Source organism: Pongo abelii, chromosome 20, assembly GCF_028885655.2.
Source record: "Pongo abelii isolate AG06213 chromosome 20, NHGRI_mPonAbe1-v2.0_pri, whole genome shotgun sequence".
Lineage (NCBI taxonomy): Eukaryota > Metazoa > Chordata > Mammalia > Primates > Hominidae > Pongo > Pongo abelii.
The window spans coordinates 40,702,033-40,842,982 of record NC_072005.2 but is presented as its reverse complement, the minus strand read 5'-3'; the positions used below and the strand labels follow the sequence as shown (position 1 = coordinate 40,842,982).

The window sequence follows — 140,950 nt, the reverse complement described above, 5'->3', positions numbered from 1 at the left end:
CCTCAGAGAGCCCTTCCTGGCCACTCCATCTAAAGGAGTCCTTGGCCAGGTGTGGTGGCCCACACCTGTAATCTCAGAACTTTGGGAGACGGAGGTGGGAAGATCACTTGAGGCCAGGAGTTCAAGACCAACCTGGGCAACATACTGAAACTCCCCATGCCTATAAAAATAAAAAAGGAAAAAAAAGGGTGGTGGTGCACACTTATAATCTCAGCTATTCTGGTGGCTAAGGCTTAAGCCTAGGAGTTCGAGGCTGCAGTGAGCCAAGATTGCACCACTGCGCTCCAGCCTGGGCAACAGAGTGAGACCCTGTATCAAAAAATAAATAAAAATAGGCCGGGTGCAGTGGCTCACTCATGCCTGTAATCTCAGGACTTTGGGAGGCTGAGGAGGGCAGATCACCTGAGGTCAGGAGTTCAAGACCAGCTTGGCCAACATGGTAGAACCCCGTCTCTACAAAAATACAGATAGTCAGGCATGATGGCGGGTGCTTGTAGTCCCAGCTACTCGGGAGACTGAGGCAGGAGAATCACTTGAACCTGGGAGGTGGAGGTTGCAGTGAGCCGAGATCGCACCATTGCACTCCAGCCTGGGCGACAGAGTGAGACTCTGTCTCAAAAACAAACAAACAAACAAACAAATAAATAAATAAATAAATAAATGGAATTCCCCTCTTCTTATTACACTAATCAATTTGTTTTCTTCACTATGCTTTACTAAAATCTGAAATTGTTCTATTTATTCACCTTTTGTCAACAATTCTTGGTAAAAGGTGCTACTCAGGTCACAGAATTGGTTTTAGGTTGCTCCAGTGAAAACTTTTTGCATCTTTAGCAAAAAGAGCTGTGCATGTAGACATGCTTTCAGATTAAACCAACACGTATGTCTTTAATTTGCTACCCCTCGCCACCTCTTGGCCTAGAAACAGGGAGGAGGAAGCCACGCTTTCATTATTAACTATTTCGGGCCTTTTATTAGTTTGATCAAGTAATAATAATCTAAAGTGCATCTCCTTTGTGGGGAGCCCAAATTCCAGGTCGGAAAAGGTCCAACCACTGTTCCTCCAATGCCGGTGCTTTTCCAGAACACGAATTTCATGAGAGCTGCAGCTTCCTGTCTTGTTCACCAAAATATTCTCAGCAGCTTGAACAAGTCCTGGCCGGGAGCAGTTGATGAAGGAGTGAATGACAGGCAAATTGGGATGCAAGCAGGTGTCCATGTCTCTGGACAAGGGAGTGTCTTTTTTTCCCCAAACCCTTGCAACAAAAGCCTTTGAGGAGAGCTAATAGAGTGCTTTAGAGCACAGGAAACCTTTGAAACAGCGCCGAACTGTTGATGGGAATGCAAATTAATACAGTCATTATGGAAAACAGTATGGAGGTTCCTCAGAAAAGTAAAAATAGCACTGCCATATGATCCAGAAATCCCTCTGCTGGGTGTAGATCCAAAGGAATTGAAATCAGTATGTCAAAGAGATGCCTGCATGCTCATGTCCATTGTAGTGTTATTCACAATGGCCAAGATGAGGAAGCAACCTAGATATCCATCATCAGATCAATGGCTAAAGAAAATGTGGGCCAGGTGCGGTGGCTTACACCTGTAATCCCATCACTTTGGGAGGCTGAGGCAGGCAGATCACTTGAGGTCAGGAGTTCGAGACCAGCCTGGCCAACATGGTGAAACCCCATCTCTACTAAAAATACAAAAATTAGACGGGCATGGTGGCGGGCACCTGTAATCCCAGGTACTTGGGAGGCTGAGGTAGTAGAATCACTTGAACTCAGGAGGTGGAGGTTGCAGTGAGCCAAGATCGTGCCACTGCACTCCAGCTTGGGCAACAGAGCAAAAACTCCATCTCAAAAGAGAAAAGAAAAGAAAATGTGGTGTAGATATACAGTGGAATACTAGTCAGCCTTGAAAAAGAAAGAAACCCTGTCATTTGTGGCAGCATAGATGAGCCTGGAGGGTCTTCTGCTAAGCGACATAAGCCAGGCACAGAAAGACAAATACTGCATGATCTCACTTATATGGAGAATCTTAAAAAGACGATCTAGAAGCAGATCTCACAGCGAGAAGTATGGTGGTTACCAGAGGCTGGGGGAAGGGGCTGGATGGGGAAAGGAAAGATGCTGACTGAAGACTTCAAAGTTTCAGTTAGGAGGAATCAGCTTTAGTGATCAATTGCACATAATGTTTATAATAAATAATAACGTAATATATATTTCAAAGCCATGAAAAGAGATTTTAAATGTTTACACTGCAAGAAAAGGATAAGTATGTGAGGTGATGGATGTGTTTAATTGGCCTGATTTAATCATTCCACGTTGTAAATATGGATCAAAACATCATATTGTATCCCATACGTAGATACAATTATTATTTGTCAATTAAAATGGAACTGTGCTGAGCCCACAGTAAGTATTCCACAATGTTTCCTGCTCCCCCAGGACCCAGGCAGAAGCACCAGCTGCTTCGATTCCCCTCCAGGATCCCGGCATTCAATCCTTTAATGTTCCTGTCGCCACGCCCCACTGCTGTAGTGCAGAAAGTGCACAGGGGAGTGGAGACTGGCAGATTCCGTTGTCGTGGGGCCAGCACCATGGTGCGAGGTGCAGGCGAGCACAGGGAAAGCCCTGTTCCTGGGCCAGAGTCCAGCCGGTAGCCGCTGCCCCAGGAGAAGCCAGACTGACAAAGGCACAGACCACGAGCCACCGTGGGAGCTGGAGCAGCCTGGCCATCTCACATAGTGGCAGTTGCCACTGCAGGTGGAGCAGGGCAGCATTCTTCCCAGGCTACACACATGGCCAAGAGGCTGGCAGAGGGACCAATGGCACAGACAGGATGCAGCTGCAGAAGACTGTCCGCCTGGAGACCTTGGATGCTCTCCTGATTGTATCTGTCGGGTTTCCCACTACAGACAACAGACTCCTCTTGCCAGGTTAAGTGGAAAAGGAATTTTGTTCTTATTTATTTTATTTATGTTTTATTTTTTTTGAGATGGAGTCTTGCTCTATCACCCAGGCTGGAGAGCAGTGGCGTGATCTTGGCTCACTGCAATCTCTGCCTTCCAGGTTCAAGCATTCTCCCACCTCAGCCTCTCAAGTAGCTGGGATTATAGGCACCCGCCATCACACCCGGCTAATTTTTGTATTTTTAGTAGAGACAGGGTTTCATCATGTTGGCCAGACTGGTCTCGAACTCCTGACCTCAGGTGATCTGCCTGCCTTGGCCTCCCAAAGTGCTGGGATTACAGGTGTGAGCTTACCATGCCCGGCCTATTTTTTTTATTTTAAAATTATTTTTATAGAGATGGGATCTCACAATGTTGCCCAGGCTGATCTCAAACTCCTGGCCTCCAGTGATCCTCTTACTTGGAGCCATCCTCCCATCTCGGCCTCCCCAGACACTGTGATTACAGGCGTGAGCCATCCCACCCAGCCTAGGAATTTTGTTTTTAAAGGGTATTAGGTAACTTGTGGAATCTCCAGGCCAGCCAGAACACCAGGCTTGGAGGGTATGCCTGGATGATACCTTGCAGACACCACCGCCTCCACCACTGGCACAGACTCTGCAGTTCACACGCTGGGCACTGCTGCCACACCCTCGGCACCTCTCTCTGCCACCCTGGCAGCTGGCTGTGTGCTGCCAGCTCCCTAGAGTGGCCTCCCGGACTAATGTCACAGCTGTGCAGCACTGCCCCCACCTGGGCTTGCTAATTGGCTGGACTTTGGTCACATGCCTGTGCCCTAGATGGGAGCCGACTCTGAGAAAGCAAGTTTCTGCTTCTCCCTTGGGCAGGCATAGATTCACAGGCAGGGAGTTCAGAGGTTCTGGGTGGCCAAAAAGAATGATGTAAGTCCTTGATAGAAGACGTGTAGTCAGAGCCAGGTGCGGTGGCTCAGGCCTGTCATACCAGCACTTTGGGAGGCTGAGGTGGGCAGATCATTTGAGGTCAGGAGTTCGAGACCAGCCTGGTCAACATGGTGAAAGCCCGTCTCTACTAAAAATACAAATATTAGCTGGGCATGGTGGTGCACACCTGTAATCCCAGCTACTCAGGAGGCTGAGGCAGGAGAATTGCTTGAACCGCGGAGGTTGCAGTGAGCCGAGATCATGCCATTGCACTCTGGCCGGGGTGATAGACCGAGACTTTGTCTCAAAAAAAAAAAAAAAAAAAAAAAAGGCATTAGAAACTAACTTCATCAGATTGTTTTATGACTGAGGAGTGATAATATGTGTGGAAACTTTCAAAACTGCAGAATGCACTTCTGATTGAAATAGTTGTTAAGCAGGCGTCTGATTTATTGGTGCAGGGAGGGCCGTCGCCAGCATACTGGGGTGAAGTGCCATGCCTGGCCCATGGGCTGTGACTCTAACCCTTGCATGTCAGAATGTGAGTGCATTCGTGAAAGTATTACACAGCTAGCCTTGAATCTTCTCTGATTCGTTTTTTAAAGTCATAAAAGATACAATTCAGAAATGCCTTTATTCTTTCTCTCTTTTGAGATGTAGTCTTGCTCCATCTCCCAGGCTAGAGTGCAGTGGTGTGATCTCGACTCACTGCAACCTCTGCTTCCCGGGTTCAAGCGATTCTCCTGCCTCAGCCTCCCGAGTAGCTGGGATTACAGGTGTGTGCCACCACGCCTGGCTAATTCTTGTATTTTTAGTAGCGACGGGGTTTCTCCAGGCTGGTCTCCAACTCCTGACCTCAAGTGATCTGCCCTCCTTGGCCTCCCAAAGTTCTGGGATTACAGGCGTGAGCCACTGTGCCCGGCCCTGGAAATGCCTCTATTCTTTATTATTATATTCTTTATCTTTTATTATTATTAACAAGTTACCTAAAAAACGTTTGTATTCATTGCTTCCAGGTAACAAAAAACCTTGCTTCAGCTAATTGTGCAAAAATGAGAATTTATTAGCTATGAAATTGAAGAGTTGAAAGTGGCTTCAGGAATGGTGAGATCCATATGCTGAAATGAAACTTTCAGTCACCAGTCTCCATGTCTCAGCTCTGCTTCTCTATGCTGGCTTTGCTCTCAGGCAAATTCCTCCTGCGTGGTGGCAGGAAGCTCCAGGATTACCTTCTACCTTCCTAACCACCCTGTGGAAAGAGAAAGCTGCTTTCTGAATTAGTCTAGAAGAGTCTAGAAAAGATTGACTCTAGATGGACTGAGCTTGTCAAGTCTGGGTTGCATGCCCTGCAGTTATAACGGGGCCAACCTCCTCTTCTCCCCGTGTCCCCCTCCCTACATCCCACAGACCAAGAGTAGAGGAGGTGTGGTTAACTAGAGGAAAATTGGGATGCTGCTACCAGAAGAAGGAGGGATGAATTCTAGGCAGGCAGCGCCCAGGTACCACTCATAGTAGGTCACTACACAGAGTGTGAGGACTGTCATATCACAGACGAGTTGAATGCCAGGGCATTGCTCCACTCTGAAGAGAAATCCAGGGAGAATAAGTAATGAGGGGAGCAGATCTGGATCCCAGTTCCACTTTTGGCAATTCCCAGCTCTGTGACTTTGAGAAAATGATACAGCATTCTGTGCTCGGGGCAATTCTCTGCTCTGTAGAGGATACCTGATTCTGCTTGGTGCCTTCCCATTTCAACCTGTCATCCCTCCACCAGTTTCTCTCCTAGTTTTTGTTCAGTTTTCTTGATCTTTTACTATTCTGGTTTCCCTCCTGCGCTGGAAATGAAGGTGAGAAAACCTTGTTCCCCAGCAAGGTGAACCTGTGGTCACCTGGGTCTCTCATCCTTTTCTTTTCCCAGGTGAGAGCTTAGGGTGTCATCTCCCAGGACGTGCTGGGAGTATTTTAGGTATCTAGCTTTGTCCTGTTTCTAAGCAGACAGCTCTTGGTGATCAGCCTTAAGTGGACTTTTACCAACTTGTTGAATAATGTGCATAGATACAGCCACCTCTGCCATTTCAGGATCTCCCAGGAACCAAGAACTTTTACACTTGAGCTTGCTATGTGTCAGGAAGAGGAAGGTCAAGAGTTGAGCTGTTTCTCAGGCCGCTTAGCCCTCTGTGTTTCCCCTGAAAGTCTGTTCCCACAAATCTCATTGATCCTTTCTAGATCTCAAGCCCTGATTATTCTTTCAGACTTTGTTCTGCTTTCATAATTCATTCAGGCATTCTGTTTCATTTCCTCTCTTGGTGGATTATTCCAAAGGAGCTTGTCCACTGCCAGTTTCTCCTATGCTTCCATCCCTGCCCCCGGCTACTCTCCTTGTTTGGTCAGTTTTCCCTATTCAGGGTCAAAGTGGAATAGGTTATTTTTGTTTGCTTGTTTCTTGAGACAGGGTCTCACCCTGTTGCCCAGGCTGGAGTGCAGCGGCACGATCATGGCTCACTGCAGCCTTGACCTCCTGGCCTTAAGCAATCCTCACACCCCAGCCTCCCAAAGTGCTGGGATTACAGGCATGAGCCCCTGTGCCTAGCTGGAATTGGTTATTTTTTTAGCTCAGCCTCACAAAACCTCCCTAGAATCCCTGGACACATGAGCACCTAAGAAAGTGGGGCCACTTATTAAAATGTCCACAGAGGGCCAGGGCTCGTCACACAGCCCATCATTCTCTGCAGGCAGGAGCTCTGATTCTGTCTCACACTCTGGCCTCATGTCTTGGTGTCCCATCCCCTACTTCTGCACTATTCCTAGCTTCTTTTCACTGGTGCTTTCCTTAAACCACATAGACCTAAGTGGCTCTAGTTCCCTCGGAAGCCATTTGACGCAGACACATGAGCACAAGACAGACAGACCACACTCCATCTCTCTGCAGGAACCATGTCTTATCTTGGCCCATGTCACATGACCCAGAGCCAACAGAGGCTTCATTCTCATCCCCATGAACCAGGAAGCTTGGCCACCACCCCACATCCTCCCTCAAGATCCCAGCATCTTTTCCCCTTCCCTCTATCTCCAATCTGCACTCTCCTCCAAGACCAAGATTTCCTAGCATTCCGTTCACTGTTTCTCTCCTTCATGCATGTGCTTTCTCTTTATATGGTGGGCTTGGGGAAGAAACCCCTCTGTGCTGAATTTAATTGCATCATTTAACCTTCAGCTTTGTTGGAAGCTGAACAAATGTTTCTTATGATTAGGCATAATAGAAGCCTGTCAGTAACAATATGAACCTGTGATCAATTAAGCAGCTGACCAATTGTTGCCACTTCCTCCTTGCTCTTGTTACCCAATAAATAAGGGGGCTGCCTTTGCTCACTAGAAGCAGGAGTTCTCTTCATTTTTTTTTTAAGTGGTTTTATTTATTTTATGTTTGTGAGGAAGATCGGTAGGTAATGTGGGGGTTTCTTCCGATCAGTAAGTAGTGTAATGCTAACTGCCTTCAATATCAAGTGGGATAGTGCTTTTACCTATGGGAAGAAATATATATGTATGTGTATATGTATGTTTATGTATGACCCCATATTTATATGTATATAATATATATACTATATTTCACATATGTGTGTATATGTATCAGCCCAAACGCTTTGATGTTTAACCTAAGTGAAACAGGGAATTCTGGGTTCAGGGGTACAGTTCATAAATAAATACGTACAAGAACGAACTCTATAACATTGATTTTAATAAAGAGTTACTCTTGGCCGGGCGCTGTGGCTCACGCCCGTAATCCCAGCACTTTGAGAGGCCGAGGTGGGTGGATCACGAGGCCAAGAGATCAAGACTATCTTGGCCAACATGGGGAAACCTCATCTCCACTAAAAATACAAAAATTAGCTGGGCATGGTGGCGCACGCCTGCAGTCCCAGCCACTCGGGGGGCCAAGGTACGAGAATCACTTGAACCCAGGAGACAGAGGCCGCAGTGAGCCAAGACTGCGCGACTGCACTCCAGCTTGGCGACAGTGCGAGACTCTGTCTTGAAAAAAAAAAAGAGTTACTCTTAACAACTCAAATATTAATTAAATATAGGTTAGTTAAACTATTATTCGGACTTATAGCAAAATACTATACAGTTAAAAAAATTAAAGTTGAATTTACATGTATGGACATAAAAAGACAATCCAAATCTATCAATAAGTGACAACCATATTGCAGCACAGTTCTATGTCTGTGTTCCTGTATCAGTATACATAGAGAAGAAAGCTAGAAGCTCATGCATCATAGTGTTCTTAGTAGTTCTCCCTGGGGATGGGACTTTCATTTTCTATATATTTTCTGTTATATGCAAATTGGTTGCAACTTTATATTACCATTAGAATCATTAAAAAATTTAAAGGGAAAACAATATGTAAGTAAGCTGCCCATTGACATGTACACTCCTCTCTCAATGCCTTTTTTTTTTTTTTTTGAGACGGAGTCTTGCTCCGTTGCCCAGGCTAGAGTGCAGTGGCACAATCTTGGTTCACTGCAACCTCCGCCTCCCGGGTCCAAGCAGTTCACCCGCCTCAACCTCCCAAGTAGCTGGGACCACAGGAGCCCACCACCACCCCCAGCTAATTTTTGCATTCCCAGCAGAGATTAGGTTTCACCATGTTGGCCAGGCCGGTCTTGGACATCCCGACCTCAAGTGATCCACCCACCTAGGCCTCCCAAAGTGCTGGGATTACAGGCATGAGCCACCGCACCTGGCCTCTCAATGTCTTAAGTTAAGCATTAGGGCACAGTTTGGCAGGATGCCATTTGTCTTATTTCAGAGAACTAATTATGTTTTTAATTTTTTTTATTATTATACTTTAAGTTTTAGGGTACATGTGCACAATGTGCAGGTTAGTTACATATGTATACATGTGCCATGCTGGTGTGCTGCACCCATTAACTCGTCATTTAGCATTAGGTATATCTCCTAATGCTATCTCTCCCCCCTCCCCCCTCCCCCCACCCCACAACAGTCCCCAGAGTGTGATGTTCCCCTTCCTGTGTCCATGTGTTCTCATTGTTCAATTCCCACCTATGAGTGAGAACGTGCAGTGTTTGGTTTTTTGTCCTTGCGATAGTTTACTGAGAATGATGATTTCCAATTTCATCCATGTCCCTACGAAGGACATGAACTCATCATTTTTTATGGCTGCATACTATTCCATGGTGTATATGTGCCACATTTTCTTAATCCAGTCTATCATTGTTGGACATTTGGGTTGGTTCCAAGTCTTTGCTATTGTGAATAGTGGAGCTCTCTTCTTCCCCATGCTAGCCTTTACTTAAAGAAGTTTCTTTTTTTCCTTGGTTTTCATTTCTACATTCCTCCCTTCCTTCAGTCTTGTAAGGAAGGTCTCAAGTGGTAACAATAGTAACTGCTATAATGATGGTCTCGAGCAGTAATAGTAACTGCTGTAGTGATGGTCTCAAGTAGTAACCTTGGAAGTCAGCCACAATGTTTTTCTTGAATGTTCACGACAATCTGAATTCAGTTAAGAAAGGCAAGGAGTGGGGAGATGGGGCATTCCTTTACCCCTGGAGTCCTGGGGAGAGTGTCTGTCCTGGATACATCTGGCACTTGTGCCAATCTACTAGGTTTCTGTGAGGGTCTCAGGTGCTTCTCTGAACACCCTTTCCTCTGGGCAGGTCGTGCATGCCTGGGTCACTCCCCACCACTCATTACCTAGGGTCAGGCTGCAGGGCTGCAGGGCTGGGGTGGGGAGAAGAGCTGGTGGGAAGGCTGGTGAGCCTTCTTGCAGAAAGAGCTGGATTTACGCCATCACTTTGAAGAGGATCTTGGCAGCTTCTACTGAAATGGAGAATGCACATGCCGTGCCACCCAGTGGAAGAACTCTTCCACGTGTGTGCAAAGAGACATACACAGGGATGTTCAAAGCAGCATTGTCATGCTGGCAAAGAATAGGAAGTGATTTAAATGTCTATCAATAGTAGAATGGAAAAAATAAAACTCATCTTATTAATATGATGGACTGCTAGAGCAGACAAAAGAAATCAATGAGATATGTAAGGTTCAGTGATGGAGGCCAGATAGCAAAGGGATGATTTGGGGTAGAAAGTAGCTAGTTGCAGAATGACTTGTACTATAGATATTTATGTATATTTGAAAAAACACAAAAGAATACTAAACAGTGTTTAGGTGCAAAGTATATTTGCAAGGTACAATTTAAAACCATGGACAGGAAGGATGTACTTAAAGTCCAATATGACGCTGCCTTTGATGAAGAAGGTAGGAGATTCAGTGAGGGAGAAGCATAATGGGAACATCAACCACAAAAATCTAAAGAAATACGACTCAGTGTTGGCTGGTGTGGTGGCTCACGCCTGTAATCCCAACACTTTGGGAGGCTGGGGTGGGCTGATCAACTTGAGGAGGTCAGGAGTTCGAGACCAGCCTGCCCAACAAGGTGAAACCCCATTTCTACTAAAAATACAAAAATTAGCCAGGTGTGATGGTGTACACTTGTAATCCCAGCTACTCAGGAGGTTGAAGAGGTAGGATCACTTGAACCCAGGAGGCGGAGGTTGCAGTGAGCTGAGATCATGCCACTGCACCCCAGCCTGGACAACAGAGAGAGACACTCTAAATAAATGTCTCACAAAACTCAATAGTAAAACAAAAAACAACCAAGCAATTCAATTAGAAAATGGACAAAAGGCTAATCTTTAGAACAAGGATGAGCATAAAGCAATGAACATACAGGCTTGTGCAGAGCAATTACATTATGTCCATCTCAGCTTCAAACTGGCTTTAAGCTAAGGAAGGAGAATATTTGGTTTTCAAATCTAAAAATCCCCAGAGTAGATCTGCTTTAGGACATCAAATGCCTGAATGTGTGGTTTTTCTCTGTTTCACCTTCCTTTAAGTTGACTTCAGGCTTAGGCAGCCTCTCTTCACAATGGCCCCCAGAAGAGAGGGACCAGCCTTCAAGTTCAAGATCAGTAGAAGAGAGGTTCTTTCTCCTGGTGGTTAAAAGAGAAGGGCTGGCCAGGTGCGGTGGTTCATGCCTGTAATCCCAGCACTTTGGGAGGACAAGGTGGGTGGATCATGAGGTCAAGAGATCGAGACCATCCTGGCCAACATGGTGAATCCCCGTCTCTACTAAAAATACAAAAATTAGCTGGGCGGGGTGGTGCACACCTCTAGTCCCAACTACTCAGGAGGCTGAGGCAGGAGAATTGCTTGAACCCGGGAGGCAGAGGTTGCAGTGAGCCGAGATTAACGCCACTGCACTCCAGCCTGGTGAGACTCTGTCTCAAAAAAAAAAAAAAAAAAAAAAAAAAAAAAAAAAAAAAGGCTGGATCCACAGTGGGTGCACTCTGTCACCCAGGCTGGAGTGCAGTGGCATGATCTTGGCTCACTGCAACCTCCACCTCCCGTGTTCAAGTGATTCTTCTGCCTCAGCGTCCCAAGTAGCTGGGATTACAGGTGTGCACCACCATATCCCAGCTAATTTTTGTATTTTTACTAGAGACGGGGTTTTGCCATGTTAGCCTGGCTGGTCTCAAACTCCTGACCTCAACTGATTCGCCTGCCTCAGCCTTTCCACGTGCTGGGATTACAGATGTGAGCCACCACGCCCAGCCTGGGTTCATCTTTCGTTGGTCTGGATTGAGTCATGCACCCAAGTGTGAACCATCACTGTGGTCAGAGGACGAACTGCAGATGATCAGGGTCCTGGTTTCATACCTGCCCCTGGAGCAGGAGCTGGGGGTGAAGTCAGCTCCACCAAACCACATGGCAGAGGGTAAGGGAGGGATGCTGCTAAGAAGGCCAAACCAACCATTGCCACCTCTGATCGCTGGTTCATTTTTGAAAAGAGACTGTAGAGCATGTTATGATAAAATTGCAATCCTCAGGGTCCAACAATCAGTACACTCTTCCACCCCTTCCTCTTGTGTTTTTTTTGTTTGTTTGTTTTAGATGGAGTGTCTGCTCTTGTTGCCCAGGTTGGAGTGCAATGGCATGATTTTGGCTCACTACAGCCTCCGCCTCTTGGATTCAAGTGATTCTCCTGTCTCAGCCTCCCAAGTAGCTGGGATTACAGCTGCACACCACCACGCCCAGCTAATTTTTATATTGTTAGTAGAGACCGGGTTTTGCCATGTTGGCCAGGCTGGTCTTGAACTCCTGGTCTCAGGTGATCCGCCTGCCTCAGCCTCCCAGAGTGCTGGAATTACAGGCATGAGCCACCGTGCCCGGCACACCCCTCCCTCTTATCACTGTGTCCCACCCCTAGGAGCAGGACTTCCCCAAGGTCATTGAGAGTAACATTGTAAATGGTGGCATCTTGAGCCCATCTTTAGGAGAAAGGTCTCCCATAAGTTTACAGAAATCAAGTGACCTAACTTCACATCACAGTCCCTTTCCGGTGGACACTCACTCTCCCCACCATTAACCTGAAAACCGGAGAGGGCTGAAGGGAGCCTTGCCGGTAACCTTCAAACTTCCATTCCTCGCTTAACACAATGCCTCAGGAACAATTTATTTACCGGGAGGTGCAACGGAACTAGTTGAATCGCCCTAGCTTATGTTAACTAGATGCTATCAAGTAGTCTAACAGTAAAATTGAGGCTTTCACAAAGGCTTTGTGAATTCCCCCATTCAAAATAAAACACACTAAGCCTGTTCATAACTTTTGCCCTGACAACCTTTCTTTAAGCTTTGCTGACAAGAATTAAATGTGCACTTTCCCCAGGATGACATAGGACAAATATAATTAGTATTACACTTTCCTTCTCCCCCAGTTCCTATAGCCTCTAAGATTGGAAATCTTACATATAGTTTGGGTTAATATTCCACCTAATTGTAGATGAAGTTATCCTTCCCCATAAAGCAAGAAGAAAAACTCCAATTTAAAGAATCCTTAGGCTGGGTGTGGTGGCTCATGCCTGTAATTCCAGCACTTTGAGAGGCTGAGGTGGGTGAATCACTTGAGGCCAGGAGTTCAAGACCAGCCTGGCCAACATGGTGAAACCCCATCTCTACTAAAAATACAAACATTTGCCAGGTGTGTTGGCACATGCCTGTAATCCCAGCTACTCGGGAAGCTGAGGCATGAGAATTGCTTGAGCCTGGGAGGCGGAGGTTGCAGTGAGCCAAGATCATGTCACTGCACTGCAGCAACCTGGGTTACAGAGCGAGACTCCGTCTCAAAAAAAAAAAAAAAAAAAAAAAGAATCTTTAGAAGAGGAACTAACATAACATGGTGAATACAGGTCTGTGCGGCGCAATTACATCCCATCCATCTAAGCCGGCTTTGTTACTTCTTTATCTCCTCATGGAATAGTTCTGGTTGTTAAGTCTCATATTTAATACCTCAACAAGCTTTGCATTTTACCAGGCAGACTTTAAACTCACTTTGAGAGCTTAAGAGGCATTAGACTTTATGAAATTTCAAATCATTAAACACACATCAGGTAGCAGAAGGTTTTATATGTGCACAATTGCACTTAGCAGAGTAAGCCTGTCTGTCATCTCACCAGGTCAGCAATTCTCAAACTTGTGGATCTCAGGGCCGGTTTATACCCTTGGAAATTACTGAAGGGACGGGTGTGGTGGTGGCTCACCCCTCTAATCCCAACACTTTGGGAGGCTGAGGCAGGTGGATTGCTTTAAGCTTAGGAGTTTGAGACCAGCCCGGGCAACATGGCAAAACCCCATCTCCACAAAAAATACAAGAATTAGCTGAGCATGGTGGCGTGCACCTGTAGATCCAGCTACTCGGGGGGCTGAGGTGGGAGGATCGCTTGAGCCTGGGAAGACGAGGCTGCAGTGAGTTGTGTTCATGCCACTGCACTCACCCTGGGTGACAGAGTGAGACACTATCTCAAAAAGAAAAGAAAAGAAAAAAAGAAAATTCCTGCCAGGCATGGTGGCTCATATCTGTAATCCCAGGACTTTGGGAGACTGAGGTGGGCAGATCATGCGGTCAGGAGTGCGAGACCAGCCTGACCAACATGGTGAAACCCTGTCTTTACTAAAAATACAAAAATTAGCCAGGCATGATGGCATGTGTGTGTAATCTCAGCTACTTGGGAGGCTCAGGCAGGAGAATCGCTTGAAGCCAGGAGGCAGAGGTTGCGGTGAGCTGAGATCACACCACTGCACTCCAGCCTTGGCAACAAGAGTGAAACTGCATATCGAACAAAAAAACAAAGTTAAAACAGAAAAATTTTAAAATGTGTATTAACTTATCTTATAATAATAATAACCATAAAACCATTACATGTTAATATAAATGACACATTCCTAGGAAAAACAACTATATCTTCAAAAAATTCGTGACAGTGGCATTGTTTTACATTTTTGCAGATCTCTTTAATGCCTGGCTTAATAGAAGACAGCTGTATTTTCCTATCTGGTCTGCATTCATTTCGTCACGATATCACATCATGTAGCTCTCAAAACCTCCACTGTGCACATTATTTGTGAGATAATGAAGGTGAAGAGAGCAATCAGCATCTTAATAGCATTATGAATAGTTTTGACCTCACAGACAGTGCTTTGAGAACTGCTGCCCTAGATTCACATAGTTTGAAGCCACTTGGGTTGGGTTTTCCTTGATGTGTGGTATTAAAGGGAAGAAGGAAGGGAGGGAGGGAGTAACTCATTGAGGAACTCCTAACATCTTACAATGTTTAAAATAACCACTAAATAATGGAAACAGAACATACAGTTTCCAAGTCAGTGGAGGAATAAATGAAATGAGAAAGAAAAGAAATAAACGAACTGAATCTCAAAAGAAGGCTAGAGAGAAGAAAAAAAGAAATATTAAAAGGTGAGGGATGGCTTTGCAAGGTGGCTCACACCTGTAATACCAGCACTTTGGGAGGCCGAGGTGGTTGGATCACCTAAGGTCAGGAGTTCAAGATCAGCTTGGTCAACATGGTGAAACCCCGTCTTTACTAAAAATGCAAAAATTAGCCAGGCATAGTGGCACACACCTGTAATCCCAGCTACTTGGGAGGCTGAGGCACGAGAATTGCTTGAACCCAGAAGGCGGAGGTTGCAGTGAGCTGAGATCATGCCGTTGACTCCAGCCTGGGCAACAGAGTGAGACTGTGTCTGAAAATAAAATAAAATAAAATAAAATAAAATAAAATAAAATATGAGGGAAATAAAAAGCACAAAATAATATGGTAGACATTTCGCTTTTTCTTAAATAGGTGTGTTCACTCTGTGATATTTGTGATAGTTTATTTGGCCTGTACACTTTTTATTTGGCCATGCATGGTGATATGGTTTGGCTGTGTCCCCACCTAAATCTCATCTTGAATTGCAGTTCCCATAATCCCAAGTGTCATGGGAGGAACCAGGTGGGAGGTAATTGAATCATGGGGTGGTTACCCTCATGCTGTTCTCCTGATAGTGAGTGAGTTCTCACGAGATCTAATGGTTTTATCAGGTGGCTTCTCCCATTTTGCTCTGCACTTCTTGCTGCTGCCATGTGAAGAAGGACCTGTTTGCTTTCCCTTCCACCATGATTCTATGTTTTCTGAGGCTTGCCCAGCCCTGTGGAACTGTGAGTCAATTAAACCTCTTTTCTTTGTAAATTACCCAGTCTCGGGTATGTCTTTACTAGCAGCGTGAGAATGGACTAATACACATGGTATGCATGTATATTTCAATATATGTGCACATACTTCACTAAAAGTATTTAAAATAAGATGACAGAGATAAATTCAAATATATTGGAAATTATTATTTTATAACTATAAATGGACAAAATGATACAGTTAAAAGACAAATATTGTCCAGTTGTCAGACCAGATTACAAAAATCCAACCACTCTACACACTGCTTAGGAAAAGCACATTTAAAACATAAAGATATAGCAAGGTTAAATGTAGAAGGATGGACAGAGATGGACTAGGCAAATAATAAGTAAAAACCAAGTTGATGTGGCTCTGTTAATATCAGACAAAATCAATGTTAAGGCAGAAAGAATTTTGAAAGTTTCAATTCACCAGGGAGACAGAACTACAAGGAGAAATAGATAAATTTGCCATGATAGAAGCAGCATGTAACACACCTCTTCATATAACTGATAGATTAAATAGATGAAAATGTATATAAAGGTTATGAAGATTTGGACATCATAAATTAACAAGTTCAATCTAAGGTATATACAGAGAACATGGCACCCAACAATTGCAGAATCTATCTTCTTTTCATTACTGGAATACTAGAATACTGTTTATATTCTAAGCCAAAAAACAATTCTCAGCAAATTTCAAAGAACTGATACCATTGAAACAATACTCTCTAGTTAGAAATGAATAACAAAAGGATAAAGGGAGAAAAATTCTGTGTTTGAAAATTAAGATACATTTCCAAAGCCAAGAGTCAAAGAAAAAAATCACATGGAATTTGGAGCCTATTTAGAACTCAAAATAATGAGAACGCTGCAAATCAAAACTTATGACTTCCCACTAAAGCTGTTCTTAGAGGGAAATCTAACCAACACACTAAATGCTTACATTAGCAAAGAAGAAAGGCTAAAATGAACGAGTATCCAAGTTAACATGTTAGCAAAGGAGCAACAGGGAAGACTCAATAAAGCAAAGTAAAAGGAAGGAAACAATAAAGATAAGATTAGAAATTAATGCAACAAGAAAACAAAGATAAATGCTGGAGAGGATCTTGGTTTTCTGAAAAGACAAATTAATGGACCTCTTGGCAAGACTGAGAAAGGAAAAAAGAAGGCACAAACACAGTAGGATGTAACCACTAAAAGGTATCATGACCTGTTTCTTCCCACCAGGTGGACTCTGCTCCGAAGGACTGTTGCTTTTCTTGCCCGGTTTGTCCACCTGCGCCAGCCACTGCTTTGTTTCGGGTGCTGGTCCTTTGAGTCCACATGCAGGCACCTGCCTTGCTCCCCAGACTTGCCTGTGCTGGGTTGTTCAGATCCAGCATGAGGAACCCCCCTTTCTGAATCGGGGCCAAGGATAGAATTAAGAGCTCTGCAGCAGATAAGTGAATGCTACTGTCTTCTAGATATAGAGTAGGGAAGATAAAGAATTCCGAGACTCCGATATTACAGGATAAAAAGGCTTGTGGCTTACCATGAGGCAGTACCAGCCATAATGAAGAAAATGTCATAGTCTGGGTGTGGTGGCTGATGCTTGTAATCTCAGCACTTGGGGAGGCCCAGGAGGGAAGATCGCTTGAAGGCAGAAGTTGTTGAACATCCTGGCCAACATAGTGAAACCCTGTCTCTATAAAAAAATAAACAATTAGCCGGCCATGGTGGCGTGCACCTGGAGTCCCAGATACTCAGGAGGCTGAGGCAGGAGGATGGCTTGAACCCATGAGTTAGAAGCTGCAGTGTGATATGATCACACCACTGCATTCCAGCCTGGGAGACAGAGGGAAGCCCTGTCTCTAAAACAAACAAACAAACAAAACAAAACAAAACAAAAAGAAAGAAAAGAAAATGGAAAATATCATAGACCCCAAGGAACAAAATGAAAACACTCACTCAATGGCTGAGTTGGGTTTGAGCTATCTACTACTCTCCTTGACCTCTGAAACTGGGCAAAGGAGAACTCACCTTAGTTCTGTTTAATTGTTCCTCTTTTTGAGCCCTCCTTCCCCAAAAGGTTACCCAAGCTGGCACCTCTAATCTCCTGTGAAGGTGACATTGGACATCCCTAAGATCCACATCTTCTCTCTGCAGCTGGCTCTCCAGAGCTTTCACCACCACCCAGACAGTGAGACCCCCGCCGTGCTGCCACCTCCATGGCCCTCTGTCAAAGGCTTTGCACATGGTGGAGGAAGAGAAACAGAAAATCAAGGGGTTAGGCTGGGCATGGTGGCTCACGTCTGTAATTGCAACACTTTGGGAGGCCAAGGTGGGCAGATCACTTGCGGTCAGGAGTTTGAGACCAGCCTGAGTAGAGGTTGAAACCTTGTCTCTACTAAAAATACAAAAATTAGCCAGGTGTGGTGGTGGGTGCCTGTAATCCCAGCTACCCGGGAGGCTGAGGCAGGAGAATAGCTTGAACCCCGGAGGCAGAGGTTGCAGTGAGCCAAGGTCACACCACTGCACTCCAGCCTGGGTGACAGAGCGAGACTCCTTCTCAAAAACAAAACAAAACAAAACAAAATAAAAACAAAAATGAAGAAAATCAAGGGGTCAATGCAGCATCGAGAGCACTGAACAACACTGCGCCTGCCCACCAATTTGACTCTTCCACGGGGGAACCCACCATGGGAGACAAAACATAGGGTCCAAACAGACCAGGAAGTTGAAGAGGGTCACGGCAGCCAGTCTCCTGGCTCTTCAGCACCTCCAGGTCCCCACTTAGGGCCAGGAGAGCATGATCTGCACAAAGTGCCAGTGGCAGAAGGTGGTGACTGCCATGGGGGTGAAGAAGAGCTCCAAGCACAGCTCCAGCTGCAGCACCACGGCCAGCTGCTCTTGGGGGAAGTTCTCATAGCAGATACGGAGCCCTCTGGCATATCTCATCGTCTTCTTGGTAAAAACTAGACAATGAGCCAGGCACGGTGGCTCATGCCTCCCAGCACTTTGGGAGGCTGAGGCAGGCAGATCACTTTAGGTCAGGAGTTCGAGACCAACCTGGCTAACATGGTGAAACCCCGACTCTACTAAAAATACAAAAATTAGTCGGGAGTGGTGGCACATGCCTGTAGTCTCAGCTACTCGGGAGGCTGAGGTAGGAGAATCACTTGAACCTGGGAGGCGGAGGTTGCAGTGAGCCAAGATAGCGCCACTGCACTCCAGCCTGGGCGACACAGCAAGACTCCGTCTCAAGAAAAAAAAAAAAAGAGTAAGCTTAAATCTCCTCGAAGTGATCATTGAAAGGTAAACATTTAAAATAAAACTTGTGGCTGGGAGCAGTGACTCACACCTGTAATCCCAACACTTTGGGAAGCCAAGACGGGAGGATTGCTTGAGTCAAGGAGTTCAAGACCAGCCTGGGCAACACAGTGAGAGCCTTTCTCTACAAAACGTTAAAAAATTAGCTGGGCATGGTGGTGTGCACCTGTAGTCCTGGTTACTCTGGAGGCTGAGGCAGGAGGATCACTTGAGCCCAGGGGCTTCAAGGTTACAGTGAACCATGGTGGCACCACTGCAAACCAGCCTGGGCGACAGAACAAGACCCTGTCTCAAAAAAAAAAAAAAAAACAAGAAAAAAGTTTAAAAATGAATAAAATAATGAGGCCTTAACCTACGATGGATAACATATCACCGCTGGCCCATCTGTACATCTCATTCTGCATTCGAGAATTTCAGAAGTAGAGGACCAGATGAATGGGAGTGGCCCTGCCGCTGCGGGGCTGAGCTCCACTGTTTTCATCCTGCTCCTCCTCGCCGGGCCCTGACCATCTCTCCACTGACTTGTCCTGGCCCCTTTTCTATGTTTGTGGCCTCTTCTCTCTCCTCCTTGGAGAGGACCCCTGTCCTCTGCTCCCTGCATGCTCTCCTTCCATCCCGTCTCTCCCTGGGGTTATGATCCCAGTAACCTCTTCCCTGAGCCCAAGTGAGTTCAGGTCCCTTGCCTTTTCCTGCAGGTAGATGGATGGGTTTTCAAAGATGTCTGGTTTCAGAAGCAGGTGGCATCTGGTCTAACTGGACCACCTTTTCCTTTTCCACCAACGGCAGGCTTTTATACCTGGAAGAGTCATGTGGTCAAAAAGAGGAAAGTCAGTGGTTGAGCTCTTTCTAAAGCAGCTTGACCTTCTGGGTCTCCCACTAGATTTTGTCCCCAACAGACATTTCACCCAGAGTCCAATTTTTTTTTTTTTTTTTCTGAGACAGAGTCTTGCTCTATCACCCAGGCTGGAGTTCAGTGGTGCAATCTCAGCTCACTGCAACCTCTGCCTCCCTAGTTCAAGTGATTCTCCTACCCCAGCCTTCCGAGTAGTGGTATTACAGGTGGGCACCACCATGCCTGACTAATTTTTGTATTTTTTGTAGACGGGGTTTCACCATGTTGGCCAGGCTAGTCTCGAACTCCTAACCTCAAGTGATCTGCCTGCCTTGCCTCCCAAAGTGCTGGGATTACAGGCGTGAGCCACTGTGCTCGGCCTAGAATCCAAATTTGAACAGTTTTTTCAGGCTTCCCTCTCCCCCTGTATTCCAAGAAGTTGCATTCTGTTTCCTTCCCATGGGCAATTATCCCACACGACTACACACACATCCATCTCTCACTTCTGCTTTCTTTCTTTCTTTCTTTCCTTCTTTCTTTCTTTCTTTCTCTCTCTCTCTCTCTTTCTTTCTTTCTTTCTTTTTTTTTTTTTGTTGTTGTTGTTTTGAGACAGGGCCTTACTCTGTTGCCCAGGCTAGAGTTCAGTGGTGCAATCATGGCACACTGCAGCCTCAACTTTTCAGGCTCAAGCGATCCTCACACCTCAGCCTCCCGAGAAGCTGGGCCACAGGTGCACGCCACTGCTTCTGGCTAATTTTTGGCAGAGATGGGGTTTCACTATGTTGCTGAGGCTGTTGTTGAACTCTTGAGCTCAGGCAATCCACCCGCTTTGGCCTCCCAAAGTGCTAGGATTACAAGCATGAGCCACCATGCCCAGCCCCAAGTTTGTTTCTAGAAAAAAAAACCTAGCACTGTCCCTTGCCTATAACAGACACTCAAATCCTTGTGGAATGTAAGGATGGAGGTTGGGTGTGCCTGTGAGTGCTTGCTAGCTGATGACACAAGCAAAGAATGTGTCAGAACCTGCGCCTTTTGTCTTCTGTCCTTTATCTGCATTCTGTTGCCTGGGTTACTGGTATGGGGACATCTTTGGTGCTGAGGTCTAGGTTCCAATGAGGTCAAAGGGAGAATTCAAACTAAGTTGTTTGGCAGCACCCCAAGACTCTGCTGACCTCACGCACAGCTGTGTCACGGGAGTGGGCAATGCAACATCTCAAATCCAACTCAACTGAGCAATGGTTCAGGTTGAGTCACACCATGTATGAATGGGGGGGTGGGGGTATGTGGCTCCTCTCCAACAAGCCACACTGCTTCCCTGTCACAAAACACATGGAGCCCTTACTCTGTGTGAGGTACCGTTCTAGGAGCTAGAGACAAGAGTGAACAGGATGGACAGAAAACAAGTAGACAAACCCACAAGGCAATTTTATAGGAAGAAAGGAAGTAGGCCAGGCAAGGTGGCTCATGTCTGTGATCTCAACACTTTAGGAGGCCCAGGCAGGAGGACTGCTTGAGGCCAGAAGTTCAAAACCAGCCTGGTCAACATAGTGATACCCTGTCTCTACAAAAAATGAAATAAAAAGTCAGGCATGGTGGCTCACACCTATAATCCCAGCTACTTAGGAGGCTGAGGCAGGAGGAGGATTGCTTAAGGCCGGGTGTTTGAACCAGCCTGGGCAACGTAGTGAGACCCCCTGTCTCTACAAAGAAGGATAAAAATAAAAAATTAGCCAGGCATGGTCGTGCACACCTGTAGTCCCAGATACTCAGGAGGCTGGGGTGGGAGGATCACTCGACCCTAGGAGTTGGAAATTAAAATGAACTATGATGGTACCACTCCAATCCAGTGGTCCTGTCTTGGGGGAAAAAAAAAGGGAAAGAAAAGAAATTGGCTAGGCGCGGTGGTTCATACCTGTAACCCCAGCACTTTGGGAGGCTGAGGCGGGCACATCACTTGAGGTCAGGAGTTTGAGACCAGCCTGGCCAACATGGTGAAACCCTGTCTCTACTAAAAATACAAAAATTAGCCAGGTATGGTGGCGGGCACCGGTAATCCCAGCTACTCAGGAGACTGGAGCAGGAGAATCACCTTAACCTGGGAGGCAGAGATTGCAGTCAGCCGAGATCGTACCACTGCACTCCAGCCTGGGTGACAGAGGAAGACTCTGCCTCAAAAAAAAAAAAAAAAAAAAAAAAAGACCAAAAACCAAACAACAACAAAAACAAGCAGGGAAATTGAGAGAGAGAGAGAGAGAGATGGGCAGGGCCTGTCAGGAAAGGCCTGGGACATTTGAATGGGTGAGAAGGAGCCACTATCTGAAGAGCGTTCCAGGTAGGGGCACCAGTGGGAACTTAGCCTGAACCATGGCTCAGTTGAGTTGGACTTGAGATCTCGCACCGCCCACTCCCATGATGCAGCTGTACGTGAGGTCAACACAGTCTTGGGATGCTGCAAAACAGCTTAGTCTGAATTCTCCTTTTTTTTTTTTTTTTTTTTTTGAGACAAAGTCTCACTCTGTCACCCAGGCTGGAGTGCAGCGGCAATCTCGGCTCATTGCAACCTCCACCTCCTGGGTTCACGCCATTCTCCTGACTCAGCCTCCTGAGTAGCTGGGATTACAGGCATTCACCACCACACCTGGCTAATTTTTGTATTTTTAGTAGAGATGAGGTTTCACCATATTGGTCAGGCTGGTCTCGAACTCCTGAGCTCAGGTGATCCACCCACCTTGGCCTCCCAAAGTGCTGGAATTACAGGCGTGAGCCACTGTGCCCGGCCTGAATTCTCCCTTTGACCTCATGGAACCTAGGCCTCAGCACCAAGGATGTCTGAAGCTCTGAAGCTCCGAGGTGGGAGAAACTGCTGTGTTGGAAGGATGGAAAGGAGGCTGGAGGAGGGGCCCTGGCTGCTCTGCCTGTGGCCACAGGGAGAGTGCACTGGAGGCAGCTGGAAAGTGCTGACTTTAGTTTGGAGCTGTTTGCCCTCAGCTGATGGTTGCCTCATCCGTTGATCATGTCATCCTCTTCTGATCCATGACACGTTCTGATAAGCTGCTGCAGCCAGTCAGAATCTGACAGCCCCCTCTGGTTCCATGCCCTTGTGGTATCTTGACAACAGAAACCCACATTGAGCCACACTGTCCTTGTCAGCATCCCGCAATGACAGATAGGGTAAAGGTCAGATATGGGGCACCCAAAACAGAATGGGAATCATTTTAAGATGAAAGGGGGCCAGATGTGGTGGCTCATGCCTGAAATCCCAGCACTTTGGGAGGCTAAGGCAGAAGGATTGCTTGAATTCAGTTGTTTGAGACCAGCTTGGGCAACATAGTAGTGGCCCATCGCTACAAAAAATTAAAAAATTAGCTGAGTGTGCTGGTGCATGCTTGTATTCCCAGCTACTCAAGAAGCTGAAGTGGGAGGACTGCTTTAGCCCAGGAGTTCCAGGCTACAGTGAGCTGCAATCATGCCATTGCACTCCAGCCTGGGCGACAGAGTCAGACTTCATCTCTTTAAAAAAAAAAAAAAAATGCTGGGCCCAGTGGCTCATGCCAAAGTGCTGTAATCCCAGCACTTTGGGAGGCTGAGGCGGCAGATCACTTGAGTCAGGAGTTCGAGACCAGCCTTGCCAACACGCTGAAATCCCATGTCTGCTAAAAATATAAAGATTAGCCAGGTGTGATGGCTGGCACCTGTAATCCCATCTACTCAGGAGGCTGAGTCAGAAGAATTGCTTAAACCCAGGAGGTGGAGGTTGCAGTGAGCTGACATTACACCACTGCACTCCAGCCTGGGCGACAGAGCGAGAGACTCAGTCTCAAAAAGAAAAACGAAAAAAAAAAAAAAAGCAAGGGAATGCAGATGTCTCCAGCTGTATGGGCACCTGGGCACCTGGTCACTAGCATGCACCAACAGGGGAAGTGGAGGGAAAGGAGGAGTGTGGGCCTAGCCGGGGGACAGGATTTGAGTTAGCCACTGCCCTCATTTGCCTGTAGGCTGGCCCTTCCTTACAGTTCAGCCTGCTGCAGCCCAGCTGTACCTGTTTTGAAATCACCCTGACAGGCTAAGATCAGGAAACCCTATCTGTTGGGAAAGGGAAGTTTACCAGATGCCTCCCTCCACCAGCTGCTGCCCCTGCAGGCCCATGGTGCCAACATCTTGGGAATGGGGCCCCAATTACACAGACTCTGCCACCCCATCCTTACAGTTGTTCAGGCCCTGAGAGATCTCTGATTCTTCTTTACCCCATCAGCAAATCCTTTCCACCCTGTCTTCAGAATAGCTCCCCAATCCAGCCACTTCTCAGCACAGCCCTGGTCCAGGCTGTCAGCACTGTCTCTCGCCTGTGTCTCTTCAGCATCTGCTCTCTGGTTCCCTACTTCACACCACGCAGCAGCCAGAATGGTCTTATAAAAACATAAGCAGGGCTGGGTGCGGTGGCTCACACCTGTAATCCCAAAACTTTGGGAGGCCAAGGCGGGAGGATGGCTTGAGCCCAGGAGTTCAAGACCAGCCTGGGCAACATAGTGAAACCCTGTCTCAACAAAAAATAAAAAAATTAACCAGGTGTGGTGGCACATGCCTGTAGTCCCAGCTACTGAAGAGGCTGAGGTGGGAGGATCACTTGAGCCCAGGAGATTGAGGCTGCAGTGAGTCGTGATTATAGCACTGTACTCCTGCCTGGGTGACAGAGTGAGACCCTGTCTCAAAATAGATAAATAAATAAAAACATAAGTAGGCTACGTCCCTTCCCTACTCAGAACCCCACAGAGGCTCCCCACCTCTCTGATCAAAGCTAGAGTCCTCCCAGAACTTACAAGTTCTGTTCCATGGGCCTTCTGTCTGCAGCATTCTCTGGCCTCATCTGTTCCTCTTTTCTCCCATCTCCCTGTGACTCTGGGGACTGCGATTCTCTGGGGATTTCTCTGGGGACTGCGATTTGATGACGTCTTTCAAAATGAAACACTCTGGCCGGGGATGGTGGCTCACGCCTGTAATTCCAGAACTTAGGGAGGCTGAGGTGGGCAGATCACTTGAGGTCAGGAGTTCAAGACCAGCCTGGCCAACATGGTAAAACCTCATCTGTACTAAAAATACAAAAATTAGCCAGATGTGGTGGGGCACACCTGAAATCCCAGCTACTCAGGAGGCTGAGGCAGGAGAATCGCTGGAACCTGGGAGGAGGAAGTTGCAGTGAGCTGAGATTCCACCACTGCATTCCAGCCTGAGTGACAGAGAGAGACTCCGTGTCAAAAAAGAGAGAGAAAAAAAAGGAAACAAAACAAAACAAAACAAAAAAAACAAAATGAAACATTCCATATTATTTGACCCAAGAAACTGATATCTAAGATTTATTGTATGGATATACTTTTCTGTTTTTTTGTTTGTTGTTTGTTTTGTGATAATAAAAAATTGGGAGCAACCTGTCTATCAGTAAAGGCTCTGGTTAAATAAAGATCATGGAGCATCCACGTGGTAGGAATCCCACACACCTGTTACAAAGAATGAGGCAGGTCCATGTATGCCAATGTAGATCAGGCCCTGACACATACTGTTCAGTGGAAAAAAGCAAGGCATGAGAATGGCCACGCGTCTCCACACCCATTCAGCGAGGAGTTCCTGGGCAGCCCCCGTTACAGCACTTGCCGGTGCTGGGGATTCAGCGGTAGACAAGGCCTGGCTCCACGGAGCTGCCCATTGCAGCAAGACGGGCCAGAGATTGATGAACAGTGATTACCTAAAGCTCACAGAATTTATACATGTAGAAAAGGGGAGGAGACTCTGATTTTCTTTTTCTCTTTCTTTCTCTCCTCTTCTCCTCTTTCTTTCTCCCTCCCCTTCTTCCTTCCTTCCTCCCTTTTCTTTCCCCTCCCTCCTTCCCTTCCTTCCTTTCTCTCTCTCTTTCTTTCTTTTTTTCCTTCCTTTCTTTCCTTTTCTTTCTTTCTTTCTTTTTTTCTTCTTCTTCTTTCTCTCTTTCTTTTCTTTTTTCTCTCTCTCTCTTTTCCTTCCTTCCTTCCCTCCTTCCTTCTTTTTTCTTTCCTTTGTTTCACAGGATCTCACTGTGTTGCCCAGGCTGGAGTACAGTGGCATAATCATGGCTCACTGCAGCCACAACCTCCTGGGCTCAGGTGGTCCTCCCACCTCAGCCTCCTGAGTAGCTGAGACTATAGGCACACAGCACCATGCCTGATGAAGACTTTATTTCTTATAAAGGGTTACAGCCTGCAAGGTGGCTGTCCCACAGGCTGGGAAGTGTGCCTTCGGCCAAGGCCAGAGACAGGTACTTCCAAGGAAGAGGGTTTGGGGTAGGAGTTTTATACTGAATGGGTTGGCTAAACATACATATTCAACAGATTACAGGAGAAGCTATGAATATTCATGAGGTAGTCATGACACATGCATACTGAACAAATATGCATGTAACATACAACCTATGTTGGCCAGGTGCGGTAGCTCATGCCTGCAATCCCAGCACTTTGGGAGACCAAGGCGGGCAGATCACTTGAGGCCAGGAATTTAGTACCAGCCTGGCCAACATGGCTAAACCCGTCTCTACTAAAATTTAGCCAGGCGTAGGGGCACGCCTGTAGTTCCAGATGCTTGGGAGGCTGAGGCATGAGAATCGCTTGAACTTGGGAGGCAGAGGACGCAATGAGCCGAGATAACGCCACTGCACTCCAGCTTGGGTGACAAAATGAGACTCTGTCTCAAAAAACAAACAAACAAATAAACAAAAAACCAACCTATGTTCACCTCGGAGTGGAGACTTAGCATTTAAGTGTTATTAAAATTAGGCCCTATATATCAAAAGGTATTTTCAAGACAGGGAGGCAACCTGTGTGCAACCTCTGTAAACGAGCCAGGACCGGTCCCTGTTCTTCTTACCAGGAGAAAGTGGCTGAAATCAGTCTCTTGTCCAATCAAAGCTGTAGTTATGGCTGGTGGAACAGAGGCTGGAGGTCAGTTATTCAGCATCTGCAGGAGCTTCCAAATGTTTCAACACTGCTTATCCTGAGGCCAGTGCTTGTTTATCTGCTAGAGAAAAAGAAAAGCCTCATGGCAGTTAGAGCATAAGTTATTCTTTAAGTGTAGAGGTGCGTGACTTACCCCTTGCCTGGCATGACCTTAGTTCTATTTATAATTTGGTTTCTTACTTCCATAAAGGGTCCGTTCTGTCAGTCTTATGATCTCTGTTTTAACATGAATGCTGGTCAGTGTCTGAACTGTGAAAGGTAAAGACGTATAATGAGGCATGTCTGACCTCTCATCCTATCACGGCCAGGAACTCAAGTTTTAAGGTTTTTCTGGGGTCCCCTTGGCCAAGAGGGAGTCTGTTCAGTCACTGGGGGGGGGCTTAGGATTTTTTTTTTTTTTTTTTTTTTTAGAGACAGAGTCTTGCTGTGTCACCCAGGCTGGAGTGCAGTGGTGTGATCTCAGCTCACTGCACCCTCTGCCTCCCCAGTTCAAGCCATCCTCCCACGTCAGCCTCCAGAGTAACTGGGACTACAGGCGCGCTCCACCATGCCCGGCTAATTTTTGTATTTTTAGTAGAGACGGGGTTTGGCCATGTTGGCCAGGCTGGTCTCGAGCTCCTGGCCTCAAGTGATCTGCCCGCCTCGAACTCCCTAAGTGCTGGGATTACAGGCATGAGCCACCACGCCCGGCCAGAATTTTAAGTTTACAACGGTTACGTTACCATAAAGCCTGGGGCTGTGGGCTGGAGTCGGGTAGGAAGCCTCAGACTTGGAGAAAAGCGGAAGGAAGGCGGCGCAGGCAGCCCAGGAAGGCCCCTTGGAGGAGGTGGTATTTAAGGAGAGAACTCCAGCAGGAGAGTCGGAGGCGGGAGCCTGTTAGGGACATTCTAGGCAGAGGTACAGCAAGTCATGAGATGAGCCATGGGGTGTCAGAGGAGGCTGGGAAGGCCAGAGCGGCTGCAAGGGGTCGGGGTGGGGGGGAGCCGTGGGAATGAGGCCGGGGCAGGCGACTGGGTCCAGATCACATAGGGCTTTGTCACCACGGTAGGATGTAGAATGACATCCGGAGAATGATGGGAAGCCCCTGGAGGGCAGAAGTTGTGCCGTAATCTGTGTCACGTTTCCGAAGGACCCATCTGGATGCTGAGTGAGGAATATACTTGGGGAAGGGTCACCCACGAACCTATTCGTGGTGTGAATATACTTGGGGAAGGGTCACCCACGAAGAGACACCTGCGGCTGTCTCTGGGAAGGGGCTCTGGGCGTTGGCGCGGGAGGGAAACTCACCTTTCCCCGTATATGCTTTTCTGCTGTTGAAGAAATTCTCTAAGTATGTAAGTATGTGTGTGAATGTTTAATGTTACTCAAAAAATAAATTAAAAGCAAGAAGAAAGTGATTAAGGCGATAGTTCGTGTAAGAGGAAGCGGCATGGCCCACTCCATCCAGCCACAGCCCTTTCTTCTGTTGAGCTGTTGAGTGTATGGGACCCAAATAGACATAAAAAAGAAAAAGGGACCAGGTGCTATGGCTCGCACCTATAATCCCAGCACTTTGGGAAGCTGAGGTGGGAGAATCATTTGAGCCCATGAGTTTGAGACCAGCCTGGGCAACACAGCAAGAACCCTGTCTCTACAAAATAAAAATTAAAAAGCTGGACGTGATGGCATGTGCCTGTAGTCCCAGTTACTTGGGAGGAGGAGGCAGGAGGATCACTTGAGCCCGGAGGTAGAGGCTGCAGTGAGCTACAATTGCACAACTGTACTCCAGCCCAGGCTACTGACTGTCTCAAAAAATAAAAATTAATATTAAAAATTAAAAAAAAGAGAAAAAAATGTAAAAAAGCAAACCTTTTTGTTTTCTTTGATAGAGTCACTGTCACCAGGCTGGAGTGCAGCGGTGCAATCTCGGCTCCCTGCAATATCCACCTCGTGGGTTTAAGTGATTTTCCTGCCTCAGCCTCCCGAGTAGCTGAGCCTACAGGTGGCTGCCACAAAAAATGCCGGGCTAATTTTTGTATTTTTAGAAGACACACGGTTTCACTACGTTGGCCAGTCTGCTCTCAAACTCCTGACCTCAAGTGATCCACCTGCCGCGGTCTACCAAAGTGCTGGGATTACAGGCGTGAGCCACCACGCCCAGCCAAGAAAACAAGTTTTTTAAAAGAGAAAAGGGTATAGCCACTGGCCGCAAGGCAACTAGATCTCTGAGCCATGCCCCCACCCACTCTTGGCATTATCCAGCGCCTGATATTTTGCCAGTCACATGGATATCAAGTAGCGTCTCCATGCCGTTTTAGTGCAGTCTCATTTTTCTGATTACTAATGGTTTGCACATCTCTCAACAGAACGCAGGCTTCCTTGCTCATCATCATTGTGCTGGACTCGTGTCTCAGCAATCGCTGTTAATTGCAGCAACAGAGACCAACTCTGGCTTATTTAGGGATTTAATGATAAGATATTGGGTAGCTCAGAGATGTGCCAGGAAGGCTGGAAAACCAGGCTTCTAGAATCAAGGAAGCTGCACAGCCAGGGCCACATTAAAAGTCATGCCATTAACTCAGTCCAGGAAGGACGTGGGACTCCCCCCACCACCGCACACTAGGACCTAGAGCCACATTCTGTTTGCCACCAGTACTGCCACTGCCAGAAATAATTTTCCACTTTTCCTCCTTTGTGCCATTAGCCTCAGATTCAGAATTTGGGGCAGGTGCACCTGATTGGCTTAACGCAGGCATCAGGGATGCTTGGAAAATAAGGTCCCTGCATCAGTAGCTTCTCTAGTGGGAGATGGGCTCTGCCTCCTCACAAGGCTCATACGTGGCCAGTTCCCTAAACACAGAAGGGGTTCAGAAGCCAGGAAACCAAAAGATGGCCACTGTCCCCTCAGGGCCTTTCAGAGGTCAGGACAGCCTACACCTCTTCCATTTTTTGTTTCCCAGTATATGAAAAAAATGATGCAATACCAAAACCGTGAGATTTATGTATTTGTGTCCTCATTTGAGGTGACCAAAACCATGCTGTTGGCTGGTTGCAGTGGTTCACGCCTGTAATCCCAGCACTCTGGGAGGCCGAGGTAGGCAGATCACCTGAGGTCAGCAGTTCGAGACCAGCCTAGCCAAGATGGCAAAACCCTGTCTCTACCAAAAATACAACAATTAGCCGGGTGTGGTGGCTCACACCTGTAATCTTAGCTATTCGGGAGGCTGACGCAGGAGAATTGCTTGAACCCGGGAGGCAGAGGTGCAGTGATCGCACCACTGCACTTCAGCCTGGGCGACAGAGCGGGACTCCATCTCAAAAACAAAACAAAACAAAACAATAACAGAGCAACATTCTTAATGTGAAATAAGTAATGTATTGTTCACAAAATAGTTTTAGGATGTTATTTGTTTGTTTGTGACAGAATTCAGCACAGTGTAGAGCCAGAAATAGGCCACAGGTTTAAAGTTGGGTGCTGTCAAGATAGCCCTGTGACTGTATGTTTACCTTCATTCGGTATTCATGACAGAAGAGTGATTATGAGGCCGGGGCCAGATGGCCCGGGACTGCGATTCAGCGTTGCTGTGAGTACAGGACTCGTCCTTGGGCAGCGGCCCCTCCCAGCACAAGCAGCCTGGTCTCTTCCGCCGGCCCAGAGCTGCACTGGATGTCGTGCAGACACTGAATGCCAAAGAGGTCAATTACAGCACAGCACCCTCCTTCTTAGAGAAAACACTCCTGCTTTCAATGCCTGAGGCTTGGGAATGGTTTAAGCACCTTGCTCCTCCGCAGCCCCAGGGATGGGCACTTAGAAGCCTGAGCATGTTAAATCATTTATTTATTCCCATGATTCCAGCCACCCTCACAGTAACCCTGGAGGTCTCCAGGCAGCTTGAATCCCTGTGCTCCCTTATCTGCTCTCGCTTGGTCAGAATCAAGGTGCTGAATGGTTTCCCATTATTATTTCTCTAATTTCAAAAAGTTGTATTATAATGCATGAATATAGCCTTTAAAAAAACCCAACGGTACGGAAGTAAAACGTGAAATGCCATTTCACTCCTCCCTGACACTTCTCCCTTCCCAGAGGAAACCTCTATTCTGTTTATGTCCATATATGTGCGTATACAAATATTTGGTTTAAAAATGCATACATGGGGCCGGGTATAGTGCCTCATGCTTGTAATCCTAGCACTTTGGGAGGCCAAGGCAGGCAGATCACTTGAGCCCAGGAGTTCAAGACCAGCCTGGCCAATATAGTGAAACCCCATCTCTACTAAAAATACAAAAAATTAGCCGGTGTGGTGGTGCGCACCCGTAATCCCAGCTACTCGGGAGTCTGAGGCAGGAGAATTGCTTGAACCCAGGAGGCAGAGGTTGTATTAAGCCGAGATCACGCCATTGCACTCCAGCCTGGGCGACAGAGTGAGACTCCGTCTCAAAAAAAAAAAAAAAAAGCATAACTAGGGCTGGGCCCGGTGGCTCGCGCCTGTAATCCCAGCACTCTGGGAGGCTGAGGCAGGCGGATCACCTGAGGTCAGGAGTTCAAGACCAGCCTGGCCAAGATGGTGAAACCCTGTCTCTACTAAAAATACAAAAATGAGCCAGGCATGGTGGCAGGCGTCTGTAGTCCCAGCTACTCGTGAGGCTGAGGCAGGAGAATCACTTGAACCCAGGAGGCGGAGGTTGCAGTGGGCCGAGATGGCACCACTGCACTGCAGCCTGGGTGACAGAGCAAGACTCCATCTCAAAAAAAGAAAAGAAAAAGCATAAATGGAATCATACTCTATATATTTTTTTGAAATTTTATTTTTCACCTTACAATATGCCTTAGTGATCTTTTCATGGCAGCCTATACCAATCTAGAGTCTTTCTAATGGCTACATGGTATTTTGTTTTAGGACTGTCTTATAATTTATGTAACCATTTAGGATTAATTTACAGAGTTTACAGTTCTTTTGGTATAACAAACAGTGCCTCTGCAAATTTATCTATTACCTATCTATCTAGCTATCATCTTTCTATCTATCTAGCTAGCTATCTGAACAGGTGTGAGTATTTTGGTTAAATGAATCTTTAGATCTATAATTTATGTAATTGCTAGGTCAAAGAGATGTGCCTTGAAATTATTGATAGATATTTGCATATTACCTTCCTGATAGTGTTTGGTAATTTACATTTCCACCAGCTGTACATGGCAGAACCCCTTCCCCTGCACCTTCTCCATCATTGGATGTTTGAATCTTTAACATTTTTCCTAATTATGGGTAAGGATGGGTAAAAATGATGAAATCTTGTTGTTTTAGATTACATTTGGAGGATTCTTCCTACTTAAGTGATCCAGGTCCATTTCAAACCACTGTAGGAAAGGATGGACTATTCAGTAAATTATGTTGGGATAGCTGACTATCCACTGGGAAGAATTACAGCCAGGTAACAAGAATAAAAGGCAGGTGCATTCAAGATCAAAATTGTTTTTTAAAATAATAAATGTTGTGTAGGTATTGTGTAATTTTAAAAGTCTTATAAATAAGGAGGCTTTTTCCTGGTATGACATAATGTAGAAGTCATCAAAAAGTGATGAGAAATTTGAGCATATAAAAAGAGATAACTTATGAAAAATATTACAAACAACAAAGTAAAAGGCCACTATCCTTCTACTTACATACCTGATACGGGGTTTGTAAGCCAATATTCAAAGAACTCCTGTAAGTCAAAGAAGAACAAAGCAAGTATTGGGAGAAACACAAATGACTCTACACAATATGTAAATATTGTCTATCTCATTTTTAATCTGGGAGATTAATATGAAAATAATACAGAGTATGATGGTTAATTTTATACGTTGGCTTGGCCAAGCCACAGTGCCCAGATATTTGGTGAAATGTTATCCTGGGTGTTGCTGTGAGGGTGTTTTTGGATGAGATTGACATTTAAATTGGTGGACTCTGAGCAAAGCAGATTGCCCTCCAAAATGTGGGAGCCTCCTCCAGTCACTGAAGGCCTGAACAGCACAAAAGGCTGACCTCTACATGCAAAAGAGAATTCTCCTGCACACTGGATTCAGACTTTTGTCTGCAGCAGTGGGTCTTCCTGGCTCACCAGCAGGCTCTCTTTAGACTCAAACCACAACTTCTTCCTGAGCCTTGAGTCAGCCAGCTTCCTCCATCAGATTTTGGGCTCATCAAGCATTCACAATCACATGAGCCAATTCCTTAAATAAATCTCTTTATACACACACGCAGACATGCAGACACACACACACACACAAACACACACAGAAACACACAGACACACACACAGACACACAGAGACACACATGGACACACACACAGACATGCACACAGAAACACAGAGACACACACAGACACAGAGAGACATACACATACACAGAAACACACAGACACACAAAAACACACAGAGACACACAGAAACACACACAGACATGCATACAGAAGCACACACACAGAGACACACATTAACACAGAGAGCCACAAACATACATGCACACAGACACACACAGAGACATACACACACACACAGACACATAAACAGACACACACACAAAAACACACACAGAGAGAAACACACACACAGACATGCACACAGAGATACATATAGAGACACACACAGAGACACACATACAAAAACATACACAGCGACACACACACAGAGGTACACACACAGAGAGAGACACACACAGACACACATACAGAGACATACACAGACATGCACGGAGACACACACACAGATACATACACAGACACACACACACCACAGAGACACACACAGGCACGCACACAGACACACACACAGACACATGCACAGAGACACAGACACACACACAGACACACATACACACACTCTATTGGTTCTATTTCTCTGGAAATCCCAGACTAATACTTAAGTTTCTAAATTCTAAATATCACCTCAAAAAATTAAAATACAATATTTTCTCTTGTCAGCAGAGTTATGGGGTCTCTTACAGACTGTTGGGGAAGAAAGGTTTGACTCAGCTGGGGAAGGTGATTCGTCGATATTTATCAAAGCTTTACATGTATAAATCGTTTAATTCAACAGTACGACTTGTAGGAAATGCACAGTGCACATGCCTTTATGTAAAAGGATTTTTCTCATAGCATTATTTATAATAGTAGAAAATTAGAGATACTTTTAAAAAATCATTCATTCATTTATTCACCATCAAATGCCCAATCTGTGCTAGGCACGGTTTTAGGCACGCACTGGGTATATAGTGACAAACAAAACCGACATGGTGACTGCTGTCATGGGCTTCTCAGTCTAGTAGGAGTCATGTTAAACGAATGAACACACAAATACAAACATCAAACCATCAGAGCGCAGTGTGAGATAATATCAGAAGGGGGCTACTTGAGATTGGATGATCAGGGAAAGCCTCTCTAAGGCGTGACATTGGACAGAAACTTGGAAGAAGTGGGGAACCAGCCAGGTAAAGAGTGGAGGGCATGGTGCATGCAGACATTCAGAGCTTGGCCTGCTCAAGGGACAGAGAGAAGTCCAGGCCAGAAGAGCGATGTCAGTGACACTTCTCTGGGGATGGCCCTAGAGAAGCTTGGAGAGAGAGGCAGGGCCTCAAAGGCTGTGAGGAGGGGACCAGAATGGGAAGCCATTGAAAAGTTTTATTCAGGGCAATGACAGGATCCAATTTATATTCCTCATGAAACTGGCCTGATTGTCCCATAAATGCTTCTTTTGGATCAACATAGAAATTCACCCTCCTTTTTTTTTTTTTTTTTTTTTTTTTTTAGATGGAGTCTTGCTCTGTTGCCCAGGCTGGAGTGCAGTGGCACGATCTTGGCTCACTACAACCTCTGCTTCCCAGGTTCAAGCAATTCTCCTGCCTCAGTCTCCTGAGTAGCTGGGACTACAGGCGTGTGCCACCAAACCCGGCTAATTTTTTGTATTTTTAGTAGAGACAGGGTTTCACTGTGTTAGCCAGGATGGCCTCGATCTCCTGACCTCATGATCCACCCACCTCGGGCTCCCAAAGTGCTGGGATTACAGGCATGAGCCACTGTGCTTGGCCCCCTCCTGGTCTTAAAGTTTGAAGCCCGCATTCGTCTTATCTGAGTTCTTGCCACAGGAAAGTGACCCTCAGCCCTCCCAGATAATAGCAACAAATTGAAACTCACCAGATCACTGCATCCAGACAATGAGATGCCAGACCCCTCATCCCTCCTGATTTCCTTATCCCTCCCTAATTCCTTTGACCAACTCCTCTTCCTTACCTCTCCCTAACTCTGGTTTTCCCACATGTAGTTACATTTCTTCCCTGCTATATAACCCCCTGATTTTAGTTGACTAGGGAGATGGATTTGAGACTGATCCCCATTTTCCTTGGCTAAAGCACTCAATTAAAGCCTTCTTCCCAGGCAATACTCATTGTCTTGGTGATTGGCTTTTTGTGCAGTGAGCAACGGGACCTAGACTGGAGCCCTGGCATTTCAGTAACAGATTTTGGTTCCCTAACTGGGAACACATTGTTTGTGGCTCAGCTGCTGCAGACTGAGACTTTCAGAAGCCCCCTAAACAGCTGTCTGACCTTTTTTGGCTAGAGGTGGGTTTCCATTTTTTTCTCTTTGGCCCTGTTGCTGCCAGCCCCAAATGTATTGCTGATTGCCTAGGAAGAACAGCCTTTGAAATTTGACATCTGTGTCTGGATGGATGAGTGTCTTTTCTGGGTTCCAGACAGCAGGAAGGGCTCTTCTCAATTTGGGAATTTTCTAAGGAATTTCCATTTGCAGGTTGAATAAGCCCAAATGATGGAGAGAGGAAAGCATCATGACTGTTTCAGTTTGGACACTCTTGGGGCTTGTTAGTGAGAACTAAACTCTCATTTTTAAAATCTTGCCCAAATTCCTATCTAAGGGTTCTAGAGAAGTCATGCCCTACAAACCATAAATTCTCATCAGATTTTTTTTTTTTTTTTTGAGACATTCTTACTCTGTTGCCCAGGCTGGAGTGCAATGGTGCGATCTCAGCTCACTGCAACCTCTGCCTCCTGGGTTCAAGCAATTCTCCTGCCTCAGCCTCATGAGTAGCTGGAATTATAGGTGCCTGCCACTACGCCCCACCAATTTTTGTATTTTTAGTAGAGACGGGGTTTCACCATAATGGCCAGGTTGGTCTCGAACTCCTGACCTCAGGTGATCTGCCTGCCTCAGCCTCCAAAAGTGCAGGGATTACAAGCGTGAGCCACCATGCCCAGCCCAGATGGGTTTTATTTAACTCTATGTATTGTGACTTACTTTCCAGTCTTACTCTGGTATAACATTACATGACAAAGAAGAAAGTCATAATATTTTACCCCAAAACATGTTTCTTTGCCATATTTTGAAATGGCCCTGCAAAGTTGTCCTTTGTGGGGGGAAATTTGCACCTGTAAAGAATCTCTATTAACATAGCTAGATCTTTTTCTTTCAGGCCCTCCCAATCCTGAAGAGATTAACTAAGAGTCTAGCACCTTTTAAAGGTCTGAATAGGAAATATTTGTCAACTATTGTTTCTAAGGGCAGCCACTGTAAGACTTCAAAAGAACCTTGGTCTCCACAATCTTTTAACCTGAACATTTCCTTTCTATGATCCCAGGTCTTTAGACAAACTCAACCAATTGTCAACCAGAAAATTTAAACAAATTTACCTATAGCCTGGAAGCCCCACCCCGCTTTGAGTTGTCCCGCCTTTCTGGGCCAAACAAATGTATTTCTTAAATGTATTTGATTGATGTCTCATGCCTCCTTAAAATGTATAAAACCAAGCTGCACCCCGACGACCCTGGGCACATGTTCTCAGGACCTCCTGGGCACTGTGTGTCATGGGCCATGGTCACTCATATTTGGCTCAGAATAAATCTCTTCAAATATTTTGCAGAGTTTGACTCTTTTTGTTGACATTAGTAATTGTGTGTGTGCACAACTGTGTCTGGACATGTGAGTGATTTCTGGTGGGTACCAGATGGCTTCTCTTGATTTGGGAAACTCAGAAGATATTTCTGTTTGCAGATGGAACAAGATCAACTTTTGCACTCTGACAACCTACTGACCCGACCTGAACCCATGACTCATGACTCAACTGGTTCTGTGGTTCCCACCCAGAGGCAGACTCAGTGCACAAGGACCATTTTCCACACCCCTACAGTTTTACCCCCAACCAATTAGCAGAACCCACTCCCTAGGCCTCTGCCCACCAAAGGTTTGGTTTGGCCTTTAAAAACCAACTGAGAGAGGAAGGCACCCCAGCTGTTTTAGTTTGGACACACTTGGGGCTTGTTTGTTGCTGTAGCCGTTGGACTGCATTTTGATAATTGTTTGTTTATGTGTGTGTGTCAATATACTTGTGAGAAACGAGAATTTGATCAATGGATGTTCTTTTGCAATGCTCTGGCCCCTCCAGGGTCTCATTTTGTTGTTGAATGGGAGAGAGGGATGGAGTTCCATGTATCCAGGTTTTTATGTTGCTGTTCAAAGCCGGGTTGGGCTGTAATTGCCTGAAGGATTTTTCTTGCCCACTGCACAGAAAAAAACAATTCACTGAGACCATGATACTGCAGTAGAGAAAGAATTTAATTAACACAGAGGTAGCCAAACAGAAAGACTGGAGTTATTACTCAAATCAGTCTCCCTGAGGATTCAGAAGCTAGGGTTTTTATGGATTATTTGGTGGCAGAGGTCTAGGAGATGGGTGCTGCTGATCAGTTGGGGATAATACTGTAAGGGTGTAGAAAATTGTCCTTGTGCACTGAGTCTGCCTCTGGGTGGGAACCACAGAACCAGTTGAGTCGTGAGTCATGGGTTCAGGTGGGGTCAGTTGGTTGCCAGAGTTCCAAAGTCTGAAAAACATCTCAAAAGACCAATCAGGTTCTACAATAGCGATGTTGTCTATAGGAGCAATCGGGGAAGTCACGAATCTTGTGATCTCTGGCCACAAACTCCTGAGCAGTAAGAGATTATTGAAACTATGCCTACATTTTAACAGAATCCAGGCCCCTCCCATAATCCTAATGTTGTGGTCTTTCATTAGTTTTATAAACGTGGCTTCAGTCACTGAGCAAGGAGGTTATAGTTTTAGGGAAAGACTGTTATCATCCTTGCTTCAAAGTTAAACTATAAATTCCTCCAATGGTTAGCTTGGCTTATGCCCAGGAATAATGAGGACAGCCAGCCTGTAAGGCTAGAAGCAAGGTGGAGTCAGTCATGCTAGACTTCTCTCACTGTCATCATCTTTGCAAAGGTGGTTTCAAGGCCTTATTAGTACATGATGTTCTTCTGTGGTACTGTTTGGCCTCAGTGTTCTTTGGAGTCTGGGGAGGTTGGGCCTTTAAAAATCAAACTATAGGCTGGGCATGGTGGCTCATGCCTGTAATCACAGCACTTTGGGAGGCTGAGGTGGGCAGATCACTTGAGGTCAGGAATTTGAGACCAGCCTGGCCAACATGGTGAAACCCTGTCTCTACTACAAATACAAAAATTAGCTGGATGTGGTGGTGGGCGCCTGTAATCCCAGCTACTTGGGAGGCTAAAGCATGAGAATTGTTTGAATCTGGGAGGTGGAGGTTTCAGTGAGCCGAGATCATGCCACCACACTTCAGCCTGGGCAACAAAGTGAGACTCCATCTCAATAAATAAATAAATAAATAAAAATTAAACTATAGGTCAGGCACAGTGGTTCATGCCTATAATCTCAGTGTTTTGAGAGGCCAAGGCAGGAGGATAACTTGAGCTTAGGAGTTTGCAGCCAGGCTAGACGACATAAGAAGATCCTTTCTGTACAAAAAAATTAAAATATTAGCCGGGCAAGGTGGCATGTGCTTGTAGTCCCAGATACAGGAGGCTGAGGTGGGAGGATTGTTTGAGCTTGGGAGGTCACGGCTGCAGTGGGCTGTGGCTGTGATTGCACTACTGCACTCCAGCCTGGGCAGCAGAGCAAGACCCTGTCTCAAAAAATAAAAATAAAATAAAAATAAAACTATCATAGAAAGTGCTTTACTCAAAATTTTGGTTCATAGCCTTCATTGAATTACCTACCAGGGAAAACAAAGTTTACCTGTGTGAGTATGTTTATAAACTGGTGAATTTGTATTGCTATCTCACGGCAAGAATCCCTAGGAAAAGCTATCGGATCTTTGCAAGTGCATATGTTCCTGGATGTTATATGTTGTTTTTGCAGGTTACCAAAATTGGCATGTAAATAAAGGACCACTCATAAATTAAGTGTATGAGTCCAAGCATTTTTCAAGTTTACATGACTTAGGTAAATGTTTAATAAATAAGCTGGCTTTAAGATAATCGGTAAAATAAAAATAGAAATGTCTTCTGAATTGTCAGCATATATTTTTGTCTGGGTTTTATCTTTGTCTCTGCTAGATATTTTAAGGTGTCAGAATTTGGCACAAAAGATTATAAGACTGTAAATCTAGCCAAGAACAAAATGATCTTTATGTGATTTTTTGATAGGTAAGACTAATTTAATGTTGTTAGTTTAAAAAAAGCGGAGGAATCTTCTGAGTTACGGGTGAAAATACCCATGTGTTTAACTTGAAATTTCTTACTTAGGTGAACACCTGATATTCACAGGTTATAAAAATGGTTAATGAAGAAATAATGACTAGCTTTGTTTAATATCCCTACTTTCATTAGTAAGCTAGATAAATTGCTAAAAATGAATGAAATGTAAATGGGATAAATGCAGTAGGGAAATTTTTCATGTAATTTAAAATCTTGAAATTATATTGGGTGCTTATTGGATGTCTGGGACATTTCCAATTCAGAAAGGGTTATGATGTAGGAAAACATGTTTTTAAAAATTGTGGAATTGTCTTGCCAATGCTAACATCTGTTAGGCAGTTCAGGATTTCTTGCTTCCTAGGTTTTCACTAAAATTTAAGATTACTAAGAATAAGAATTCTAGTTAACATGTAATTCTGTATGTAAAATGTGCCAAAGAAGATGCGTTCTTATTGAGAATAAAATGTGCCAAAGAAGATGTGTTCTTATTGAAAATAAGAAAAATTTTGTCTAATTCAGAAGTTATCTAGAGGTTGATTCACATTATGGGCTTGGAAAGGTTATTTGTGAAACAAGGTAGAAAGCAAAGGGGAGAGAGATGTGAAGACAGTTATGGATATAAAGATGTGTTTTTGGTAAGGAAGGTTATAAAGAAAATACTGTTGTAGGAGAAAGGATCTTGCATGGTAAATTTCTGTCCTAAAGTAAAATGAAGGGTTATTTAAAAAATAAAAAATTTAGGACAGGCGGGGCCCAGTGGCTTATGCCTGTAACCCCACCACTTTGGGAGGCTGAGGCAGGCAGATCACCTGAGGTCAGGAGTTAGAGACCAGCCTGACCAACATGGTGAAACCCCGTCTCTACTAAAAATACAAAAATTAGCTGGGCGAAGTGGTACACACCTGAAATGTCAGCTCTTTGGGAGGCTGAGGCAGGAGAATTGCTTGAATCTGGAAGGCAGAGATTGCAGTGAGCCAAGATCGTGCCACTGCATTCCAGCCTGGGCAACAGAGCAAGACTCTGTCTCAAAAAAAAAAAAATAAATACATAAATAAATAAATAAATAAATAAATAAAATTAGGACATAACAGGAAGTTCAAGCATGTCATAGATGGTCTATGTAAGTCATACATAGTTTTTTACTTTTTTCTGTTTCTCTGAGTGTCTGTGTTCATGAACATACAGAAAAAACAGGAAGTTGAAAAAGTTTAGTTAATAAGATATTTTTGACTGGGCGCAGTGACTCATGCCTGTAATCCCAGCAATTTGGGAGGCTGAGGCAAGTGGATCACCTGAGGTCAGGAGTTCAAGGCCAGCCTGGCCAACATGGTAAAAACCCATCTCTACTAAAAATACAAAAATTATCAGGGTGTGATGGTGGGCGCCTGTAGTCCCAGCTACTTGAGGGAGGCTGAGGCAGGAGAATCGCTTGAATCTGGGAGGCAGAGGTTGCAGTGAGCCAAGATCATGCTGCTGCACTCCAGCCTGGATGATAGAGCAAGACTCTGTCTCAAAAAAATAAAATAAAATAAAGATAAAATATTATTTAAAACATGGTGGAAAATTACAGAAATTTGGCTAGTTAACATTGTTCATAGTTAAAGCTCTTAGTTGTGATGAAGTTAAAATAAGAAATATTGTGAAGAAATACATTGACAGTTTGGCAATTGTTTTTAATGTAGTTAAGCATGAAGCCAGATTTAGCATGCAGCCCAATTTCACATAAATGCTTGCATTGGTTTGTTTCACTCTGTATTTGCTATTTTGCATAGACAGTACTAGCACTAAGGGACTTACTGGCCATGTGCCTCAGGTGAATTTCTTTTTCTTTTTGTTTTTTAGAGACACGGTTTCACTCTGTCACCCAGGCTGGAGTGCTGTGAAATGATCTTGGCTCACTGCTACCTCTGCCTCCCAGGTTCAAGTGATTCTCCTGCCTCAGCCTCTGGAGTAGCTGGGATTATAGGTGCGCACCACCATGCCCAGCTAATTTTTATATTTTTAGTAGAGATGGGGTTTTGCCATGTTGGCCAGGCTGATCTCAAACTCCTGGCCTCAAGTGGTCTGCCCTCCTCAGCCTCCCAAAGTGCTGAGATTACAGGTGTGAGCCACCACACCCAGCCTCAGGTTAATTTTTTAATTGCACAAAATGTATAGTGGTGTTGGTGGATTTAAAGACATTAATTTGTGTACCAGGAACAAAATATCCATGGTGTTTTTGTTTGTTTGTTTATAGGCTCTGGGTAACACTGTAGCTTCCAAGGTGAAATAAATAGGAGGTCGAGTGTGGTGGCTCATGCTTGTAATTACAGTACTTTGGGAGGCTGAGATGGGAGGATCAGTTGAGCCTAAGAGTTTGAGATCAGCCTGTGCAACATAGTGACATCCTGTCTCAACAAAAAATTTAAAAATTAGCCAGGCATGGTGGCATGGATGGAGCTCAGTGACATTGTGCTGAATGAAAGTCAGCTAGCCGGGTGTGGTGGCTCATGCCTGTAATCCCAGCACTTTGGGAGGCCGAGGTGGGCGTATCACCTGAGGTCAGGAGTTTGAGACCAGCCTGGCCAACATGGTGAAACTCTGTCTCTACTAAAAATACAAAAATTAGCCGGGCATGATGGCGCATGCCTATAATCCCAGCTACTCGGGAGGCTGAGGCAGAAGAATTGCTTGAACCCGGGAGGCAGAGGTTGCAGTGAGCTGAGATCGCACCATTGCACTTCAGCCTGGGCATTGCAGTGAGATTCTGTCTCAAAAAAAAAAAATAAATAAATAAATTAAATAAATAAAAAGAAGCCAGCTCAAAAGGTTACACACTGTAGGATTCTGTTTATGTGACATTCTTTTTTTTTTTCTCATTAAACTTTTTTAATGGGTCTCAAAATTCTGTGACAAATTTTTGGTCAAGTTGTTTCCATTAAAAAGCACTGATTTTAAACACTAATAAATTAAAACTGCCACATGCAAAAGAGAAAACCAAAGTGGGCCACAAAACATTCTCCTTTCCTTCTGAAAGTTTTATGATGCATTGTTATCATTAACTAGTCTTTTACTACTAAACTTAAATGGCCAACTGAAACAAACAGTTCTAAGACCATTCTTCCACCACTGCTTAATACCAGGGTGGCAGGTATTAGGGATAATATTCATTTAGCCTTCTGAGCTTTCTGGGGATACTTGGTGACCTTGCCAGCTCCAGCTGCCTTCTTGTCCACTGCTTTGATGACACCCACTGCAACTGTCTGTCTCATATCACAAGCAGCAAAGCAACCCAGAGATGGATAGTCTGAGAAGCTCTCAACACACATGGGCTTACCAGGAACCATATCAATGATGGCAACATCACCAGATTTCAAGAATTTAGGGCCGTCTTCCAGCTTTTTACCAGAAGAGCGATCAATCTTTTCCTTCAGCTCAGCAAACTTGCATGCAATGTGAGCCATGTGGCAATCTAGTACAGGGGCATAGCCAGCACTGACTTGGCCTGGATGGTTCAGGATAGATCACCTGAGCAGTGAATCCAGCTGCTTCCATTTGTGGGTCGTTTTTGCAGTTACCAGCATTGTTACTACAATGAACATCCTTGACAGACACATTCTTGACATGGAAGCCCACATTGTCCCCAGAAAAAGCTTCACTCAAAGCTTCATGGTGCATTTCGACAGATTTTACTTCAGTTGTAGTGTTGACTGGAGCAAAGGTGATCACCATACCAGGTTTGAGAACAACAGTCTCCACTTGGCCATCAGGAACAGTACCAATACCACCAATTTTGTAGACATCCTGGAGAAGCAGGGCTTGTCAGTTGGACGAGTTGGTGATAGGATGCAGTCCAGAGCCTCAAGCAGTGTGGTTCCACTGGCATTGCCATCCTTACGGGTGACTTTCCATCCCTTGAGCCAAGGCATGTTAGCATTTGGCTCCAGCATGCTGTCACTATTCCAACCACAAATTGGCACAAATGCCACTGTGTCAGGGTTGTAGCCAGTTTTCTTAATGTAGTGCTGACTTCCTTAACGATTTCCTCATATCTCTTCTGGTTGTAGCGTGGCTCAATAAAATCCATTTTGTTAACACCAGTGATTAGTTATTTCACACCCAATGTGTAAGCCAGAAGGGCATGCTCTCAGGTCTGCCAATTCTTGGAGATACCAGCTTCAAATCCACCAACACCAGCAGCAACAACCAGGACAGCACAGTCAGCCTGAGATGTCCCTGTAAAGATGTTTTTGATGAAGTCTCTGTGTCCTGGGGTGTAGCAGGACGAGTCACAGACAAAACTCCTCAGACACCGGATTAAAGAAGGAAGAAGTTTTTATTCGGCCGGGAGCGTCGGCAGACTCGCGTCTTAAGAGCCGAACTCCCCAAAAAAGAAATTCCTAGCCCTTTTAAGGGCTTACAACTCTAAGAGGTCCATGTGAAAGGGTCATAATAGATCAAGTAAGCATGAGGAATGTGACTGGGGGCTACATACATCAGCTAACAGAACAAAAAGTTTTACAGTGCTTTCTCATACAATGTCTGGAATTTACAGATAACACCAGTAGTTTTGGTCAGGGGTTAATATTATTATTATTATTTTAACCACCAGGGCCAGGTGGTGGCACCAAGGTCGTCTAGCTATTTATCTTACGTCTGTTTCTTTCCAACTTTTTGCTTTCTCCCTTTTCTCCTGTCTTATAAACTAGGGAAAAGGGAAGATTGGGGAGAAGCTGGGAAGGACAACAGGAGAAGTGGTGGTCTCATTCCTTAGGGGCATTAATGATAGTCATTCAGTACTTGCTGGTCTCAAATTTCCACAAGGAGATATCAATGGTGATACCACATTTACACTCAGCTTTCAGTTTATCCAAGACCCAGGCATACTTGAAGGAGCCCTTTCCCATCTCAGCAGCCTTCTTCTCAAATTTCTTAATGCTTCTTTTGTTGATGCCACCACATTTGTAGATCAGATGGCCAGTAGTGGTGGACTTGCCCGAATCTACGTGTCCAACGATGACAATGTTGATATGAGTCTTCTTCTTTCCCATTTTGGCTTTTAGGGATAGTTTCCACGACACTTGTGTTCTGGTAGCAAACCTGTTGTGAAAAGCTATGTGACATTCTTGAGAAGATAAAACCCTAATGATAGCAGATCTGTGTTTCGCAGTGGCTAGGGGTGAAGGGAAGATGTGACTATCGTTGCTCTTTATCTTGATTTTGTTGGTGGTTACAGGAATCTCTCTGTCTGTTTGATTCACAGAACTGTACACCTTTTCGTGAAAACATTCATTTTATTGTATGATCATTTTAAAAATTAAAAAAAGAATCAAATCTCTAAAAAAAGAAAGAATGGGCTGGGCATGGTGTGGCTCACGCCTGTAATCCCAGTAATTTGGGAGGCTGAGGCAGGCAGATTGCTTTAGCCCAGGAGTTCAAGATCAGCTTGGACAACATGGCGAAGCCCCATCTCTACTAAAAATACAAAAGTTAGCCAGGCATAGTGGTGCATGCCTGTAATCACGGCTACTCAGGAGGCTGAGGCAGGAAAATTGCTTGAACACAGGAGGTGGAGGTTGCAGTGAGCTGAGATTGTGCCACTGACCTCTAGCCTGGGCGACAGAGTGACTCTGTTTAAAAAAAAAAAAAAAAAGGAATGAATGAATGAATGAATGAATGACATCTGGGTTTCTGATGTGGGCAGACTGTGGGTGGTATTGCCATTTATAGAGGTGGAGTAGGCTGGGTGGTGGGGCCAGATTAGGAAGAGGAAATAAGGAGTTAGGTTTGGTCTTGAAAGTCTAGAAGTTGAGATGTCTCTGTATACAGTTGGATACACAAGAGTCTGGTGCTGGAGATGTGGGAGCCATGAATGTTAACAGCCATTGTGATGGATCAGAATGCCTGCAGAGAGGAGAGAGAAAATGAACAAAGGCAGACAGGGTCCGAGCCTGAGGAACACCTGCCTTCAGTGCCAGTTGGGAGGGGGAGTTGGGAGAGGAAGGAAGGAGAGCCAGCATCAGTCCTCAGAGCGTCCCTCCCTGCCTGGCCTGTGGCCTCCAAGATCTTTTTGTGGATGAGGGAGACAGCTTTCAGAGAACAGCTGTAGGGGTGGGGAGGGGCTGCAAAATAAGAATGAGGGATGAGGAAGAACATCTTCAGATGTTCTTGTCAACTGCCTGTCTTGGGTTCTGAGTAAAAGTATGGGCCGTGCTTACTGCAGAATCACACTTCCTCATGCTCCTTCCCCTTCCCTCCCAACCTCTGAGCCCTCCTCTGCCTCCACTGCTGCAGAGGTAACAGGCTGGAAACCTAGAAAGCAGTCCACAACCCTCAGGCCTGATTCACTTTCCCCACACAGATACTTAAACATTTTGAATTTGTTATCAGTTTTTTAAAAATGTAAGATTTCAAAAACAGCAATAACAACTGGATTTTCAGCTTGGAAAATTGGAAGGTATGACAGAGCTGCCCCCACAGCCCCACGTGGTGACAGGAGGTGAAATGAACCATTGCACTGTCCCGTTGCCACCCTTTCCACCATGCCCTGCAGATCTCCAGCACCAAGATAAAAGCTGGTTGCCACGTATCATTTGTTTGCACATGGTTTCTACACTTTTATGTAACCTGGGTTATCATCCAGCAGTCACAGCCTCTGCAGAGCAGCCCAGCAAAAGCAGAGACTTGCTTGGCTGGAGGAAACTTAGCAAGATTGATATTAGGTACACAAACACTACAAGCCAGGAGGTGAGGTGACACCATTTTTTAAAAACAACATTATTGAGGCTTCATTGACACACCGTAAAATGCACCCATTGGATGGAGAGAGTTCAATAAGTTTTGACTTCTTGTGCGACCCCCAGTGCAATCAAGTGATCTAACATTTCCATCATCTGAAAATGTCCCTCTGATATCTTCCCGGTCAACACCCTCCTCTCTCGCATCCCCAGCCCCTGGCAACTATTGGTCTGCTTTTTGTCAGAGGCTACATTGTGAATCAAAAGGTTAGCTGGAAAAACTGTAAGCAGAAGGGTTCACTGCAGAGTGAACAAACAGACCAGCAAGTGTGGGCCAGGGAAGAAGTCTGCAGGCATGCAATGGCTGGGGATGCCTGGCAGTGCTCCTGCAAGTCATTGGTTTGTTCACCAAAGGATACACAAACAAGGAGTTGTTTTTATGGAGGCTTTAAGAGAGCATTCTAGACTGTGTAGAAAAAAGATGAGAGTAATGCTCTAAGCATAGAGAACCACTGGAAATTATCAAGGCTAGGTGCACTGGCTCACCCCTGTCATGCCAGCACTTTGGGAGGCCAAGGTGGGAGGACTGGTTGAGCCCAGGAGTTCGAGACCAGTCTGGGCCACATAGCAAGACCCCATCTCTACAATTTTTTTTTTTAATTAGCCAGGCACGGTGGCATGCACCTATAGTCCCAGCTACTTGGGAGGCTGAGGCGGGAGGATTGCTTGAGCCTGAGAAGTTGAGGCTGCAGTGAGCCATGATCGCGTAACTGCACTCCAGCCTGGGTGACAGAGCCAGACCCTGTCACAGAAAAAAAAAAAAAAAGAAACAAAAAAAAAAAAAAAAAGAAAGAAGGGGAGGGGAGGGAAAAGGGAATCATCTAATTGTATGTGTTAATTGTAAGTAGTAAATTAGGCATCCAAGACCACATATCCCCATCTTCATGTAGGCATTGTGTGTGTTCGAGTGACTCCGCAGGCACAAGGACTGGGTAGCTCTCCTGTGCCCAAGAACACTGAACAAAGACAAGTACTTTTCTACAGGATAATATCGCTCACGGTCCACATCAAGAAAGAGAGGTCTTTCAGCCGTCTCTTGTTTCCATGGCATCGAAGAGCCCATAGTAAGTATGAGAATTTTTTTTTTTTTTTTTAAACAGAGTCTCGCTCTATTGCCCAGGCTGGAAGGCAGTGGCATGATCTCAGCTCACTGCAACCTCCATCTCCTGAGTTCAAGCAATTCTCCTGCCTCAGCCTCCCGAGTAGCTGGGATTACAGGTGTGTGCTACCACACCCAGCTACTTTTTGTATTTTTAGTAGAGACAGAGTTTTGCCATGTTGGCCAAGCTGGTCTCGATCTCCTGACCTCAGGTGATCTGCTCAAGTATGAGAATTTTTATTAATAAAAGTGCAGGCTTGCAATTAAGATTGTCAGTCAGATGAACATTTTACCTTAAAAAGGTCCCATCTAGCGTGTTTGTTTTTCTGTCTTGGAAAGCTATGCTTGTGCAGCCCCAGCCAGTTAGCTCTCAAAAGCCTCCTTCTGAATGAGGAGAGTCCAGACATCTTGGTGCTAGAGCTAGTGTCTAGAACCATAAGACATCTCCTGAGTTCAGCCGTAACAGATAAGGCAAACGCTAACATCACATAGCTCCTATAAGGCAAACAGGCAGAGTTTAGAAACTCCAGGAACCTAAAATATTTTAACGTGAGAGAAGATGTCATTGGGTAGGTTTTAGTAGGATATAGGCTGATCTATTGTGTTAAGCTGCAAGTTAGAGGGTATCTGGCCAATAGTGAGTCAACAAAAGGAACATTTACTACAGTGACTTTGGAGGTTGGTGGTCCCACCTCAACAAGGTCAAGGACCCAGGCCCTTTATATCCTGCTGCTCTGCTGTCCTTAGCTTGTTTGCCTTCTTTCTCAAGTTTGTAACCTCATGGCCCCAATATGGCTGCTGTAGCTGCAAGTATCACATCCTTCCATAGAAAGTTCCAGATTAGAAGTGGGAGAGCAGCTCCTTATGCAACTATTTTTTTAACGAGATAGAGGAAAATCTTTCCCAGAGGCCCCCAGCAGACTTATTTCCCTTTGTTGGCTGGAATTGGGTCACACTTCCATCTTGAGACCAGTCACCAGTAAAGGGGGTCGAGAGCATCATGATTAGTGCCAATCACAATTTGACCCCTGAGACTGGGGGATCTGCAACAGGGGATGATTGATTGGGTTATCTCACTATACTCTTCTTTTAATTTTAATTTTAATTTTTTTTTTGAGAAAGCGTCTCACTTTATCACTCAGGCTTGAGTGCAGTGGCCTGATCATGGCTCACTGCAGCCTCGACCTCCCAAGGTTCAGGTGATCCTCCTACCTCAGCCCCCCAAGTAGCTGGGACTACAGGTATGCACCACCACACTCAGCTAATTTTTGTATTTTTAGTAGAGACAGGGTTTAGCCATGTTGCCCAGGCTGGTCTGGAACTCCTGGGCTCAAGCTATCCACCTGCCTCAGACTCCGAAAGTGCTGGCATTACGGGCATGAGCCACCATATCCAGCCACTATATTCTTCTAAATCCATTAAAAGCACCCTCTCCTTAAAAAATATTTCTGTATCCCATTTCCTCTTTCGCAACATTTTCTCTCCGCTAGCTCCACCCTGGCTCCCCATGGGAGGTGAGCTCTGCCCTTCCCCACTTCTACCAGTGTTGATCAGCTTTCTTCTTCTTCTTCTTCTTTTTTTTTTTTTTTTTCTTTTTTGAGATGGAGTTTTCTCTCTTGTTGCCCAGGCTGGAGTGCAGTGCTGCAATCTCAGCTCACTGTAACCTTGCAGTCTCACAACCTCTGCTTACCAGGTTCAAGCGATTCTCCTGCCTCAGCCTCCTGAGTAGCTGGGATTACAGGCACATGCCACCACACCCAGCTAATTTTTGTATTTGTAGTAGAGACGGGGTTTCACCATGCTGGCCAGGCTGGTCTCGAGCTCCTGACCTCAGGTGATCTGCCTGCCTCAGCCTCCCAAAGTGCTGGGATTACAGGTGTGAGCCACCACACCCAGCCATGTTGATCAGCTTTCGTTCCTTCTATCCCATCTTTTCTCTGGAATGTGATCCCAGCAACATTTCCCAGAACGCAGGCTGCTGCTTTGATATTTTGATTTGCCTCCATATGAATGGCTTTTCAGAACTGGCCTCAAAGAAAAGTCAGAAGGCTTCCCACAGATGTTAATGAAGTTTTGGGAACCACAACGACCAGTATCTCTTGGGGACTTTTTACTGTTGTTTTCTAAACCAGAAGAGTCATGTCCTTAGAGAGGAAGGTCAAAAGTTGAGCACCTTCTCACATTATTCTCCCCCAATAAAAACCTCTATCTCCCACTTGTAATTCCCAGAAACAGTGGCCTCACTTTTCTTCCAGGTGTCTTTGAGCTTTTATCGATGCTCAGCTTCCTTTTTTTGGAAGAGTCCCGCAACTGTAGACTCCTAGGCTTCTTGCTCTCCTTGTCTGGTCTTTGTTTCCCTTCTGATGTAGGGCAGATGAGCCCTAAATTGGGGTTTAGCCTGGGAAGGTTCTTGGCTTTGCCCAGGAAAGAATTTATTTATTTATTTAATTTTTAAATTTTTATTTTTTTTTGAGATGGTGTGTCACTCTGTCACCCAGACTGGAGCGCAGTGGTGTAATTTTGGCTCATTACAACCTCTGCCTCCTGGGTTCAAGCTGGGATTACAGGTGTGGGCCACCACGCCTGGCTAAATTTTGTATTTTTTAGTAGGGACTGGGTTTCACCAAGTTGCCCAGGCTGGTCTCGAACTCCTGATCACAAATGATCTGCCTGCCTCAGCCTCCCAAAGTGCTGGGATTACAGATGTGAGCCACTGCACCCAGCTCACCCAGGAAAGAATTTAAAGGCTACCCACTGGTAGAAGAAAATGGCTTTATTGAAGTGATGGTGTTATAGTTCTGGCAGTGCAACAGCTCCGTGATTGCCCCTGCAGAGCAGGGCTACCCCATAGCAATGTGCTAAGAGTGGCAGCTTAGGGCAGTTTTGCATTCATATTTATATCTATTTTTAATTACATGCAGATTAAGGGGCGGTTAATGCCCAAAGTTTTAGAAAAAGGGTGGTAATTACCAGGTGTTGCCATGACCACGGTAAACTGACAGGGGACACTGGTGGGCATGTCCTATGGGAAGTCGCTTAAGCTCCTTCCCTGTTTCCCTGTTTTAGCTAGTCCTCAATTTGGTCCAGTGTCTGAGCCCCACCTCCAAAGTCAAGTCCAGCCTCCTACCTCCCTTCCACCTCCGCCGGCCCTGACCAGGTCTATGTCTGCCCCCTCCCAGCTGAACCCAGTTGAAGCCGGCTGACCGATCCTGTTTTGCAGCACAGCTTCCCATGCCCCACCAGGCATATTCACAGCCTGAGAGGCCACTTACTGCACTCTCCAGTGGATACATGTTTAACTCATAAAAAGGCACTGGCATCCTGTCTCCCAGTGGGGAATTTCTGCTCTGCCTCCTGTCTGCCACTGCCACTGGTTTACTGAGTAGTCTGAGCTTACTGGGCTCAAGCCTGCAATGGTCTCACTGCCTTCCATGGGATGGATTGAACCATCTTTGTCAGTTTCTTAGGTGGCTTCCAAAGGTTTCTGGTCACTCTTGGTGATTTATACATTCTTGCTTTTTTTTCCTTTCTTTCTCTCTCTTTCTCTTTCTTTCTTTCTCCCTTCCTTCCTTCCTTCTTCCCTCCCTCCCTCCTTTCCTTCTTTCTTTCTTCCTTCCTTCCTTTCTTTTTCTTTTCTTTCTTTCTTTCTTTCTTTCTTTCTTTCTTTCTTTCTTTCTTTCTTTCTTTCTTTCTTTCTTTCTTTCTTTCTTTCTTTCTTTCTTTCTCTCTCTTTTTCTTTCCTCTCTTTCCTTTTTTTTTTTCTTTCAGGATCTTGCTCTGTTACCCAGGCTGGAGTGCGGTGGTACAATCACGGCTCACTGTAGCCTCGACCTCCTGGGCTCAAGCGATCTTCCCACACTCTTGGTGATGTACTCTTGTCTTCCTTTCCTTTCCTTTTCTTTCCTCTTTCTTTTTCTCTCTCTTTCTTTTTTTCTTTCTCTCTCTCTCTCTTTCTTTCTTTCCTTCTTTCTTCTCTCTTTCTTTCTTCCTTTCTTCTTTCCTTTTTTTTTTTTTCAGAGTCTTGCTCTGTTACCCAGGCTGGAGTGCAGTGGTACAATCATGGCTCACTGTAGCCTCGACCTCCTGGGTTCAAGCGATCTTCCTGCCTCAGCCTCATGAGCAGCTGGAACTATGGGCACGTGCCACTATGCCCAGCTAACCTTTTTTTTCTTAGAGTAAGGAGTCTCGCTTCAAGCAATCCTCCCATTTCAGCCTCTCAAGGCACTGAGATTACAGGTGTGAGTCATTGCACCCAACCAACACTGGGTGATTTAAAATTTCTTGTTTCCTCTCACTCCCCTGTAAGCTGAGACTTGACCTATGGCCTCAGGAAGCTGTAGCCGAGATGGGTTGAGTCTTCCCTTCCTCTTGTCCTTCTGGGTTGACCTGCCCTTGGTTTCGGTGAAGGAGGATCTCTCCTTCTAAAAAAGTTTCTCTTGTAAACCTTTAAAAACTTGTTTTGCTAATTAACAGAAGGATATTGCTAAGAAACCTTGTTCTCAAAAGTCAAAGATAGTCAGAAACTTAGCTGCATGAGATCATGAGTAAGAAAGGAATATATACTTCTGCTTAGAGGATCAGAGTCTCTGACACAGAGATGCGACCTTGATTTTCAACCCACCGGAGCTTCAGATAAGGAGTTTTCCAATACAGAGTTCTACCTTTATCTTTGCTTGGTATTTTCCAGAGAAACAGGACCTTGAGGGGTCTTCCTGGCCTCCACCTAACACTGGCCTCTTTCCACACATCCCTGCTTTGTGCTGAGCCTATCACACACCTCTTCACCTAAATTCACGCTACCCTTCACTCAAATTCGATGATAACTGTGTCTCTTCTCTTGTACAAGACCTCACACTTCTTCTGGAGTGTGATCTCCCTTCCTGCAGCAAGGTCCTCAGCTTAATTTTGTTGGGCTACAGTTCTGTGAGACAGGCTCTATCAGTATATTAGATGGGACCATTTCCGTGGCTCAGACATTCTCAGCAGCAGCAATGTTGATCCCAAACAGGTGAAAACTAGTTCTTGGGGAACAACAACAACAAAAAATCTCACAATGGTTTGTGTCTTTCTTTTCCTTCTTTTCTTTCTTTCTCTCTCTTTCTTTCTTTCCTTCTTTCCTTCTTCCTTCCTTCCTTCCTTCCTTCCTTCCTTCCTTCCTTCCTTCCTTCCTTTCTTTCTTTCTTTCTTTCTTTCTTTCTTTCTTTCTTTCTTTCTTTCTTTCTTTCTTTCTTTCTTTTCTTTCTTTCTTTCTTTCTTTTCTTTCTTTCTTTCTTTCTTTTGAGACAGTCTCACTCTGTCACCCAGGCTGGACTGCACTGGTGTAATCTCGGCTCACTGCAACCTCTGCCTCCTGGCCTCAAGGGATTGTCCTGCCTCAGCCTCCCAAGTAGCTGGGATTACAGGTGCATGCTGCCACAAGCAGCTAATATTTGTATTTTTAGTAGAGACAAAGTTTCACCATGTTGGCCAGGCTGGTCTTGAACTCCTGACCTCAAGTGATTCTCTTGCCTCGGCATCCCAAAGTGCTGGGATTATAGGCATGAGTCACTGCGCCCAGCGGGTTTCTGTCTTTCTAAAGGGCCACAATACATAAACAGACAGCGTGTTGGTTGCACTGAAATTGCATAAGCAGGCAGAGGAATGTGCTGTGTAGGAAAGGTGTATATCCAAAGAGGCTCCTGAAGGGGACAAGGATGTAAAAAGTTGAAGAGATCCTGCATTAGCTAAGATTGAGGAGCATCGGGTGCCCACTGTGAGTCACCTTCCCAATCATTGACTCCAATTATCGTAATCTATATTTTTCAAGAAGGCTTCTTTACTGGGGAGAGGATGCACTCACACAGATACTCACTGTGCTTTGCATTTAGTTCTGTTTCTTATCACGGCCTGTTTGCATTTGTCTTGCTCAGACAGCCTCATCTGACTGGGCCAGGTGACCACAGGTGACACACAGCTGGAGAACAGCAGAGTGGCTTAGGGGCATGGGTGTCAGAGTCAACTGACACCAGCTTCTGGTCCCACTTCAATCACCCACCAGCTATGGGATCTCAGGTAGGAGATGTCACCTCGCTGGGCCACTCCCTCATCTGAAAGTGGGGATAATGCTGGTACCTCTCACAGGGCTATTGAGAGATAGATGGAGATGATGTGTCAGGCCAAGTCCTTTAGACAGGGCAGCTGTTATTCTCATCCCTGCAAGCCAGATCCTCTCCCAGCATCCAGGCATCCTGGTGTTTGGCCCTCTTCCTCCAGAGTCTGGTGTTTTCTCCTTCCATCCACCAGTCCCACCCGGCCCAAGCACACCACCAGAACAAAACAGAAGAAGGAAACACTGCTCTCTTTTGCTTGCTTCCACATTTATTTGGGTAATTTTTCTTCTGTCATTGTTCATAAATGTCTCTGATGATCCACATTTACTGAGCAATGGGAACTTTCTGGAAAAGGTACTGTGGGAGCAGAATGCGGCCTCATCCCTGGAGCCCCGTCTCCCCCGCTCCTGACTCGCTGGCTGGGAGCAGCTCTGAGGATGGGGTTCTCCCCTCTCCTGGCCCTGCCACTCACTGGGCAGCCCCCTCAGAACCTGGGCACTGCTCTTAGCTCCTCTGCCACCCTCAAGAAAACACAGGAGCTGTCTGATGCTATGAGGACCTCATTGTTCTCCAGAGCAGCCTCTCACACTGACCCCTTCCCAGAACCCAATCCATAGTGTGTGGGTGGATGGGGATGGAGGTGAGATCGAGAGCTGGGCTTTAGTGCACACACCCTTAGGGAGGCTAAATGTCTACTCTGCCCCGAAGCCCCATCGAGCCCCAGCTCGCCACTCCAAGTCCCTCCTGGCGTGAGCGAGGAAGTGCCCTGAGGATGACACGCCAGCTATACCCTCCTCCCCCGGAGGACCTAGCTTTCAGCACAGGCCACCTGGCCACCAGTTCCACAGCCCTGTGAGTGTTCACTGGTCTTTCTTTCAGCTGGTCGGTCCTCTCTCTGCTCCTCCCCTCCCTTCTGCTCCTTCAGCTCCACACTGCTCTCCTGCTGCCACTGGCCCCAGAGCCCACACAGCCTCCTCAGCAGCTCATGAAAGTCTGCTTGGAACCCGGAGGAGGAGAAGTAGTAGACAAAGGGGTCGACACAGGAGTTCAGGGTGCTGAGAAGCGTCACGTAGATCCTCCACGCCGGGCTTTCACCGCAGATATAGCCCACGACATGGGACACGTTATAGGGCCCAAAGCAGACAAGGAAGTTGAGCAGCGTGGCCGCCACCAGCCCCGCCACCCTCCTCTGCCGGCGGTGGCTGCCCCCTCTGCCGAGGATCCACACCAGGCGGCTGTAGCAGTAGCTGGTGATGATCAGGGGGACCACAAAGAGGACCACAGCCATCTCCAGCCGCACGGGCAGGAGGATGGCTAGCTGGTCCTTCCGGAACTCCAGGTAGCAGGTCCCATTGGTGCCCTGGCTGTGGGAGATGTCCCCTGAGAATTCTATGACGTAGATCACACTGCAGTGAGCAGAGGCCAACAGCCAGCAGGCCACACTCACCAGACCTGCCTGTCCCAGCCTCGGCCGGGTCTTGTACCACAGTGGGTGGGCCACACTCAGGAAGCGCTCAATGCTCACAGCTGCCAGGAATAGGGCGGTGAGATAGAAGGTGGTGAAGAAGATGAATCCGGAGAGCAGGCACAGGATGAAGGGCAGGGGCCAGTGCATGCCACTGGCTGCCTCCACCATGCGGAAAGGCAGGAACAGCAGCAGGAGCAGGTCTGAGGTGGTCAGGTTGAGCAGGAGCACGTCCACGGCCACCGGGCGGCGCCTCAGCTTGCCCACAAAGACCACCAGGACCAGCAGATTGAGGGGGAGCCCCACCAGGAAAGTGAGAAGGTACACCGAGAAGACAAACCAGTGATTGCCGGAGAAGTCGGACTGGTCGGGGCCTGCACCCATGGTGGTGGCCACTGGTGAGAGAGAGTAACATGGAGTTGGTAGTGGGAGGCCTAACGGTCTCTGGCCAGCAGCAACTCCCCCAAAAGGGCACAGGGTCACTACGCCCACCCCTCTTGTCTCTGGGTGCCTTCCAGGTGGGGTCAGCCTGCCTGTCTTCCTGAGCATGCCCTGTCCCCTGTCCCTTCCCCAGCAGAGAAGCACCAAGGTGCTCCTCCACCCAGCCCCTCGGGCCCAGGCTCACCTGCTTCTTTGAGACTCCAAGTGCTCTGCTGCACAGCACCTTGCTGTCTCTTCAGACCTAGTGCAGTTGGCTATTTATCCGGCAGAACTGATAAAGACCTGGCCATGCCCATGACGTCACTCACTGTTGAGCAGTGGCACAAAGATGCCTTGAGATCCGTTGCCGGAGCTGGTCAGTATGCAAAAAGGGGAACAAATTCCACGACTGTGTGCCTCCCTCCTCATGCTGCCTCAGCTGGGATGCTCCAAACAGGCCCCAGCCGACGTCTTCTTCCCCTCCCCTCTCCTCCACTTGAATTTTGTCTGCTTCTCTAGAATGGCACTTATCCAGTTTGCCTTGTAAGGGCACAAAGCATGAGGCAGTGACAGAGACTGGACTCCGTGAAGTCTGTTCCTTCCTGACTTTGTGATTTGGGGGAAGCGATGTGTCTCTGCTTCCTCCCCTACGGAACAGGGATTGTCATAGTACCCGTACCATATTTCAAAGCATGAACACATGCAGATTAAAACATATATACAGGTAGATTAAAACATATATACAGGTAGATTAAAATATTAATAATATAGGTCAATTGCTTTTTGAAAATATTTATTTTAGATTGGGGAGCACGTGTGCAGGTTTGTTACATGGGTATATTGCATAATACTGAGGTTTGGGGTTCTATTGAACCCATTACCAAAATTGTGAACATAGTACCCAACAGGTAGTTTTCCCATCCTTGTCCTCCGCCCTCCCTCCCCCGCTTTGGAGTCCCCATTGTCTATGGTTTCCATCTTTAATGTTTGTGTGTACCCATTGTTTACCTCCCACTTAAAAGTGAGAACATACAGCATTTGATTTTCTGTTTCTGTGTTAACTCACTTAGGATCATTCACTTAGGCCTCCAGCTGCATTTATGTTGCAGCAAAGGACATGATTTCATTCTTTTTTATAGCTGCATAGCATTTCATGATGTATATGTACCATTTTTTCTTTATCTAGTCCACCATTGATGGGCACCTAGGTTGATTCCATCACTTTGCCATTGTGAATAGTGCTGTGACAAACATATGCACGCAGGTGTCTTTTTGGTAGAATGATTTCATTTTATGAAAAATGACATTGGTAATTTGGTAGGAATTGGGTGGAATCTGTAGATTGCTTTGAGCAGTATGGACATTTTAATGATATTGATTCTTCTAATCCGTGAACATGGAATGTTTTTCATTTATTTGTGGTTTTTAGTTCTCCTTGTAGAGATCTTTCACTTTCACTTCCTTGGTTAGATGTATTCCTAGGTATTTTATTTTTGTGTGTGGCTATTGTAATTGGGATTGTGTTCTTTATTTGGCTCTCAGCTTGACAATTGTTGGCATATAGTAATGCTACTGATTTTTAGACACTGATTTTGTATCCTGAAACTGCCAGTCATTTATCAGGTCTAGGAGTATTTTGGAGGAATCTGTAGGGTTTTCTAGGCATAGAATCATATCATCAGTGAACAGAGATAATTTGACTTCCCCTTCGTATTTGGTTGCCTTTTATTCCTTTCTCTTGCCTGATTGCTCTGGCTAGGACTTCCACTACTATGTTGAATAGGAATAGTGAGAGTAGACATCCGTGTCTTGTTCCATTTCTTAGGGGGAATACTTCCAACGTTTGCCCATTCAGTATGATGTTGGCTGTGAGTTTGTCCTGGATGGCTCTTATTATTTTGAGGTATGTTCCTTCGATGCCTAGTTTTTTGAGGGTTTTTATCATGAAGGGATGTTGGATTTTATTATATTTTTTTCTGCATCTATTGAGATGATCATATAATTTTTGTTTTTAATTTTATGTGGTGAGTCACATTTATTGATTTGCATATATTGAACCATCTTTGCATCCCAGGAATAAAGCCCACTTGATCATGCTGAATTATGATTTTGTCATGCTGCTGGATTTGGTTTGCTAGTATTTTATTGAGGATTTTTGGATCTATGTTCATCAGGCTATTGGCCTACAGTTTTCTTTTTTCACTGTGTCCTGCCAGATTCCGATATCAGAATCAGACTGTTTTTGTAGAATGAGTAGGGAGGAATCTCTCCTCCTCAATTTTTTGGTAAAGTTTCAGTAGGATTGGTACCATCTCTTCTTTGCAGGTCTGGTAGAGTTTGGCTGTGAATCTGTCTGGTCAAGGGCTTTTTAAAGGTGGTAGATATGTTATTACTGATTCGATTTTGTAACTCATTATTGGTCTGCTCAGGGTTTCAATTTCTTTCTGGTTCAATCTTGGTTGTATGTTTCCAGGAATTTATTTGTTTCCTCTAGATTTTCTTGTTCATGTGAATATAGATGTTTATCACAGTCTCTGAGGATCTTTTGTATTTCTGTGGAATTAGTTGTAATGTTGCCTGTGTTATTTCTGATTGTGCTTTTTTGGAGTTTTTTTTTTTCTTTTTTAATCTAGCTTGCGGCCTATAAATTTTGTTTATTCTTTCAAAGAACCAATTTTTCATTTCATTGATCCTTTGAATGGCTTATTGGTCACAATTTTGTTTAGCTCTACTCTGATTTTAGTTATTTCTTTTCTTCTGCTAGCTTTGGATTTAGTTTGCTCTTGTTTTTCTAGTTCCTTTAGGTGTAATGTTAGGTTATTAATCTGAGATCTTTCTAACTTCTTGATGTAGGCATTTAGTGATATAAAGTTTCCTCTTAAAACTGCTTTTGCTGTATCCCAGAGGTTTTGGTATGTTGTGCCTCTATTTTCAGTTGTTTCAAAGAAGTTTTTGACTTCTGCCTTAATTTTTTGACTTCTTCCTTAATGACTTACCCCAAAGTCATTCAGGAAATAGTTGTTTAGTTTCCATGTATTTGTGTGATTTTGAGAATTCCTTTTGGTATTGATTTCTATTTTTATTCCACTGTGGTCTGAGAAGAAGATTGGTATAATTTTCATTTCTTTAAATTTATGGAGATTTGCTTTATGACTAAGCATTGGGTCAATCTTAGAGTATGTTCTGTTGCAGATGAGAAGAACGTATATTTTGTGATTGTTGGGTGGAGTATTCTGTAGATGTCTATTAGGTCCATTTGATCACGTGTCCAATTTAAGTCCAGAATTTCTTTGTTAGTTTTCTGCCTCAATGATCTGTCTAATGCTGTCAACGGGCTGTTGAAGAACCCCACTATTATTGTGTGGCTGTCCATCTCTTTTCTTAGGTATTGTAGTAATTGTTTTATAAATCTAGGTACTCCAGCGTTCGGTGCTTATATATATAGGACGTTAAATCTTCTTGTTTAATTGAACCCTTTATCATTAGGAAGTGCTCTTATTTGTGCTTTTTTACTGTTGTTGGTTTAAAGTCTGTTTTTTCTCATACAACAATAGCAACCCCTTGTTTTCCATTTGCATGAGAGATCTTTCTCCATCCCTTTGAGGGTTTGGTGTCATTATATGTGAGATGGGTCTCTTTAAGACAGCAGAAGGTTGGGTCTCATTTTTTAATCCAATTTTCCACACTATGTCTTTTAAGTGGAGTGTTTAGGCCATTTACATTCAAGGTTAATATGTGAGGTTTTGTCCCTGTTGTGATTTATCATAGTGTTGTTAGTTAGTTACTTTGTAGTCTTGGTTGTGTAGTTGCTTTATAGGGTCTGTGGGCTTTGTACTTATGTGTGCTTTTGTGATAGCAAGTATCATTCTTTTGTTTTCACGTTTAGAGCTTCTTTGAGCATTTCTTGTTGGACCAGCCTGGTGGTGATGAAGTCTCTTAACATTTGATTGTCTAGGAAAGATTTTATTTCTCCTTTGTGATGCTTAGTTTGGTAGGATATGAAATTCTTGGCTGGCATTTTTTCTTTAAGAAGCCTAGAAGGCTGGGCGTGGTGGCTCACGCCTGTAATCCCAGCACTTTGGGAGGCCGAGGTGGGTGGATCACAAGGTCAGGAGTTTGAGACCAGCCTGGCCAATATGGTGAAACCCCTCTACTAAAAATACAAAAAAATTAGCCGGGCGTGGTGGTGCATGCCTGTAATCCCAGCTACTTGGGAGGCTGAGGCAGGAGAATTGCTTGAACCCAGGAGGCAGAGGTTGCAGTGACCCGAGATCGCACCACTTCACTCCAGCCTGGGCAACAGAGCAAGACTCCATCAAAAAAAAGAAGCCTAAAAATAGGCACCCAATCTCTTCTAAATTGTAAGACTTCTGCTGAGAAGTCCACTGTTATTCTGAGTGGACTCCCTTTATAGGTAACTTGGCTCTTTTCTCTAGCTTCCTTAAAGATATTTTTCTTTCATGTAGTCTCATGACTATGTGTCTTGGGGATGGTCATTTTGTATAGTACCTCTCAGGCATTCCCTGAATTTCTTATATCTGCATGTTGACCTCTTTAGCAAGATTAGGGACATTTTCCTGAATTATACCTTAAAATGCACTTTCCAAGTTGCTTATTTTTTTTTCTTCTCTGTCAGGAATGCCAATGGGTCATAGTTTGGTCATTTCCCATAATCCTATACTTCTCAAAGCCTTTGTTCATTTCTTGAAATTATTTTTCTTTATTTTTGTGTGACTAGGTTAATTCAAAAAACGCATTCTGCCTCTGAAATTCTTTCTTCTGCTTGGTCTAGTCTATTGTTGAGGTTTCCGACAGTATTTTGAAATTCCTGTAGTAAATTTTTCAATTCCAGAAGTTCTGTTTGATTCTTTTTGGGTTTTGGTTCTTTCTCTCTATATATAGTTTTTTCCCCCCTATATGTATATCTTTCACATCCTGGCTCATTTTTATGGCTTCTTAGTAGTGGATTTCAACTTTCTATTGCGTCTTGCTGAGTTTCCTCGCCACTCACATTCTGAATTCTAGATCTGTCATTTTCAGCATTTCAATTAGGTCAGGATACATTTCTGGGGAGCTAGTGAGATCCTCTGGAGGTGACAAAACATTCTGGCTTTTTGTACTGCCAGAGTCCTGTGCTGATTCCTTCTCATCTGAGGGGGCTGATGCTTCTTTTTCAAAATTTGCTATTATTTGGGTGGGGCTTTTTAATTTTTTTATTCTTTCTTTCTGTTGAAGGTGTGGCTGTGGTGTGTGTTGTGTGTGATCAACTGGCTTCATTTCTGGATGCTTTCGGAGGGCCAAGGCTCTGTACAAGTTCTTGGTTGCAGATAGGTTCATGCGGTGGCTTTCTCAGATGCCGCTTGTTGTAGCAATATATTTTTATTTAGTGGTGCAATTTAGGCTGAAGTCTAGTAGATGGCACTTAAGAAGAGCTGGCAGGTAGGCCAGGGCCCCGTGGTCACACCCTCCTTGACAGGAGTGGCAGGAAGAGATCGTGATGGGGTGCTCTGAAGTGACACAGAAAGGGGTAAGGGGTGCACCAGCTCCTTGTTCTAAGCCAACAGAAGCATCATCCACTTCCCTACACCCCCGTTACATGGCACATGACCTTCTGGTTATAAAGTCTTAGTCCTTTGGTTCCCAGCCACAGTGCTGTTGTGGACTGTAGATCCACCTCTCTGCCATCTACAATTAAGATAGGCGTCATGGCAGAGCCTCTACCCTAAGTCCAGAGTGTGCAACTCCATGAACTGTCCTACATTGCTGGGACCCTGCTGCTCCTGTAGGGAGGGAGAGTTGGGTGCCGCTGTTTGTGAAATCCCAAATAAGAGCTGTGTCAAGTACTTTGAAGGAGGCCTGGCATGTGATAGTGAGTGTTCAGCACCTGTCAGCTGCCAGCATCCAGGTCACAGGTGTGGGCATGTCTCTGGGGTGACAGTAATAATAATAATGGTGGCGGTGGTGATGATAACAACTGCTTTTTGGTAGGCACATAATCCACAGATCCAGAGATACTCCACTTCTCAAGGCATCCCCTATTGTCATGAAATCCTTTGTGCCTCACAGTGGGAAAGTGACTTGCTCCAGGTGATACAGCTTATTAGGTATCACCACCAGGGTTCAAACCCAAGTGCTCTCCAGTGCAGAGGTAATTTATTTCTTCATTCAAATACTTACGGAGCACAATGATGCCATTTCACATCCACTAGAATGGCTATAAGCAAAAGGCAGACAATAACAAGTGATGGCGAGGATGTGGAGAAACAGGGGCCTCTCATTGCTGCTGAGAATGTCAGATGGTGCAGCTGCTTTGCAAAGCAGGTGGCAGTTTCTTAAAAAGTTAAACATCAATTTAACATGTGATCCAATAATTCCACCTTACGTATTTATTTAAAATAAGTGAAAACATTTCGTCTATGCAAAGACTCGGTCCTCAATGTTCGTAGCAGCATTCATCATAAGAACCAAAAGTAATTCTCAGCAAACTAACACAGGAACAGAAAACCAAACACTGCATGTTCTTGCTCATAAGCAGGAGCTGAACAATGAGAACACATGGACACAGGGAGGAGAACATCACACCCCATGGCCTGTCGGGGCATGGGCGGCAAGGGGAGGGAGAGCATTAGGACAAATACCTAATGCATGTGGGGCTTAAAACCTAGATGATGGGTTGACGGGTGCAGCAAACCACCATGGCACATGTATACCTATGTAGCAAACCTGCATGTTCTGCACATGTATCCCAGAACTTAAAGTATTAAAAAAAAAAAGAAGAAGAAAAGAAAGAAAAAGAAAAAGACCTAAAAGTGGAAACCTCACCTGGAGGCCCTTCTGCTAGTTAGTGGATAAGAAAAGTGGCACATCCATACACTGGAATTCTATTTGGCAATAAAAAGGAATGAGCTGCCTATACCTACTGCATCGGAGCTCCCCAACCCCAGGCTGCAGACCCGTGCAGGTCAGTGGTCTGTTAGGAACCCAGCCACACAGCAGGAGGTGAGCAGTGGGCAGACAAGCCAGCACGACTGCCTGAGCTCCTGTCAGATCAGCGGCAGCATTAGATTCCCATAGGAGCGCGAACCCTATTGTGAACTGCACATGTGAGGGATCTAGGTTGCGCGCTCCTTATGGCAATCTAAATAAAGCCTGATGGTCTGAGGTGGAACAGTTTCATCCCAAAACCATCCCCCCACTCCCCTGAGGTCTATGGAAAAATAGCTTTCCACAAAACCAGTCCCTGGTGCCAAAAAGTTTGGGGACTGCTGTGCTATATCATGGGTGAATCTTTAAAATATTACGCTAAGTGAAACAAGCCAGGTGGTCCCATAGAGGGCTAAGGAGAGCTGCGGGGGCAGGTCCATGGGGCCACCGTCCTGGCCTGCATGGCTCCTGTGTACAGCTGGCTCACTGTCCTCAGATCTTGAGGCCCCAGAGAGGAGGGGCTCCTGGGATCACTTGTGGGTTCCAGCCCTGCCTGGAGGATTACAGTTCGCCTGGTGGGATCACCAAGGAAACGGAGGCCCACAGAGGAATGCAGCAGCCAGGGAGCAGTGGAGCCTGGATGAGAAGCCGGGACCTGTGGCCCCCAGTCCTGTGCTTTCTCTCCACCATATCATCTCTTAAAATGAGAGGAGCACCCGCAGGCTCACAGGAGATAGGACTTCACACGTGGGTCCCAGAGGAAGAAAGCTTCTCGATTTCTGAGACTCTGTGGGGAGGAGGGGTGGAGAGAATTCAGAACAGGGCTGGGCCCACCGCCTGAGTCTTCTCTGGGAATGGGAGTTTGAATCCTGAGCCCACTGCCCTCCCCGGTTCCCTGGCAAGGCAGTAGCTGCCCACCACCCCCACAGTAAGCCGGCGGGGCAGCAGGGAGGAGAAGGGTGTGGATAAGGTGAGGGTGTGGCCAGGGACAGGAAAAGGGGGTCCCCCAGGGAGAGCCCAAGGGTCAACTGGGCCCCATCCATGTCACGGTTGAGCTTAGCAGTTCTCAGGGGCCACCTGGGCAGGGGTGGTCTGGGGGTCTGGGGAACAGTCAGGTGAAGAGAGGACACACAGAGAGAGGGACCCACCTCCTGGTGCTGCCAGATGTCCCTGAGGCTCAGCAGTCTCCTCAGCGGGCTGATGGAGGATGCCCAGAATGGGCAGTGAGCCGGAAGGGGATGGGGGGAGTGAGCTGGAATGGCAGGGCTATTAGCCTGAGGTTTTAGCAGCTTGGGTGAGAAGCTGATGGGGCATCCTGGCTGGAGCTGAGGTGGCACTGGAGGAGGTGAGGGGCTGGGAAGATGCAGAAACACAGAAGGGCCAGGGAGGAATCAGGGTCCTGTCTGGGTAGGGGCCAGGTGTGTAGCCAGTGCCTCTCAAGAGCAGGGCTCGGGGGCTCGGCCACAACCCAGCGCTATTCCCTCCCCAGCCCTCCTGCCTGTTCACACCTGCACTGGGGCCAGGTCTTCTCCACCGTCGATATACCCCTGGGCAGGCCCCGGGCCTCGCTGGTTCACCCCTGACAACACAGGGTGCCCTGTGACCGCAGCCATGAAGCCATCTCCAAGTGGCAGTGGGTGTGTGGGATAAGGAGTGATCACACCCAGGTGCAGTTCTACACAGGCTGTGGGCTTGTTTTAGTTTCTGCAAGGAGGGGCCCCTCTGTTCTCCCTCTGCTTCCCCTCTAGCTCCACAATGGTGGTTTCTGACCTTTCCAGGGCTGGCAGAAGGATGGGGAGGAGGAAGGCAAGGGACGGGAGCAACCTCCTCTGGCTGGCACTGGAGGACCCAGGCAGTGACCTCAACTCCAAGGACTCCTCCCGGGGTGTGTGGCTGGGGACACTGGGGATCCCTCCCTGAGGCACAGGGGATGTGGCCCTGGCCGGCTGCGCAGCTTCCTTCTTTCAACCCTGGGAATCCAGCCAGCGGTTCAGCTCCCCGGTGGTGTCACTTGGGCCTCCCAGGAAGACCTAAGGAAGATTTCTAACCTCTCTGGATGCTATCTCAGGTGTGCCCACGCCTGCCAGTGAGAAGCCAGCTCTGCTCTGTGAATCTGTCTCTGTCTCTCACTGTGCCCGTGTCTGTCTGTCTGTCTATCTGTCTCTGTTTCCTGCCTCAGAATGACAACACAGCCTCTCCACATCGGTTTTCTCAGGCGTGTGTGGGTCATCTGACCACTCTGCCCCTTCCAAGTTCCAGGTCCCCCCTCATCAGCCTCTCTCTGTGTGGCCTCCTGGCAGCTCGGGTCACCAGGTTTCAGGGGGGGACAGCAAGGGGGTCTCAGCCTATCACCACCTCCCTCCAAAGACGCCATCTCCCTCCTTTTTGCGTGTGATCGCTTCACCCATGGGAGATTCACACATACTTGCTCTGCCCGATGGAGATGGTGCCAGCTGCTGCACCCCCCACAGTCTTCTCCCACCTCCTCTTTCTGCCTTTCTCCCACCCCACCTAGATGGCACCAGGCAGCAGCCCCAGATGCATCTCCCGTTCTCTGACAGCCCCGTTCCCTTGGCTTCTGAGATGTATGGAAAATGCTCCAACATCCTCCTCACCCCCACTCCTACGATCACCCACACCCTGATGGCTTTTCATCTTCCCCACCCCTGGGCTTTTGCTTATACAGACTGGGCTGGGCTGGGAGATGGTGGGGACAGCAAAGCCCATGAAGCTGCCTCTTATTCCCTCTTATAAACCTGGGGGAGGAGGGAGACTCCAGCTCTTCATGGCTCTCTTTCGACGGTGGGGTTTTCAGTTTTTCTGTTCTCTGCCTTGGGGTGGCGGTGCCCATTCTGCAGTTGCAGGATTCCATGGCACCTTTGTCCCCTTTCTGAGCCACGAACACCTCTACTTGCATCAACTTCTTTGCAGCCACCAGGGCTGAGTGCCCTGGGGATGGACAAGTGAGACATGGGACAGAGAGACAGCTAATGGTTTCAACTCTCCACAGAGTCCCTCTCCTTCCACCTGAAATCCACTTCCCCACACACAGCCAGTCTTCATTCTCCCAGCACACTTAACCCCAGGGAGGAAGCAGATATTGAAAGACCTTGGTGTTGAACTCCCCGAAGTTCTGAGCCCAGCCATCTGCATGCAATAGGTGTTCCACAGATGCTTCTGAAATACTGCTGACAGCATGCAAACAGGGGCTGGCAAGTCTCAGGTGGCCTTGCTTGGGGAGGAGGTCCTGACCAGCTATTTCTCATGGGCCACCACTCAGGGAACATGAAAACTTCCTGAATGGCCATATTTTGATGAATAGAGCTCTGAGGAACATCTGTCTGACTTTGCAGAAACCTGAAGTCCATTGTGCTGACTAATTATTATTATTTTTTTTCCAAGAGGGCTTTTATACTGGGAAAAGGTTGAATCCACACAAATAGTCAATATGCTTTGCATTTAGTTATGTTTCTTATCATGGCCTGTTTACATTTGTCCTGCTCAGACAGCCTTATCTGACTTGGGACAGTTGAATGGGCCAGGTGACCACAGGTGACACACAGCTGGAGAACAGCAGAGTGGCTTAGGGGCATGGGTGTCAGAGTCAACTGACACCAGCTTCTGGTCCCACTTCAATCGCCCACCAGCTATGGGATCTCAGGTAGGAGATGTCACCTCGCTGGGCCACTCCCTCATCTGAAAGTGGGGATAATGCTGGTACCTCTCACAGGGCTATTGAGAGATAGATGGAGATGATGTGTCAGGCCAAGTCCTTTAGACAGGGCAGCTGTTATTCTCATCCCTGCAAGCCAGATCCTCTCCCAGCATCCAGGCATCCTGGTGTTTGGCCCTCTTCCTCCAGAGTCTGGTGTTTTCTCCTTCCATCCACCAGTCCCACCCGGCCCAAGCACACCACCAGAACAAAACAGGAGAAGGAAACACTGCTCTCTTTTGCTTGCTTCCACATTTATTTGGGTAATTTTTCTTCTGTCATTGTTCATAAATGTCTCTGATGATCCACATTTATTGAGCAATGGGAACTTTCTGGAAAAGGCACTGTGGGAGCAGAATACGGCCTCATCCCTGGAGCCCCGTCTCCCCCGCTCCTGACTCGCTGGCTGGGAGCAGCTCTGAGGATGGGGTTCTCCCCTCTCCTGGCCCTGCCACTCACTGGGCAGCCCCCTCAGAACCTGGGCACTGCTCTTAGCTCCTCTGCCACCCTCAAGAAAACACAGGAGCTGTCTGATGCTATGAGGACCTCATTGTTCTCCAGAGCAGCCTCTCACACTGACCCCTTCCCAGAGCCCAATCCATAGTGTGTGGGTGGATGGGGATGGAGGTGAGATCGAGAGCTGGGCTTTAGTGCGCACACCCTTAGGGAGGCTAAATGTCTCTTCTGCCCCCAAGCCCCATCGGGCCCCAGCTCGCCACTCCAAGTCCCTCCTGGCGTGAGCGAGGAAGTGCCCTGAGGATGACACGCCAGCTATACCCTCCTTCCCCGGAGGACCTAGCTTTCAGCACAGGCCACCTGGCCACCAGTTCCACAGCCCTGTGAGTGTTCACTGGTCTTTCTTTCAGCTGGTCGGTCCTCTCTCTGCTCCTCCCCTCCCTTCTGCTCCTTCAGCTCCACACTGCTCTCCTGCTGCCACTGGCCCCAGAGCCCACACAGCCTCCTCAGCAGCTCATGAAAGTCTGCTTGGAACCCGGAGGAGGAGAAGTAGTAGACAAAGGGGTCGACACAGGAGTTCAGGGTGCTGAGAAGCGTCACGTAGATCCTCCACGCCGGGCTTTCACCGCAGATATAGCCCACGACATGGGACACGTTATAGGGCCCAAAGCAGACAAGGAAGTTGAGCAGCGTGGCCGCCACCAGCCCCGCCACCCTCCTCTGCCGGCGGTGGCTGCCCCCTCTGCCGAGGATCCACACCAGGCGGCTGTAGCAGTAGCTGGTGATGATCAGGGGGACCACAAAGAGGACCACAGCCATCTCCAGCCGCACGGGCAGGAGGATGGCTAGCTGGTCCTTCCGGAACTCCAGGTAGCAGGTCCCATTGGTGCCCTGGCTGTGGGAGATGTCCCCTGAGAATTCTATGACGTAGACCACACTGCAGTGAGCAGAGGCCAACAGCCAGCAGGCCACACTCACCAGACCTGCCTGTCCCAGCCTCGGCCGGGTCTTGTACCACAGTGGGTGGGCTACACTCAGGAAGCGCTCAATGCTCACAGCTGCCAGGAATAGGGCGGTGAGATAGAAGGTGGTGAAGAAGATGAATCCGGAGAGCGGGCACAGGATGAAGGGCAGGGGCCAGTGCAAGCCATTGGCTGCCTCCACCATGCGGAAAGGCAGGAACAGCAGCAGGAGCAGGTCTGAGGTGGTCAGGTTGAGCAGGAGCACGTCCACGGCCACCGGGCGGCGCCGCAGCTTGCCCACAAAGACCACCAGGGCCAGCAGATTGAGGGGGAGCCCCACCAGGAAAGTGAGAAGGTACACCGAGAAGACAAACCAGTGATTGCCGGAGAAGTCGGACTGGTCGGGGCCTGCACCCATGGTGGTGGCCACTGGTGAGAGAGAGTAACATGGAGTTGGTAGTGGGGGGCCTAACGGCCTCTGGCCAGCAGCATCTCCCCCAAAAGTGACGAGGTCACTATGCCCACCCTTCTTGTCTCTGGCTGCCTTCCAGGTGGGGTCAGCCTGCCTGTCTTCCTGAGCATGCCCTGTCCCCTGTCCCTTCCCCAGCAGAGAAGCACCAAGGTGCTCCTCCACCCAGCCCCTCGGGCCCAGGCTCACCTGCTTCTTTGAGACCCCAAATGCTCTGCCGCACAGCACCTTGCTGTCTCTTCAGACCTAGTGCAGTTGGCTATTTATCCAGCAGAACTGATAAAGACCTGGCCGTGCCCATGACGTCACTCACTGTTGAACAGTGGCACAAAGATGCCTTGAGCTCCGTTGCCAGGGCTGGTCAGTATGCTAAAAAGGGGAGCAAATTCCACAACTGCGTGCCTCCCTCCTCATGCAGTCTCAGCTGGGATGCTCTAAACAGGCCCCAGCCGACGTCTTCCCCTCCCCTCTTCTTCACTTGAATTTTGTCTTCTTCTCTAGAATGGCATTTATCCAATTTGCCTTGTAAGGGCAGGAAGTGTGATGCAATGACAGACAGCGAGCTCCGTGAGGTCTGTTTCTTCCTGACTTTGTGATTTTGGGGGAAATGACTTAAATTCTCCATGTCTCTGCTTTCTCCCCTGCAGAACAGAGCTCGTCATAGTACCCATCTCATAGATCAACGCATTAACACATGCAAATTAAAACAATACGTAGGTAGATTAAAAGATTACTAATACATGTTGAGTGGTTTGACAGAAGCCTGGCGTGTGGTCGTGAGCGGGCAGTGGATGCCAGCTGCTATTTTCCCTATCACTGGTGCAGGATTATCTCTGGGGTGACAATATAATAATAATAATAATAATAATAATGGTGGTGGCGATGATGACAGCAGCTGCCTTTTCGTGGGCACATAATACGTAGCAGACACTGCTTCTAAGGCAACGCTTTTATGTCATAAAATCCTTGTCCCTCACCGTAGGGAAGTGACTTGCTCCAGGTGATACAACTTGTGAAATGTCACCACCAGGGTTCAAACCCAAGTGCTGTCCAGTTTCACGGGTGATCTATTAGTTCATTCAAACAATCACGGGGCACAGTGAGATATGATTTCACATCCACTAGAATGGCTACAACCAAAAAGTCAGCCAATGCCTATGGTCGGCGAGAATGTAGAGAAATAGGGGCCTCATTCACTGCTGGTGAGAATAGTGGGAGGTGGTGTCCCCGCTTTGGAAAGCAGGTGGCAGTTGCTTAAAAAGTTAAACATAAATTCACCATGCGATCCAACAATTCCACCGTAGGTATTTACTTAAGAGAAGTGGAAACTCAGGTCTACTTAAAGACTCAGTCCTAAATGTTCACAGCAGTGTTGATCATAATCACCAACAGTGGAAATGTCACCTGGCAGCCCATCAGCTCGTGAGTGAATAAAAAAGTGGCACATCCATATACTGGAATTCTATTTGGCAAAGAAAAGGAATGAGCTACCCATACACACTACAGCCTTATGCTGAGTGAAACAAGCTAGACATAAAAGACCATATATTGTCAGATTTCATTTATATGATATGTCCAGAATAGGCAAAGTTATAGAGTCAGAAAGTAGACTCGTGGTTGTCTGGGGGATGGAGGTAGAAATGAAGATTAAGTTGGTTTTTTGTTGGGTTTTTTTTTTTTTTTTTTTTTTTTTTGAGATAGGGTCTTGTTGTCGCCCAGACTGGAGTGCAATGGTGCGATCTTGGCTCACTGCAAACTCCGCCTCCCGGGTTCAAGAGATTCTCATGCCTCAGCCTCCCAAGTAGCTAGGATTACAGGTGCCTGCCACCACGCCTGGCTAATTTTTGTATTTTTAGCAGAGATGAGGTTTTGCCATGTTGGCCAGGCTGGTCTCGAACAACTGACCTCAGGTGATCTGCCCACCCCAGCCTCCCAAAGTGCTGAGATTATAGGTGTGGGCCACCCCGCCTGGCCCAAGATTAAGTTTAAATGAACATGAAGGGTTTTACTAGGGTCATGAAAATGTTCTAAAACTAGTTGATGGTAATGGACTCACACCTCAGTAAATTTACAAAAATCATTGAATTGTACACTTAACATTGGTGAATTTGATGATATGTACATAATATCTCAATGAAGCTTTTAAAAGTGCAGCAGTAGGCTGAGTACGGCGGCTCAGGTCCATAATTTTAGCACCTTGGCAGGCTGAGGTGGGAGGACTGCTTGAGCACAGGTTGTTCGAGACTAGCCTGGGTAACATAAGGAGACCCTATGTTCACAGGGAAAACAAACAAACAAAAAAAACCAAAAAAACAAGAAAGAAAGAAAAAAAGAAATTAGCTGGGTTTAGTGGCATGTGCCTCTGGTCCCAGCTACTTGGGAAGCTGAAGTGGAAGAATCGCTTGAGCCCAGGAATTCAAGGCTGCAGTGAGCCATGACTGTGTCACTGCACTCCAGCCTGAGCAACAGAGTGAGACCGTGTGTAAAAGAAAAAAAAATGCAGTTGTGAACGAAAAGTTTTTGCTGTCATGCTGTTTACATTACATTTGGTGGTGAGGGCTTTGGGGGATGGAGTAGGGGAAGGATCATGAAGACATGGATACTGAAGAGGCAAAGAGCCACTGGAGGGAACACTGGGGCAGGGGAGTCACGGGTGCACAGGCTTGGCCTGCTAGGGGAGCTGATAGGAGGTTTGGATCTCACAGGAGTGAGAGGCGCCTGAGGTGGATCACATTGAGTCTCCTGGGCCCCAGGGAGGCACTGGATTTGCCCTAAGTTGGGGGAGGCAGGAGGAACTGAGAGAAGCAGCCCAGTACCCAGCAGGGGCTATGGAGCAGGAGTCAAAGAGAGTGGGCCCTGGCACCCCACGGTGCGGGAGGAGGCACTGGGGCTCCCTGGGGTGGAGTTTGGGTTTTTACTGAAATTCCCTGGTGTTGTCACTGCACAAGGGCTGGGCTTGTTTCTGGCTTCCAAAAGAAGTTACTTAATTTCTCTGGCCTGTTTCCATATTGATAAAACAGACATAGAACTTTCTTTGGAAGGCTAGTAGAGGCATTCATTCATTCAATGGGGGAACATTTACTGAGCACCTACTGTGTGCCACTCTCTCTTCTGGGCGCTGGGGATATATCATCAATTACAAGAAAAATCCTTGCTTGCGTAGACATTTCAGCCTGAACAGAGCTCATTTGTAGAAATTGGTGCGTGCACCCCAGCTGGTGGCTGCCATTTGTTGTGCTCCAATACATCATCATGTGCATGGCATTGCTGTCATTTAGAGCAGGTGCCCAGGTGTCTGTCTCCTTCACAGCCACAGCCACTCCCCTCTGCCCTCCCTCTCATGGATTTGGGATGCTATCCTTTGCAAAATGGACCACAAATACAGGGTTAACCCCCCATACCCCCAGGTTTCCCAAATGTCCCCTGGCTCTTTGGGGTTCTGCTTGGAAGGATCACATCCTGCTTTTACCCCTTCCTTGCTGTAGGGCCTTAGGCAAGTTTCTTCATCCCATTCCAGGATCGTAGCTACCTTGTGCAGCACCTTTGTGCAAATTAGGTGCTCCCTTTCCAGAGGAGCCCACCCTGCACCAAGTGCTGCCTAAGGAGTGGCTGGTGTATTTCTTCAAATTAGAACACAATACTCCTTCCTTTGATGCAATCAAGGCAGGCATGTGGCTTGCTGAGCAAAGCACAGGCTAGAATTTAGTCAGTGTTTGCTCCTCTGCCCAGTACCTTCGTGTAGTGAACACCCGCTCATCTGTACAGCAGCGGCAAGGCTAAACCACAGGGTTGTGTGAAGCTGAAGTGAGACAACACTCACTGTAGACACTCAGCATGACACCCATCACGTATTACAGACTATATAGTTGACTTTTGAATAGCACAGGTTTGAACTGTGCAGGTCCACTTACTTGTGGATTTTTTTCAATAAATATATTGGAAACATTTTCAGAGATTTGCAACAATTTGAAAAAACTTAGAGGAAACACAAGCCTAGAAATATATTTTAAAAATTAAGCAAAAGTTAAGTATGCCACGAATACAAAAAATATATGTAGGTACTAGTCTATTTACTGCCACAAAATGGACACAAAGCTTTTTTTTTTTTTTTTTTTTGAGACAGGATCTGGCTCTATTGCCCAGGCTGGAGTGCAATGACGTGATCTCGGCTCACTGCAACCTCCGCCTCCCAGGCTCAAACAGTCCTTCCACCTCAGCCTCCCAAGTAGCTGGGACTACAGGCACACGCCACCATGCCCAGCTAATTTTTTTGTATTTTTGGTAAAGACAGGGTTTCGCCATGTTGCCCAGGCTGGGCAAATCTCTTATAGAAAGTTAAAATTGTCAGTGTACCGTGGTTCACGCCTGTAATCCCAGCACTTTGGGAGGCCGAAGCGGGTGGGTCAACTGAGGTCAGGGGTTCGAGACCAGCCTGGCCAACATGGCGAAACGCCATCCTACTTAAAATACAAAAAATTAGCCAGGTGTGGTGGTAGTTGCCTGTAATCCCCGCTACTTGGGATGCCGAGGCAGGAGAATTGCTTGAACCCGGGAGGCGGAGGTTGCAGTGAGCCAAGATCACACCATTGCACTCCAGCCTGGGAGACAGAGCAAGACTCTGTCTAAAAACAAAACAAAACAAAAAAGTTAAAATTTATCAAAAATATACTCATGCAAACACAAACTCTATTCGATGCCATTTGAAGTCAAGAGAAATGCAAGCAAACATAAAGATGTGCAGTATTAAAGTCATAAGTGCATATTTACTGTAGATATACTGTACTCCTATAATAATTTCATAGCCACCTCTTGTGCTTTCTCCGTGAGCTCAACTGTTGAGTTATCTGCTTCAAACACCACGTGAAGCTAATCATCTCCTGGTGAGCAGTTCTCGCCAGTACATTGTGTATAGAAGTAAAAAGTGATCTTTCGTAGTCATTGCATATGTTTCACCATGTTTAATGCAATACCGTAAACTTTGAATAACCCCTTAGACCCCATATGCGGGGCCACTAGTGATGCCAGAGCTGCTTCCAAGAAGCAAAGAAAAGTCATGACATTACAAAAAAGGGTTGAACTGCTTGATATCTACCACAGATTGAGATCTGCAGCTGTGGTTACTGCCACTTCAGACAGACAACTTCTCTTATAAACAGACAACATAAACTTACGGTATTGATAAATACAGCACAGTGCTGTGAAGGTATTTTCTGTTTCTAGTAATGTTTTCAGTAATATGTACTTTTCTTTAGCTTACTTTATTGTAAGAATACAGTACATAATACATATAACATACAAAATATGTCTTTTTTCTTTTTTTTCCAGAGACAGGATCTTGCTCTGTCACCCAGGCTGGAGTGCAGTGGTGCGATCATGGCATTGCAGCCTCGATCCTGGGCTCAAGCGATCCTCCCACCTCAGACTCCCGAGTAGCTGGGACTACAGGCACTCACCACCACGCCCAGCTAATTATTTTTATTTTTATTATTTGTAGAGGTGGGGTCTCACTATGTCGCCCAGGCTGGTCTTGAACTCCTGGCTTCAAGCAGTCTTCCCGCCTCGACCTCCTTAAGTGCTGGGATTACAGGCATAAGCCACTGTGCCTGGCTTCAGATATGTCTTACTCAATTGTTTATATACTGGGTAAAGCTTTTGGTCAACAGTAGGCTATTAGTAGTTGAACTTTGGGGGAGTCAAAGTCATGCACAGATTTTCCACTGCGTGGGGATCCGGCACCCCATCCCCACGTTGTTCAAGAGTCAACTGCGTGGCCTTTGCGCATCACTGCGGAACCTTGCATTTTCCCTCCCCGGCTGAAGCATCTTTTCCTGCCAGCCTCCGTTCCAAGCTCCAAGGCTGCCCCCTTGCGAGTTCCACATGGTATAACAGCGTCATTATCCTGCCTCCTGCCTCCTCTCGTACTCGGAAATCAAATGTTCTCTCCTGGGAACTGATTTCAGAGTAGCGTGTCCTCAAGTGCATCCCCGGAGTGGCAGTTCCTGTGGGTCAGAAACAGACTGCCTCCTCCTTCCCGTAAGTACAAGGCCTCTGCTCGCGGCCCACTGAAGACGTGAGGACGTGCAGAGGGGAGAGAAAGATAGGCGAGGAAGGGGGCCGACACGTGCAGGGGCAGACTTACCTCCCCCTGCCAGCTTGCTCTGGCTCTGTGCTCCTCTCTTGACTGGGGTGCTGCCCTCAGCAGGCACCGCTCTCCGCTTGAGTGGCTCCACGGAGGCCTCCGGGCCAGGCTGCCCTGCAGTTCCTCTGAAGCAGCCCCGCGCAGGGGCCTGGAGAAGCAGCCGGGCCCTCCTGCCCCATGCTCCTTCCCCCGAGCAATGGCGTTACTTCTGGGACTTGCCCCCTTGCGTTCTTGCCGCACACACTGTCTTCAGGCCAGGACCCCTTCCCAAGTAACCGGTCACCAGCGGATTAAGCACCACACTCCAGGCACCCGTGATGAGCCCCAGCTTCCGCCAGGAGCCTCCCAGATTGGGGTACAGGAAGTTGGCCACGTTGGAGGCGTTGTAGGGTCCCACGCAGAGCAGCAGCGTGAGGAGGGCCCCGCCGGCCACCCAGGCGGCCCTCAGCTTCCGCCTGTGCGTCAGGCCGGAGTGGGCCAGTGCCCGGAGGCAGCCCACGTAGCAGAAGGCTGTGATGGCCAAGGGCAGAAAAAAGAGCAGGAGAGAGAGGCTGAAGCGGGCCGGGCCGGCAGAGGCCGGGTCCCAGGCCTCCAGGCAGACCGGAGAGCCGTTGACCGGTGTGTTGATGCCCAGGGAAGTGTTGCTGTGGTCCAGCCAGCCTCCCGGAGCCTCCAACACAAAGACCAGACCCAGGTGACACAGGACGAGGGCCCAGATGGCCGCGCACACCCCCCAGGAATAGCACGGCCTCCGGAAGGCTTGGTAGCCCAAGGGGAAGGCTGCTCCCAGGTAGCGGCCTGCACTCAGGGCGGCCAGGAAGCCCCCGCCGGCATAGAGTGGAAAGAAGTGGGCCACCGCGAAGACGGGGCACAGCGAGGCCGGCAGAGGCCAGGCCCCCGAGGCTAGCGCCTCCACCGCCTTCAGGGGCAGGGAGACTGTCAGCAGCAGGTCGGAGCAGCCCAGGTTCAGGGCGTAAACCAGGCTAGGGGTGAGACGGAGCCGGGCGTGGGCCGTCGCGCCTCGGATGGCCAGGACGTTGAGCGGGAAGCCCAGCGCAAAGGCGGCCACATAGAGGCCGAAGGAGAGCTGCGGGGGCAGGTCCATGGGGCCGCCGTCCTGGCCTGCACGGCTCCTGTGTGCAACTGGCTCCCTGTCCTCAGATCTTGGGGCCCCGGAGAGGAGGGGTTCCTGAGATCAGTCGCGGGTTCCAGCCCTGTGTGGAGGATTACAATTCGCCTGGTGGGATCACGGAGGAAACGGAGGCCCACAGAGAAAGGCAGCAGTCAGGGAGCAGCGGAGCCTGGATGAGAAGCCAGGACCTGTGGCCCCCAGACCTGTGCTTTCTCTCCACCATATCACCTCTTAAAACCAGGGAAGCTCCTGCAGTGTCACAGGAGATAGGATGTGGCGCGCAGGTCCCAGAGGAAGAAGGCTTCTCGATTTCTGAGACTCTGTGGGGAAGAGGGGTGGAGAGAATTCAGAACAGGGCTGGGCCCACAGCCTGAGCCTTCCCTGGGAATGGGAGTTTGACTTCTGAGCCCACTGCCCTCCCCGGTTCCCTGGCAAGGCAGGAGATGCTCCCCAACAGTGGAAAGCCAGAGGAGCAGTGGGGAGGAAGAAGGGTGTAGATGAGGTGAGGGTGTGGCCAGGGGCAGGAAAAGGGGGTCCCCCAGGGAGAGCCCAAGGGTCAGCTAGGCCCCATCCGTGTCATGGTTGAGCTTAGCAGATCTCAGGGGCCACCTGGGCAGGGGGTCTGGGGGTCTGGGGAACAGTCAGGTGAAGAGAGGACACACAGAGAGAGGGACCCACCTCCGGTGCTGCCAGATGTCTCTGAGGCTCAGCAGTCCCCTCAGCGGGCTGACGGAGGATGCCCGGAATGGGCAGTGAGCCGGAAGGGGAGGAGGGCAGGTGGCAGGGCCATTAGCCTGAGGTTCTAGCAGCTTGGGTGAGCAGCTAATGGGGCATCCTGACTGGAGGTGAGGCCACACCGGAGGAGGTGAGGGGCTGGGAAGATGCAGGAACACAGAGGGGCCAGGGAGGAATCGGGGTCCTATCTGGGTAGGGGCCAGGTGTGTAGCCAGTGCCTCTCAAGAGCAGGGCTCGGGGGCTCGGCCACAACCCAGAGCTATTCCCTCCCTAGCCCTCCTGCCTGTTCATACCTGCGCTGGGGCCAGGTCTTCTCCACCCTCGATGCACCCCTGGGCAGGCCCCGGGCCTCGCTGGCTCACCCCTGACAACACAGGGTGCCCTGGGACTGCAGCCATGAAGCCATCTCCAAGTGGCAGTGGGTGTGTGGGGTAAGGAGTGATCACACCCAGGTGTGGTTCTGCACAGGCTGTGGGCTTGTTTTAGTTTTTGCGAGGAGGGACCCTCTGTTCTCCCTCTGCTTCCCCTCTAGCTCCAAGGTGGTAGCTTCCGACCTTCCTAGGGCTGGAGGAAGGAGCGGGAGGAGGAAGGCAAGGGACGGGGGCAGCCTCTGCTGCCTGGCACTGGAAGACCCAGGTTGTGGCCCTCACTCTGCCTGTCAAGGGGTGGCACAGATGTCCAAGCTGACTCCCCCCAGGGTGCATGGCTGGGGACATTGGGGGGCACTTCCTGAGGCACAGGGAATGTGGCACCGGCTGGCTGCGTAGCTTCCTTCTCTCAGCCCTGGGAATCCTCCCAGCCTTTCATGTTTCCCACTGGGGTCACCTGAGCCTCCCAGGAGGACCTAAGGAAGATTTCTAACCCCTCTGGACGCTCTCTCAGGTGTGCCCATGCCTGCCGGTGAGAAGCCAGCTCTGCTGTGTGATTCTGTCTGTCTCTCACTGTGCCCGTGTCTGTCTGTCTGTCTGTCTGTCTCTGTTTCCTACCTCCAAATGACAATACAGCCTCTCCACATCAGTTTTCTCAGGCATATGTGGGTCACCTGACCACTCTGCCCCTTCTGAATTCCAGGTCCCCCATCATAAACCTCTCTCTGTGTGGCCTCCTGGCAGCTCCGGTCACCAGGCTTCAGGGGGAACAGTAAGGGGGTCTCAGCCTATCACTAACTCCCTCAAAGACACCATCTCACTGCTTTTCATACCTCGGAGCCACTAAATTGGTCCATGCTTGCCTTTTTCTCGAGGGCCACACCTGGGGTGCAGCGCCCACTGTGAGCGGAGAACTGGCTTCCTACTGTTCAGTGTGTTGTTGGGAACTGAGAAATGGACAGAATGAAGGAAGAATCCACAGCAATGCGGCTTCCCCTCCTACAGCAAGAGCGAAGCCCCGGGGAGCCGTTGGGTTTTCCAGATCTTCTCTGCTTTGGCCCCACCCACCTGGCGTCTGGATCTTTGCCCAAGGTCACCTCCTCCGAGGGCCTTCCCGGGTGCCTCAGCCACACCGATCCCTCCTGTGAATCTCACTTCTGTTGTCTTTCTTCAGTGCGACATCGACATCGTCTTGGCTGGCTCCTGAGCTAGAATGCCGGCCTCCTGAGGGCAAAGGCTTTGGTCTGCTTTGTCTACTACAGGTTGCACAGCAGGTGTTTGGGAACCTAAATGCACGATCCATTGTCTGGACCCTGGGAGGACTGTGAGAGCTGGGGTTGTGGAAGGCGGCCTGCGTCTGGAGTCCTGGCCCCCCAGCTTCCTGGCCACCTGCTCTTCACCTGCTCTTCACGCCTCAGCAATGTCTATTGATGGCCACATCTCATGGTCAATCAGCCATGTAGTAGGTTTATGTCAGCAGCTGTGCTGAGGGACAGGGTGGGAAGGGGAAGACGCTCGATGGTTGCCAGGGAGCTTGAGCCAGGCCCTTCAGGCTTAAGACTGCCTCAGCTCCCTCCAGGGGATCTTGCCTTAAAAACCCTTGGCAGCCCTAGACTAGAGATCCCCAAGGTTGGTCCTATGCCTTATCTTTTTTTGTCCTAACAACTGGCTCTGTACTGGGTGCATTTCCAGGTGCTCAGTATCTGTGTGCCGAATGAATGAAGAAAGGGTTGAATGACATCAGACCTCATTTTGGGCACAGACACCCCAACACCCTCCCTGTCTCATTTAAACAGTTTTTGTTGTTGTTGTTTTGAGACGGAGTCTCACTCTGTTGCCCAGGCTGGAGTGCAGTGGCGTGATCTCGGCTCACCACTACCTCCACCTCCCAGGTTCAAGCGACTCTCCTGCCTCAGCCTCCCAAGTAGCTGAGATTACAAGTGTGAACCACCAGGCCCAGCTAATTTTTGTATTTTTGGTAGAGACAGGATTTTGCCATGTTGGCTAGGCTGGTCTTGAACTCCTGACCTCAGGTGATCTGCCCACCTTGGCCTCCCAGAGTGCTGTGATTACAGACATGATCCACCATGCCTGGCCTTTAAACAGTTCTTAAAGCTTCACCTTCCTCCAGAAAAGTTAATGGTGCTCACGAGAATCAAACCAGGGACAAAGTGGATTGATGGGGAGATCAAGGCCTCCCTGAACCATAATTCCTAGAGTTACCGTCCAGGTACTGAGCAGAGATGGGAGGGAAAGGAGGGTGGGAAAGGAAGGTGGCAGTTTGGGGACACCTGCCACGTGCCAGGAGCCAATCTCCTTGATGATCAGATAATCACACCCCTGCCCTCTGAGGAGAATGGGCTTTAGCCCCTTTGCAGAAGCAGGTGAATGAGTGGAGAAAGATCAAACCCGAGAAGCGGAGAGGGGAGCTGGGGCACCTAACTGGAAAGTCTGAATCAGTGAACAGTATTAGAGAACGGGTGCAGAGGACCTCGAATGACAGAAAAGCTGTGAGGTTTCTCAGGGTGGCTGGTCTTCAAGACTTTCTCTGGCAGCTATGGGTTGTGCAAGAACTGGGTAGTGTCACTTTTGGGAAGAGCTGTTTTGAATCGGCTTCCCCTTTTCACATTCTTCGAAAAATGCAAATAAAGGATGGAGGTTTGTTTTCTGGGGGACTTTCGGCTTCTGTACTGGGTCTCAATGTGGCTCCAGCATATATAAGACGATGCCGCACTTCCTATCGTGGGCCACCTGCGTGGCAGGCAGTGGCCTTTCCCTCTCCACTTTACAGATGGAGAAGCCGAGACTCAGGCAAGCTGGTGAGCCCTGCCAAGATCACCGGGCTAGTTAAGCCGAAGAATCAAGATTCAAGCTCTCACGCTTGTCTGCCTGCAAAGCCAGTATGCCTTTCCTAACAAGACACCAGACTCTCTAATCTGCCGGTTTGATCACTAAACCACTGTGACTCCATTTCCTTCCCCTCAGACCCCATGAAGACTTTCCCCTCTCCTCATCCCCACTCCGACTCCACAGACTGAAAAGAGTTCACTGGTTCTCTGAAGTGGCATCTGAGCCATTTTTATTGTGAGCTCTGTCTCCATGGCATGTTAATCCACACCAGTGTGTCCATCTCAAACCCGGAGTCCCCGGAGTCAAGGGGCCGCTGTTACGTATGCCTCCCCGTGCAATGCCTCACTTCCAGAGGAGAAGCCAGGCCGGGACTAGGCCCCTTCCTACTGCTTTCCCCCAGTGGCAGAAACTGGGCATAATATTCGTGAGTGGGGATGTCAGATTGGGGGTAGGGGGCCAGAGAGATGCAGAAGGGAAGGAAAAATGATGACGAGCAGATCCCAGGAGGAACACAAGCAGCTGGGGGTGGGGGTGGCCAGTGGCTGTGGTGGGGGTAGGGGGAGATGTGCATGTCAGGGCAGGTATTTAGATGGATTTCTGGGTAGCAAGGAGAATGGAACAGAACGGGAGCAGGAGTTTTGGAGGTTTGGGGTTACCCTCACCGAAAAGACTGGCTCTGAGCCAGGCACAAGGTTCTCTGCAGTGAGTGTGTGTGTGTGCACATGTGAGCAGGAGGAAGCCGTGTGGTGGTGTCTGGGGAAACTCTGGGACTTCCCTGGCCCCCGCTGCCCCCAGAGCCTCCGCCGCAGCCCATCCGGTGTCAGCGCTTGAGGATCACATAGTCCACATTTTCTTGTGCCTGAGGCCGCTCCCCGACCCCAAACTGAATCAGCTCTGAATAATGAATCCCCTCATCTTCTGGAAAATCTGGAATGACGTTCTCATAGTCGCCCTGAGAAAACCACATGGTGGTCAGCCTGACCCCAGTCACCAGCCTCCACCGCTGCTTTTCTCTGCATTCTCTCCTTCATTCCACCCGGGGGTCCAAAAGCCCAGGGGGGCATCCTCGTTTCAGGAAACTGGCTGTGGCCGGCATCCAGGACCTGGAGGTACCTGCCTGGCTCTGACCAGCTCTGCCGGAGCAACCGTCTCCAACACCCAGCCTCTGCTACCACGGATGCCTACCCAAGTCCTTCCTATGTGGGACCCACCGCTGAGGCCAGGCCCCGTCCCCAGCCTTCCACAGCCCCACCCTCCTTACCACCTGGCGCTTGTGCAACACTGAATAAGTGACCGTGTCATCGCAGTCTGGGGGAGGTCTCTGCATCTCTGAGGTCTCTGCATCTCTGAGAGACAGGGCAGATAGACGACCATGCATGAAGCATCTCCCAGGAACTCTCCTGCCTCTCAACACCCAGAGCCCCCAACAGCACCCCAACCTCAGCCCCTTATGTAAAACCTGTGGCCTCCCCAGTGCCCAAAGCTCACAGTAGGAGCTCGTGCAAATGTGCGTGGAGGGAGTAGGTGTGGGTGTGTATCACGAGGTCTTGACCTTTGTGATAAGAACGGACTGGGCATGTGTGCTGCTGACTTGAAGGAGCAGGTCCACTTCCGGAGACTGGCCCTTACCCAGAGGCTTGTTGCCGAGCGGGAATGAGGCAGTGCATGTATCAGGGTGCCTGGCATGGGCCTGGCACAAAGAGGGCAGGCGGGACAAGAGCTTTTCCTCCCGCCTCCCTCCCAGGGTGCAGGGTCACCCTCCTGGTACCCTCAGTACCCAGTTCGTGGTATGTTCGTCTCGGGAAAGCGCAGGGTGGCGTAGCTAATGCCATCTTCCATCATTGGATTGTAGCATCCCAGGGAGTGGGGGCCTTCAGAGAGGGGGGCCCTTCTAACCTGGGAGGGAGACGAGGGTGAAGTGCTAACCACCTGTTCCCCAACCCTCATCCCCTTCCCTGGCCTCTGACAGCCCAGGTCTCCTCAGAGGACATTTTATCCCCTTCCTTCACCTTGTTTCCCCACTCAGCTTCACAGTCTGCCTCATGCCTACCCTTTTTTTTTTTTTTTTTTTTGAGGCAGAGTCTCAGTCTGTCGCCCAGGCTGGAGTGCAATGGCGCGATCTTGGCTCACTGCAACCTCTGCCTCCCAGGTTCAAGCGATTCTCCTGCCTCAGCCTCCCGAGTAGCTGGAATTACAGGCATGCACCACCATGCCCGGCTAATTTTTAAAATATTTTTTGTAGAGACAGGGTTTCACCATGTTGGCTACGCTGGTCTCGAACTCCTGACCTCAGGTGGTCCACCTGCCTCACTTTCCCAAAGTGCTGGGATTACAGGCATGAGCCACCGTGCCCAGCCCCATCCTACCTTTTTATTCCTCACAAAGAAGCTCTGGCCACTGGAATTCTCCTGAAGCCCCTGCTGGCTCTGTGTCCTCTTCCAACTGAGAAATAAAGGCACATGTGTGAGGCTCAGGGACTCCACAGGCTGGAGGCTTCGAGATGGAGCAACTGGACACGGGCCTCTGCCAAAGGAGAGAGGAGGTGGTAGGGGGTGGCAGGAGCTCACCGTCGCTGGAGCTTGAACCCACAGATTGCCAGGATGAGGATGGCCAGGCAGGACCCGAGTCCCACAGCCACTCGCCTGCCGATGGTCTCTGGGCTATCTGGGTGGAGAAAGGAGAGACCTTAATCAACTGAGGGGCCAGCTCTCCCTGGCAGCCTTTGCCTGGAAGGCATCCTGGACTACTCTCTGCAGCCAGACTCGTCCGTCTCCCTGCATGCATACAGGGGTGCAGAGGAAGAGGGTGACAATGGCTCCTGCTTGCTCTGGGCCTCCCTTTAGGAATAAGGCACTAATTCTCCTGAGGAGCTTCTTTTCCCACAGACGTGGCACGCCCAGAGCCTGTGACCCGCACCCGCATAAATGGGTGCAGCTCTTCACGGCAGTATAGCTGTGTGATCAGCTCTGAAAGTGCACCTGTCTTCCACCCAGCAATTCCACATGGGAATGCATCTTGCAACTGTCCTTGCAGGCGTGCCCAAAACAAGAGGCTGCAGACCTAGGCCCTGGAGAGGGCACTGAGAGGAGGATGTATGCAACCTTCATACACGAGGAATCCATGGCCCCAGGAAAAAGAGGAGGCCCTCAGGCTGTCTGCAAAGGGGACAACCAGGGAACAATGGTTTTATACGATGGGATGTGTCTGTTACATTTCCAGAGAACATGTTTCAGATGTTTTCCTTTGGCCTTCGGCCTTGCTGGTATGGTTCCCTAGATTGACTGATTGATTGATTGAGACAGAGTCTCACTCTTTCACCCAGGCTGGAGCGCAGTGGTGAGATCTTGGCTCACTGCAACCTCCGCCTCCCAGGTTCAAGCGATTCTCCTGCCTCAGCTTCTCAAGTAGTTGGGACTACGGGTGCGCACCACCACACCCAGCTAATTTTTGTATTTTTAGTAGAGATGGGGTTTCACCATTGGCCAGGCTGGTCTGGAACTCCTGGCCTCAAGTGATCCATCCACCTTGTGGCCTCCCAAAGTGCTTGTGGCCACCCACTTTGGCCTCCCAAAGTGCTGGGATTACAGGCGTGAGCCACTGTGCCTGGTCAGGTTCCCTCAATTTAAGGCCATGTTTCCAATTAATCTGAAAAAGTACAATAAATTAATTATGTTCCCTATGCTTCCAGACTCTTTTTTGTTGTTGTTATTGTTTTGTTTGTTTGTTTTTAAAATTTTTTTGGTATTTTTTGTAGAGATGAGATCTTGCTATGAGGTATGGGCTATGTTGCCCAGGCTGGTCTCGAACTCCTGAGCTCAAGTGATCCTCCCACCTCGGCCTCTCAAAGTGTTGGGATTACAGGCATGAACCACCATGCCCAGCCTCCAGACTTTAGACACTCTGTGTATGCATAGATACAGAACAATGTCCAAACAGTATTATTACATGGAAAACAGCAAAGAAAATTCCCGGGCAAAGTGTGAGCTCTGCCTCGTCTGTGTCATGAGGAAGGGTGTATAGGCACAGACCTCTGTGTGTGAATTGTGCACGTGAAAAATACCTCTGGAGGAGTTGGGAAGACTGTGTGCAGTGAGGACCTTTGGTGGGGATGAGAGTTCTCGGGGATCAAGAGTAAGCCGCATCTGTCTTTCCACTATTTACCCTTTCATGCTTACATTTTATTTTTTTACCAGGTGCTTGTATGAACTGTTTAAAAACCACTCAAGTTTACTACTGTGGAGGCCGAGACAGGAGTATCACTTGAGCCTAGGGGGTCGAGGCTGCAGGAGCTGAGATTGTGCCACTGCACTCCAACCTGTGCAACAGGGTGAGACCCTGTCTCAAAAAAAAAAAAAAAAAAAAAAATTCGGCCGGGTGCGGTGGCTCACGCCTGTAATCCCAACACTTTGGGAGGCCGAGGCAAGCGGATCATGAGGTCAGGAGATTGAGACCACGGTGAAACCCCGTCTCTACTAAAAATACAAAAAATTAGCCGGGCGTGGTGGCAGGCGCCTGTATTCCCAGCTACTTGGGGAGCTGAGGCAGGAGAATGGCGTGAACCCGGGAGGCGGAGCTTGCAGTGAGCCGAGATCGCGCCACTGCACTCCAGCCTGGGTGACAGATCGAGACTCCGTCTCAAAAAAAAAAAAAAAAAAAAGCATTTATGTTTTAAAAGATAAAAACAAGGAGCCTGTCAGGGCTGAGAGAGACAGAGTAGTCAGAGAGAGAGAGTCTGGGTCCCCTACAGGGACCCAGTAGGAGCTCAGAACTTCTGGAAGGTGGAGCAGCCTAAGAGGGGACCCCCTAGAGGGAGGCAGGAGAGACTGCAGGGGAGGTAGAAAAAGAGAGACTGGTGACGCAGGACAAGATGACTCCTCCAGCACAGTGGCAGATGGCCTGGAGCAAGGGGTGTGAATGGGAAAGGGGACAGTGAGGTGGGGAAGAAGGGGCCAGCTGGTCTGGAAGGCTTTTCGGGAAGTCACAGGAGCAGACAGGGCCAGAGAGGAGCCTGAGAGGAAATAGGGAGAGGCACAGTGGCTCATGGCTCCAATCCCAGGGCTTTGGGAAGCTGAGGCAGAAGGGTCACTTGAGGTCAGGAGTTTGAAACCAGCCTGGTCAACATAGTAAGACCCCTCTACAAAATAGTAAAATACTACAACATAGTAAGACCCCTCTACAAAAATGTAAAAATTAGCCGGATATGGTGGTGCATGTCTATAGTCCCAGCTACTCAGGAGGCTGAGGCGAAAGGATTGCTTGAGCCCAGGAATTGGAGGCTGCAGTGAGGTGTCATTATGCCACTGCACTCCAGCCTGGGAGACAGAGTAAGACCTTGTCTCTATAAGAAGAAGAAGAAGGAAAGAGAAGGAGAAGAAAGAGGAGGAGGAGGAGGAGGAGAAAGCAGAAGAAGAAGGAGGAGGAAGAGGAGGAGGAGGGGAAGAAGAGGAAGAGGAAAAGAAAGAGAGAAAGGAAGGAAGGAAGGAAGGAAGGGAGGACTGACCACCCCCAAGAAGAACAAGAGCAGGAAGAGGCCTTACAGTAGACGGTGAGGGTGCTGAGAGGAGAATGGCCCTTGCCCACACTGTTGGTCCCCTGGCACCAGTAGGCACCCGAGTGCTGGACCTTCACCGGCTCCAATCTCAGCTTCTGGCTGTGGTAGGGGAGGCTTCGGTTATTCCAGTCAAACCAGGTGTAGTGGGAGACGGGAGGGTTGGCGTCACTCTCACAGGTCAGGGTTGCACTCTTCCCCTCCATCACTTGGTCCCCCGGGCTCATGAACACACGCAGCCTCCTGGGTGCATCTGCATGGCGGGCAGGGGGAGGGGGCGTGAAGTCACTACCAGGCAGGCCACTGGTCCCCGCTCTGCTCCACTCCCAGCCTCCGGCCCTCACTCACACAGCACTTTGAGTGTCCAGGCCTTGGACGCCGTCTGTCCTATGGAGTTGTTCACCCAGCAGCTGTAACTCCCAGCATCTTCTGGGGAGATGGAGTCAAAATTCAGCTGGCTTTCTTTCCCCAGAAGGCTGCCATTTTTCTCCCAGAAGAACTGGACTTCTTTGGGGTGGCTGCTTGAGAAGTCACATTGGAGGCTGACCGAGTTCCCAGAGTGAATCTCGGAAAGGGGCTTGATTTTCCGGACCCTCACATCTCGGGGGGCATCTGGAGGGCAAGGGTCCCAAGCTGATCTCTCCACTCCCTGTCCCTTTTGCTGTCCCCAGGCCTCCCCTCCCCTAGGACCTGAGGCTGAGCTCCTGTCCCTCAATTCTGTTGAAGACACTGGCCCAGGCTCCGGCCTCGTTGCCTTCATCCCCTCATCCCAGCCGGGCCACCTCCCAGATCCCCCTACCTAGCCCAGGGACTCACAGTGGACATTCAGGGCGACAGGGGAGGCCCACGAGCACCAACTGTTACAAGCTGCGCAGGCGATGGTTGTGTTGTCCCAGCCAACGTTTTGGATCTTCAGCACCCCAAGCGATGGCTCCTCCCAGGTGCTGCGGGGTTTCCATTCATACCGGGTAACACGGGGGTTACTGGAATTGTAGTTACAGGAAAGGGTCACCGTGTCTCCTTCTCGAATTGGCGTGGGGTTTTGAATCACCGTGATCACCTTCTTGGGAGGATCTGGAAGAAAACCGGAGAGGTGAGTAAAGAAAAGCCAGCTGTCCATAGTACCCCTTCCCTCCTGCTGTTTCTTCTCCCGCTACCTGTCCCGGGCATCTGCACAGGTCCTAAATTAATCAAAGGGGGCTTGTGCATCCTTCCTGCATCTGTGTGAGAACAGAAACCCTGCCCTGGCTCTCTGGCCTGGCTGTGGTTTGGTGCAGGGGTTCAGGGCACAGCGCTGAAGCCAGACGGCTGCCGAGAGGTGCATGGGCATGGGCTGTGGGTCTCAGTTTACGCGTCTGTCAAATGGGGTCCTGAGGCCAGGCGTAGTGGCTCACGCTGGTAATCTCAGCACTTTGGGAGGCGGAGGCGGGCGGATCACCTGAGGTCAGGAGTTCAAGACCAGCCTTGCCAACACAGCAAAACCCTGTCTCTACTAAAAATTTTAAAAATTAGCTATGCATGGTGGTGCATGTCTGTAGTCCCAGCTACTCAGGAGGTTAAGGCAAGCGAATCACTTGAACCCGGGAGGTGGAGGTTGCAGTGAGCCGAGATCAAGCCACTGCACTCCAGCCTGGGCATCAGAGGGAGACTCCATCTCAAAAACAAGAGGCAGTGGGGGGTGGGTGGGGGGTGAGTCCTGAGAGCTCCTAACCTCCTGGGAATTGTTTCAAGAAGGAAATGAGATGACGCCCTTAGAGCAGAGTGTGGCGTGTGGCAAACACTCCACAAACATCGCTGCGGCTGCTGTGGTCGCGCATCCAGCTGTCTGAGATGCTCAGGATTTGGACACCCCTGTCCCGTTAGCACATATGACATCTCAGGGTCCAAGGATCAAGCTTATGTGTTCTTTTTGTCCTGTGCTCTACATGGTAACAAGATTCACTGTGTTAAAGAGGGTCTCACAATGGAGAGGTAATGAGACAGTTTGCCCCAGTTCTCGTTAAAAATTTCAAGACCTCTTTCAAGACTCAGCCACCGCCTAGGGACACTAAGTCTCTGCGTCCCTCATGGAGTCCTGGTATCTTGCAGTTAATTATTCTTTCTTTTTGGAGACAGAGTCTCACTCTATCCCCCAGGCTAGGGTGCAGTGACATGATCTCAGCTCACTGCAACCTCTGCCTCCTGGGTTCAAGCGATTCTCCTGCCTCAGCCTCCTGGGTAGCTGGAATTTCAGGTGCCCACCACCATGCCCGGCTAATCTGTTGTATTTTTAGTAAAGACAGGGTTTCAACATGTTGGCCAGGCTGGTCTCGAACTCCTGAGCTCATGTGATCCACCCACCTTGGCTTCCCAAAGTGCTAGGATTACAGGCATAAGCCACTGTGCCTGGCCAATCCATTCTTTCTTCTGAGACAAGGTCTCACTCAGTCACCCAGGCTGGAGTGCAGTGGCATGATCACAGGCTCACTGCAGCCTCAACTTCCAGGCTCAGGTGATCCTCCCACCTCAGCCTCCTGGGTAGCTGAGACTACAGGCATGCATGACCATGCCAGGCTAATTTTTTTGTAGAGATGGGGTTTTGCCATGTTGCCCAGGCGGGGCTTGAACTCCTGGCCTCAAGCGAGCTGCCCGCCTTGGCCTCCCAAAGTGCTGGGATTACAAGTGTGAGCCACTGTGCCCAGCTCACACCTATAATCCCAGTCCCGGCATTTTCTTTTTCTTTTTGAGACCCAGGTCTTGCTCTGTTACCCAGGCTGGAGTGCAGTAGCAGGAACATAGCTCTGTCTGCAGCCTTCACCTCCTGGGCTCAAGTGATTCTCCCTCCTCAGCCTCCCCAGTAGCTGGGACCACAGGCACGCACCACCATGCTCAGTTAATTTTTGTATTTTTTTGTAGAGATGGTATCTCGCTGTGTGGCCCAGGCTGGTTTCAAACTCCTGGGTTCAAGAGACCCTCCTGCCTCAGCCTCCTAAAGAGCTGGGATTGCAGGCGTGAGCCACTGCACCTGGCCTCATTCATTCAACAAGCATCTACAGGCCGGGCGCGGTGGCTCACGCCTCTAATCCCAGCACTTTGGGAGGCTGAGGCGGGTGGATCACGAGGTCAGGAGATCGAGACCATCCTGGCTAACACGGTGAAATCCCATCTCTACTAAAAGTACAAATAATTAGCCGGGCGTGGTGGCAGGCGCCTGTAGTCCCAGCTACTCAGGAGGCTGAGACAGGAGAATGGCGTGAACCCGGGAAGGCGGAGCTTGCAGTGAGCCGAGACTGTGCCACTGCACTCCAGCCTGGGAGACAGAGGGAACTCCGTCTCAAAAACAAAAACAAAAAAAAACAACAAAAAAAACCCAGGCATCTACCGAGCACCCTCCATGAGCCAGGCCCTATGCCAGGAGCTGAGACAGCAGCTGTGAAGCTGTGAACAGCAACAAAGTCCTTGCCCTGAGAAGTTTACATGTCAGGAGACCCTGACTGCTCCTTGCTCTTGACTCCAGGACCCCGGAATGCCCTGCACCCCATCTGCCTTCTCCGTTCCCTGTGTCCATCTTCTCTCCCTAGAACCAGAGGCTCCGTGGCTACTCACACTGGACATCCAGCTCAGCTCCCGGGCCCCTCTGTCCAGTACCAAGAATGTTTTCTGCCACACAGGAATACGTCCCAGCGTGCCAGGGGAGGATCTTTGGGATGTGGAATTTCTCCTCTGTCCTTCCCTGCATTTCTTTCCCATTGTGGTACCACGTGTAATTTGTTGGAAGAGGATTGGCCAGTGATGTGCAAAGAAACTTGACTTCACTTCCCTCCACAGCCGGTGACTGGAGGATCTGAACCGTGGAAGGTTCCGGGACATCTGGAAGAGGGGGCAGAGGCGGGTGGAGGGGTGAGGAGAGCACCCCCAACCTGTGCACATGGCCCCGAGAGCCCCCGTGGCTCCCCTCTCCAGGTCCACCCCTGCTACCTCCCTGCCTGGCCCATCCCCAGCTCTGAGGGGCTCACGCTGCACTTGCAGGAGCACTTCTTCCGACCTTCCCGGGCCCACGTCATTGGAGACCTGACAGCAGTACTTCCCACTCTGGTCCTTGGTCACTTCTTGCAGGGTTAGCATGAGTGCATTCTGCTTCTTCAGCGGGGTCCCATCCTTGAGCCAGGATACCGTCGTGTACTTCGGGTTGCTGCTGCTGACCTCGCAGGTCATGGTCACAGAGTCCCCCTCCCTCACTATGGCATCACTGGGATTGACCTCGATCTTCAACTTCGGGGTGTCTGGAGGAGCAGAGGGGCAGTCGGGGAGGGGGCAGGGAATTCTCAAGGGCGGAGGGTGTGGAAAGTGCTTTTATTCCGACAAAGTGGTGGCCTGCCGGTCCCTTCGCCCAGGTGTTGGTCACGGCCTCCTAACTCGGCTCTCAGCTTCCCCCTCCCACTTCCTCTACTTGTTGATCTCCACCAGCAGCACGCAGGGTTCCTAACACCATCCACCAGACCTCGCCAATCCTGCTGGAAACCACGCCCAAACCCTCACCTCAGCCCTCGGGATCCAGAGTCCTGCTCCATCTGCTGCATCCTGTCCTACCATGTGGCCCTCAGGGGCAGTGAACTTCAGCCTCTGAGGTCCTCCCACCCAGCTCCTGCCTCAAAGCTTTGAACCTGCTCTTCTCTTTCCCTGAAATCCTCCTCTCGAAAATATTTGCCGGCCTCAGCCACTCCCTCCGTTCCAGTCAGCTTAAGTGCTCACCTTCTTTTTTTTTTTTTTTTTTTTTTTGAGATGGAGTCTCGCTCTGTCACCCAGGCTGGAGTGCAGTGGTGCGATCTCAGCTCACTGCAAGCTCCGCCTCCCGGGTTCACGCCATTCTCCTGCCTCAGCCTCCCAAGTAGCTGGGACCACAGGCGCCCGCCACCACGCCCGGCTAATTTTTTGTATTTTTACTAGAGACGGGGTTTCACCATGTTAGCCAGGATGGTCTCGATCTCCTGACCTTGTGATCCGCCCGCCTCGGCCTTCCAAAGTGCTAGGATTACAGGCGTGAGCCACCATGCCTGGCCTAAGTGCTCACCTTCTTAGAGAGGTCTCTCTCCATCACTCACCTCTCCCGGCCTTATTTTTTTCCTAACACACATATCATTACCTACAATAGTGTTGTATATTTCTTTGTTAACATTGCTTTGTTCCAGATTCTAATGTCTTGGCTCATGCTCTGTATTTCTTTGTTAATCCGTTTGTTGTCTGTCTCTTTCACTGCAGTGCCAGCTCCGTGTGGGGCAAGAGCTTTGCTCACTGCTGCACCCTGCCCACCGCCCCATGACCCCCATTGGCAGCCATAATAAGGCCTGGTACCTAGTAGGTTCATGATACGTATTTATTGAATGAATGAGGCACAAGATAACGATGCAAAAAAAATTCCCACCAAGAGGGGAACAAAAAGACCTAACCAGATAATCCCCAATTCATGTCATGGCTTGAGGATGGATCATTTTATTCTGTTAGGCTAGAGCAAATCTTTTTCCTGAAACACCGGGGCTGACAAGGCAGTGTGACCAGGGCTAGAGGACGCCACCGTCTGTGCAGGCTTCCCCGTGCCCTGGGTGCATGCCCCCTGTGGGGCTGAGAAGAAGGTAACACAGACCTTGCCCTGGGGAGAAGGTGACACAGGCCTTGCCCTGGGGAGAAGGCGACACAGATCTTGCCCTTCCCACAGGCATGTCGGGGAGACTCACGCTTCACGTTCAGCTGCACCGTGTCATTGGAGAGGAACTTCCCATCCGCATCGTGAAGCTGGCAGGTCACAATCTTCCCATGGTGACTCCACTGTGGGGAGAACTTGAGCTCGCTCCGGGTGAAGACAGACTTGGTGGCCAAGGAGGTCGAGTTGACAGCAGCCTGCCCCACTGGAACCCCCTCTAGGAACCACTGCAATTGGATCGGATACCCATAGCAGGAGAAATTCAGCAAGCAGGTCAGAGTGACTTCCTGGGACTCTTGAATTTCTGGAGGGAACTGGATATGAGGTGGAAAAGGCCTTTCTGCAAAAGAACAGAGCCCATGCTGGAGCCTGAGGGACTGAGGACGTGAGCGTACACCTGGCTTTAGATGTCCTGTCCCAAATCACCCCTCAGGAACCCCTTGCCACTTCATTCTACCTCTCTCCAGTCCTGCTTTTTTTTTTTTTGTTTGTTTGTTTGTTTGTTTTTTGAGATGGAGTTTCCCTCTGTCACCCAGGCTGGAGTGCAGTGGTGCGATCTTGGCTCGCTGTAACCTCTACCTCCCCAGTTCAAGTGATCCTCTTGCCTCAGCCTCCCAAGTAGCTGGGATTACAGGTGCCCACCACCACACCCAGCTAATTTTTTGTATTTCTAGTAGATACGGGGTTTCACCATGTTGGCCAGGCTGGTCTTGAACTCCTGACCTCAAGTGATCCTCCCGCCTTGGTCTCCCAAAGTGCTGGGATTACAGGTGTAAGCCACGACACCCGGCCTCTTTTTTTTCTTTAGAGGCAGGGTCTTGCTTTGTCACCCAGGCTGGAGTGCAGTCACGCAATCCTAGCTCACTGTAGCCTCAACCTCCTAGGCTCAAGCAATCCTCTCACCTTAGCCCCCTGAGTAACTGGGACTACAGGCATGTGCCACCATACCTAGTTAGTTTTTTAAACACTTTGTAGAGACAGGGTCTTGCCATGTTACCCAGGCTGGTCTCAAACTCCTGGGCTCAAACGATCCTCCGACCTCAGCCTCCCAAAGTGCTGGGGTTATAGGCGGGAACCACTGCACCCAACTCAGTCCTGCTTTTCTCCACTTTGAATCACTTTCGCTCACCCGAAATCCCCTCTGAAAGGCCTTGACCACACTGAACCTCCTTGGGAACTGTAATCTACTCTTCTTTCATGCTCATTGCCGGATGTCTGCTTTCTGAATGATTGCAAAGTTCTATTCCCACCACCTCTTTTTCTTTTTTTTTTTTTTTTTGAGACAGAGTCTCGCTCTGTCGCCCAGACTGGAGTGCAGTGGCGTGATCTCGGCTCACTGCAAGCTCCACCTTCCGGGTTCACGCCATTCTCCTGTCTCAGCCTCCCAAGTAGCTGGGACCACAGGCGCCCGCCACCACGCCTGGCTAACTTTTTGCATTTTTAGTACAGACAGGGTTTCACCGTGTTAGCCAGGATGGTCTCGATCTCCTGACCTCGTGATCCGCCTGCCTCGGCCTCCCAAAGTTCTGGGATTACAGGTGTGAGCCACCATGCCTGGCCTATTCCCACCACCTCTAAGTGAATTTTATCAGTTTAGTTCACGGACTTTTCAGCTTTGACAAACTTGTGTTACTTTCATGGCTTCCTTCAGTATTGCAGCCATCCAAGCACCGCATTCCTTTAGTGGGGTGGGTCTGTGTGCACCCAGCCTCAGCTCTCCCCAAGGCTGGACCACCTCCTTCACACAGCGGGGTCTGAAGTTGCATTGCTCACCCCAAACTTAAGGCTGCTCAGAACTGCCCACCCAGGAAACGGTGTGGAACAGAGTGCCCACACTCCCTATGGCAGGGGCTCCCCACACCTGTGTTTGATGGGTCAAAGCCACCCCTACATGTGCAGTGCTATAACTGAACCTATGTTATAAAAATTATAAGATGATCGTTTTACTTCTTTTCTTTTCTCTTTGTCCTTTCCTTCCTCCATGCATGATTAGTTACATTTGGTCATTTCAGTAGCGGGTAACCACTAATTCACTAATAATTGTTTAACTTACATCCTGACTCCCTGGCAGCTGCCTGCAAGATAAATGAACTTGTCTCTCTTTCAAAGAACAATGATCCTTAGATCACACAGACCTCCTTGATGACATCCAGAAATTTGATGAGCCAAGGGGCAAAACAGCTTTGACAATTTACTTTACTCGTAAAAGCCCCCAGTAACGCTCAAAGTTAGGTCAGATTTGAGAGTTTCTCTCTTCTGTCCCCTCGATTTGGCTAAATTAAATAATCCTTTCTCAGCTTCTAAGCACTGATGTGTCAGTGTTTGGCTGACTACGCATCGGGAGCTCAAACTTGGCCTTTGGGGTTCGACAACAGTGTCATCTAACCTTGAAGAGCTCATGAGAATTTGCCATGAACATTAACACACTGAGAGATTTCACTGGAAAATCTAGATTTCCATCATCTCTTGAAAAATCAGAAGATCAGGGTGCGGTGACTCATGCCTGTAATCCCAATGCTTTGAGAGGTTGAAGCAGGAAGATTGCTTGAGGCCAGGAGTTCAAGACCAGCCTGGGCAACATAGCAAGACCCATTTCTACAACAAATTAAAAAGTTAGCTGGGCATGGTGGCATGCACCTGCGATCCTAGCTACTTTGGAGGTGGGAGGATTGCTTGAACCCGGGAGATCAAGGCTGCAGTGAGCTGAGATCGTGCCACTGCACTCCAGCCTGGGTGACGACAGTGCGAGACCCTGTCTCATAAAAAGGGAAAGGAAGGGGAAGGGGAAAAGAAGAGGAAAAAAAGTAAAACAAACATTTTATGATTTTTATAACACAGGCTCAGTTATTGCACTGCACATGTAGAGGTGGATTTGACCCATCAAACACAGGTCTGGGGCCTCTGCCCTAAGGAGTGTGGTTACTCCGTTCCACACCCTGTTTCCTCTATAAGGAGCTCTGAGCAGCCCTAAGTTTGGGGTGAGCGATGCAGCTTCAGACCCCGCTGTCTGAAGGGGGTGGTCCAGCCTGGGGGAGAGCTGAGGCTGGTTACATGCAGACCCACCCCACTAAAGGAATGCGGTGCTTGGATGGTTCCAGTACTAAGGCCAAACACGAGTTTGTCACAAAAGCTGAAAAATACATGGTGAGAAAGAAAGAGAGAAAGATCAGAAGATCCGACCACTTTGGAATCCAGGTCCCAGAGGGGCAGGAACTGAGGGTCAGATGGGACATCCGAGGTCCTGCAGCTCTGTCTAGTGCTGCTGCATCGCCATCGTCATCTGCTGGCGTCCCCTGCCTGAGCTCTGCAGGAAGCTCGGTTTGTGAGCTCTGTGCCAGGAGTCAGGTATTTCCTGCCTCCCACTCACCCCTGCCTAGAGCAGAGGACCCTCTCCCCGAAGGCCTTACCAGAGACATTGAGGTGTATTCGTTCCATCCATTTCTCAGTCTTGGACTCCATTCTCAGCCCCAGCTGACCACTGTCACTGACGTGCACCGGGTGGATACTCAGTGTGCAGTTCTTACTCTTGTCTCCCAGGAATTGCACCCTTTTCTGCTCAGAAGGAACCTCCCCATCCTTTGTGCTTTCATAGAGTCTGGTCCCGTCAAACTTCGAGGTGTTCTTGTTATACTCAGGATTGTGGAACAGGATGAAGCTTTCCAGGGCACCATCTAGGGCTCTGTAGGTGCAGGGGATCCAGACGCAGGCCCCCTCCCAGGCGTAGAGGGTTTCAGGGTGCTCAAAAGCCCATTTACTTGAGTCAGAGAAAGCCAAGTATTCTAAAACTCACCACAGTGATCAGAAAGCATTACTGAGGGGGCATGAGAGCCTTCTTTTAAAAATTATTCTTTATTTTAAAATTTGTTTAATTTTTTATTCTTTTTAGAGATAGGGGTCTTGCTATGTTGTCCAAGCTGGCCTTGAACTCCTGACCTCAAGTGATCCTCCCACCTCAGCTTCACAAAGTGCTGAGATTTCAGGCATGAGCCACTGCACCCATCAGAGAGCTTTCCAAAGACTAAAGAATTCCCTCTGAAGATAGTGGGAGAAATACAGAAATACACAAAGACAGCAGGATGCAATGAGAGAAGTGTATGTATATATGGGAAACATATATATTTGTATGTACATTTATCTATACACACTGCTGCCCCCACCCTACCCTATGTTGACACCTCTCTGCCCGGGTCTTTCCTCCTCCTCCAGTGCCCACTGACATCCCAGAACCCCAGTACTAGCCCAGGCCACAGTCCTTACCCAGGAGCAGGAGCCAGGGGCCGAGGAGATGCATGGTGTCGTGTCTGGGTGGAAGCCTGAGCAGGGGAGAGTTTGTCTTTGAGCCACCTGGCCACTTACTTCTTCCACGTGGCTTTTCTTGCTCACCCACTGAGCTCCAACCCTTCTCCTGGATCCAGGAGGACCGGGTCTAGTTGCATTACGGGGATGTGGCATTTGGGATGCTCACGGAGTTCTTTCTTTTTTTTTTTTTTTGAGACAGAGTCTTGCTCTGTCTCCCAGGCTAGAGTGCAGTAGTGTGATCTCCACTCACTGCAACCTCTGCTTCCCAGGCTCAAGTGTTTCTCTGGCCTCAGCCTCCCAAGTAGCTGGGTAAAGGCAGGTGCCACCACGCCTGGCTGATTTTTGTATTTTCAGTAGAGATGGGGTTTCACCATGTTGGCCAGGCTGGTCTTGAACTCCTGATCTCAGGTGATCTGCCAGCCTCGGCCTCCCAAAGTGCTGGCACTACAGGTGTGAGCCACCACTCCCGGCCGGGAGTTTTTTCTGAGTATGCTGCGCCTCTCCTTCAAACTGAGAGCCCTGTGGGGGCAGCCTCTCTCTCTTCCTAGAACTCCTTCCTTTCTTCCTTCCTTCCTCCCTTGCCTCCTTTTTCCCATCCATCCATTCATCCATCTCTAATTTTATAAACTTCCTGCCTGGCTCGCAGGCTTTGAGTGGCACCAGACCACTGAGTGCTTTGAATGCCAGGCCCCGGGTAACATGGAGCTCTCTCTGGTGCTGCTCATCAAGGATTATACTCAGGGACAGACATGGTCAAAACTTGGTTTGAAAGACCAGGTAAAAAGGAGTTCTAAAACCAGTAACAAAGTATGGGTGAGCCAGGCGCAGTGGCTCACACCTATAATCCCAATACTTTGGGATGCCAAGGCAGGCAGATCACTTGAGATCAGGAGTTCAAGACCAGCCTGGCCAACATGGCAAAACCCCATCTTTACTAAAAATGCAAAAAATTAGCCAGGTGTGGTAGCGTACACCTGTAATCCCAGATACTCAGGAGGCTGAGGCAGGAGAATTGCTTGAATCCGGGAAGTAGAGGTTGGAGTGAGCCGAGATCATGCCACTGCACTCCAGCCTGGGCAACAGGGCAAGACCCTGTCTCAAAAAAATAAAAAATAAATAAACTAAAAATATACAGAGCTGGTCAAACAAAACCTATCTGTGGGTTAGGTTCTGCAACTGTTGCCCGTCTTTCTGTCTTTCTCTGCAATGAGCTTGTCCTCCACCAACCCTGACCTCTGCATAGAGTTATATTTACATAGAGTTAAATTTAAGTCCCAATTTACATGATCATGGCCCTCCATGCTGGCCCCCGGGGACCCCGAAGGATGTGACAGCAGAGTGTGTCTCCGGTCTCAGCACCAACCCAAGCCCCTCCTACTCACCTGCCAACATTTCCCACGCATCAATGTTCCTCTCTCTGTCTATCTCCTCGGGCCACATGGCTCATGCCAAGGGCTGCTGGGTGTCTGTTCATGGGTGTGGGGAAAGCTAAGCTGCTTGCCAACAGCAGGAAGGGGGTCTGGCCTGGCCTAAGAATGTATTCGGGGTGCAGGGTCTGAAGCTGAGGCAGGTTCCCCAGGCAGAGCTGACATCAGCCCTGCAGGTACTCATCATGTCACATGCAAAAAACGTCTTCAAGGTCACATACACTTGAGAAAGGCAGGGTTAAAGAGTTAAGTAAGATTCTTTTTTTTCTTTTGAGACAGAGTCTCATTCTTCTGTTGCCCAGGCTGGAGTGCAGTGGTGTGATCTCAGTTCACTGCATCCTCTGCCTCCAGGGTTCAAGTGATTCTCCTGCCTCAGCCTCCTGAGTAGCTGGGACTATAGGCATGTGCCACCACACCCATCTGATTTGTTTGTTTGTTTGTTTGTTTTAGTAGAGATGGGGTTTCACCATGTTGGCCAGGCTGGTTTCAAACTCCTGACCTCAGGTGATCCCCCAACTTGGCCTCCCAAAGTGCTGAGATGACAGACGTGAGCCACCGCACCTGGCTTAAGTAAGATTCTTTACTGCAGGACTTTGAAAACCTTTTAGTAAACTCTATCTACACCATTAATCTCTAGACATGGGGATTAGAATATAGTATAATACATTGTCCATACTTCTTTGGCCATGGGATCTATTTTACATGTTCCATAAAAAACTTAGCAGGGTTGCAGAGCCAGTGTTCTTTGAAATCCCCTTAAGGTTACCTAAGGGGTAACAAGGGCTGTGGCAAGGACTAGACTCCGTTCCCTGCAGCCAACACTTGCCTCCAGGAGCCAGGCCATTGTCCCTCCTCTGCCAGCACCCTCCAGCCACACCCTGCTCTGGGATGGGCTGGAGCATCCCAGCATGAGTGGGAGATGGGTGCCTCCAGAGCAGGGCTGTGTGCTGCCTCAAGGAGCTCCAGGAGTCTCTGGAGCACAGGAGTAGGGCCCCAGGCCCGGGAATTGGAAGGCCGAGGGTGGGGTGGAGGTTAGGGACGCAGTTATTACGCACAGAGGCTCAGGACAGGGCCATGCTGTCCAGACCTCCCCAGTCCAGGCCTGTTGAGGGCCTTGCAGAACCTCGGGGCCGACCTCCCTGGCTCCTTCTTCCCTCCTGGGCATCCAATAACCTACCCTACTCTCAGAAGACTCAGCAGGCCTAGCAAGGAGGATGCTCAAGACAGGGGTCTGTCTACAACCTGTTGTAACACTGGTAAGAGAGAGCCAGGGAGGTCCCCGCTGTGTTCCCAGCTCTGGGAGGTATGCCTTGCCCATAACTGCTGTTCCATAATAACTTGCTTGTTGAATGCAAAATAAAAGCAAAATGGTTTTTACCTGTTTCCGCGTGTCTTCCCTCTTCAGGGACCCTGGCAGCATCTGAGAGAAAAAGGAGAAGTACAGTAAAGTCTCTGGTGACAGAGGTTTCCCCTCCATGGCCACACCCCCTGCCTCTCTATGGCTCTGAGGGGGACCAAGCAGTACCGTGATCTGGGGAGTGGGGAAAAGAGATGCAGGCTCGGAGTCAGATCGGAAGACTCGAATATGTATGAGCAGTTCTTCCTTTCAGTGTGTGGGTTTGCGATATCAGATCAGTTTCAGAACGGGCTCCTCCACAACTCCCCCTCTACCCAGCTCTCAGGAAATGCGAATGACTCAAGCCAAGCAGAACTGCAGCCTGCTGAAAAAGGCACAGGCCTACCTGAAAGTATTTGTAGTTTAGTGACACCATCCAGTTATAACCATTTCCATTCTTTTCATCATAGGCATAAATGGTGGGGAATCTGACCACCTACACTGAAGCCCCCAGGGGTTGAGGGAGGAGCACATAGATATTGAGGAGGAAAAAGATATCTCGGCCGGGCGTGGTGGCTCATGCCTGGAATCCCAACACTTTGGGAGGCTGAGGTGGGTGAATCACTTGAGGTCAGGAGTTTGAGACCAGCCTGGCCAACATGGTGAAATTCCGTCTATACTAAAAATACAAAAAATTAGCTGAGTGTGTTGGCAGGCGCCTGTAGTCCCAGCTACTCAGGAGGCTGAGGCAGGAGAATCACTTGAGCCCAGGAGGCAGAGGCTGCAGTGAGAAGAGATCGCACCACTACACTCCAGCCTGGGTGACAGAGTGAGACTCTGTCTCAAAAAAAAAAAAAAAAAGAAAGAAAGAAAGAAAAAGAAAAGATATCTTGTAGGACTGGGCGTGGTGGCTCACGCCTGCAATCCTAGCGCTTTGCGTGGCCAAGGCAGGTGGATTGCCTGAGCTCAGGAGTTCAAGACCAGCTTGGCAATATAGTGAAACCCCATCTCTACTAAAAAAAAAAAAATCCAAAAATTAGCTGGGTGTGGTGGCGGGTGCCTGTGGTCCCAGCTATTCAGGAGGCTAAGGCAGGAGAATCACTTAAGCCCGAGAGGCTGAGGTTGCTGTGAGCAGATTGCGCTGTTGCACTCCAGCCTGGGTGACAGAGCCAGATCCTGTCTCAAAAAAACAAAAAAACAAAAAAGATATCTTGTAGGAAGTGTTATTGAATGGAGAGTCTTTAGGCTGAAACCTCATCACCTTTATAATCTTGTAGCCAGCGAGTGTCTCAGGAGCAGAACAGACAGCAGTGGAAGCCATGCACATCCTAGAGATGAAGAGGGATGCGCTGAGATGTCTTCACTCCAGCACCACTGCTCTCTATGGGCACCTGGCCATAGGGAGGGAAACAGAGAGAGGGAAGAACACCTTCTTCCAAAAGCACCGATGGGGCTGGGTGTGGTGACTTACGCCTGTAATACGCTTTGGGAGAGTGAGGCAAGAGGATCACTTAAGGCCAGAAGTTTGAGACCAATCTGAACAACATAGCAAAACTCTGTGCAGCTAGTCAACAAAAGCAAAAAATGAAAAGTAGCTGGGCATGGTGGCACGTGCCTGTGGTCCAAGCTACTTGGGAGGCTGAGGCAGGAGGACCGCTTGAGCCTGGGAGTTCAAGGCTGCAGTAAGCCATGACAGCACCACTGCCCTCCAGCCCAGGCAACAAAGTAAGACCTTGTCTCAGTAAATAATAAATAAATAAAATGAACAAAAAGCAGTGATGTTCTGGAAAGATGGAGTAGATGTATTTATTTATTCTGCCAAGTATAACTGAAAACGTTGAACGTGACAAGACAAGCATAAGAAGACTGAAAGATGGAGAGAAGCAGACTGGTTAGGGACCTCGGGACTTAAGGAATGGTGGTGAATTCCCTGGGATTTCTCTTTGCCTCCCATATCTCAGGCTGAATACTGGAGAAGCCAACAACTGAAAATGCCTAGGGGCACAAACAAGAAAAAGTCCCAGCAAAACAAGTTCTAGCAAAACTATGCTTTTCTAGCCAAAGAATGAGGAAAGGGGCATCCTAGAAAGACAGAGCTCTTTTAGTCCATACCTGCTCTGCTCCAGCCAAGTTCCATCATCACCCTTGTCAGCAAAGGCTGGATGGAAAACCTAGACATTCACCTTCACCAGGCTGTAACAAAGAACCCTAGGCCACTCCCATACTCAGCCAGAGTGATGCCAGAGTTGGAGCTGGGACCTTCATCCCCACTGGGATCACCCTCCCCCGATGTGACGTTGGTGGAAACCATGTGGGCAGCCTGGACATCCACTGCCACCCCAATGCAGAAATGAGGCATTCCCCCCACCCCCATTGGAGTAGTGTCAAAGGGGGCCTAGTGGAGAGTTGGGACTTTCACCACCACTCAGTGGTAACAAGCGCCCCCCTCTCTCTGCCACACACAGTGCCAATGAAAGCCACACAGGGTCAATGAAAGCCACACAGGGAGCAGTAATGAAGCAACTCTCCCACTCCCAGCCAGGGAGTTGTCATGGATTCCTAGTGGGGAACCTGAACTTCTACCCTTACCTAACAATAACATGGAGGCCTCATCTCTCCCAACCCCCCAGGTTCAGGAAAGGCTGAAGGGAGAACCTGGACTTTTATCCCTGTCTGGAAGCAATGAGGCAGTGCCCCACTTTATTTCGCTGGAGCAGTATAAAGGGAAGCCCACTAAAACAAAAGATTTAAAGAAGATCCAGAATCTTATAACACAGTGCCCAGAATATCCTGACTTCAATGGCAAATCACTTGTCATACTAGGAATCGGGCATCCTCAAACTGAATAACAAAAGATAATTAACAGACACAAACATCAAGACGACACAGATGTTAGAATTATCTGACAAAGATTTTGGAGCAGCCATCATAAAAATGTTTCACTGAGAAATTATAAATGTGCTTGAAACAAATAAAATAATAAAAAGTATCAGCAAAGAAATAGAAAATATAAAGAAGAACCAAATGGAAACTTTAGAACTAAAAAATACAACTAAAAAATACAAGAGCTGAAATAAAAACCATAATGGATGGACTCAATAGCAGAATGGAGAGTATAGGAGAAAGAAGCAGTGAAACAAAACATATAACAATAGAAATTACCCATTCTGAACAATGGAAAGAAAATAGATGAAAGAAAATGGAACAAAGCCTCAAGGACATGCGTAACTATAATAAAAGAAGATCTAACATTTTGTCATTGAAGTCCCAGAAGGGGAGGAAAAGGAGGGTGGGCCTTAAAACAATATTCCAAGAAGTAATGGCTGCAAATTGTCTTCATTTGACAACACACACGCGCAACATATATCTACAGATTCAAGAAGCTGAGCGCATCACAAACAGGATAAACCCAAAGAAATTCATGCCAAGACACATCATAGTCAAACTTCTAAAAACAAGAGGCAGAGAAAATTCTCGAAAGCAACCACATAAAAATGCAAAAAATTAGCCAGTTGGGTGGTGCATGCTTGTAATCCCAGCTACTCAGGAGGCCAAGGCAGGAGGATCACTTGAACCTGGGAGGCGGAGGTTGCAGTGAGCTGAGATTGTGCCACTGCACTCCAGCCTGGGCAACAGAGCGAAACTCTGTCTCAATTAAAAATAAAATAAATTAAATTAAAAAAAAAAAACCTCTGGAAGATAACATAGGAGAAAATCTCTGAGACCTAGAGCTTGATGAAGTGTTCTTAGACATGACACCAAAGGCATGATCCCTAAAAAAAAAATCCAACTTCATCAAAATTTTTTTTTTTTTGCTCTGTAAAAGACCTAGTTAAGAGAATGAAAAGACAAATTACAGACTAAGAGAAAATATTTGCAAACCACTTATCTGACAAAGGACTCCTATCTAAAACAAATATATAAAAAACTCTCAAATTCAACACAGAAACACTACATAAAAAAATCAAATAATCCAATTCGAAGACTGGCAAAAGACATAAAGAGAAATTTCACCCAAGGGGATATATGGATAGAAAATAATTATGTAAAAAGATATTCAACATCACTAGCCTTTAGACAGGTTAAGACCACGATGTGATATCACTACCATACATCTATAAGAACAACTAAAATAAAAGATCGTATCAAATACTGGAGAGGATGTATACAGAAACTAAATCATTTATATATTGCTAGTGTGAATATAAAATTGTCCAGCCACTCTGGAAAAAAGTCTCAAAACAGTTCCTCCGAAGATTAAGCATAGAATTACCATACATTCCTGCATCTCCACTCCTACATATATAACCAAGAGAAATAAGAACATGGTCACCCAGAAAGTTGAACACAAATGTTTACAGCAGCATTATTCGTGAAAACCAAAAAGTAGAAACAACCCACATGTCCATGAAGAGATGAATGAAGAAAATATGGGAGACCTAAACAATAAAATATTATTTGATAATAGAAAGGAATGAAGTACTGATAGATACTACAACATGGATGAACTTTTTTTTTCGAGACCGAGTTTCACTCTTGTTGCCCAGGCTGGAGTGCAGTGGTGCCATCTCGGCTCACTGCAACTTCTGCCTCCTGGGTTCAAGCGATTCTCCTGCCTCAACCTTCTGAGTAACTGGGATTACAGGCATCCGCCACCACACCCAGCTAATTTTTCGTATTGTTAGTAGAGACGGGGTTTTACCATGTTGGCCAGACTGGTCCTGAACTCCTGACCTCAGGTGATCCACCCGCCTTGGCCTCCCAAAGTGCTGGGATTACAGGTGTGAGCCATGGCGGCTGGATATGGATGAACTTTGAAAACATTAAGTGAAAGAAGCCAATCACAAAATGTCGCATATTGTATGATTCCATTCATGTGAAATATTCAGAAAAGGCAAATCTGTAGAGACAGAAGTAGATGTAGTGGTTGCGTAGGGCTGGGGTGGGGTGGGGAAGGTGAGAGGAAATGAAGAGTGACTGCTAATGGATGTGAGATTATTTTGGGGTGATGAAATGTTCTAAAACTGGTTGTGGTGATGGTTGCATAATTCAGTGAATAGACCCAAAACCATTCAATTGGACATTTTACATGGGTGTGTTTTATGGTATGTGAATTATATCTCAGCAAAGCTGTTATATATGTAGTATGTATGTAATATATAACAGCTTTATATACAGCTTTAACACACCTATGTATGCATATATGTGTGTGTATGTATATTGTGTATATATATACAAAAAATAAAAATCAGGCTGGGCGCGATGGCTCACACCTGTAATCCCAGCACTTTGGGAGGCAAAGTAGATCACCTGAGGTCAGGAGTTCGAGACCAGCCTGGCCAACATGGCAAAACCCCATCTCTACTAAAAATACAAAAATTAGCAGGCATGGTGGTGTGCGCCTATAATCCCAGCTACTCAGGAAGCTGAGGCAGGAGAGTCACCTGAGCCCAGGAGGCGGAGGTTGCAGTGAGCCGAGATCCCGCCACTGCACTCCAGCCTGGGCGACAGAGTGAGACTCTGTCTCTAAATAAATAAATAAATAAAAACCAGTCCAATTAGAAAATAGGCAAAAGACATGATGACACATGTCCCTAAAGAAGATATATAGAAGGCAAATAAGCACATGAAAAGATGTCCCACATCACCAGCCATTAGTGAAATGCAAATTGAAACCCATGACAAGATACCGCTTTAGAACAGCTAAAATTAAAAAACCAATAATGACAACACCAAACACTGGTGAGGATGCCGTGAACTTGAATCATTCACACACGACTGGTGGAGATGCCAAGTGGTCCAGCTACTCTGGAAAACAGTTTGTCAGTTTCCTGAAAAACTAAACAAAATATACCTACCAGATGACCCAGCAATTGCACTCCTGGGCATTTTATCCCCAAGAAATGAAAACGTAAGTCCACACAAAAACCTGCACACAATTATTCACAGCAGCTTTATTTGTAATAGCCCAAAACTGGAAACAGGCTGGGCGCGGTGGCTCACGCCTGTAATCCCAGCACTTTGGGAAGCCGAGGTGGGCGATCACCTGAGGTCAGGAGTAATCTCAGCATTTTGCGAGGCCAAGGAGGGCAATCACCTGAGGTCAGGGGTTCAAGACCAGCCTGGCCAACATGGTGAAATCCTGCCTCTACTAAAAATACAAAATGAGCTGGGCATGGCGGTACATGCTGGTAATCCCAGTGTAAAAAGTAAAGTAGAAGTTCCTTTTCAAAGAGACTGTCCTCCCCATCTAATTAAGAATAAATAGTAACTTCTCGTAGAAGCAAAATTTATTCAAAGACCTGTGCTAACATTCTTAAATATCTACTAGCCATAATAAAAAAAATCAATGTACTTTATGTTCTTAGATCCTACAATTTAGCCTAAAGATTTGCCCTAGCATGCTTATACTAGTCCAAGAAAGCATTAAGTCAAAGCCTGTTCCTCTTCCTTATTTAGAAATGTTTTTACTTTTCTCAGTATTCCATGTTACTTTCTCCTTCCTTTGTTCTCCTCTGCCTTTGCCTCTTTTAAGAAGTTCTAAGTTGCTAGCCAATCGAGACAAATACAGAATGTGAGATCCCGTTCCAGTCAATAGAAACCAGACACAGCAATAAAGTAGATGTGTCAAGTTATAAATGACCCTGTCTCCTTTGTTCAGTGTGCTTTTGTAGCAAAACTGCTAGCGAGTATACCCTTTCTGCAGAAAGTAAAAATAGCCTTACGAAAGAAATTAAATTTACATTCAAGTGCTATTTCTTTACAGCACCAAAAAACAAGCATTTCTAACACAAGCTACTCGGGAGGCTGAGGCAGGAGAATTGCTCGAACCTGGGAGGCAGAGGTTGCAGTAAGCCGAGATCGCGCCATTGCACTCCAGCCTGGGCAACAAGAGCAAGACTCCATCTCAAGAAAAAAAAAAAAGCAAAACCAAAAACTGGAAACAACCAATACGTCCTTCATTAGGTGAGTGGCTTAACAGATTATGGTACATCCATGCCATGGAGTACTATGCAGCAATAAAAAGGAGTGAGATATGAAGAGGATACAGGCAACAACTTGGACGATTCTGAAGAGTGGTACAGCCAGTCTCCAAGGATCACATGTGTTACAACATTCTTTTTGTTCGTTTGTTTTTTAAGACAGAGTTTCGCCCTTGTTCCCCAGGATGGAGTGCAGTGGCTCGATCTCGGCTCACTGCAACCTCTGCCTCTCGGGTTTAAGTGATTCTTCTGCCTCAGCCTCCCGAGTAGCTGGGATTAAGGTGCCTAACACCACGCCTGGCTAATTTTTGTGTTTTAGTAGAGATGGAGTTTCACCATGTTGGCCAGGCTGGTCTCAAATTCCTGACCTCAAGTGATCCACCTGCCTTAGCCTCCCAAAGTGCTGGGATGACAGGTGTGAGCCACCACACCCAGGCATAACATTCTTGAAATGACAAAATGATAGAGGTGGAGAAGATGAAAAGTTGCCAGGGGTTAGGGATGGTGGGGGAAAGTGTTTGACTATGAAGGGAGTAGCACAAGGGAGGTCTTTGTAGTAACAGAATAATTCTGTATCTGGACTGCAGTTGTTGTTATATACATCCAGATGTGATAAAATGACATAGAACTGTACACACACATTATACCAATGTCAAATTCCTGGTTTTGCTATTGTCCTGAATGATTTAAGAAGTAACCATCAGGGGATGCTGGGTGAAGAGCACACCAGACTTCTCTGTTCTATCTTTGCAACATCTGTGAATCTATACTTATTAAAAAAAAAAAAAATTTAAGACAGAGTCTCACTCTGTCACCCAGGAGGGAGTGCAGTGGTGTGATCATAGCTCATTGCAGCCTTGAACTTGAGGTGGGCTCAAGTAATCCTCAGCCACCTGAGTAACTAGAACTACAGGCACCAGCCACCATACCCCGTTAATTTATTTTTTATTTTTTGTTGAGTCGGGGTCTCACATTGCCCATTCTGGTCTCCAACTCCTGTCCTCAATCAATCCACTTCCTCAGCCTTCCAAGATGCTGGGATTACAGGCGCCAGTCACCGCACCTGGCCGTAAATTTTTATTTTTTTAATCCCAGCAATCTCAATGGGGGACTCCAGGCCAGGTGGCCAGGTCCCAAAGGTCTCAGGGAGGAGACCCTTTGGGGCTTGAATTCCTGCTCCTCACCTAGAAGGAGTAGCTGAGGTTTCTGCAGGCCACGGCACCAGGTGTGGCTCATAGTCTTGTAACAGGAGGAGATTGGGCTTGTGGATGTGTCTTGATTTCTGGAGGCCAAGGGCTGTGTGGAGAAGGCAAGGGAGGAGGAGCAGGACTCCTGAGATCGCAGCCTCGGCGCTTTCACTCTTCCTCTCCCGTTCCTCCAAACAGGTCGTTGGTCTCCTTTTTTGGTGACTTGACTGTCACCCCTTTACCAGGGAAGCAGTGAAAGCAGGCAACTAACAGAGTCCCTGTGAGCCCTGGGTGGCTACTCCCTGCCTGGCTATGTCCCCCTCACCTCCCAACCTCTGCCTAGGACGGTAAGACGGGAACAATGATAGTGCCTTCCTCACAGGGCTGGTGACAGCACACACAGGACACACTCAGCAACCCGCACATCCCATGAGAAGCATGTGGTAAAAAGACCTGGGTTCCAGTCCCAGGTCTGCCATGTGTTTGTTGTGACATCACCTCAGTTTCCCCTCCCAGGGTGATAATAAGATTGCTGTTATGACTTCAGGGCTATGCTGTGACAGGTCCCCAGCCCCTACAGCACTTTGCATGGTGGCTGCTATGGAACGGGCTCTCTGTAAAAGTGAGCTGTCGTTATTCCAGACATTGTCATGTACCCTGCTGACCCAGCACTCCCTGCAGACATTAATTCACCCACTTCTGGCTACTCAGCCCTAGCCTGAGCGTCACAGAGAGGCCCTTTGGGACTAAACTGTTATTTCCTTCCCGCTCCCCAGGCAGATCGAGCTCTAGGGTGGGAAGGGGACTTTGGCTCAGCTGCTGCCAGACTTCTCTGTTCTATCTTTGCAACTACCTGTGATAATTATTTCAAAATTAAAAGACTTTTTTTTTTTTAATTTGCGAGGTTGAGGTTGTCACCTCCTGTTTAAGGAGCAGCCTGGAGTTGAAAGCGAGAAGAATGGGGAAAGAAGAAAGAGGCTTGCCTACTTCTCCTTTTTTTCTTCCCCCTTTTTCTTTTCTTTTCTTTCTTTATTCCTTTTTTTTTTGTTTTGTTTTGTTTTTTGAGACCAAGTCTTGCGCTGTTGCCCAGGCTGGAGTGCAATGGTGCGATCTCAGCTCACTGCAACCTCTGCCTCCCAGGTTCAAGCAATTCTCTTGCCTTAGCCTTCTGAGTAGCTGGGACTACAGGCGCGTACCACCACGCCTGGATTTTTATATTTTTAGTAGAGATGGGTTTTCGCCATGTTGGCCAGGCTGGTCTTGAACTCCTGACCTTAGATGATCTGCCCGACTTGGCCTCCCAAAGTGCTGGGATTACAGGCATGAGCACCACATTAGATCTTTTTTTTTCTTTTTTAGCGACTGAGTCTTACTCTGTTGCCCAGGCTGGCATGCAGTGGTGCAAACATAGCTCACTGCAGATTCAAACTCCTGGGCTCAAGTGGTCCTCCTGCTTTAGCCTCCTGAGTAGCTGGGACGACAGGCATGCACCACTGTGCCCAGCTTATTTTTAAACATTTTTTTTCCTACATACAATGTCTGCTGTGTTGCCCAGGCTGGTCTTGAAGCCCTAGAAAGCACTTCTCAGCAGTGCAGTGCATCTCTACCCCTGGCCAGTCGCAAGAGCCCAGCCCTGCATGATCACCCACCTGGGGAGGAGGCTCTGGAGTGGCCAGTGCTGGCCGGGAGCTCTTTCATCAAGGAGGATAATGGAGCCGCCTGCCCCAGGCACTGTCCCAGGGACAGGGTGGGAGGCGGGCCAGGGATGGATCGGTCATCTCCGTCAGGAGTGACTCAGGAGGTTGGCAGACTGGGAGGGACAAAGAGACCCGTGTCATGACCATGGCCCGGTGCCTGGGTTGTCCTCCCTCCCACACGTGGTGGCCCAGCCCTACCGGCACGTGAGGCCATGAGACCTTCTCACCTCCCTTCCTGCCTGGCCAACCCTCATCTCAGTGTCTGCCCCCATCTCTCTGAGTCACTGTGTCATTTGTTCTGACTCTTCCTCAGCTTGGCATTTCCCAGGGAGGGGGTGCCATCTGCCTTCCCTGTCCCTGGGGGCCTTCCTGGGCCTGAACTCGGCCGGAGTAGATCACTCTTGTGTTCTCCACTGAACCTGCCCCTCCCGCTTTCTTCGACCTCTTAAGGAAGCTGCTGGAGTCACCTTTGACTCTTCAAGTGAGTCCCACAACTTCCTCCTCCAAAATGGGTCCTGACCCCACCCCTCTCCCCATCTCCACTTCCTCTCTCTTGGACAATGGCCAAGGCCTCCCAAGCCCTGTCCCTGCCTCCACTGATAGCCTGTGCTCACTGTCCACACAGCTGCCAGTGGGCCTCTGAAGCCTCAAGCCCTCCATCACACCCATCCGAACTCACTTCTCCAGCGGCTTCTCAATGCGCTCTTTGAAAGCCCAAGTCCCGGCTGGGCACAGTGGTTCGCACTTGTAATCCCAGCACTTTGGCAGGCGGAGGCAGGCAGATAACTTGAGGTCAGGAGTTCGAGACCAGCCTGGCCAACATGGTGAAACTCCGTGTCTATTAAAAATTAGCTGGGCGTGGTGGTGCGTGCCTGTAATCCCAGCTACTTGGGAGGCTGAGGCAGAAGAATCACTTGAACCCGGGAGGCAGAGGTTGCAATGAGCCGAAATCATGCCACTGCACTCTAGCCTTGGTGACAGAGTGAGACTCCATCTCAAAAAAATAAAACCCTAGGATTAAATTCCATTGCTGGGCGGGGTGGCTCACGCCTGTACTCCCAGCACTTTGGGAGGCTGAGGCAGGTGGATCACCTGAGGTCAGAAGTTTAAGACCAACCTGGTCAACATGGTGAAACCCCATCTCTACTAAAAATGTAAAAATTAGACAGGCATGGTTGTACATGCTTGTAATCCCAGCTACTCAGGAGGCTGAGGCAGGAGAATTGCTTGAACCTGGGAGGCAGAGGCTGCAGTGAGCTGAGATTGTGCCACTGCACTCCAGCCTGGGCAACAGAGTGAGACTCTGCCTCAAAACAAACAAACAAAGAAACAAACAAACAAGCCCCAGTCCTGCCTGTGGCCTACAAGTCCCTGTGTAATCGAGCTTCCTTGGGCAACCACTCCGGCTCCATCACTCCACTCAAGCATGCTTCTTTCCTTCTTGTTCCATGAATGTAACAAGTACATTCTCACCAGGGGCCTTTGCACTTGATTTTGGCCTTCCCTGGATCCACCTTCCCCAGGAACCCACAGAGCTCCCTCCCGTACTTCCTTCTGGTCTCAAGTCAAATGACTTCTCTTTCTGAAATGGCAGCCTGACCCAGCACAGCCTGACCTTGCACCCCTCTGCAGTTCCTTCACTGTCAGATGTGCGGTCATGTGTTTGCTTGTCTTTCTGATTGTTGTCTGTCTCTTCTGCAGAATGTCAGCTCTGGGAGGTCACAGAGTGATTCTTTTTGGGCACTGCTATGACCCTGGGGCCCAGCATAGGCCTGGCACACAGAGGTGCTCAGTGAGCATGTGTTGAATTCTGGTGGGGCCCAGGAGCTGGGTGGGAAAAGTCTGAGACAGTGAACTCGAGTTCAGGTCCTACTTGTTTGTTTGTTTGTTTGTTTTTTGAGACAGGGTCTCACTCTGTTGCTGAGGCTGGAGTGCAATGGTTCAATCTCAGCTCACTGCAAACTCCATTTCCTGGGCTCAAACGATCCTCCCACCTCAGCCTCCCAAGTAGGTAGGACTACAGGCGCATGCCACCATACCTGCCTAATTTTTGTATTTTTTGTAGAGACAGGGTCTCGCTGTGTTGCTGAGGCTAGTCTCAAACCCTGGGCTGAAGCCATCCACCAGCCTCAGCCTCCCAAAGTGCTGGGATTACAGGCATGAGCCACCGCACCTGGCTCGGTCCTACACGTTCACCATGGTTGAGTGCCGGTCCCTCCTAAGGATAGTCTTTGTGTCAAATTCCCTCATTGTTTCCCAAACTTTAGAGGTTTGCCTACAACCTTCAGGAGACACCTGCAACATGTTTATTTAATACATTTTTAAAATCAATTCAGTTGATTGGTTTTTTTCTTATTTATTTATTTATTTTGACTTAGCCTCATCCGAAGCTGGTGTGGCATTCTGGTTTCCTGTTGTTCTGGCGCATACTAAATGAAGCATACACGGTAGCGTCACAGTGGCTCCCGGGGCCCTCAAGCTGCACTTTGGGCAGTGTGAGGTTACTCCCCGATCCCTGGTTATTGACAATGTTCTGCTCCTCAGGGCGAAGTCCTCCCAGGCCAGACCTGCTGGAGCCAGAGTCTGTCGTCAGGGGACAGGTGTGTCAGGGCAGGGCTGGTGAGCATGTATGCAGGGGATCTGGAAGAGGCTTCCCTCCCGGCTGCTGAGAGGCCCCTGTGTATCCCCAGCCCCATCTGATGCCTCTCTGGCCTTGCTTTAGCTCCTGGAATTTTGCTAAACATGTTCCCACTTGGGGCCTTCACACATGTGTGAGTTTCCTTCCATAGGGAAGCCTCCCCTGCCCCCTGCGACCTGAAGTCACACTTAGATTCTATGCTGTAAAACAGCGGTCCCCAACCTTTTTGGCACCAGGGATCGGTTTCATGGAAGACAATTTTTCCATGGGCCTGAGAGTGGGGAGGGAGCTGGGGATGATTCAAGCACATTACATTTATTGTGTACTTTATTTCTATTATTATTACATTGTGATATATAATGAAGTAAGTATACAACTCACCATCATGTAGAATCAGTGGGAGCCCTGAGCTTGTTTCCCTGCAACTAGACGATCCCATCCGGGGGTGATGGGAGACAGTGACAGTTCATCAGGCACCATCTGTGAGTGCGCAGCCTAGATCCTTTGCACACACAGTTCACGATAAGGATGGTGCTGCTATGAGAATCTAAAGCCGCTGCTGATCTGACAGGAGGCGGAACTCAGGTGGTCATGCTTGCTCGCTGGCTGCTCATCTCCTGCTGTGCAGCCCAGTCCCTAACAGGCCACAGACCAGTATCAGGGTGTGCAGTACAGCACTGGGGACCCCTGCTGTAAAAACTCTGAGCTTCTCCTTGGGAGCCGGTGTCACAGTTGCAGTCTGATATTGTGCATGAGATTCTTTCATGTCCTTGTCCCTGCAAGACTGTGAGCTCCGTGAAGAAAGGGCATGCACCCTGCCAGCTTGGACAGGCCCCACAGAGGGTTTCCCTTCCCACTGCCCACAGCCCGGCCCCCCACATGTCTCCTTTCCTCCTGCATGTGGACTTCCCATCCCAGCCAAGCAGCCCCATGTCACCTCCCTTCCCCATCTGGTTTGTTTATTCCTGCCTCTAGGCCTTTATTTTGGTCTCTGTGCTGTGTCCTCCGCCTTCTTCAAAATGCAGCGAGAGGCCGGGCACAGTGGCTCATGCCTGTAATCCCAGCACTTTGGGAGGGTGAGTTGGGCACATCACTTGAGGTCAGGAGTTCGAGACCAGCCTGACCAACATGGTGAAACTCCATCTCTACTAAAAATACAAAAATTAGCTGGGTGTGGTGGCGCACGCCTGTAGTCCCAGCTACTTGGGAGGCTGAGGCAGAAGAAGCGCTTGAACCTGGGAGGCAGAGGTTGCAGTGAGCCAAGATCGTGCCACTGCATTCCAGACTGGATGACACAGTGAGACTCCATCTCAAAAAAAACAAAAAACAAGAAAAAAAACAGGGAAAGCTGCCGTCTAGGAAACCCTGCCCTCACTGCCCGCAGCCCACAGCTTAACCTTACTGCTCCTCCAGCACCTGGGCTCTGTGAGCAGCTGTTGGTTCTCACCAAGATGGCCGTGTAGCACAGCGTCAGAGCACGGCCTCTGGAGCCAGTGATCGGGGCTCAAATCTGGGCTCCACTGCTAACAATTGGGGACCACAGAACTGATGTAACTTCTCCATGCTTCAGCTGCTTGTTCTCAAACGTGCACGTGCATCAGAATCCACCAAGGACTTCTCAAAACACAGATTCCTGGGCCCCACCCCAGGGTTTTTGATTCCTGAAGTCTGGGGTAGGGGCTAAAAATTTGCCTTTTTAGCAAGTTCCTGGGTGCTGCTGATGCTGCTGCCTAGGGACCACACTTTGAGAACCATTGTCATAGTTATTAGGGAAGGTAAATGAGGTTAATGGAGATTAATTAATGCAAAGTGGGTAGAATCATAGAAAGCGTTCAACAACTGTTAGTTATTAATCCCATTTACACCAGACACTCTGGCCCTTTTTAACTTCCTGACAGGTATTATAGAAAAAGTGCATTTGATACAAAAATTAGCCGGGCGTGGTGGCGAGTGCCTGTGATCTCAGCTACTCGGGAGGCTGAGGCAGGAGAATCACTTGAACCTGGGAGGCGGAGGTTGCAGTGAGCCAAGATCGCACCACTGCACTCCAGCCTGGGTGACAGAGAGAGACTCCATCATAAAAAAAAAAAAAAAAAAAAAGGAGAGAGAGAGAGAGAGGGAGGGAGGGAAAAGAAAAGAAAGAGTGCATTTGAATCAGAAGAATCAACCCCAGGGCCTGGACACACTGTTTCTAAGCTCTGGGACCCTGGGAAAATCACCTAACTTCTCTAAGTCTCAGCGTTCTCATCGTCACCAAGCTGTCCTAGGAGACCCTTCTCAGGATAGCCTGAGCCTCTGCAAAGTGCTCAGTATACAGCTGGTGCTTAATTAATGTTTCTTGAACTGAATGTAGTGATGTGTAAAGGCTGATGCTGCAAATTGCTGCATGAATGTGAGAGATGGGGGTGAAACCAACATGGGCTGGTGAGACCTAGATCTGTGGCTCGGACTCCAAGCTGCAGGGACCAGGAGGTAATCTCAGTGCAGGAAGCCTGCCAGGTGTGGGACAATAGGGAATGGTGGGGACTGTGGCCAGTGCACAGGACCCTCCCTTTCAGCAAGTCATGGCCACGTACAAGTGCAAGCCTGGTGCTGTCAGCTGATCTGACTGTGACAGAAATCAGCATGAAGATTTTTATGTGAAATCACCCATAAGTCAAACCAGACCCAGCTCGCAGCTACCAGCTCAGAGTGGGAGCAACTTAATGGCCACTGGCCCTGGGTTCAAGGCTAAAATCCCTGGGCCCTTGCCTGCATACCAGGCTCAGCCGAGGGCAAGGAAGTAATTCTGTCATTGTTCTGTAGACGGTGGGATAGCAGGCTGCCCAAAGACGGGTCAGAAAGCATCAGGATCTAGACTGGCATTTGGCTTCGGGGCATTTATTTCATGTCCCTTTTGTACAGGCCCCAGGGCCAGGTGTGGGGGCAGGAGACCAGGCAGGAAGTAGCAATAAATAACACGGACAGACAGAGCTCCCCTCCAGACAGATGAGGATAAAGGAGGTTAGAGAGGAGCCGTAATGAGGGCGTGGGGATGCTGGCAGGGAGGGGCAGCTGGGAAGGAGGAGGAGGTCAGGCCCCCAGGACCTCACTGTCACCTGCCTCATTCCCCTCCTGCCCCAGCCCCTGCTACTTTTGGGAGGAAGGGAGCCCACAGCCAGTGGGGGCCAGGGAGGGTCCTGAGGGGGGTCAGCCATGCGGGCTGCCCCCAGCTCCTTCACTTGACCCGGATTTCAGCATACTCAGCTAGCTCCTCCGTCAGCGTGTAGCTGTCCTTGGTGGGCCGTTTCCCCAGGTCCGAGTGAGAATAGCTCAGGTCCAGCTCTGGGGGTTCACCCCGAAGGCCCAGCAGCCTCCTCTCAGATCCCAGGCGCCTCTCGCTCTAGGAGGGGAAACCACCCATTAGCAGGGTCCTTCTCCCTGCCTTTTCCCGATGCAGAGGCCAGAGTGTTTGCACCCTCAGAGTTCCTGAGTTCAGTCCCAAATAAATCCCTGTGAGAACCTCCTTTCTCAAGGACCGCAGGCCCAGCGAGCCCCACGGTCACCGGGTCCCTCTCTAGAGCTTCTGCCAGTGTTAATCATTGCTGAGCTTGAAATTTGCCTACAAATTCAGTTTCTTCAGGAAGCTTTCTTCTTCTTCTTCTTTTTCTTTGAGACCCAGGCTGGATTGCAATGGCTCGATCTTTGCTCACTGCAACCTCCAATTCCTGGGTTCAAGCAATTCTCCTGCCTCAACCTCCTGAGTAGCTGGGATTACAGGTGCCCGCCAACACTCCTGGCTAATTTTTTGTATTTTTAATAGAGATGGGGTTTCACCATGTTGGCCAGGCTGGTCTCGAACTCCTGACCTCAAGTGATCCATCCGCCTCAGATTCCCAAAGTGGTGGGATTACAGGCGTGAGCCACTGCCCCCGGCCAGAAAGCTTTCAACATAGGAGCTTTGAGGGCACACAATTTAACCCCGAACACCTTTTTGGGTGAAAGCCACCTAGTCGGGACCCCCATCTTTCCAAATTCCTGGAAATACCTGGTTTGGTACGTGCCCCCCCATGGGTCCTGCATGGGTCTGCCCTCAATCTGGGAGGTCCTGCAGGTGACATGTGGGTTTCCCCCATGCTTCCCACCCCTCCCTCCACCCCCTAGCCACAGAAATTTGGACACACAGGACGGTGGCCACAGACAGAAGGGAGCTGCAACAGGACAGACTAGACAAGGCCAGCACCGCCGGGCAGGCCTGGACGTCACCAGAGACCACCTTGACTCCTGACAGGGACACACGGACATGCACGCCAACCCCAGGGCCCAAGGAGGGCCCAGAGGAGGGCACACTGAGGCCCCCGGAACCTACCTCCTGGGGCGCTCAGTGAGATTCCAGGGTAGAAACCTCTTTGGACTATTGGAGAAGGAAATGCAGTCACAGACACAGGCAGGGAGGGGAGGGGTCCTTAGGCCCCACATCCCATCGCCCCCTACACAGCTTCAGCCTGGGCACCTCCTCCCCAGCCTCCAGGTCCAACCCAGCCTTGGAATGTCCTTCCTCTCCTCCTGTGAGAGGCTGCTCCCACTCCCCTGCACCTTGGCCTCGCAGGCCCTTCCCAGGCCCTCAGTGTCCCTGGCATCCAGGTTCCCAGGCCAGCCTGGAGCCTGGTCCTTACCTCGTACTTCTCTGGTGCCCCAGAGATGCGGAAGTCGCTGCTGAACAGGACGGGAGGGTTGTCCCCTGCCGAGAAGCTGGGGCTCTCTGTCACGTTCTTTCTGCAGGGTAGGACTCGTCAGACTTCCCTCTGCCCTCCCTTTCTGCACCCCCACGTGTTTTAGGAGTTTGGTTCAGGGGACCTCAGAGTTCTCCCACCCATCTCTAAGATGTGGCAAGCAGCCCTTTCAGAAGCACCAGCCTCTCCTGCCTACATGGCGCATCCTTCCCACTTCTGCAGCTCCTGCCCAGCCGGGGACGAGCCACCTGGCCCCTGAGCTCTGCCGTTTTTCAGGACCCTCGCCTGGATTCTCCAGGTTCCCCTCATAGGCTCTGGGTCTTTCTGCCCCTCTTGCTGCCACGATGTGGAGCAGACGGGTTAATTTATTTCTCAGGACAGCTGATGTGTGTGCGCCACAAGGAAGAAACACGGCTGCAGCTGAGTTGGGCCAGGTGGGTGTGGTTTGGGGCTGGAGAGGCTTTCTGTCTGTCTGTTTCTAGAGACAGGGTCTCTCTTTGTCACCTAGGCTGGAGTACAGTGGTGAAATCATAGCTCACTACAGCCTCAACCTCCCAGGCTCAAGCAATCTTCCCTCCTCATCCTCCCGAGTAGCTGGGACCACAGGCACATGCCACTATGCCTAGCTAATTTTTTCGTTTTTTTGTAGATGGGGTCTCCCTATGTTGCCCAGGCTGGCCTCTAATTCCTGAGCTCAAGAATCCTTCCACCTCGGCCTCCCAAGTAGCTGGGACTACAGTGGGTGCCACCATGCCTGGCTAATTAAAAAAAATTTTTTTAGAGATGTGGTCTTGCTATGTTGCCCAGGCTGGTGTCAGATTCCTGGCCTCAAGCAATCCTTGGCCTCCTGAAGTGCAGGATAACAGGCGTGAGTCAACGCACCCAGCCAAGGCATATTTTTTTTTGCCACAGATGTGTGTAATCTTTGGGGCTTCTGGCGTCAAGTGGCCCTGCTGCTGTGGCTGCAGTGGGGTACCTGGGCTTTCCCACACTGGAGTGTGTAGGAGAGAGTTCCTAGAGATAGGGAGGCCGTCAAAATAGAATGTGGGGAAACAGGTCTCAAATGATGTGTGTAAAGGGCTCAGCCCAGTCCCTGGTGTGCCTCTGACCAGCAGGGGCTGGAATTAACAGGAACCCTCTCTCCTCTGTCCAGCTGAACATTCCCAGAACAGAATCTGCCTTCTCTACACTTATGGTGTTGCCTTCCCCCGCCCACTCTGGGCCTCCATCTCCCGCTAGATCCCCTTTTTGGAGACTCCCATCCCCAGATAAGCCCCAGCTGGCACTCACTTCCTGCGTGTCTGGGTAATGTAGCAGACGATGGCAATCAGGATGGCAAAGGCAACCACGGCGCCCACAGGCCCAATCTTGGCCCACATCAGTCGATCTGAGGACAGAGAAGACCCAGGTGCCCTTAAGGCTATGGGTGGTGGTGAGGACACCTGAGAACTTTGGAGACGTGCTGGGGTGACAGTCAATGTATTCACACATCTGGGGCATCCTTGCACTGACTGATTGGCACGGAGCCTCCTTGTGCCAGGGCAATCCCTTTTGTGGTAGAGGGCCCTGGGGAGGGGCTTATACCTCAAAGGTCCAAGCAAACTCAGGGCAAACTCAGGGTGGCTTCTCCTCTCCAACCGGAAAGGAAGAATTTGACCTTTTTCTCAATCTGCATAGCCCATGCTCTGTGGCTGTTGGTCAGCCTTGGGAACTTGGATCCAAAATGAGCCTGCTCCCTCCTGTGGTTCCCACCCCAAGTCCACGCCACTCACGGGCTCCCTGGAAGGGCAGCTCCAGGCTCTTGGCGCCATAGAGGTTCCTCGCGGTGCAGATGACGCGGGGCGGGGCCTGGGCCTGCCCCCGCAGTGTGAGGATGCTGGTGAGCACGAGGCCGCTGCGCTCCGAGTACACGAACTCCCGCTCGCTCTCGTTCACGGTCACATTGCGCGACGGCAGCTCAAAGGCCACGGACGGCTCCGGGTTGGACTTCACCACGCACAGGCACTGCACCGTGTCTCGGGCTGCCGCGCAGTGGGACTCCAGGAGGAGCACAGGGGCGACTGCAGGGGCAAAATCAGGACTGAGGGTGGCCCGGAGCCAACGCGAGGCCCGGCCTGGGAGACTCCTTGGCTCAAGGCAAGGCCAGCGTGGCCAAGGATGGGGGCGGTAGCTTCATGTAGGGCCCTCCAATTTCCCCTCCTTTTTCCTCTGTCCTGACTGAGAGCGCCTTGACCTCACTACGACCCCGCCGGCTGCCTGTTTTCACTGCAAGCTTCACTAACCCACGCCTGGGGCCTTGAACATTCCCAGGCACTGATAAAGGTGTTTAGGTTGTTGCTCAAAACACTGAAAGAGGCCGGGCACGGTGGCTCACTGCTGTAATCCTAGCACTCTGCGAGGCTGAAGAGTGAGTGGATCACTTGAGGTCAGGAGTTCGAGACCAGCCTGGCCAACATAGTGAAACCCTGTCTCTACTAAAAATACAAAATTAGCCAGGTATGGTGGTGCACACCTGTAGTCCCAGCTACTCAGGAGGCTGAGGCAGGAAAATCATTTGAGCCTGGGAGGCAGAGGTTGTAGTGAGCTGAGATCTCGCCACTGCACTCCAGCCTGGGTGACAGAATGAGACGCTGTCTCAAAAAAACCCCAAACAACAACAACAAAAATGAAAGAATGAAAGAAACCAGCCCCAGCCCTGGGCCAAATTCCTTAAACCCTCATGTAAACCCATACCCTGATCCTCACGGATGTGTCTGGGTAGAATCTCCCTTTCTCTCGCCGTAGCACTGTGCGAGTTCCCCTCCCAAATGCTTTGGACTGATGATCACCTGGTGTTTAGTGCCTCTCTCTTTGGAATCCCAAGTGGCCTCATTTCGGGATGGTTTGGGGTGCTCTCTTGGGACGATTCTTCTGGTGCCCCTTTTGAGGCAACTCTAGCCTCATGTTCAGCCTGGACGGAGCACTATGTCACAGGGACGGGCTATTTCTCCTGGGCCCTGGCTCTTACGCTGTCTCTAACCTCATTCACCTTGTAATACATAAATCAGATCATGGCACTCTCTGCTCAAAACCCTCCTTCTGTTGCTCCGTGGTTCACCTAAAATACAAATCCTTTATTTTTTATCGTTTAGAGACAGGGTCTGGCCCTGTCACCCAGGCTGAAGTGCAGTGGCAGTACTATAGCTCATTTGCACTCTTGGCCGCTAGCGATCCTCCTGCCTCAGCCTCCCAAAGTGCTGGGATTACAGGCATAAGCCACTGCGCCCAGCTACATTTGACCATTTTTGACATGCAGAAAAAATTTCACATAGTTCAATGTAATATATACAGCAAAAAGTACGAATATTCACCCTAAATGAAATCAGTATAGATTACAAACAGCCTTGTGTTCTTTAGGCCAGATTTTGCTGTCAAATCAGGGTGGTGCCAAATTTGCAAAAAGCCTTTTGATTTTAAAGCTTTATGTTCAGAATTGCAGAGGACGGTAAATCTGTCATACTCATGATCGTTACTGGAGGGTTTTTGTTTGTTTTTGTAGAGACAGGGTCTTGCTATGTTCCCCATGCTGGTCTTGAACCCCTGAGCTCAAGCAATCCTCCTGCCTTGGCCTCCCAAAGTGCGGGATTATAAGGCGCAAGCCACTGTGCCCAGCCCAAAATACAAAGTCTTTCATCTACAAGGCCCCTCAGTCCCTGCCTGACCACATGCTCTCTCCTTCTCTCCCCCTAGCTTAGTCCTTTCCAGCCACACTGGTTCCTTGCTGTGTCTGAAAATTGTGGAGCTTTCTCCCACTCCAGGGTCTGTGCGTTTCTCCCTCAACTTGGAACACTTCCATCAGTTGCCCGTGGAACGCCCTCCCTCGCTCCAAGTTGGCCTCTACCCACGCAGCATCTCCTTCTCTAACCACCCAGGGAAGGTACACCTCGCTCCACATGTCATTCACTCCCTGCCTCACTCAGTTATCCTCCCCAGCACTCACCCTCCCTGCATCACACACTGATATAAGGGGCCTCCTGTTTCCATCAAGACAGGGGCTTGCTCCTTCTCCACTCTGGGCCCCACACATAGAAGGGAGGAACCATGGAACTCTCCCAGCCCCCGGTCTCCCCAGACCCTTGGGGCTCACACAGGCTTAGACTATCCCCTCCTTTCTGGCTTCCAGCCTCTGCTCCTTCCTTTCAGTCTGTGCTGCAGATGCCCCCCACTTCCTCCCCTAAAGCCCCCTTGAACCCCAGCCCTCCCTCACCCATGAGATTCCCTTCTGCCACTAGCACCAAACACCACCCTCCATCCAAAGTCACTTGGTTGAGCTTTGCTTTGCTGCCACTGGATTACAAAAATAGTACTGGTAGGTTTTTTTTCTTTCATTTTCCAAAACAGGAAATTATTATTATTATTGTTATTACTATGATTTTTAAGACGGAGTCTCTCTGTCGCCCAAGCTAGAGTGCAGTGGCGCAATCTCGGCTCACTGCAACCTCTGCCTCCCGGGTTCAAGTGGTTGTCCTGCCTCAGCCTCTTGAGTAGCTGGGACTACACGTGCATGCCACCATGCCTGGCTAATTTTTGTACCAAAATACGAAATTGTATTACAGCACAGAATGCTGCTTTTTAAACTATGTTCTCTTTCTTGGCTGCAGAGTCCAGCACCCTCCTTGGCTTGCTCTAGACTGAGCACTGGTTCTCAGTGAGTTCTCACCAAAACCCACTTACACACAGGCAAGAGACCCTTGGCTCACCTACCCCATGTATTTTCAATTGCCAGCAAAAAGAATGTGCCGGTAATGGTGGTGGACCTGGGAGTCACATGGGCACACGGATTCACGGCAGGAATGGGAACTCTGTGCATATGTCTCTAAGTCTACTGAATAAAAAGTCCTGTTCGGGCAGAGATGCAATATGCTTGCTATAGCGTTAACCAGCTAACACACCACAGAGTACATTAATAACAGCGAACCTGAACCAACAGACATAAAACTTTTTCAAAGCACTTCCACTCAAGACAGCCCCGCTGGTGCTCTGGTGACAAAGTGTGCGACCTGGATGTTGGCGGAACGCCGACACCCTGCCGGTGCACGTGCTTAGTATCTTTTCAGACAACCTGTGAAGCTGCGGAAACTGTTATGGGACTCTAGACAAACCTCTAAGACAAAGGTACAAAGAATGAGGAGTTTGTGGTGGGATGGATTTGGCTTGAATCCCAGCTCTGCCATCTACTGGCTGGGTGAGACCATTCAGGCTCCTGGGCCTCCAGGATGGAGTTCTCATCTGTGCAAACCAGGGGGTTACAGTCAGTAACTCATAAGGGGCTACGGGACTCCGAAGACAGGCGCGCAAATGTGTTGTAAACACTTAACATCCCAGCTGGGCGCGGTGACTCACAACTGTCATTCCAGCACTTTGGGAGGCCAAGGCAGGAAGATCACTTGAGCCCAGGAGTTTGAGACCAGCCTGGGCAACAGAGCAAGACCCCATCTCTACAAGAAATTAAAACATTAACTGGGCATGGTGATGCGTGCCTGTAGTCCCAGCTACTCAGGAGGCTGAAGTGTGAGAATCAGTTGAGCCCAGGAGGTTGAGGCTGCAGTGAGCGATGATCAAACCACTGCATTCCAGCTTGGGCAACAGAGCAAGACCCTGTCTCAAAAAAATAAAATAAAATAATAATAAAAAAAAAAAACGTAACATCCCACCCAAGTACTCATGAGTAGATAGACAGAACCATTCCAGCAAAGAGGTCACATGAGCAAAACCTCAGCAACAAAACACACAACAAATATTTAACCTGGAGTCCAAAGGAAAAATCAGTGAGAAAGATGATGACATCCAATATTCACAGAGTACGTAGCACTATGAACACTCAGTATTGTTCTCTTAGTTCTTCTTTTTTTTGGGGGGAGTGGGGGGGTGGGACAGAGTCTTGCTCTGTCGTCCAGGCTGGAGTACACTGGCTCCATCTCAGCTCACTGCAACCTCCACCCCCCCAGGCTCAAGTGATTCTCCTGCCTCAGCCTCCTGAGTAGCTGGGACTACAGGTGTGCGCCATCACGCCTGACTAATTTTTGTATTTTTAGTAGAGATGGGGTTTTATCAGGTTGGTCAGGCTGGTCTCGAACTCCTGGCCTCAAGTGATCCAACTGTCTCAGCCTCCCAAAGTGCTGGGATTACAGGTGTGGGCCACCACGCCCAGCCTAATTCTCTTAGTTCTCACAGCCATCTTTGTGGTAAGATACTGTTACGAACCCTTGCTAAGGGTTGCAAAGCTGAAGTCACTTGCCTGAGCTCAGGCAGGAGGATGGGGACAGAGCTGGGATTCTAGCCCAGGTCTGTTCAGCCCTATTGGGACTGGATGCCAGTCAAACTTCTGTTTCCTTGTATTAAACTGGGGTGAAGAATGGTACCCTCCCCCCAATCACATGGTTGAACAAAATAGGTCAATGCGTACAAGGTACTTAAGCTAGTTCCCTAGACATCTCAGGCACTCGGTAAGGTTGCACGCTTCCTGCATGCCCTGTGCCGTTCAGGGCTCTGGGGTTGGCAGGTAGGACAGAAGGCCCTGCTCAAGGGTCACCACCATTGTCAGTGAACACTGGAGACCTGGTGCCAGGGAACATTGACTGTGTGGAGAGGGAGGGGGCCTGAGGGTCGCACTCTCCAAGAGCAAGCACTTTGACACAGCCCTGGGTAAAGAGTAGGGAGCTGGCAGGTGGGGCGGGGGACAGGGCCGCTGCTCCCCTCAACTCTAGCAGGGTGAGGCCTGCACACTCCACATCTGCCTGTGTGTTCGTTTTCAAGAGAAGCCAGATTGAGTCCTGGCGTGCTAAGAGCTGTGAGGGAGGTGAGGCAGCCAGAGGTTTAACAGCTGGGGCAGACAGGAGTCTGGAAGTATCGGGCTCGGACCAACTTTTATAGCTGCCTGGCCTCAGGGAATTCCACCCTTGAGTTTGAGTTTTCTCCTTGGTAAAGGGGATAATGATAACACACCCCTGTTTCACAGGGTGACCCTAGAATTGAAAATGAGCCAGATAGGCTGGGCATGGTGGCTCACGCCTGTAATCCCAGCACTTTGGAAGGCCGAGGCGGGTGGATCACTTGAGGCTAGGAGTTGGAGAACAGCCTGGGCAACATGGAGAAACCCCGTCTCTACTAAAAATACAAAAATTAGCTGGGCGTGGTGACGCATGCCTGTAATCCCAGCTAGTTGGGAGGCTTAGGCAGAAGAATCGCTTGAATCTGGGAGGCAGAGGTTGCAGTGAGCCATGATCGTGCCACTGCACTCCGGCCTGGGCGACAGAGCGAGACTCTGTCTCAAAAAAAAAAAAAAAAAAAAAAAAAAAAAGAACTGAGCCAGAAAACAGCTGTAGAGGATTCAAGGTCTGGCCCAGGACAGGCCCCTAACGCACACTTGCTGCCCGCTGCTCTTACTATAAAGGAGAGATCTGTGCCCCACCGGAAAATGTATGTGAGGTGGTGCTGCATGCTTGTTCAAATACTGCCATCGGCTCCTCTTTCTGACTCTTAAACTTAAGAATCACTGGTGTGGGGTGTAACGGGGAACAGGGGACAACCAGAGGGGGAAGCTGGCCCAGGATAGCACGCACAGATGGAGGGAGCAGGGGACCACGCAGCCCCGCGCCAGGATCACATCAACCCCGCTAGGGAACAGAACCAGGAGGGAAAGTGCCCGAAGATTATAGGTCAGCAGGAGAGGGACGGCTTTGCCACGATAGGTTGCCCCCCAGGACTAACCTGTATCTGCCATGTACTGATTGTCACCATGTATACAGCACAGAGCGTGTACTGTGTAGCAGACACTGCATTGAATTCTTTGCATGTTGAATGTCATCAAACCTTCTGGCAAACTTGTGTGGTGGGGGCCGTTGTGAGCATCGTGAAGGCCACAGAGGTGAAGTTTGGAGAGGAGTGCTAGAAGCCAACAGGAGCTTGGGAGGAAGCAGGGGAAATGGAAACAGGAAGGCGACATTGCAGAGGGAGTTGCTTAAGGAAGGGGAGTCAAAACTGTGACTTGGCTGCTACAACCTGGAGTGATGGCTGTGGGGGTAGGGGTGGTGGGAGATGGTGGCACAGTCCATAGTGAGGAGATGAGAGGCGCTGGCCAGCGGTGCAATGGTGAGTTTCATTTCCAAGACAGTAGCTTTGTATGTGCATCTATGTCATCTCTCCAGCTATTCTGTACCTGTTCATAAGCGTGGTGTCTTCTCAGCCCTATCCTCCACCTCTCACAGAGCCGCACAGCCTTTTGTGTATAACAATTACCCCATCAATGTATTCTGCTGTCATAACATAGGATGAGGTCAGCCTTGGGCAGGGAAGAAGAATGGAACCAGACTGCCTGGATTCAAACCTCGAATTCTGCTGTTTCCTGGCTGTGGGAACTTAGGCAAGTGGCGTAACCTCTCTGGGTCTCAGTTTCCTTCTCCGTAAACAGGGGAACAGTCATAGAACCTCCCTCATGAAGATGTCATGAGGATTAAACGAGTGGGCTGCTGTACAGCGCTTCCAACAGTGCCTGGTACATAGCGACACTATACACATGTTAGAGATCATGGTCATTGTTTTGGTTAATGCAGAGGGGCAGTGGCCACAGGATCCAGAAGTTTTACTGGTCAAAAGCCCACCCCAGGCTGGGCGTGGTGGCTCACGCCTGTAATCCTAGGACTTTGGGAGACTGAGGTGGGCAGATCACCTGAGGTCAGGGGTTCGAGACAAGTCAGGCCAACATGGCGAAACCCCATCTCTACTAAAAATACAAAAATTTGCCAGGTGTGGTGGCGAGCGCCTGTAATCCCAGCTACTCAGGAGGCTGGGGCAGGAGAATTGCTTGACCCAGGAGGCAGTGACTGCAGTGAGCCGAGATCCCGCCACTGCACTCCAGCCTAGGTGACAGAGCAAGACTCAAGACTCTGTCTCAAAAAAAAAAAAAAAAAAAAAAAAAAAGCCCACTCCCGGATGTGGGAACACAATATTCTCAGATGGGATTTTATTTTCCTGCTGTGAATTCAGCTTCCCTGCCGTCCCTTCCTCGTCTCTGCGGAGGACAGGCAAAGCCAATACTGATTGGGATGCGTGGGCACCCACAGTAACCCTGGTGTCCCCCACGGAACCATCCATCCCCAGCGTAGGGGAGCGGAAGATACTCACACTCCACAGACAGGTTGAAGGCGGTGGCCCTCTGGCCATACTGGTTCTCAGCCACGCACCAGTACTCTCCATCATCCTCGGGTGACACGGCTGGCAGCTCCAGCTGCAGCTCGCTCTCGTAGATGACCGTGGCCAGGATCTGCTTCTCTTTGAAGATGGTGAGAATAGGGTCCGGGTTGCTCTGCGTGGAGCACAAGATAGAGACCGTCTCCCCCTCTACGGCCACCATTGTCCCGTTCACCGTCGGCTTCCAGGGCGCATCTGTGGGGTGGGACGGGACTAATGGTCAGAACCCAGGAGGTGTTTCTTCTGCCAGCCAACTACCACCCCCAGATATCACCCCAGATCCCACCCCAAACCTAGCACACTGGTTCAGAAAGGCTCAGGTGACCCCAGTCCTGGCTATCTCATTTCCAAGAACAGCATCTTGGTAACCAGAGTGCTTGTCTTCAGATCCCTACTTTACCCCTGTCCAGTTGTGTGTGGACCCACATCTTAACCTCTCTAGGCCTCACTTTTCTCATCTGGAAAATGGGCTTTGTAATAGTTCAACCTCATAGGGGTGATCATCCAACATTCACTGAGAACCTGCTGAGTGACAGGCATTGCTCTAGCTTGAACAAGGCCCATGTGGAAAGAGCCGATGTAATTAAATAAAATATATACTTTGTAAGATGGGAAGAAGTATGTAGAGAAAAATAAAGGGGCTGAGGGTATGGAAAATCAGGGTAGTTACAGTTTGGGATAGGATGATGGGTGAAAGCTTCAGCGAGCCTAGGAGGTGGGCAGAGCCAGCCGTGGGAATGCCGGGGGTAAGATTGCATGTCAAAAGCATGCAGAAGGCCGAGCGTGCTGGCTGACACCTGTAATCCCAGCACTTTGGGAGGCTGAGGCAGGCGGGTCACCTGAGGTCAGGAGATCGAGACCAGCCTGACCAACATGGTGAAACCCCATCTCTACTAAAAATACAAAAATTAGGCTGAGTGTGGTGGCTCACACCTGTAATCCCAGCATTTTGGGAGGCTGAGGTGGGCAGATCACGAGGTCGGGAGTTTGAGACTATCCTGGCCAACATGGTGAAACCCTGTCTCTACTAAAAATACAAAACTTAGCCAGGTGTGGTGGTGTGCGCCTATAATTCTAGCTACTCGGGAGGCTGAGGCAGGAGAATCGCTTGAACCAGGAAGTGGGAGGTTGCAGTGAGCCGAGATTGCTCCATTGCACTCCAGCCTGGTGACAGAGCCAGACTCCGTTTCAAAAAAAAAAAGCATGCAAGAGCTGTGGAGTAAATGTTGGCTGGGACTGTCATTATTAATATCCCCAGTGCCGGGCACTTTGCCTCAATACACATTTGTGAATGAATGAATGAATAAATCAATGGTATCTCTTTGGTTCTCAGCTAAGAATCCTCTTTTGACCAGCTCCGTTCTTGCTGGCCCAATAATATAAATGTGCATACAAGGGGCTGGATGAGGCCTGAAGTCCCTTCAACCCTCTCATTAGAACTACAGTGGAATTCATTTAAAAATGCAGATTCCTGGCCGGGCACAGTGGCTCATGCCTGTAATCCCAGCACTTTGGGAGGCTGAGGCGGGAGGATCACTTGAGCCCAGAAGTTTAAGACCAGCCCAGGGAACATATCGATTCTCTGTCTCTATAAAAAAATAGAAAAATTGGCTGGGTATGGTGGCACCTGCCTGTGGGCCCAGCAGTGCAGCAGGCTGAGGTGGGAGGCTTGCTTGAGCTCAAGAGTTTGATACCAGCCTGGGCAACATAGCAAAATCCCACCTTTACAAAAAAAATCTGAAAATTAGCCTGGAGTGTGGTGGTGCACACCTGTAGGCCCAGCTGCTCAGGAGGCTGGGGTGGTAGGCTTGCTTGAGCCCAGGAGTTTGAGGGCAAGTGGTGCTATGATGGTGCCACTGCATTCCAGACTGGGCAACAGAGTAAGAGCTTGTCTCCAAAAAAGTTTTATAAAGTAAAATGCAGATTCCTGGGGCCAGGCCCACATCAAGTCCCAGAACAACCAGGAACTGCCCCCAGGAAGCTGCAGTTAACAGGCTTCCCTAGGAGGCAGGCCTGGGTCTTGTCCTGGGAGGAGGGTAAGGCAGAGCAGGTGTTCCCCAGATTCTTGTGGAAAGAATGAAGGTACACCTTGACCTGCAACCCTCCTGTCTACCTTGGCCTCGACCGTGTTTATGGCCGGTCCCCTGCGGGACCCAGCCCGTGCTCGCCCAGGATGAGTCCCCTTTCCCTTTTTCTCTCGGCTGCAGGTGGGCGTGTGGACGCACAGGGTGGGCCACTCACACATGACACTGAGCCCCACGGTGCGGTTGTCCTGGCCATAGGCATTCTCGGCCAGGCAGGCATAGACGCCGTCCTCGGCGGGTGTCACCTCCTCCAGCTCCAGGAGCAGACTCTCGGCCACTGCCTCCCGGAGGACTGTCCCGTCCCGCATCCAGGTCAGCAGCGGCGGGGGGTTGCTGTCAGCCCCACAGAGCAGGCTCACGTGGGAGCCCTCGATGGCCTCCACCGAGGAGTTCATCTCCACAATCACCGGGGGGTCTGAGGCCCGCGACACAGCGAGGTTAGTGAGCAGGTGCTGGGGACCCGGCCCAGTGCCCTCTCCCAGCCCCGCCCCGCCCCCAACACTGTCCGGCCCCGCCCTCAGCCTCGGCCCCGCCCCAGGACTGCCTGGTTCCTCCCACGTCCCACCCAACTCCCCAATCCCTGCCTGGCCCTGGCCCTGGCCCCGCCCCCATCACGGGCCGGCCCCGCCTCCGGCCGCATCCCCAGGTCCACCCCCTCCCCGGACCCCGCCCCACCCCGCCCCGCCCGCACCCAGGCTCACACTTGACGTCCAGGCTGGCGTAGCCCTCGAACTGCAGGGTGGTGTTAGGGAAGGAGGCCTGGCAGCCCAGCCTATGGCCGTTGGCCTCCCTCGTGGGCACGAAGTGCAGCAGCGACACCTGCACCCAGGTGCCCTCGTCCTCCCGCAGCCGGCCCAGCACAGCGGGCTCCCCCAGCCCCTCGTGGCCTAGCCAGCTCAGCTCAGGGCGCAGCTCTGGGCAATTGTCCGGCACCATGCAGCTGACCTCCACTTCCGTGCCTGCCACCACCTCTGGGGGCACCACGATGTTGGGGGTGTCTATACGAGTGGGGGAAAGGGAGGGCTGAGGAAGCAGCACTGAGCTACCGTCCCGGTCCCACCCCACCCACCCTCCTCCTTGTCCACCTCCATTGCTGGCAATGGTACTCCTCAACGGCACCGCTTCCACTCCCTGCCTCCGGATTCAGAATTCCCTTCACCCTTCCTCCTCTTGGTCACCCCGGAGCCCTCCACGGAGCCACCAGAGCGCCATCGTAATGAAAATCACAGTGTCGTGGCCAGAGCACTTGACAGTGTTTAACTTGCCAGTCCCTCCCGCAAAGCGAGAGGGTGAGTACTGTAATTTTGCTCATTTTGCAGATGAAGAAACTGAGGCTGCAGCTGGCACCAGGTAACACTGGCTACAAACCCTGTGGCTCTGGCGTCAGCGTGGGCTCCCCACACCTCAGCACTTCCCAAGCGGCTCTCCTCTCCCATGCCTGCTTGGTTTACCCTCCGCCGGGCATGTGAGTGTGTGTGTGTGTAGGTGTGTGTGTATGTGTGGTGTGTGGGTGTGTGGTGCATGTGTGTAGTGTGATGTGTGTGGTTTGTGCAGTGTGTGGTGTGTTTGTGATGTATGTGTGTAGTGTATGGTATGTGTGCAGTGTGTGTTGTGTGTGTGATGTGTGGTTTGGTGTGAGTGTAGTGCGTGGTATATGTGGTGTGTGGTCTGTGTCATGTGTGGTGTGTGTGTGATGTGTGGGTAATACATGTATGTCTGCAGTGTGTGTGGGGTGTTGTGTAGTTTGGTTCGTGTTTGGTATGTGGTTTGCGTAGTCCGTGGTATGTGTGTGGTGTGGTTTGTGTGGTATGAGTGTAGTATGTGGTGTGTATGTGGTGTGTGGTTTGTATCATGTGTGGTGTGTGTGTGCTGTGTGTAGTGTGTGGTATGTGTGTGGTGTGTGGGTAGTGCATGTATGTGTGCAGGGTGTGTAGGGTGTAGTGTGTGTGGTTTGTGTAGCATGTGATTTGTGTGTAGTGCGTGGTGTGTGTTTGGTGTAGGGGTAGTGTCTGCAGTGTGTGTTGTGTGGTTTGTGTAGTGTGTGGTGTGTATGCAGTGTGTGTTGGGTATAGTGTGTGGTTTGTGTGTGTGGTGTGTGCATGGTGTCTGGTTTGTGTGGTGTGTGTGGTGTGTGTTTGGTGTGTGGCATGTATTTGGTGTGTGGGTAGTGTGTAGGTAGAGTGTGCGGTGTGTGGCGTGTGGTTTGGGTACTGTGTGGTGTATGTGCAGTGTGTGGTTTCTGTAGTGTGTGTTGCACATGTTTGTTGTGTGTGGAGTGTGTGGTTTGTGTTGTGATGTGTGGGTAGTGCATGTATGTGTACAGTGTGTATAGGGTGTAGTGTGTGCGTGGTTTGTGCAGTGTGTAGTGTGTGTTTGGTGTGTGGGTAGCATGTGCAGTGTGTGGTGTGTGGTGTATGTATGTGGTGTGTGTAGTGTGTGGTCTGTGTAGTGTATGTGGCGTGTGGGTAGTGTGTGCAGTGTGTGGTGTGTAGTTTATGTGGTGTGTGGTGTGTGTGTGGTGCATGGGTAGTATGTGCAGTGTGTGGTGTGTGGTTTGTGTAGTGTGTGCTGTGTGTTTGGTGTGGTGTGTGTGTGTAGCATGTGCAGTGTGTGATGTGTGGTTTTTGTAGTGTGGTATGTGTGTGTGGTGTGTGGTGTGGTGTGTGTGTGGTGTGTGGTTTGTGTAGTGTGTGTTGTGCATGTTTGTTGTGTGTGGAGTGTGTGGTTTGTGTTGTGATGTGTGGGTAGTGCATGTATGTGTACAGTGTATATAGGGTGTAGTGTGTGTGTGGTTTGTGCAGTGTGTAGTGTGTGTTTGGTGTGTGGGTAGCATGTGCAGTGTGTGGTGTATGTATGTGGTGTGTGTCATGTGTGGTGTGCGTAGTGTGTGTGGCGTGTGGGTAGTGTGTGCAGTGTGTGGTGTGTAGTTTATGTGGTGTGTGGTGTGTGTGTGGTATGTGGGTAGTATGTGCAGTGTGTGGTGTGTGGTTTATGTAGTGTGTGGTGTGTGTTTAGTGTGGTGTGTGGGTATTGTGTGTTTAGTGTGGTGTGTGGGTATTGTGTGTGTAGCATGTGCAGTGTGTGGTGTGTAGTTTTTGTAGCGTGGTGGGTGTGTGGTGTGTGTTTGGTGTGGTGTTTGTGTGGTGTGTGTATAGTGTGTGTAGCGTATGCAGTGTGTGGTGTGTGGTTTTTGTAGTGTGGTGTGTGTGTGGTGTGTGTGTTTGGTGTGTGTGTGGTGTGTGGGTAGTGTGTGTGTAGCATATGCAGTGTGTGGTGTGTGGTTTGTGCAGTGTGTGGTGTGTGTGGTGTGTGTGTTTGGTGTGTGTGTGGTGTGTGGGTAGTGTGGTGTGTGTGTGGTGTGTGGGTAGTGTGTGGTGTGTGGTTTTTGCAGTGTGGTGTGTGTGTGGTGTGTGTTTGGTGTGGTGTGTGTGTGGTGTGTGGGTAGTGTGTGTGTAGTGTATGCAGTGTGTGGTGTGTGGTTTGTGTAGTGTGGTGTGTGTGGTGTGTTGGGTACGGTGTGTATGTTTGGTGTGTGGGCAGTGTGTAGGTAGCATGAGCAGTGTGTGGTGTGTGGTTTGTGTAGTGTGTGATGTATGTGTAGTGTGTGGTGTGTGTGTGGTGTGTGGGTAGTGTGTAGGTAGAGTGTGCAGTGTGTAGTGTGTGATTTCTGTAGAGTGGTGTATGTGTGTACTGCACCTGTGCAGTCTCTTTCTGCACCAGGGTGAACCCGGCTCTCTCATAGGGACTCAGCGCTGAGGGCTCCAAGCAGCAGCGCCGCTCAGAAATGAGGCAGGGGGATCCCTGAAATCAGGCAGTGTGCCCTATTCTGATTGCCATGTCTGGCCATAGCTGTATTCTACTTGGCTTAAAGGATTAAAAAAAAAAGAAATCTGAATCAGCAGCCAAAATTTAAGAATTAGGAGATTACACCAAAGAATCCAAAATTCTGGTTTATCTTGAAAATTCAGAACACCTGACAGCCACGGCCCTGCTTTCTGTTGGCCAGAGCTGGGGGCCACGTGCCAGGTGCTGCTCTGGGCATCTGATGGCTTTTCACTCATTGCCTTAAGTGCTGTTCTTATCCCCATTTTACGGAAGAGAAAACCAAGGCCCAAGGAAGTTAAGTTACTTGCCCAAGATCACCACACTAAAGTGGGGACCCAGCAGCCTTGCCCCTACCCCCTGGCCCCACTGCCTTTCTCCAGGTGTTTCCAAAAGAATAGCAGCACCTGTTTCCCCCTGAGGGCAGCAAGACTATTTTGGGGCCCTGCTTTGTTCATGTCTGTCATCTGCATGGTCTGCGTGGGCCTTGAAGTTTGCACCCCCAGCCAAATCAGCACCTCCCAGATCTGCCATCCAGGCCTGCTGGGGAAGGTGCGGGGAGGCCTTCCGGCCACACTCCTTCCCGCCCCGCTGCCCCAGCTCCGGGTGCCTGCACAACCGCTGGGGACTCACTGATGATATCCAGGACGCTGTGCTCTGAGAAGGTGTACTGGTTGTAGCCGCCCAGGTCCCCACGGAAGTAGTACTTCCCGCCCAGCTCGGGGCTGACGTTGCTGAGCAGGAGGGTGCAGTTTCGAAGGCCCAGGTCCCCCAGGAGGCGGCTGCGGCCCTGGAAGCTCTCGTGGACTACTTGGGTGCGCGACTTGAAGACCACCGGGGGGTAGTTCTTGGGGTAGGGACTATTGAAGTACCAGACACCATGCACCACGGCGGGCCGCAGCTCATCCGGGAAGTCAAAGCGGCAGGGGATGGAGACGCACGTGCCTTCGAAGGCTGAGATGGACGAGGGCATCCAGGCACCCCAGTGACCCCCTCGGGAGGCTGCGGGCAAGCAGGAGAGCTGAGGCTCAGGGACACGTCCTACACGATCACCCCCTCCGGCTCCCATCCCCGACCACATGCCCGGGGCTGCAGGGACCCACCTCCAACCTGCTCAGGGGCCAAGGCCCTTAGGTCCCCAGCACCTGTCAGCCGTTACCTGAAATCATAATCCAGAACAGAGGCAGTGCCGTGAGGAATATCATTCTGTACAGCGAGTGAGTGATCGCTGGAAAGGGAGAGGAGAGGGTTAAAGGCTGGGGGAAGTGAAAGGGGGTGTTCCATCTGGGCTTCAGGAAGGGGCCCATTCATGTGTTAGCTGCTGCTGCTATTATTATTTATTTATGCATTTATTTACTTATTTTTCTGAGACAGGGTCTTGTTTCATCGCCCGGGCTGGAATGCAGTGGCACAATAACAGCTCACTATAGCCTCAAAATCCTGAGCTCGTGTTATCCTCCTGTCTCAGCTTCTGGTATGCTCCACCACACCCAGTTAATTTTTCTTCTTTTTTGTGGAAATGGTTGGGGAGGTGGGATCTCACTATGTTGCTCAGGCTGGTCTTGAACTCCTGGCCTCCAGCAATATTCCTGCCTTGGCTTCCCAAAGGATTACAGGTGTAAATCACCATGCCTGGTCTGCTGATATTTTTTAACTTTTTACTTTTTGAGATGGGGTCTCAGCTCTGTTGCCCAGGCTGGAATGCAATGGTGCAATTATGGCTCACTCACTGCAGCTTCAATCTGCCAGGCTTAAGCGATCCTCCAGAGTAGCTGGGACCTCAGGTACACACCACCATGCCTGGCTAATTTTATTTTAGTTTATTTATTTGGTTATTATTATTATTTTTTTAAAGATGGGAGTCTTGCCATGTTCTATGTTGCCCAGGCTGGTCTTGAACTCCTTGGCTCGAGCGATCCTCCTGCCTCAGCCTCCCAAAGTGTTGGGATTACAGGCATGAGCCACCTCACCCGGCCTGCTGCTATTACTTATAATTATAAACCCTTCTATGGCATTGGCCATGCGCCAGCCCTCACTGCTTATTCTGCTGTCTTAACTCATTGGATCTCTTTGAGGAAGATGCATTATCCTCATTTTATAGCTGAGGTCCAGAGAGGTTAAGTGACTTGCCCAAGGCCACACAGTTGGTCTGCAGTCTTAGCCGCATGTCCTGTTTCTATGCAGTGATTATATGCTGATCATTATCTTTGTCACCATGATGCTCCTGGAGATCTCCAGAAAGTAAGAACCAGAGAGCCAAGGCAGGGACGGCATCGCAAAGCTGAAGCAAGGGAAGTAAGTTGGTACCCTGCCCCTCACCTGAATCTCCCTGAGTTGGGGACGTCTTCTGGGTCCACCTGAAGCTGCCAGACAACCTGCAACAAGAGTCACTCAGGTGCAAGGGGGAGGGATCGGGGCGCCCAACCCACCCCCGCTTCAGTATCTCCTGCATGGGTTGTGACCTGTTGTTAGGCTGCCCATGTGGCCTCCCATTGTGCCTGGGACCCTCCCACACAGCCTCGAAGCCACTCTCGCAACAACTCCCTCCAAGCTGGGGTGTCGGAGAACTGTGGGGAGGGAAGGGGGAACGACCGCATCGGGGTACGGGGGTGAGACTGAGGGGTGTGGCGAGTGGAGTGAGGGAGCAGATGTCCCACGGCCGGGGCCTGGGGGTGGCGGGCAGGGACCCAGAGCCATCAATGACTGGGTTTCACAGTATCAGCATTCCCGACATGCCGCGTGAATTCCTGCCGCCCTCTCCCACCCCACAGACGGCCCCTGGTGTCCGCACCCTCACCAGAAGCTGGTCCCCGGTACAAAAGAGTCCTGTTCCCTCGGGGAGAGGGTGTTTTAGCCTGTGGGGGGCTTTCAGGGTAGGTGGGGAGTAAGAAAGGGGTCAGGCACTCCTGGCTGGGCTTTGAGCAGGGCCAGGAAAGCCCAGGGTGGGGGCTAGCGAGCCCCTGGCACCCTGCTGCTCCGTGGGTTGCGTTGGGGTTGGAGCCAGGGTTTCCAAGCAATTGCTTTTCCCAGCCTTCACCGCCCTCTTCCCACGGACAGAGACACATGCACAGACACATCCAATCGCGGGGATGAAATGTGACAGATGTAGCCCTAGCCAGAAGGGGCAGGCACACACAGCAGAGACTCATACAGACACCCAGACAGGACCCTGAACACACAGACAGGCACGGGGACCCCTGGGCCCACAGGAATGGGCTGGCACTCACATAGTTCCCAAGACATGCATGCAATGCCTCTGCTGCTGTCCACACACACCTGGACAGACACAGCCCTAGCATTCAGCACATACACACACACACACACACACACACACACACACACACAGCCTAGCATGCATGCCAGGCTGACAAAGATGCAAGGAACTGCACACACACACTGAGGATGGCTATAGACGGGTCCACTCAGACACGCACCGATGGACACCTGGCTGACGCTGCCTTTGCACCTGTGACAGGAAGGTACAGGAGAGAGACGCAGATGAGGATGAGCACGTGCCCGGGCAGACATGAAACAAGCAGGTAGACCATGCACTCTTAATAGCGGGGAAAACAAGTTCGCGGGATAGGGGCCAAGTCAACCTCAGCTATTACAATGTGTGTGGCCACAGTCCATAAACATGTACAGCAGATCTGTTGGATTAAAATGCCAGGGGAAGGATGGGATGAGGACAAATGCATCTAAAAAGTTGGGGCCGGGCGCAGTGGCTCATGCCTGTAAACCCAGCACTTTGGAAGGCCAAGTTGGGAAACTCTCTTGTGCCCAGAAGTTTGAGACCAGCCTGGGCAATATAGCGAGAGTCCCGTCTCTTAAAAAAAAAAAAAATAAAATAAAATAAAAAGTTTCCTTAGTGAGGATTAATGAAGAAAAGTCGACTGAGGCTTACAGAGGAAGGTGCATGGGCAGCCACGTGTGTGCATGCACACACACACACACACACACACACACCTGTTATGTGCCCAGGTGCTAGAATGTGGTCACTCACAGCCCACTGCCCCCATCCACCTGCCAGATTGCAGCCTGCAGGTGTCTGATCACCTGGACATCCTTCCATTCTTTGCCCAGACACAGACCTCCTCCACCCCATCTGCCTCGCACTCGGGAACCCCAAGGAAACCTCTCCTGCAAAACCTTCACCCACAAGGGGTGCTGAGGGGGGCCCTTTGTTTTTTCTTTCTGTGGTTTCTTCCCAGAGCCCCATCGCTGCCCCAACGATGGTCCGAGCCCATCCCCAAAGCAGCCCCAAGCCACACTCTCCTGCACCCTAAATCAGTGGTGGTGCACAGCGACGCTCCCTCACCCAGAGCACCTGACCCTGCTCACGTCTGGGTGCCACTGCCCCGGTGCCCTGCTTCCCGTGCCCTGGCCTCCCTGCCACCGTACTCACTTGGACTCAGTTGCTTCTGCACCTCTGCTCCACCAGCCCAGCTCACAGTCCCCTGCCTCCCAGGGTCTAGGCCCCCACTTGCCAGCCCCTCCCCTCCCCCTGGGTGCCAGGGGCCGCCTGCCTCCAGGGCCCAGCTCCTCCCTACCCCCGGGGGAGGGGGGCACAAAGGGGCCCTTGTCACCACGGGGCTCGGACTGGGCAGCCTGACGCCTGGGTTCTCCTAGCTCCTTCCTGGAGGGGTCGGGAGTGGCTGCCTTGCTGTCTCCCCATCCTCCATCCCTGTACACCCTGATTCTGGGTCCCGGGGGTCGGGGGGCAGTCTAATCTCTTTGGAAGTCCCGGGCTGAGGGACAGAGGCATTGTCCTCAGGGAATCTTGGTGGCAACATTAGGTGGGCAGCAGAAGGAGACAGGTCCTTTCCACCCTCAACGTCAATGTCACCTCTTGCCATCTGAAATGACCTTCCGTGTTCACCAACTCCTTTCATGAGAACGTGACTTCCACCAGGCCAGAAGCTTCGTCTTGGATATTCTCAATCCATCCTTGCTCGTAGACAAGCTCCTGGCAGGCAGTTGAGCTTAATAAACAGCGTGGGTGGTTGAATGTGTTCCCCAGAGCCCCGGGGCACCTTCAGACTCAAGGCCTGTGCACCTGCTGCTCATTCTTCCTGGAAAGCAGTCCCCACCCCATAGCACTCCCCACTCTGGCACTGGCTGCCGTTCACCCATCCTGTAGGCTCAGCAGCCCGGGTGCCGCTTCCCTGGGAAGCCTTCCCATCTTCCCCCATCAGCCAGGCCCCTCCATTGCAATGCTGTCCTTTCCTTCTGTAGCTTTGGCAGGCTGGCCCGTGTGCACCCTAGGTCTGCCCGCCTCTGCCTCCCACTAACCCAGGAGCTCTCAGAGGCAGGGGCTCACCAGAAACCTATCTGCCTCTCTGTCTGTCATGAGCACCCTTCTGTCCCCTGGGGCAGTGCTTGGTGCACAGAGGACTGTGCTGACCGAGTTGGGCAAGGACCCTCTGAGTGCAGATTCCACCCCTTGGTCACGACTTTTGCAAGGTGGGTGGGGGCTTGGGGCAGCTGGAGGTGGCGTGACAAAATGCAGCAGTGATTTCAGCATGAGCTGTTCAGCCGCACTGGGACATCTCCTGTCCTCCTTCAGGCCAGAGCAGTGGGGGGGGGGGGGGGTCCTCGCTCTCAACGGAGAACCCAGGGGGTGAGGGGCGGGGAAATCCCTCAGACCAGGGAGAGAAGCGTTGTGGGGCTGGGGAGGAGTTGGAGGGGGAGGGGGAGTCCCACCCCCACCCCAGGCTTCATGATGTCAGACTCTGCCCGTGCCTTTCCCAGTCTGGGACAAAGGACCATTGAGAGTTGGGTGGGGCTTGAACGCCTGGGTCCTGGAGAAGAGAGGGGCCTGGTGCCTGGGCATTGGTGGTGGTCGGGGCGACAAGGAGATCCTGGGGGTATTTGCATGTCACAGCCTTCAGCATCAACACCCACCTTGTTGGAGCTGGAGTCGTGTGCTGGTGCAGTGCGGGGCTCCATCTCCTTCCTGGGTGTGAACTGAAGGCTGTTGCTGGGGAGAGGACAGTGTCCCACAGGAGCACTCGCAATAGTCGCTGACATCAGCAACTCGGGTCTCCAGGAAACCTGTGGGAGTGAGGCGGCTGGAGCCCATGAGAGGAAGGGGCTGGGTGAGAGGACCTGTGACTGGCGGACAGGTGCCCTGTCTAAGGGGACAACCGACCTGCAGATCCAGTGGCCGGTGCTGCCGCATCAGCTGATCTCTTATGAGAAAGCAGGTGTATCAGTTTTCCAGGGCTGTTACAACAAAGTTTCACAAACTGGGTGGTTTAAAAACCAGAATTGAGGCCATGCACGGTGGCTCACACCTGTAATCCCAGTGCTTTGGGAGGCCGAGGCAGGCAGATCACGAGGTCAGGAGATCGAGACCACCCTGGCTAACACGGTGAAACCCTGTCTCTACTAAAAATACAAAAAATTAGCTGGGCGTGGTAGCAGGCGCCTGTAGTCCCAGCTACTCAGGAGGCTGAGGCAGGAGAATGGCGTGAACCCGGGAGGCGGGGCTTGCAGTGAGCGGAGATTGCGCCACTGCACTCCAGGCTGGGCAACAGAGCAAGACTCCCACTCAAAAAAAAAAAAAAAAACAAAAAAAACCCCTGCCAGAATTGAGCTTGAATTCCAAGATCAACAAGATCAAGGTGCTGGCAGTGTTGGTTCCTTCTGAGGGGTGTGAGGATCTGTTCCGGGCTTCTCTCTGTATGGCATCTTCATCTTCACGTGCTCTTCCCCTGTATTCACCCCTGCCCAGATTTGCCATTTATTTATTTATTTATTTATTTATTTATTTATGTTTGAGACATAGTCTTGCTTTGTCATTTAGGCTGGAGTGCAGTGGTGCAATCATAGCTTACTGCCACCTCCACCCTCCAGATTCAAGCGATTCTTTTGCTTCAGCCTCTCAATAATAACTGGGACTACTGGCACTTTTTTTTCGCTAGAGACAGGGTCTCACTATATTGCCCAGGCTGGTCTTGAATTCCTGAGCTCAAGCAGTCCTCCTGTGTTGGCCTCCCAAAGTGCTGGGATTACAGGTGTGAGCCACCACACCCTGTCAGATTTCCTGTTTTTATAAGGAAACCAGTTATATTGGATTAGGATTCTCCCATCTCGTTTTAACTTGATTACCTCTGTGAAGACCCGGCCTCCAACTAAGGTCACATTCTGAGCTACTAGGGGTTAGGACTTCAATGTGAGTTTTGAATTCCTAGCAGCAGGAATTCAGAATGAAGCTCTCGGCCATGGGGAGCTCTCACTTAAAGCTCAAAGCTCTCATAGATGGGGGCTGAGGCTTGATCCATCCAAGAGCCCTTGCTGACCTCAGACAGTGGTGGCAGCTTCACAACCAGTCCTCTGCAGGACTTGCTCGAAATGCAAGTTCAAGGGCCCCACCTTGCACCTGTGGAATCAGAAATTCTGGCGGCCCAGCTATCTGCATTTTGTTTGTTCATTTGTTTTACAGACAGAGTCTCACTGTGTCACCCAGGCTGGAGTGCAGTGGTGCCATCATAGGTCACTGCAGCCTTGAATTCCTGGCCTCAAGTGATCCTCCCATCTCAGCCTCATAAACTACTGGGATTATAGGCATGCTCCACCACGCCCAGCCTCATCTGCATTTTATTTTTATTTATTTATTTATTTAATTTTTTTTGAGATGGAGTCTCATTCTGTCACCCAGGCTAGAGTGCAGTGGCAAGGTCTCAGCTCACCGCAGCCTCTGCCTCCCAGGTTCAAGCAATTCTCGTGCCTCAGCCTCCCAAGTAGCTGGGACTACATGTGTGCACCACCACACCCAGCTAATTTTTGTATTTTTAGTAGAGACGGGCTTTCATCATGTTGGCCAGGCTGGTCTCGAACTCCTGGCCTCAAGTGATCCTCTAGCCTCAGCTTCCTAAAGTGCTGGGATTACAGGCTTGAGCCACTGTGCCCGGCCCCATCTGCATTTTTGCAGGCCCTCCAGGAGATTTTGAACACGCTGAAGTTTGAGTATCTCTGCTTTACATGTTCTCCCATCTCTCTAGGACCACCCCAGAGAACTGCTTGCTCAGGAGAGAAGAGCACCCCATGTCATTAAGTGTAATTCCTGATTTCAGGTTTCCCACCTGCCAGGACGGAGGCCTCTACCCTCCCCTGTCAATGTGAATCCTTTACATTGAGGAAGCATTGGACAGTTTCCAAAGCAATTTCACACTCATCCCCTTGGTTGAGCAGCTCTAGAGCCAGATAAGCTAAGTCCTGTACAGACACTTCTGTTCTTTCTTTCTTTCTTTTCTTTTTTTTTTTTTTTGAGATGGAGTCTTGTTCTGTCACCCAGGCTGGGGTGCAGTGGCATGATCTTGGCTCACTGCAACCTCTGCTTCCTGGGTTCAAGCGATTCTCCTGCCTCAGCCTCCCGAGTAGCTGAGATTATAGGTGTGTGCCAACACGCCTGGCTAATTTTTGTATTTTCAGTAGAGACGGGGTTTCACCATGTTGGCCAGGCTGGTCTTAAACTCCTGACCTCAGGTGATCCACCCGCCTTGGCCTCCCAAAGTGCTGGGATTACAGGCGTGAGCCACCGCGCCCAGTGCTTCTGTTCTTTTAAAGGTAAGGAGAGGCCAGGCATGGTGGCTCACACCTGTAGTCCCAGCATTTTGGGAGGCTGAAGTGGGACTATCATTTGAGGCCATGAGTTCGAGACCTGCCTGGGCAACAGCCAGATCCACGTCTCTACACAAAATACAAAACTTTAGTGGGGCATGGTGATAGGCACCTGTGGTCCCAGCTACTCAGGAGGCAGAGGTGGGAGGATCGCATGAGCCCGGGAGGCCAAGGCTGCAGTGAGCCATGATCACACCACTGCACTTCAGCCTGGGCTGTGGAGCAAGACCCAGACTAAAAAAATAAAATAAAAAATACAGATGAGTAGGTGGAGCTCTGGATACAAAGAAGATGCATGCAAGATGTTACAGCTAATAAGAGGCCAACTCACCACAACTCCCCTCTCCCTACCCCTTCAGTCTTCATTCAGGAAACCTCCCCTCCCAGAGGACAAGCCTCCGTGAATTCCAAAGCAAAGGCAGACATTGATGGTGCCCCAGACTGATCTGGCTCCCAGCTGGGCTTAGTTTGGCTCACAGAATGTTGATGTAAAAAGACAAATTCCTTTGCTCAGTTGCCAATACTGTAAAAGCAAGAAATCTCAAATAAAAATAGGAATTCCCACCTTCTCTTGACAAAATCAGAAGCTCTAGTCAGGTTTACCTGCCTTGGGTGTGGCAGCTATGTCTTGGAGCCCTCTCCTGCCAAGCCTGGGCCTTCTCACTCCCTGTCCACACCCAACATTGAGGCCGAATGATCAATGCCCTTTATCATCAAGTGAGAGCTGTTGCTTCCTAGGAGCTAAGAAGGAAGTGAAATAACAGCTCCTATCTCTGTTTCTATCAAATGTGGGCAGGCCAGGTGTGGTGGCTTACACCTGTAATCACAGCATTTTGAGTGGCTGAGGCAGGTGGATCACTTGAGTTTAGGCGTTTAAGACCAGCTTGGCCAACACAGTGAAACCCTGTCTCTACTAAAAATACGAAAATTAGCCAGGCATGGTGGTGGGTGCCTGTAGTCCCAGCTACTCAGGAGGCCGAGGCAGGAGAACCGCTTGAAACCGGGAGGTGGAGTTTGCAGTGAGCCGAGATCACGCCACTGCACTCCAGCATGGGCGACAGAGTGAGACCTTGTCTCAAAAATAAATAAATAAACAGTAAAAATATTTTCCCAGTTTCAGTTTCTAATACATCAGGCAACTAGAGATATAGCCCACTTTAACAAGAGCTTTTTGGAGTCCTCAGTAATTTCTCAGAATGTAAAGGGGTCCTAAGACCAAAAGGTGTGAGGGCCATGGCCTTCAGAGGCCATCCAGGTGTAGCGGATGAGCGAGGTATGGGTGATTGTTACATAGGAGCATCTTAAGTTGTATTATCTCAGGAAGGGCACACTTTGCACGTGAAACATATAGGAATATAGTTCACCTCCACAAGGAACTGAGTTCCTGCCCATTCTTCTTTTTTTTTTTTTTTTGGAGACAAGGTCTCACCTGTCGCCCAGGCTGGAGTGCAGCAGTGCTATCTTGGCTCACTGTAACCTCCACCTTCAGGGTTCAAGTGATTCTGCTGACTCAGCCTCCTGACTAGCTGGGATTACAGGCACATGCCACCATGCCTGGCTAATTTTTGTAGAGACGGTGTTTCACCATGTTGGCCAGGCTGGTCTTGAACTCCTGACCTCAAGTGATCTGCCTGCCTCAGCCACCCAAAGTGCTGTAGGCATGAATCACCACCCCTGGCCCCTCCCATTCTTGAAAGCTGTATTGCTCTCATTTTCATTGCCCCACTTTTTTTTTTTTTTTTTGACACCAGGTCTTCTTCTGGAACTCCCAGTCTTAAATGATCCTCCCGCCTCAGCCTCCCAAGTAGCAGGGACCGTGCAACCGCACCGGGCTAGAAACTGGGACATTTAAAAGCGTGAAATACACCAGCACACAATCCATTAGCATCTGGTGATGATGCCATCAGGTGTCATGGAGCCTCCTGGAAACTCCGTTGTATACTCATGAGAGAACCAGGGTGAAAAAGGCAAATAAACATCTTTGTAGGCTGGGCGTGGTGGCTCACACCTGTAATCTCAGCACTTTGGGAGACCGAGATGGGTGGATCACTTGAGGTCAGGAGTTCGAGACCAGCCTGGACAACTTGGCGAAACCCCACCTCTACTAAAAATACAAAAATTAGCCAGGCGTGGTGGCATGTGCCTGTAGTTCCAGCTATTCAGGAGGCTGAGGCAGGGGAATCGCTTGAACCCAGGAGGTGGAGGTTGCAGTGAGCCAAGATCATGCCACTACACTCCAGCCTGGGTGACAGAGAGAGACTCTGCCTCAAAAAAAAAAAAAAGAAAAAGAAAAAGAAAAAGAAAAGTCAGTAGTTTCCACCTTCAGGAGCCCTACAAAAGGAGTCCCTGGATCTTACTTTGAGAACCTTTATAGCAGTGTCCAATGTTTTGGCTTCCCTGGGCCACACTGGAAGAAGAATTGTCTTGGGCCACACATAAAACACACTAACACTAATGACAGCTGATGAGCAAAAAATAAAAAAAAAATTGCAGAAAAATCTCATAATGTCTTAAGACACTTTACAAATTTGTGTTGGGTGCATTCAAAGCCATGCAGGGCTGCATGTGGCCCGCGGGTTGGACAAGCTTGCCTTATAGGCACTGATTTCTACGGCTGTTTTAGGAAGATCTCAAGGAGGGGAAACATTAACTTTCATCCCCTGTTATTGCAACATGAAGGGGGAGAACAGAAACAAATTTTCTTCACCAACTTTCCTGGCAACCTCCAGGACACACCAGCCCCACATGATCCACCAAGCACTGGCGCTTGCAAGGCAGGGTCAGGACAAGCTCTTAGCACAGGCCGTCGGCAGAGAGAAAGGACAACAGACACTTTGGTTTGGAAAACAAAAGAACCAGCCATTTTATTCCAAGACCTGTGTTCTGGGGCAGCAGGAATAAATAAGGAAGGGAGGGGACAGGGGCAGGGCAGGAAGGTTCTACGTCTTGCAGCACATCCCACACTTTGATCGATGACAGCAGCCGCAGCAGAAAATGCAGATGGGGAAGTGGGTGT

At 49.2% G+C, this 140,950-nt stretch overlaps 6 protein-coding genes and 3 pseudogenes across 8 annotated transcripts in view; all 9 read right to left on the bottom strand.

Annotated features, from left to right (window-relative positions):
* Window positions 1–17,298: 17,298 nt before the first annotated feature.
* On the bottom strand, window positions 17,299–18,369 carry LOC100431850 (uncharacterized; annotated as a pseudogene).
* Window positions 18,370–42,202: 23,833 nt separating this feature from the next.
* LOC100431467 (putative elongation factor 1-alpha-like 3) lies at window positions 42,203–44,152 on the bottom strand (annotated as a pseudogene).
* A 9,695-nt stretch (window positions 44,153–53,847) lies between these two features.
* Window positions 53,848–54,888, bottom strand: LOC100462551 (free fatty acid receptor 3). Its single transcript, XM_054541333.1, has one exon. The coding sequence runs from the start codon at window positions 54,886–54,888 to the stop codon at window positions 53,848–53,850; it is 1,041 nt and encodes a 346-aa protein (XP_054397308.1).
* Window positions 54,889–65,793: 10,905 nt separating this feature from the next.
* Window positions 65,794–67,956, bottom strand: FFAR3 (free fatty acid receptor 3). Its single transcript, XM_024237714.3, has 2 exons — window positions 67,637–67,956; window positions 65,794–67,407 (listed from the first exon to the last, which is right to left on the bottom strand). The coding sequence occupies exon 2, from the start codon at window positions 67,394–67,396 to the stop codon at window positions 66,356–66,358; it is 1,041 nt and encodes a 346-aa protein (XP_024093482.1). The 5' UTR covers window positions 67,397–67,407; window positions 67,637–67,956; the 3' UTR covers window positions 65,794–66,355.
* Window positions 67,957–72,390: 4,434 nt separating this feature from the next.
* FFAR1 (free fatty acid receptor 1) lies at window positions 72,391–78,333 on the bottom strand. The gene is made up of 2 exons (XM_054547094.2): window positions 75,397–78,333; window positions 72,391–75,038 (listed from the first exon to the last, which is right to left on the bottom strand). The coding sequence occupies exon 2, from the start codon at window positions 74,689–74,691 to the stop codon at window positions 73,789–73,791; it is 903 nt and encodes a 300-aa protein (XP_054403069.1). The 5' UTR covers window positions 74,692–75,038; window positions 75,397–78,333; the 3' UTR covers window positions 72,391–73,788.
* Window positions 78,334–78,873: 540 nt separating this feature from the next.
* Window positions 78,874–97,063, bottom strand: CD22 (CD22 molecule). 3 transcript variants are annotated; one of them, XM_054538895.1, is made up of 14 exons: window positions 97,001–97,063; window positions 94,154–94,209; window positions 93,304–93,675; window positions 89,931–90,236; window positions 88,215–88,481; window positions 87,805–88,068; window positions 85,036–85,293; window positions 84,568–84,831; window positions 84,209–84,472; window positions 81,239–81,335; window positions 81,038–81,113; window positions 80,449–80,567; window positions 79,933–80,017; window positions 78,874–79,623 (listed from the first exon to the last, which is right to left on the bottom strand). In XM_054538895.1, the coding sequence occupies exons 2-14, from the start codon at window positions 94,185–94,187 to the stop codon at window positions 79,492–79,494; spliced, it is 2,538 nt and encodes an 845-aa protein (XP_054394870.1). In that variant the 5' UTR covers window positions 94,188–94,209; window positions 97,001–97,063; the 3' UTR covers window positions 78,874–79,491. The 3 variants fall into 3 exon arrangements, with proteins under 3 accessions (XP_054394870.1, XP_054394869.1, XP_063575524.1); XM_054538894.2 differs by having other exon boundaries at window positions 93,304–93,681; window positions 97,001–97,062; XM_063719454.1 differs by lacking the exon at window positions 94,154–94,209 and having other exon boundaries at window positions 97,001–97,056.
* On the bottom strand, window positions 96,148–97,181 carry LOC129051771 (uncharacterized; annotated as a pseudogene).
* A 15,136-nt stretch (window positions 97,182–112,317) lies between these two features.
* MAG (myelin associated glycoprotein) lies at window positions 112,318–133,745 on the bottom strand. The gene is given in 12 exon segments (NM_001134188.1): window positions 112,318–112,845; window positions 114,119–114,218; window positions 115,466–115,562; window positions 115,948–116,235; window positions 123,338–123,598; window positions 125,645–125,902; window positions 126,189–126,485; window positions 129,943–130,311; window positions 130,469–130,537; window positions 131,629–131,684; window positions 132,744–132,775; window positions 133,715–133,745. Coding segments are annotated over 9 exon segments (1,881 nt in total). The 5' UTR covers window positions 130,515–130,537; window positions 131,629–131,684; window positions 132,744–132,775; window positions 133,715–133,745; the 3' UTR covers window positions 112,318–112,680.
* A 7,027-nt stretch (window positions 133,746–140,772) lies between these two features.
* HAMP (hepcidin antimicrobial peptide) overlaps window positions 140,773–140,950 on the bottom strand; it is a 2,603-nt gene continuing 2,425 nt past the window's right edge. The window contains 1 exon segment of the mRNA NM_001134204.2: window positions 140,773–140,950. This exon segment is cut by the window's right edge and continues 28 nt beyond it. Coding sequence (NP_001127676.1) covers window positions 140,874–140,950 — 77 coding nt within the window. The 3' untranslated portion in view covers window positions 140,773–140,873.

Coding starts and splice junctions, on each gene's coding strand:
- FFAR1 (XM_054547094.2), bottom strand. CDS start 74,691: ATGGACCTGCCCCCGCAGCTCTCCTTCGGCCTCTATGTGGCCGCCTTT.
- FFAR3 (XM_024237714.3), bottom strand. CDS start 67,396: ATGGGTGCAGGCCCCGACCAGTCCGACTTCTCCGGCAATCACTGGTTT.
- LOC100462551 (XM_054541333.1), bottom strand. CDS start 54,888: ATGGGTGCAGGCCCCGACCAGTCCGACTTCTCCGGCAATCACTGGTTT.
- CD22 (XM_054538894.2), bottom strand. CDS start 94,187: ATGCATCTCCTCGGCCCCTGGCTCCTGCTCCTGG. Junction 81,336..84,208: donor CAGCACCCTCACCGTCTACT/GTAAGGCCTCTT, acceptor TTCTCCACCCAG/ATAGCCCAGAGACCATCGGC. Junction 81,114..81,238: donor GGGTTCAAGCTCCAGCGACG/GTGAGCTCCTGC, acceptor TTTATTTCTCAG/TTGGAAGAGGACACAGAGCC.